The sequence below is a fragment of the Vigna unguiculata genome, chromosome 3 (genome assembly GCF_004118075.2).
Source record: "Vigna unguiculata cultivar IT97K-499-35 chromosome 3, ASM411807v1, whole genome shotgun sequence".
In the NCBI taxonomy this organism is placed as follows: Eukaryota; Viridiplantae; Streptophyta; class Magnoliopsida; order Fabales; family Fabaceae; genus Vigna; species Vigna unguiculata.
Window position 1 is genome coordinate 34,555,755 of NC_040281.1, and position 137,830 is coordinate 34,693,584.

Consider the following 137,830-nt stretch of genomic DNA (forward strand, 5'->3'; position numbering starts at 1 on the left):
GCGACAAGCTTTTCTTCCATCCTAAGAGTGTGTTCTTTTATGATTGATTTGAAGGAGAGGGAGTGAATGAATTTGAATGGATGTGAAAGTGAAATTTGTATAATTTTAAGAGATTTGGAAGTGACGATGAAGTGAATTTATAGTAAAATTTGTGAAAGTTCGTAAAATATTTGACTATGACAAATAAAAAAAGTTTTACCCTTATAATAAAAATTAATTTATTATTATTATTATATATGTTATTTATTATATATATATATATATTATAATAATAAGATTATTATTATTATTATTATATTTTTTATTTTATATATATATATATATATATATATATATATATATATATATATATATATATATGTGTGTGTGTGTGTGTGTTATTATTATTGTTTATGAATATTTTTGCCACTTGTATTGTATGTCCCATCCCTTGACATTTAAAAAGTTAATATACACGCTACCTCTACCCGTGTCAAATGGGAGTATACATAGTCCCATTGCTACTGTAAACGTATCCTTTCTCTTTCATTAAAGGACATCTGTTTTTTCTTTTCTGTCAGACTACCTATTTTGATTTTTGAATATTGATTCAAATTTTAGAGGGGATTCCATTAAGGAAAAAGGATTTTTAAGATAATTTGACCATCATCTCAACTTTTAACTTTTACGGGATAAATGATTTTAACAAAAGTTAATTTTTATATTTAAAAAAAAATAGTAAGGGTAGGATGTAAAAGGAATTCTGTTATCAAAATATCTTATCCGTTCGTTTTAACATTATAGTTATAAGAATTGTTTTCTCAATGTTCCTTACTCAAGGAGTTTTATTATCTTCAATTTAAATTTACAGTCAACATCCAATTGCAAGTTAAAGTTTCTGTACATGACAACAAATGACAGAAAATAGGTTTGTATATCTCATGAAGACATGACAGTGTACAATCAAAGTTTCATCCTGATGTCAAAATATATACATTCATTTATGAGAAGCAGTAAGTTGGATTTCAAACATAGCTCTTAACAGAAGAACTATAACCACTCTGAACATCATAGTACCTGGACCACAGCATAACACCTCCATACTTTGCAGAACCCTTAATGGCTGGAAGCACTTGAGATATGAGATCAGCAGAAGGAATGAAGCCACTTCCTGCAGCCTGTGGGGAAGCTGGTAACCCCAAGAATATTTTGTTGGCAGGAATACCTGTGATCCATTGCTTCCATGCATCTTCAAGGTTAGTGATTGCCCCAGAAGTGTATTGGCAAGGAGGGTTGTTGTAGAATTGGATCCAAACATAGTCAAAAAGACCTGTTGTGAGAGCATTTCCAATCCAAGCATCAGGAAAAGGGCACTGAGGAGCTGCAGTGATGTAGACTTGCTTCCCTTGCTTGGCCATGGTGTAGCCTTTAAGGAACCTTGCAAGATCACCCCAGTGTTTGTTTGATCCACCTTCAATGTCAAAGTCTATACCATCAAGAACAGCAGGGCCAAGAGGCCTAGAGGGTGATTGTCCCCCCAAGAAGTTGTTCCAAAGGTATGTGGCTACTTCACTTGCATCAATTGAGTGGCTTCCAGTATCTCCTCTTAAAGAGAGCAAGACTTTGATGCCTTTTGCTTGACAAGATTTGATGTCTGAGCTTAGGCCACTGCACTCATTTTTAAGAGGGTCACAGTGACCAGCAAGATTAATCATGGGAGTTTGGCCCTTGCCAAAGGTTGGCAAAAAGGCTATGATCACATAATCATAGTTCCCTGTCGCACAAGCCTCACTCAGTGTGCCCTCGTTGCCATTCTGGCCCCAGTAGATAACAATTTCTCCACCGTAGGATCCCTTTGCTAGTGCTAACAGGACTAATGAGCACAAGAACGTGACTGGAATTGCTGATTTCATTGTAAGTATCTAAGGAAATGGCTGCTTCTGTGCCATGCACTGCTTGGGAGAATGGCTTTTATAAAGTGTTTGAACCCCTTCAAAACTTTGGAGCTTTTCTCATAGAGCTTGCCTTGGCCGTCATGAATAATATAATAATCATTTCTGCGAACTTCACGCAAATTTACCAATCCTCTTTATCAAAGAATGGTAAATGAAAATATTAGCGGTCAATTGTATGATGCATGCAGGCAAATTCATCTTTCATAAGTGGTGAAGAAAACAACATAGCATTCTTTGTTCTGTGAAACCTTTTCTTTGATGTTTATCAGTTTTGAGCTTCTGCAATGGCAACAGACCAGCTCATATTCCTGTTGGCATTACAATTGACAAGAGTATAGGTAGTAGCAACTTATGTTGGAAATTTAATTTCGATATTAGTAACTACTTTTTTTTATTCACCTTCACGTCTCAATAACTGGAGACACACAGAATATAAATATCAAAACTGAAACAGCTTTCTATTAAAATCTCTATCTACAGAGTAAAAGCTAAGCAGATGTCACTATTTTGTTCAACCTTTGTGTTGTCTTTAAAGATAACTTTTCATTCAGATGATCAAATAATTCCAAAATTTAGAGATAACTCCGTTTTAGCTAAATTTGCAGTATTATATTAAATAAGTGTCTCTTTTGACAGTAGCTGTTTAATTCAGCATAGGTCTCGATAGTTAATTCTATTTCTTACTTTATACGATTATGAAGGAAGGAAATACGGTGTTTGTGAAATATGTACTGCATAGAAACTTAGCTTTTTTGTCATCAGATTTATGCTTATCTTCCTCAGTAGAAAATTTCCAAAATGTGTGGCTTTAGGACTCGACAATTAAGTTAGAGTACTTCTCCCAAACCAAATCCTGATATTTTGCATCTTGACTCCAATAAAAGACAAACCAGTGTTCTAATTTTTCCTTTTTAATAAAAAATCTTACATCTTTCATAGGGATGGTTATTCTCTCCTTTTCCAAAATCGTTTAAATCTTATATAAAGATATTTACAAAATATATATATATATATATATATATATATAATCAAATTTTGTTCATCGATCCTATTATTATTGGGTATTGGTAAATAATGACGACATGTATAAATATATAGAATCAAATTTTAATATATTTTTTTATTCATATTTGACTTAAATACCTTTTTGGTCTTCATTTTCGTAGTGTTTAAATTATTAACGGAACATCAGGTGGCACGGTTTGTATTAGGATGTGTTACGTGTACTGTACAGGTACAGGTGGCTAATTAACGTTAATTTTTCAATTTATGGGAAATTTTGCAATTAGGGAAATTTCTTTATCTTCGTCTTTCTTGAGTTCAGATTTGCAGAGAAAGCAGCTAATACTTGTCATTTCATCAACAGCTCGTAAAGCAAGGGCAATGGCTGCAGATATAGTAGATGGGTCATTTAAAGAGCAATATAAAAGAATCTATAACTATGCACATGAATTACTAAAATGTAATCCTGGATCAACTATAAAAATCAAAGTGGAAAATGATAATCAAAGTCGAAAATGATAATGATGAAGCAATTTTTCAGAGGTTTTACTCCTGTTTAAAAGGATGTAAAGATTCCTTTGTCTTCTGTAGACCCATCACAGGTTTGGATGGTTGTTTTTTAAAAGGAAAATACGGAGGTGAGTTGTTGAGTGTTGTGGGTAGAGATGCTAATGATCAGTTACTGCCCTTAGCGTATGCTGTTGCGGAAGTTGAAAATAAAAAATGGTTCTTGCTTATTGGTGATCTTGGAGGTATTGACGTGAGGTATTGACGTGTGTAGGACAATAGTGCACGAAGTGATACAACACGGTTGCCTCCAACGGTAAAGGAAGAAGATTGGGACAGTAACATACCTATATAATGGGATTGCAGGAAGAAGAAGATTGCAGCAATACCAATTGGGAATGGAGGAACAAAATTGTCAAAACTCACCAACTGCCCAAACATTCCCTACCAAAACCCTTGCTTACTTATTTATCCCCAAATATCTAATTAAGCCACCTGTACACTACACGTAATATACCTAATACAAATGCTCCGTAAATGATTTAAACGGCGTTACAAAAAAGACCAAATAAAACACGAATTGCGATAAAATATCTGGATATTTGTTACACATTTTACCAAAAAATAAATATCCATCTGTGAATATTTTTTCAATCCCTTAAAAATTTCTGTCTCAACAAGCCATTGCTCAGATGTTTAAAGTAACATGTCAAGTTGTAAATGCGAGGGAGGGAGAATCCAAAGTTTAGGGCTTGAAATGCAAACGAAAGTTATTTGCTTTTTGCGACATTAAGGAAGAATCGAAAGGTTAGGTTTGAACAACGAAGAACAAGCATTTACTTTGTGTCAAACCGAAGCTTGGTTGAAGCTCTAAGCAATATGTCATTTCGTTTTTCCGGTTTTTGTTCTGTTTCCTGGTTTTTGATTCGATTCAAGTTCTAGTTTCGTTTTTTTTTTTTGCTCTGCTTTTTTATTATATTTCTGATTTTAATTTTCATTTTGGTTGTTTTCTGGTTTTGCTTTCTGTTTCCTGGATTGATTTTATGGTTCTGTTTTATAATATTTTTTTGGTTAAATTGTATTTTTAGTCTTTATTTTCGTAATAAAATATTAATTTGATTCTTTTTTTTTATTTCAATTTGGTTTTTATTTTGGACAACTTGATCCAATTAAATCATTTTCGTTAGTTGTTAGTAGTGTAGTAACAACATTAAAAGAGTATCTTACGTGTCAGTTCTCTGAATTTTTTAATTTTAAAAAAAAAAATTAATTTTTTTAATTTTTTAAAAATTTTAAAAATTTTGCCACGTGTTAAGCTGACGTCGTGTCATGTGACAATAACATTGTGATGTGGTAATGACAGTGTCACGCATCACTATTATGTTAGGTGTCACTTCCTCATTCTCAATTTGATAATGACATTGTATTTTTTATTTATCTCAATTTAGTCATATTTTTTGTAAAAATTGAGCAATTTTGTCCCTCTCAACCTTGAAACGAAATTTAATTTCTATATATATAAATGTACACACATATTTCTATCAAAATTAATATTTTTAATAAATAGTTTTAACAAGATTAAGTTTATTTAAATTTATATTTTACATTGAAATTCATTTAAAAATTGTTTTAAAGTTGTTAATAAAAAATAATGCTGATAGAAAAAAAAATCATAAATTATATTGATATTTTATTACATCATACTTTAATATTGTTTTTTATTTGAATATATATATTTCAAATAATTATATATTTTTAAAATGTGTAAAGTTCAATAATTTCTATACAAATGTTTGAGTTGGTGTAAAAATAACAATTATATAAATTTTAAAAATAATTTTAACTACTTTATGTAACAATAACAATCGAAAACAAATAAATTTAAAATTTGAAGACAATATTAAGTAAAGTTAAATATGAAACACAAATTTAAATAAACTTAGTTTTGTTAAAAATATATTATAAAAATATCAATTTGAATAAAAATATCAAATTTAATAAAATTATTTGTATAACATTTATATAAAAATTAACTTTTGTTTCAATTTGGTGAGAGACGAAATTGCACAATTTTTACAAAAATTATAACTAAATTGAAACAAAAATAAAAATACAGGAACCAAATTGAGAATGAGAAGATGACACCTAGCATAATAATAATACGTGGTACTATCACATCATCCTATCATTATCACGTGGTACGATATCAGCTTGACATATGATAATTTTTTTAATTATTTTTAAAAAATTCAAAAAAAAATAAAAGAATAAAAATAAAAAAATCCAAAAGCACTCCTTTAATGTTAGTGCACTACGAACGAAAAAGATTTGATTGTATTAAATTTTTTAAAATATAGACCAAAATAAAAGAAAATAAAGAAACCAAATCGATATTTTGTTTCCTACATATAAATTTTTGTTTGCTTTGAACCAGGTCTTGTTTTAACAAGATTTGTTTAATATTTTAAGTTAAGGTTCAAATCTTTATTGATATTTGCCGTCACATATTTGATGCAAGCCAAATCATCCCAAAGATATTTTCAGAAACAGAACATGGAAACAATGAAAAAAAAAAAAAAAAAAAACAATAGGACATACTCCAATCGAAAACTGCAGCAAATCACCGACCTTCATAGTGAGCAAACTTTTTTCCATCAAAATTCAAATTCATAATTAAAATTATAAAATTATATAATTATATTATTCAGTTTTAATTAGCAAACTAATATTTTATAAATTAATTTTATTATTAATTATTTTTTATAGATAAATAAATAAAATTTTAAAACAGTAAATTAATAAAATTAATAAATTTTAAGTAAAATAATTTATTTTGATATATTATTATTTAAAGGCTTAAATATACATTTGGTCCCTATTTTTGTTGATTTTATTCAATTTGGTCTCTATTTTTATTTTATGTTCAATTAGGTCCTCATTTTTGTCAAATTGTGGTTAATTTGGTCATTGTCACTAACGGTGTTTAAATAGTTAACATTTTTTAACAGTACATGCCACGTGTCAACTCTTGGTGTTTTTGAATTTTCTTTTAATTTTTCTTTTTAATCTTTTTTTAAATTTTAAAAATTTTTTTAATTTCAAAAAAATGGTCCACGTCTCAAGTCACAATTGTGCCTCGTGTCAGTTTGTGGTAGTATTATTTTTTTTGTTCAATTTAGTCCCTATATTCGTTATTTTTGTTCAATTTAATCACAATTTTCGTTAAAATAAATCAATTTTGTCTATTTCAAATTGACACTAAATTTAATATCTTTTATACAAATTATATTAATATCTTTTCTAAAATTAACCTTTGAATTATTATTTTTTAAATTCAATTATAAATTATTAAATTTAATTATAAATTGAATAAATTCATTGCTAAATAGAATATAATTATTTAAAATATTATAAGAATATAATTATTAATTTTTTTTCTAATATTTATATTCTAAAATATTTTTAAAATTGATATATAAAATATTTTAAATATTCAAAATATTTTAGAAAAATAAACTAATATTTGTAAAATTAACATTTACATATAAAATATTTTAGATTTTAATATCTAAAATGCAATAAAAATATTAAATATTTTAAATTTAAATGTGAATTTTACAAATGTTAATATATATTTTTAAAATTTTAGTAATCATATTTTAATAATATTTAAATAACTATATTCTATTTAACAATTGAATCTAAGAATTATATTCAATTAATAATTAAATATTATATTTTATAATTAAATTTAAAAATAACTAATAATAATGTCAATTTTAAAAATTAAATGGTTCTATTTTAACAAAATTTGGGACTAAATTAAACAAAAATAACGAATATAGGGACTGAATTGAACAAAAATAACGAATATCGGGACTAAATTGAACAAAAATAAATAATACAACTACAAACTGACATGTGGTACTAGCATTAACACGAGGCACAATTATGACTTGACACGTGGACACTTTTTTTGAAATTAAAAAAAAATTTTAAAAAATTTTAAAAAAATCAAAAAAACCAGGAGCTGACACGTGACACGTACTGTTCAAAAACGTTAACTATTTAAATACCGTTAGTGAAAAGGACCAAATTGACCACAATTTGACGAAAATGAGGACCTAATTGAACATAAAACAAAAATAGGGACCAAATTGAATAAAATCAACAAAAATAGGGACTGAATGTATATTTAAGCCTTATTTAAAATATAAATTTTATGTATTAAGAAAATATAATAATGTTTATTACTATTTTATAAAATTTTCTTATAACTTTAAAAAATATTTGTTGTATTAAATTATTTAAAAATTATATTAAATTATTTTAATAAATATTTCATAAATTATATTTAAAAAAATTGATAAATCTTTTTTTAAAATATATTAATATATAACTAAAGTTGATTTTCTATTCAATTTACTTTTGTAAGGATCTAGAAAATCGGTAAAGAGTAGTAGATATGATTTTTTAAAAAAAGCTGATGTTCGATTATTTTATCAATAAAATGTTGAACTACAACTAGTTTTTTTAATAATCAAGTTTCATTTTATTAAATCATTTCATCTCTCAAAGTTTTTTTAGAACCTCTTCTATCTTTTCACCAAGTTGTTGACCCAATCGTTTATCTTTTTGACGATTAGGAACCACCAATAGAATCAACACAGAGAACTCTTCATATGTGTTCAATCAAAATTGAAAACAAGATAAGTTCAGTTTTCCTTTATTTTTAGAGACAAATTTTAGCATTTTGAGTTACAACTAGTTGTGTTGACCATGCATGTGCCTTAAATATACTAAAACTGAATCTTTGTTGAATTTTTATGCTAGTGATATACTTAGGTCTTTGATCTAATGTATGTGTAGATAGTTAGAAGATTTTGTGTGATATAGAGCTCTAAGATTCCTAAGAGAGGAAAGTGTGTAGGAAAGTTAGTTTTAAATTTAATTATACTATGATTGATAAGATGTGAATTGTATGATGATGATAGGTGATGAATTGATTGGGTGAATTTGTCTTTGAAGTGATTGATTGAATTGATGTTTAGTTTGTGATTTTGAGTTGTCTGTACTAATGATATTTGTGAATTTGGTTGTGACCTGATTGAACTTGTTTGAGGTTGTTTGATAAGTAAGATTATGCATGTTTCTAATTGAGAATGAGTGAAAAACTTAGATAATTTGGTTAAGAGTACACTATTAGCAGAACTAGCCTGCATAATTATGCAAGCTTGTTGGTGTTGGAAGGGGGAGCCTTTCACCTATAAATGAAGAACAATTTTGATGATGTCTACTGATCTAGGATAAAACATAGCTTGGTCCAGTTAGGATATGCATTAGGCAATTAGCTTCTCTTTATCAAATGTATTTCAGGCCTGCTGTGTATTTCTGCATATGATTAGTTCTTTAAATAATGGATTAGCTTGAGTATTGTACAAAGTAAGTGAAAATATACTCACGATAATCGATTAGGTAAATTGCTAATCGAATTAGTAACAACAAAAACCTTTGTATAAAAGCTGTTTTGGAATCTGTTTTGGGTCTGGAAAAATCAGAAAGATCACGCAGTTTTCATCTGAGATAGAGCCATCTGAGAGACACAAAATTTCAGAAGATTCTGCAAGATAACTCAAGTACAGATCCAAGAAGAATTGATGGTTGATTCTACCATGATGGATCTTGCTTGATTCAAGGAGCATCAAGTCAAATCTGCACAACTTAGGTGTATTCGTTTCTTGTTTTGTTTTCTGTATTTTTGATTACAGTTGCTTCAGTGTTTGAAGTGTGGACCTAGGTGCAATTGTGTGGATGCATTGCTCCTAGGGGGAGTTCTTGATTGTTGAATCAAATTCTTGGGTTTTGGGGGTTAGAATTACATAGGTGTGCTTGTAATTCTTGGAACCTTTCTGTTTAGTGGAATCCTCCTAAGTGTGTTACTTAGGAGAAGACTGGATGTAGATTCGCCTTGAATCGAACCAGTATAAATTGTGTGTCTTGATTCCTTCTTCTCTCTCTTAATCCTTTTTGATTGATTTAAACAGTCCATTAACCCAGAACTGTGTAATTGATTAATTGAGCTTTAAAACCTAAAGATCTTTCCAAGATTCATCTTAAACCAGTAAAAGCCTATTAATCAATTTAGATCCCCTTGTGGTTAAGGTGATTAGACAGATTTGATTTTAACAGTTGGGAAAACATATGACTCGTTGAGTGAGAGTGCATAATTTGTAAGTTAGAAAGCTCCAACACTTTGATTCGTTGTGCAAGTCATTTCTCACTTAGCGAGCTTATTAAAAGAATTCATAAGGGGTATACTTGCTAGTGAGTTAAAGCTTGGTTATACAAGTTTGAGAATGTTGAAAACTCAAGAGCAAGATGTGTGCTTGCTTTGTTGAGTGAGAGAATCTTGTTTGGCGACTTTTTAAGAAATTTATTTTGAGTACTCTCGCGCTAAGTGAGTCTATATGTTGTTAAATGAGAAGGTTTTAAGCAAAGTTAGAGAGCATTAGGGCCTTCTCACTAAGCGAGTAATGTGGTCGTTGGGCGAGTCTCCTTCTAAGGGACACTAATTGAGTGAGACATGACTTCACTGAGCAAGAACTTACTGATCTAAAATGGTATAATTAGTTTAAGTCTAGTATAATTTTTTATGATTTGATATGAACTGAATGAAATGAGAAAATAGTTATTCCTAGGGTGGGACACTAGTGTAAAATATGTTTTTTATACCGGTTAAAAAAGACTTTTTATACCGATTCTAGCATCGGTATAGATGCAGGTGGTATAGAAGGTTTGATCTTTCTACACCGATTCCATGACAGGTATAAAAAAATTATTTTTTATACCATTTCTAAAATCGGTATAGAAAGTCCTCTTGGAAATGGAAAGTTATGTAAGAAAAAATGACTTACTATACCGATTATAGTTTCAACTGATATAAAAAATTACGCATTTTACACCAAGTATGACCTCAACCGGTATAAAAAGTGATTTATTATTTTTTTATGAAAAAATTGTTTATGCTTCTTACCACATACCAAACCTGTATATAATTACCAAAAACATCCAGAAAATAAATCTCATTCAATATAATATTTACATGAAATAGAATCTAATGTTTATATGAAATATAATACTACTCCAAAACGAATTACTATACAAGTCATAAAACACCTAACATCATATACTGTATATAATTACTCAAAACATCCAAAAAACAAATCTCATTCAATCTAATATTTACATGAAATAGAATCTAATGTTTATATGAAATATAATATTACTCCAAAACGAATTACTATATAAGTCATAAAACACCTAACATCATCTTATATAAACACTTAAAAGAAACGAAGCTCACTGCTCACCAACTTCCTTCAAGACTCCTTGATCCATTGGAGATGTGTCATTGAAAATCTACACAATGAATAGTTGAGTCAACAATATTTTAGTGATAAATACTTAAGATGTGATTTATAAATTGTACATATTACCATATCCCATGAGTCAACAATGTTTGCGGATATGATTCTATGCATGTGCCTCATGGTATAAAATCCACACTCATAGTTTCCCGGTTGACGTGAGCACTACAAGTTAAATTCATATAATATCATTGATGACCACCTCCATGCATATATAACCTGAAATCAGTAGACATATCTCTACCCTGTCATCCCATTTCTCTCATTTGATCATAGAAGCATCCAACCCAGAATTCCTAATATCAGACTTTAGAAGATTATATATATATATATATATATATATATATATATATATATATATATATATATATATATATATATATATATATATATATATAATTCATTTAGAAACATCTATTATGTTCTAAAGTTCAATCATAGTTCACAAATTTGCAACAACAAAATGGACAACATTTGAATCATAGTTCACAAAACCATCTGAAGAAAACAATTCTAAGGGCTTTGTGAGGATAAACCAACACTATATCAGAAAGTGATTCTTAATAATCTCACAAAAATTCCACATATTTTTGTTCTTCCATTCAGAGCTATATAATAAATTACACTATGAAATGCAAACACGAGGATCCCCTGAAATAAATGCATTGTACCTCTTCAATGTCATCATTATTGTAAATTCCATAACGGAAGGCTTGACTTAAGTTATTTTCTAATGTCGCAACATCATAGTCTCGGTCTTGATAATCATCCTTATCACTATCCCTATTTTTGTCATGAAATGTTGTTGACCTCCTATAACAATCAATTAATTAAGAATCATCAAATGAGCCCAACACACAACCATAAGATGATCTATATTGAAGATACATCAAAATGCACTCAATCCCAAGAATAATAAGAAAAGTATTCAGTAAAAGGAATCAAGATCGTGCTCAAGTTTGAGGTTCCAAATGCTGAAACAGAGTGATGATGTATAAAATGCTATCAAATAAATATACTAACATCACACGACTATAATCAGTATAAAAATTTCTCAAAATGATAGCAAAAGTATCTAACTTCAAAGAAGTAAACTAAAGGTTAACAATAATTGTTTCTGTGAAGGATTAAATGTTTTAGTTATATGCACAGGCATAAAATAGCTGTTGTGAATATTAGTATGCCTACTACTCCAAACAAAGCTAGGATCACAAGAATAAAATAAACATATTGGCAAAATAGGGCCATGTAATCTTATCTGTAAATGTACTCACCTTTGTAGCCGATCTAGCAACTGCTTGAATAATAGTTTCTTTACCGAGAAAATGTACAGCTTCTTCCATCATCTGTACATTATATACAAAGGTTAGAACTTCAAGTCGAACAAAGTTTGGTACACTTTCATTCTTGTGAATCCATTCCTCCAATTTTAAAGTAGTTTAAAAAGTCAGTACTTATTGCAATAAGTTCACAAACCTTAAGAGTTAGGCAAGGACGAGATACAGCAAACCCAAATGAAACAACTAGAGTAATTGCTGATACAGCCGCACCAACAAAGGGCGGATAAATCTTTAAACTTGCATCAACCCCCCAGCCTTCAGTTGCCAGGGGCAATTCCATAAAGAATGAGAAAGGACACACTGTACATAGCAGATAAATGTTGTAAATACATTAAGTAATAAATTAGATAACATATACAATCAAAGAAAACATTAATTGCATAATTAAAAATAATTGAATCATGTTTAGAGTGTGGTGATAAACCTGACATTCTTTCCACAATCTACGTGAGCATCATACACATGTTACCATAGTGTATGGCCCAATAACTAATGGAACTACAAAAACAAGTAGTAATATTAAATATTCATGCATTTTGGTTTAAAGACCCCAATTACCAAAGCGGTTGATTTTTAGCAAAAAATAATTTAAAAAATTGAACATTAAATATTAATTGTTTAATAAATTAAAAATACATGAAAAATAAAAGTAAATTTATTTTTAAACTATGAAAAATATCATTTCTTAAATAAAAGGTTACACCTACGGTCAGTGAACGACACAACAAACTTCAAATGTTGATAATAAGTTTCACCAAACTACTATTTAATACTATTTGGTTATCATTTTGACAATTTTTACCCTCTAAAGTGCATCCATAAAGTGCACTATGGAAGTTTTCCGCACCTCAATCAGAGGTTGCATTATACCCTCTAAAGTGAACCCTCATCTTAAAGAAGCTAAATAAGAAAATGAATCCCTATACCTTGACACCCCTTCTATCCCATTAATTCAGTATATAGTTGTCTTCTAATAATATTTTATTCCTAACTACGACACTTTACTAACACCATAAGGAGAAGAATCAAAAGAAATGCTACCCCAATCTGCGGTACAAAGAGTTTCAGCCAAAGAAGTTTGACCTTGGGAAAGGTCCAGTTAAAGAGACATTGAATTCAACACAGAATTGAATTGCACTTATAGTCCATGGCTTGACAACAACTATCAAAGATGAAATAACACCAAGCAGAAGCACAAGACCAATTAAAACAAAGATGTATACACCACGAGAAAGTTTCCAATCATTATGCAGTATGGTTGTAGAAGCACTACCAATGAAACCAATTCCTGGACCTAACCAATTCGTGCTTGACCAATTCAGTATGGCTAACATAGCTATTATGACTCCACCAATGCTATTTCCTCCTATCACATCAAAATAATGTGCTAAATCTGCATTTGGATTTCTAACCACAACTTAACAAAATTCATCCATGACATTTAAAGGATATACCTTTTGGACGCTCAAGCCAATCTCAGCCATGAAATAAACACAGCTTAGTGTCATGTTGCATTTAGTATTTTCAAATGAAAATGCATTGATTCCGCCATTAATTAGGAAGACCACTATGTATATTACATGAGCAGGCAAAATATTTAATAGAAATGCAATCAACAACTAACCTTCGTGATGGATCACAACAAAGTTGCTCCAAATTTCTAGCTTCCTAGCATAGAAGATATAAACTAAACAAGTTCAGCAGCACTCTGACTTTTCTAAATGAAGAAATGTTATAAAAAGAATAAAATATCAATCATAAACACTTAAACATACAAGATAACTTCTATTTTGTAAACAAAGATTTCATTAAGATGGAAGACATTGATAGAATTGAAAGAAGGGATCTCAAAACTGAAGAAATTTAGGCTAAAAAACCAAAAAGAAAGGGGTTCATAACATGAAACATGCAATGCATTATAATGCAAATCTATATCCATTTGCTGCTACTCTAGAATATGTAGAAGCTACGTATTAAGATTTCAACAACAACAACAAAGTCTTTATAAGGGACAATGATTGGGTTGAAAAGTTATGTTCATTCTAATTATAAAAAGTTAAAAATATCAAAATAATACATAAGTAATTATTGCGGTTAAAATAAACCAACACAAATGATAATTTTTTAACGGGGTAAACTAACCAGCAAAATTTAATTGCTAATAAAAACATGTTATTTTGTAGTGATAGATGAAAAAAATCTTTTGCTCAAACTATTTGAGATCAAATTGGTTGGCCATTTAAATCCGTCTTTCTCTGATAATGACAAAATTGAGAACATCAACTTATTAGTACTCACTAATTATGAATAAGGAGCATGCATACAATCATATCTTGTTTAAATATAAAATGCTATCAAATGTTAATCACAACTAACCTTTCAAAGGCCTCAAGATACTCTCATACTCGTTCAAGTCATTCTCCCCTAAGTCAAGGGTCTCTGAATAATGAAAAGAAAAACATGATAAAGCTTTTAACCTCTTACTTCCAACACTGTTGATCAAATCATGTATCACTGACTTTACAAATAGTTGACATTAATCTAAAACAAATTCTTATATGATATATGTAACTGTTTACCAAAAATGTCTGGTCTTGTTTCCATTGCAGAAATAGTTCTGTTATATTTATATAGATGTACTAGAAAATACCCTCCCAAATTAAGACAAATGACAAAAGCTGTTCCATTTTAATGAATTGTGTAGTTTAAGGAAAAGTGAGTAAAATCTACTTATTTATCTTCATTTTTCACCCACTTTCTCTGAGTTAAAATCATTCAGAAAATTAGAAGAAACAAACTTTTTTTCTTTCAAAAATATCATAAATTTTGCAGCTATAACCAAAGTGAGAAATTGCTTTTTTCTGAACTGTTAGATACTCTACTCCACCGTTGTCTTGTTTACTATATTAAGGTTTTAAATTGTTCTAGCATCATTTTCGGATCCTATTCATCACTCATAAGCACTTTTGTATCAACTAACTTAGACAAAAATATAATCATGTAGGTCGCCACAGTTATACTAGAATGGAAGCTTTCTTTTTATGTTAATTGTTGACCCCGGATCATGATAATTCAACATCATTGCTTTAATCAATATAAAGTTTAGGAGTCAAAAACAGAAAGAAATGTGCAGAGAAGAAAAGAAAAAGAAAACAGAGGAAATTAAGTAGTTGATGTGAGATTGAACCAAAACTTCATACAAAGGATGAGTTGCAATAATGTTCTTTAGAACTTCTTCATTTTCTTTCCCACCAGCAATGTGTTCACTTCCCTCAACAACACCCTTTTCTCGAACGTGTGTAGCTTCCATCTCTGTAGCTAGGTAGGTAGGTTTATTACTATTAATGCTGATATTACTATTTACTCTTGCACCAATCGAATCAGAAACAAACTAGAGATCTAAATCAGAATTACCTATATCCCTTGGAGTTGTTTCCCATTCATTCATTGTCTCACATTCTTTTTCGTTGTTGTTGCGAATGTTGAAGCTCTTGTTAAATGGATAGTACACCCTTTGTTTCATCAACGAAGGCAGAGTTCACCTTTCCTTTCTCATATTATTCCAAAATTCAAAGAAATTAACAACAACATAAACTAAACCCTAAATTACATAGGTGAGATAATGAAATATACTACCTGTGATCATGCAAGAACTAACAACCGCGAACAGAGTAGGCATCACAAAGGAAAAAAAAAACCTAGAATGAGACGATGAAGTGAGAAGCACCACTTACTAGAGAGACAAAACACAGAAACACACGGATGAGCGGCGTGGAGACTGAACTAGGAGATGTAGTGGTGACGTAGACTGGGCGGTGAGTTGTGTTGACGTTGTGGTGAAGATCTTGATCTCGTCGGGGATAGCAGAAGCGGTGGTCGACGAGTTTACGACAGTGCAGAGGTGTTGAGAAATGAAAAGAAAAAAAAATAGTGAAGAAGATTACGGTGAAAAGTAAGCTTTGAAAAATAAAAGACTCACTAATTAAGTTTAAGATAATATAATCGACGGATTGTGACAGTTAAAGAAAAATAACAGAAATAAAAATAATTTTAGCGGTTTATTTAACTGTTACAATTTGACCGTCAATAAAAAATATTTTTTTAATGATATATATACGAAAATTATACCAATTCTAATTATAACTAGTATAAAAAGTTTTTTCTAATATTGTAAAAATGTCATCGCATTAACTTTTATACCGGTTGAAAGTATAATTGGCATAAAAGATCTCACATTATTTACAAAATTGTCATCTGCCTCTTGTTTTATACCTGGTGGATTTGAACAGGTATAATAATGTAGGTATAAAAAGCTTATTTTACACTAGTGGAATACTACCATGTGTTGTGTTGTGTGTTGTGTATTGACGACAGGGATTAAAATGAGACCATCCTGACTTTGCTAGTAACTTGATTCATATGGAAGAAAATAGGCTTAATTACTCGGTTGGTCCCCACTTTGGTGGGAAAGTTTCAAGTTAGTCCCCACTTTACTTTTTGTGTCAATTGCATCCCAAAATTCGTTAAAAAGCTTCAATCAAGTCCTCTTTCACGTCGTTAAAATAGTTAACAACCGCATGATTAGGTATGCTTATTTGGTAGGTTATGAAGATGTGGCATAAATGTTTTCTGATGTGGAAATTATGATTGATAACAATATTGAAAAATGGGATTCAAATTGTATTTCATACACAAGGCCTCCTTAATCTTGGGAGTTGTACCTCCATTCACCATTATTGCCATCCCATTACACCACCCTCTCTCGAATCCTTCATTAAGTTTCACGCTAAACATTAAAACACACAACATAATCTGTGGAAATATAAAAAATATGAGACATAATACAAAATTCTTTAATTTAATTCTTTATTTGAGGGAGGACAGAAGGTTTAGGGTTTGAAGAAGGGGGAAATTAGAGGAGGTAAGAAAGATGGATCGAAAAATACAGTTTTCGACCTCCACAATTAACCCCATTGTTGTTTTTCTAGGCTTCAATGTGTTTGTTTGAGTCTCTGTTGAAAACACGAATGATTGGATTTTTATTGAAACTTTATTATATAAAAAAGGGTGAAGGAATGATTAAGAAGTTATAATTTTCAGAATCTCTTGAGAAGTGTGGATTCTTTTATTCCTACTTTTAAGGAGGGTGATGAAGTGAATACTACGTCGTTTTAAATGAATTGGGGTTTTCCCTCTTTTTGTTATTGGCATCGTTGCAAGGAATCCCATTAGTGTAGGCAAGTATTTCTGCCATGGTTATTTTGGTCATTTAGCCTCGGTTTAAGAACTAAGACATATCCAACCGAGGTAAAAAATAGTGCATTTATGCCTCGGTTATGAACCGAGGCATATTTAACCCTTACTGTCTCGGTTTCGAAGTCAACCAAGGCATAATATGCCTTAAAAATAAAAATAAAATTAATGGCCACCAACATCCAGCCATTGTGATTAAAATATGTGAATGTGCCACCATTGACGCCGACAACCGCGTCACCAAAAAATGTTTCACCAACCACCATGCCCACGCACATGGAGAAACTCACACCAATCACCATTGTAGGTCTACACCTAAGACAAACCACCATCGTCACGTTTCTTCCACATGAGCAACATCTGCAAAACAAAGCAAGTCTAAGTTCACGCACCATACCTTCTCGTCACACATCGGCAACCAGCCACCACACATGAATAAGAACGATTCAGTAGAAAACCACTGTTGGCCACTGTAACTTCATCATTAAACGCAAACCCTAACTCACACATGAACGACAACAATGGAGACAACGCTTGAGCTCCATGCGTTCTGCAACAATGAAGAAGGGATGTGTGCTCTGTAACAATGGAATAAGGGAACCTGCATGGAAGAAGAGAACTTGCGCGTTCTGCAACTATTTGAGACAAAATGCAACAATGGAGATGTTGTTGTTGCACCACGCAAATAAGACGCTTCAACAGTGCACGATTCTGTTTTTAACCCTAACAAGGCTTATTGCCTCGGTTGATTTTAAACCGAGGCATAAACAAGTATATGCCTCGGTTAAGTAGCACCCGCTGTATAAATGTAATCACATATGTCTCGGTTAAAATTGGACTGAGGCCTAAAAGATTATCTGCCTCGGTTAAGTATCCACCCAAGGCATAAAACTTTGTGTTTAATTTTAAAAATTGAAAATAGCGGGAAAACATAAAAATTTTGGGACATATATGCCTCGGTTGTCTATAGAATTGAGGCATAAACATGTATATGTTTCGGTTGTCTTTAGAATCGAGGCATAAACTTCCTCAAATATTACAAAAATGTCACCTCGTCTTTATATGTCTTGTCTGCCCTAGAACCGAGGCATATAGGGCGTTATAAAATGCACAAACTGCACTAGTGCCCAATGGAAGAAAATGGAAGAGAAGAAGAACAGAAGCACCGATGACGCTAACAAGCTTCCGATTATGGCCAATGTTGTCGAGGACAATTCCTGTTGGGCAGAGGCGACATTGACTTTGTGGGTTAACGAAGGAAGAGGCCATGATTGTCTAGCTTTGTTGTCATTCTTTTAGTGAGGAAGAAGAAATAGTCCACACCATTTCATTAGGGCAAACATCATCTTCTCCATTAAAAAGAACAACTTGACATGTAAACAACTCCATTTCCACAACAAATTTAAAATTTTTGACACGTATTCATTACAATTTGCCACACCACCACCATTTTAACTCCGGTTTTTGAAAATTAACGGAAAGAACTTGATTAAAGCGTTTTAACGAATTTTGGGATGCAATTGACACAAAAAGTAAAGCAAGGACCAACTTGAAATTTCCTCACTAAGGTGGAGACCAACTGAGTAATTAAATTGAAGAAAATAATTAGGTATGAGATTCATATTTGAAATTTTTGCAAGAGGCCGAACTTGTGAGATATAGAATTTACCTTACCATGTTGTATGAATCGGGAAGCAGCTGAAAGATGATATAACTATAGAGATAGTAGTGAAAAAGTAATGATAGGTGCATGATCTTAGGATGCTAGTCAATACACGAGTTCTTTAAAGGTTGAGTCTGTAGTTCTTGATATATGAAAGGGCCATGACAGCCTTTGTATTTGGATATAAATGGTATGATTTCTAAGAAGTTATATAGTGATTCCATATTACCTTTATAATTTTTTTCTTTTATTTAAAGTTTATAAGTTTTAAATTATCTTTAATCTATCTTATATATTTTTCTGTGATATTGTTATCTATCTCCTATTATCGTGAACTTCACAAGAGCATACTGAGACGTATTAAGGAAATAGTAGATGTGGATAGTGTAATATAGATATAAATGATAATGTGATATATTAGTCTACTCATTTCTTTATCTTTTGAAATACCCTTAATACATTTTATTATTGGAAAACACATGATATTATAAACTATACTGTATCGGTGCATTTGGTATATTTATGTAATTACTTCTTAATAGTGTTTTGAGGCTATAAATGAGTTGTCACACTTTTGAGTCAAATAACATTTTCTTCACACTTTTTTTTTCTTTTTTCACCCTCCTCAATTTAAATAAAGACAAATTAAAGATCAACGTAAGTGTACAACAAAAATACTTAAAGGTGGGGAGTTAGAATGGTATTTATAGAAAAAATTAAATATTTAATTAGGATTTGAAAAAGTAACATTAACATTCTAGAACTTTTAAAGATTGAAGTCTAAATATTCTAATTAAAAATATATTTTTTAATGTAACAATTATGATTACTAATTCGTATTCTCCACTGGCTTTTGTCAAGAATCAAACTCAATACATTTTATTTCATCTTGTATTCTTTCACACACTCCTCTAAAATCCATGCTAAAGAGGAAAAGATACATGATAATTATCTCTTCAATAGTCTATGTAAAAGAAAAATTGTTACTTTATTGTTTGAAAAAAAAAAGTAAATTTAAACTAGTTGATGAGACATAGCCATTCACCTTTTCTAGGCCTTGTGTTTCGTCGTTTCATGCTTTTATTCTTTTAGCTATGAATTGTTACCCCGAAAAATTTATAACTACACTGAATCAGAAGCTATAGTAAATATTAAAATTAAGCAACTGATTTTTTTTATATAATTCATTAATATGTTAAGGTTTAAACTAATCTGATTTGATGGTAAAGTGATAAAAATTATTATTATTATTATTATTTTAGTATTATTGATAAATTTTGTGGGGCCAAACGTCCTTGTGATTCTGTTATACTTTTCTTGTGGGGGAAGTTAGATCAACAAGTTGATGCCCCTACTCAATTCGACCTCATGTCTGTTATAAACACGCATTCTACAGTTTTCATGTGTGGTATTTTCAAACTTTTGAAACAACTTTTAGATCTCTTTTCTCATTCTTATCGTGTGCTCCTTCTCAAATCTAAACACACATCACACAACAATATCTTAATATTTTACAACCTCTACATTTTAAAATCTTCTATACTCTGTTATTCCACTTTTTTTTAAGAACCTTTGGTGTAGTTACAAAGTTTTTGTCGATTGTGAAAGTTTACAAATTAAGACTTTTCTGTAATATCGTTATGTTTTTCTGTCAATTTAAACTAGCTTCTAACTTATTTGGAGCTTCGAATTCCTAATTTGAGATAAGCTTTTTATTTTTAATTAAAAAAAAAAAGCAATTTATATACACGGCCAATTTAGCTTTCTTTCATACAAATATCGAATAAAATTATATCACAATGATGTGGCTATATTTCATGACAGTATATCTAAATTAAATCCTAAAATAACCTATAAAAGTTTGTAAGTGTTCATGGAGGGGTTAAATGAAAAAATTGAGATGAATATGTTAATTTTAAATTACCTAAGAAATATAATTCATTTATTTTTATTTCCTTGTTCCTTGAGTGTACTTGTAGAGAATTTCTATAAACTTAGTTGTGTTGTTTTGAACTTTGATTGATCTTATGTAGTTTGACAATCTATGCTGGACATGGCAATTATGATTCACTTTATGTGTGACCATTGCAAATCACATTTTTGACACGTAAACATTGGCATTGATTTGTTGTTTGGTGTGACAGAAAGTTGCTTGAAATGAAAATGGATATCTCTATTTTTTCACGAGGGTTGATCTATGATTTATCCTATGTCTGTCCAATGAAAATGGAAGACAATAACTAGATGAGAAAACATGTTGAAGTTACTACTTAAAGTCAATACAATTTTTCGCTCATGTTGTTCCATTTGTCCCCTGCTTGACCATGATAGAATAGACGAACTTTCCCCTTGTGGTCATCATTGTTTTGTCACTATAACCTCTACCAATAACGTCTTTGTTGCATATAATTGTTTTTTCATTCATCTTAACCTGCAAAATCGTTGCTTGCAAATGGAAACCTCACTGCCTCTAGCCACTGATAGCTTCTCTTATGGTTGGTTATCAAACTGCAAACCCTTTGCAAATGACCTTCAGGAGTCATCTACCTGCAATTCCCCATTAATGGAAGAATGGAAAAGCTTCAATTTTGATATTTCCTTCACTCACTCCCCTTCTGTTCTTGCTCATGCTGATGAACTTTTCTCTAATGGCCTTATCAAGCCATTATTCGCTGACCCTTCCAAGTTAGACTCCTGCAAAACCATCCTAGCTTCCACACACCAATCCGAGCCTGTTTCTTCCTTTTCTTCTAGACTTGTTTCTCCAAGAACTGTGCAAATTCATCATGGTTTTCTCACAAGGTGGAAAACCTCCACATGTAGAACCTTGAGAAACCTTTCTAGGTATGTCAACCAACTATGCCACAGAGTTGGAAGCTCCAGGAAAAATACTAAAGTTGATGATTTTGACAAGGAAGAGTGGCTTGTTAATAGCTGGAGCAGTTCACACCAAGCATCTTCAAAATCAAACTCTATCAGTCCAATTGGTGCTTTGCATGATCATGAGAACTCAATCTATGAAGCAGTTCTCCACTGCAAAAGATCAATAGGTCTGTCTGCTCACACTTTTCCCTATTTTTCTTCTTCTTTTTTTAATTTTAGTGTATGATTTTTAACCTTGCGAATTAACTTCCTTCCAATTTTTCAGAAACATAATAAAGAGAAGATAATTGTAGAGCTTCCATGGGTGGTAGCTGATAAAGCATGTCTACTGGTTCTTTGCATCATTTCTCTCTTGTTCACACTCGGTGTTATTTTTCTTTGCATAAACAAGAAGAGGTGCCTTGTCAGATACCAACCGCAGGGTTTATAAATTCAAATTTCAGAAAATGTTGGATTGGATCCTACTGCTTCATGGTTTTGTACAGATATGATAGCACAAACTGCGTGTTGTATTCGTATATTTAACACAGATAACAGTGTTCTTCTTCTTCTTCTTCTCTCTCTTCATTGCTCTCTTTAACTGTCAATAAAACTTGGCTGGGAGGTTTTACTGCAAGGTCTTTCTGAGAACAAAGTTACTTCAGAGACCTTCAACACAGTAATTATAGCACATACGTATACTCTATGAGAAAAAAGGATATCCAAATTTGGAATATTGACAAGAGCATGTGATAGAAAATATATTTTTACTTCAGAAAGACCAAGTTGTGGATGAAGATTTTTATTAACATATATTTCATTATAAGTACGTGTGCAAGAGGATTATAAAACAATGAACTTTTAATTATAAATTAATATCAAATTATTTAAAATTTTAATTTTTAACTTATGTATAACCTATCTTAATTTCTTAAAATTTAAAACTTTTAACTTATATATAATGCCACCAAAAAGGGTGGTTCTGGGTGGCAGCAAGTTAATTATTCAGTAGGGTATTTGATTGTCTTGTTCAGAATTGTCACTTGTGGATATTTTTCCTTTACACACATTACAAACAACAACCACTACGCTACTTTGTCAATTCAAAAATTGGATCTTATTCTCCAGGTGTGAAATAGCAAGGGAATGTTTTTAATAGAAAGCAAAATCACCAGGTAGAACCTCCCTCCTCTAGACTCTGGACCATTTTAGCAAGCGACAAACCTATAAATTTTACTCAAAAACTCTGTTGCTGATGTGTGGAAACTTTGATTTACACTTAATATTTTTTTCCTCACACAACTACTTAATCATGATTATACTGGTTTAATCTTCTCAAAAATTAAGCAAGAACAAGAGTAATGTCAAAAAGAAATAAATTAAAATCATAACCCACATCATTCTAGTCTGAAATGGATTGGATTGTCATTTTTCACCTATGCATAAATAGTTAACATTAATTTTATTTAAATTTAAATTTGGGTATTTAAAAAAATGATTGATGTTAACTTTTCTGGAATTGTGGCCTAGCCTTATTGAATAAGCAAGAGATGATGTTGGAGAAAAATCCATAGTTGATGCAGTTTGATTCTTTGTTTTGTTTGTGAGAGTTGTTGGCTACTAATGTATGATGAATAGGTAGAAAGTGACTTTGATTTATCACTTTGCATCTCTCCAACTCCTTCAAAGGTTGGGTAGGGTGAGTGAGGACAATATGTCGCTGCATTCTATGCATATACTTGTGCTCACAGAGACTCTACCCATCCCACTCACTCCTATCCTTTCTTCAAATAATCTTTTTCTTTTTCCTCTTTCTCTCATTCAAAATTCACACCTCATTAAACAAATCTTTTAAAAAATTAAATCTTATTTAATTCGATGGCTAATTACATATTAAATATTCATTAAGCTTGATTTATTGTAAAATATTGTGACAACACGAGAAAAGATACGTTTCTCAATATGAATTTAACAGAAATTCACACAGAAAAGAAAAAAAAAAAGATTATACTATAGGAGAATCAAATTTAATATACCATAAAAAATCTCAGTGATTCATGCCTTGATAGTCTAATTTACTTGATAAATTTTTATATATTTGATTTCAATTTAGTCTGGTATATATCTTTATAATTTAGTTCCTATAAATCGACACATGACATGTCGGATCTATTTTAAACTTTTTTTTTGAAAATTGAAATGCAATTTAAATTCTTTTAAAAGTAGAAATTAAATTGATGTAATCTCATCAAAATTAGGGGTGATAATGTAGACCAGTTTGACCTGTTTAGGCCCATCCTGCACTTGGTCTACAAAAATGCGGGTCACTTTTTTTCTTCTTAAGTTCTTATGATAAGGTTTTTAATGTTAACAAATTGGAAAATTGGGAAGTTTTAACAAGTTCACAATATTAAGGAAAAACTTTGGGGAGTTTGATGGTAAATTGATAATTCAACATTTTGATTATATTCATATTCGTACTTTGACATGCATGATGTATTCTTCAAATTTTAGCACATTAAAAAATACATAATACTTGTCTTTTTCACTCATACAAGAATTTGGAATGTTCATATAGAAGTCCAAAACGAAAGTAACCAATATATACAAATACAATTTTTTTTATGCAGGCCAGCTGACAAATCCCGTCAGGCCAAACCCACATTGTCACCCCTAATTAAAATGGGGATCATCCAAGTAATTAAGTCTTTTATCTTTTTGTTTATTTGTTCCTTTTTCATTATGCCTATAGGAATAAGATATAAATAATTTTTTGTTACACATAATAAATCTCTAATCAAGTTCTTTTATTAAATATTCAAGGAATTAATGTATAATAACATAACTTGCAATCTAACTATTGAGGAATCAATAATTAGTGATTTTTGTGAATACATTGGTATAGGAAGATGATAACTTATATGTACAGGTAATTGAGGGATACATGGGAGTTAGATTCAATGTAGTTAAATCATTATAATCTTATATATTGATCTCCCTCTAATTATATATTTGCTTTTAGTAACTTATGTTTTATTTTCTATATTGGCCCTACTTTCTCTCTCTTTTTCCCTCATTTTGTGTAAGGTTTTTTTATTATTATCTATTGTGAATCAAATCTAATGACAATGAACAACTAATCATTTTGTATTAGAATTAATGTAGAGGTTAGAAGAATGCATTTTTGTGCTAGTCCGGACTTGTGAAGTTGAATTTTGATTAACTTTTCAACGGAATCGTGAATTTTGAAATAACATATTAGCTTTAAGGGGAAATTAATAGATCTTATAAATATGATTTTTAGAAACTTTTCACAATAAGACGAGGGGATTAAACGGTGTGAGGATCATAATTTAATGATTGAAAATAGTTTTGAAAATATTTTTTTAGGATGCTTGTAAAGGATAGTCTATGATTAGTATTAGAGTAATAGAAGAGGCGATGTAATGCTTAGAAATTTATATTGGTTTACTCCAATATTGCACTACCTACATGCAATTTTCCTTTATCACATGTACATGTACCAATAATCCAAACTTGATTAGAAGCGTCATCATTATATTAAATCACTTTTTACTATCTCCTTTTCTTCCCCTTGGTGCAAGTGCTTTTTAAGATTAAGTCACTTCTAACTTTTTTTTTAGTATATTATTACTAACATTCCTAGCTACGATAAAAAGTTAGTTATAAAAATTAAGATAGACTTTTTAAGAGAGAATATAAGTTATGAACACTCCTTTTTGAGAGAATATACTTAATAAAAAGTGAAGGTTTTATAAATAAATCTCTCAAAAAGTCTATTAGACTGTCTATTTAAATTTAACACTTTGAAAGATTTTACAACATCACGTGCCCAAGAGGTTGATTTTTCACATAGGATCATTATTTTGGTTTACATATTAACCTTTTATTTTTAATATTTATTTAAGTTAGTGTCAATTAAGTGAATGCAAATTATAAAAAAAAAATACTAAAATAAATAAAGTTAACATTGACTTAATTTACGCTAAAATTATTATTTTTAGTATTTTATTTATTTGAGTTACTATCACTTAAGCATATGTTAACCACAAAAAACTAAAATAGATAGGGTGAAAATCAGCTTATGAGACACTAGCTTCATTTATTTTTTAATATTTATATTTATTTAAGTTATTATGTTAACACTAAGTTATATATTCTAAATTTATGTACATTCTTCACATTGAACATGGATCTTGAATTATTTTTAATCTAAAGGCCTAGATTTAAAGACAACAAATCTCCTCACTCATAGTTTTCTTCTTTCACTCTATATAAATATCATCACATTCATAAATTTTCTCACACTCATGTCTTTCATCCATACTCATCTCCTATATCCACACTTTTATCTTTCATCCACACACTTCTCCTCATCTCCTTCATCTACTTCTTCTACTCATCTCTTTCATCTATATTTTTCCCATCTCCTTCATACATATCATTCTCATCATCTCCTTCATTTATATAATCTTCTTTTTCCTTCATATTTATCTTCATCATTTACACTCATCTCCGTAATCCATTATAATTATTTATTTATTTAGTTTTATTTATATTATTTAAACATAGAGGTCCTGAACACATCCTTTTTGAAATTAGTATCATTAACGTCAATTAAGACAATACAAATTAAACTAATATTAAAAATAAATTTTATTTAGCATTGAATAATGTGGTGCTTAATTAAATAAATTTTAAAATAAAAATGTCTTAATGTCGACCAATCCAACCTAAACTATTTTAATTTAAAAATTAGTAATGAATTTAGCTAAGTCAACATTAACTAAAGTTTATCATCAAAAATCAACTGTAAAGAATTAGCATTCATGATTTTAGTGGTGCATAGTGTGTAATGCAAAGTGGACACTAATAATTATTTAGCATGACTTTTGATCGACACATGAGTACTAAATTTCTTATAGTAAAGTAAATTAGGAAAACTCAAAAAAAAGATTAACACTTCGTCTTTAAGTTTCATGTTACTTAACAAAGAAAATGGTAAAAACTACTTTAAAATATTTAATGGTAATAGTCAATTTAATAAAATAATTATTTATATAATTCATTCTTCCACTTGGTATAGACAACCTACATTTCGAAAGTACAGAAAAGAAGCACACTTGTAGCATTTGTATTATGCATGTAATCCTATTCATTCACGTGAAGTCCACGTGCAATTGTTAGCAAAGTTGTGGTCTACTATTCTTCTGCAAATAATTCTCTTCTACAAGCATGGACACCTCGGCTCGTGTAAGGTCACATTAGTTGGGACCCAAATAAGAAAGTATGCACATATGTGAGCCTTTCTCCTTTGATTTTTTAAATTATATAATTCAATTTTATTTTTTAAAAGTTTACTTATATATAATAATTTTTAAAATACAAATATTTCGTATAAAAAAATTTAAAACTTGCGTACTATATCTTGGTTCCGTGGCTGACTAATTCATGCAAGTCATGTCACTATTGTCTTGCCAAGTTGCGACAAACAATGGTTAGATGCTTATATGGCTTACACAATTAAACTACTCTAATACGACAAGCAGGTGTAAAAGAATGTTCTGGATTATAAGCTCCGTGATTGTCCTAGAATTTTCATAACATAATTTGTGTTTATATACTTTCATGCTCTTGTCGGCTCTATGCTTTCATTTTGGGTCATGTGTTTCAGCTTTTGTTGTGTCCACATCTTCTCTCTTTCCTCCTCTATTTTTTTCTTCACAGAAAGAAAATGAGGTAAGTGTATGGATATTAAAACTAATTGATAACCGAAGTAAGAAAAAAAATCTAATTCATGTTTTATATATATATACATATATATATATATATATAAGGTTTAGAATAAGAAATATGAAAAAGTTATGGGGGACTATCTCAATCTAATGAAAACATTCTTGGTTTCCTTTTAAGAACAGATATTACTTTTTTAAGATTTTACCTTATTTCTTCATGTATATTTAATAATCAAACTTTTTATGTATCCTTATTTAATAAAAAAATATTGTTGAAATGGAGGGTCATAAAATGGGTGAGACTAAGATTAAGGCTACAGCTAACACTAAGATGTAAGAGAGGGGAGAGAAAACTAATGAATTTTTTTTTCTGCCCTTCATTCATAACAAAAGCAACCCTAAATAAGGTTGCAATGAGCTAGGTGTGTCCCTGAATTACAAAAACATCTGTATGTTATTTTGGGCTTCCAAACCATAACTAACATAATTAAAACGTGATCACCAAAACTAACTTAAATGAAATCCTTCATCTAGTGAGGTTTCTTATGCTCTCTTGTGGGCCTTGTGGTGGTATTGGGTCGTGTTGTATCATTGCCTACCCTTGAAGATTGCACTTTGTCCTCAAAGTGGGGAATGGAGGGAGTTTGGGCCGGGATGGGTGGCGTTGAAGAAGTGGGTATTAGGCTAGGGTTTAGTGTGTGGGGTTGGTCAATGTTCTGGATGGTTGTGGGGTTGTGTGGCTCGAGGAGGTTAGGTGGGGAATTAAATTGGGGAACCGTTGGAGTGGGTTGAGGTGGCATGTGTTTATTGGAGAGTGTGGGAGGTGAAGTTAATGTGGTAGGTGGGAAAGTAGATAATGGGTTTTGAATGTTTTGGAGGTTTGTAGAAGGGGGAAACTCGAGGGGGTTAGGTGAGCTAAAGTGGGGGACAGTTGGATGGGGATGAGGTGGCACATTTTCAGTTGAAGGTGTGGGCGGTGGAATTAAAGTTGTAGATGGGGAATGGATTCGCACATCTAAAGGGTTAGATACGGGTGAGTTAAGGGGAGGGTTTTCAAAAGTGGAACGTGAGATTGGGGTTGCGCAGGGAGGGTTCCCTCTAAAGGGTCTTAACATCGAAACATAAACATCGGGTGGACGCGTGAGGTAGGAGGGAGGCAAAGCTCATATGCGACCATGCCTATGCGACGAAGGATTTGGTAAGGACCTAAGTAGCGGGGTGCGAGTTTGGCGTAAGATCGATGATGGTCCGAATGTTGACGATAAGGTTGGAGGCGAACCCAGACCCAGTCATGGACCTCGAAACTTCTGTCAAAGCGGTAACGGTTGGCTTGATTGGACATACATTGACGAGTGCGTCGAGGGTTATTTTTGAGGTTGTGAAGGACAAGCGTATGTTGGTGAAGGAGGTCTGAAATGGTGGTGCCAACGCGTTGTGTATGTAGCATGTCGAGGGTCGTGGGTGGAGGTCGGCCATATAGTGCTTGGAAGGGCGAGGTGCCAATGGCGGAGCGGTAAGATATGTTGTACCACAGTTCTTCCAGATGTAGGTATTGGTACCAACTGTGCGGGTACTCACTAGTGAAGCATCGCAGGTAAGCTTCTAAGCCTCTATTCAACACTTCTGTTTGACCGTCGATTTGGGGGTGATATGAGGAACTGAACTTGAGAGTTGTTCCCTGTGCTTTACACAGGGTGCACCAGAATGTGCTGACAAAGAATGGGTCTCGATCAGAGACGATGGACTTGGGAATTCCATGAAGGCAGAAAATCTCAATGGAGAACTGACGGGCCAGATTTGGGGCAGTGAAACTTGTGCGCAAGGCAATGAGATGTGCGTACTTGGTTAAGCGGTCACATATAACCTAAATAATAGTGTGGCCTGCAGATGTTGGTAAGTGTGTGATAAAGTCCATGGAGAGGTCTTCCCAAACCTGAGCAGGGGTGGGTAGAGGTTGAATTAATCCTTGTGGTTTGTGTGGCAGGTATTTGTTGCTTTGGCAAATGGAGCATTGTTGAATGAAGGTTTTGACATCCCGAGTCGACCCAGGCCAGTAAAACGAAGCTGCAAGTCTAGAAAGGGTGGGTTTGAGTCCTGAGTGACCCACCGTAGGTGATGCGTGAAGTTCATAAAGGATGCGTTGTCGAAAATCTTGTGTAGTTGGGAGGAATATGTGATTTCAAAAAAATAAGATCCCTTGTCGTGTTGAGAATAGACTAGGTAATTGGTGGTCTTTGGTGCAGGATTGAATGAGGGCCTTCTCTTCAAAGGTGGAATAAAAGTGTTGAATTTCTTGAAGGAGGTCTGGAACGGGAGAGGATATGGCTAGTAGTAGTGAAGGGTTGGGGGTCTCTTGGCAGGATAGTGCATCTGCAACAATATTTTGTTTCCCAGGTTTGTATAAGATTTCAAAATCATAACCTTGTAGTTTAGTTGTCCATTTTTGTTGTTCTGGTGTTTGAATGGTCTGGGAAAGGAGTGTGTTTAAGCTTTTCTTACCTGTGAAAATTTTGAAATGGTTGTCCAACAAGTACTAACGTCATTTCTTGACTGATTCTATGATTGCATACATTTCTCGTACATACACTGATGTGACACGGAGATGGGGGCACATCTTTTTGCTGAAGAAGCCGAGGAGGTGGTCATTTTGATTGAGAACAGCGTCAATGGCAACAGTTGATGTATCGATTTCGAGGGTGAATGGTTCAATGAAGTTGGGAAGATGTAGTGTAGGTAATTCTGACATATGCAGTTTGAGTTGTGTAAAAGCTTGTTGGGCTGGTGAAGGCCATGTAAACTTGTGATCATGTAATAAATTCGTGAGAGGAGCGGCAAGTGTGGCGTAATGGCGCACAAACTTTTGATAAAAACTGGTGAGGTCGAGGAAACCACGTAACTCCATGTGTGATCGTGGTGTGGGCCAATCATTGATGGCCTTCACTTTGTCTGGATCAGGGCCCACTCTGTCAGATGAGATGAGGTGGCCCAAGTAACTCACTTGTGTGGTAGCAAAACTGCACTTAGATAACTTTGCAAAAAAATGTTTAGTTGCCAATAGGTCTAAAATAACATGTAAATATTGAAAATGGTCTGCCAAAGTGGGACTGTAGATTAGAATGTCATAAAAAAAACAAGAACAAACCACCTTAGATGTGGTCTTAGGAGTTCGTTCATGGCTACTTGGAAGGTAGAGGGGGCGTTGGACAGCCCAAATGGCATAACTATGAATTCACAATGGCCATTTGTAGTGCGAAAGGCTGTCTTGTGAGTGTCTTCGGGAATGACTTTGATTTGATGGTAGCCTGAATAAAGGTCAATCTTAGTAAAAACTATAGCTGAACCTAATTCATCGAGCAATTCATCAATGGTGGGAATAGGAAAATGGTCACGAATAGTGACAGCATTAAGGGCTCTGTAGTCCACACAAAATCTCCATATGTCATCTTTTTTGCAGACTAAAAGTTCTGAGGAGGAAAAAGGGCTGGTACTTGGTTTGATGAAACCTTGTTCAAGCATTTCTGAGATTAATTTGGAAATGGTATCCTTTTGGGAGTGAGGGTAGCGATATGGTTTGACATTAATTGGAGGGGTGTTGGGCAGAGAAGGGATACGATGATCGTGAGGTCTGGATGGGGGTGGGCCATGGGGTGGTTGGAAGATGGCTTGGTGTTTTAACAGGGTGGCTTGTATTTGGTAAGGTAGGTCATATAAAGGGGAAGACTGGGTTTGTAGGCTTATATGTAATAGGAGTGGTGAAGTGAAGGGAGGTTCCATAGATAATAGGTGGATGGAGGCCACGTCATGGGTGGAGAGCAATTGGCAAAATTGGTGATAACTAGTTGGGGTGGCTAAGGTTGTGGTGGTGGCTTGGAGCGTAATGTGTTGGTTGTGGTGAGTGAAAGCGATGCTTGGGAAGGAAAAATCAATTGTGATGGGTCCCAAGGTGCGTAACCATTCAATGCCTAAGACAACATCTGCTCCTTCAATGGGGAAGAGGTAAAAGGGGATGCAAAAGGTAGAGTCCTAGAGGGAGATATTCACTGAAGGCAAAGACCTTGACAGTTAATGAAAGCATTGTTGCCTACCATCACTGAAAAGGGAGGGGTAGGTTTAATTGGTAGGTGGAGGTGATTGGCAATTCGAGTTTGCAAGATATTATGGGAACTACCAGAGTCAATAAGGACTGTGATAGGGAGGTTATGAATTTTAGGGTTTGAGGGGATGGAGTTCTGTGAGGGCTTGAGTGGAGAGATGAAAATGGACAAGGTCATGGGTGTCGGGTAATGTGGGTGAGTCAATGGGTGGATCTGGGTCAGGTGGAGTGCCAGGATCATCCAAAAGTAATAAGAATCTAGAGGTAGAGCATTTGTGGCCAGGGATGAACTTTTCATCACAATTGTAGCAGAGCCCTTAGGCTCGACGTTCTTGTAATTGTGTTGGTGTGAGACGTTTAATAGGAAGGGAAGATGGTGTGCAGTTGGTTGGGGTTGTTCGATTAGGTGTCGAGGTGGAAGGGTTAAAGGGGTTTGTATGAGAGGTTGGGCGGAAGGGTTTAGGTTTAGCGTCACAAAGTTTATCCTCAGTGACTTTGGCCAGGCCAATGGCTTGAGAGATGGTGAGTTCTCGTCGAATTTCGGGTTGAAGGCCTGAAAGGAAGCAGTTGAGTATGGTGTTTGGAGATAGGCCAATAACACAGTTACAAATTTTTTTCAAAGCGAGTTTGATATTCAGTTATAGTGATGTGTTGTTGTAGCTTAAAAAGTTTGGCTTTATGGTTAGTGTAAGAAGAAGGGCCAAAACGGAGTTCAAGGGAACGGGTGAATGAGGGCCAATATGTGAGGAGGTTGTTTTAGTGCATCCATTTAAACCAGCTAAGGGTTGGTCCTTTCATATGAAAAGCTACCATGGATAAACGGTGTTCGGGAGGTATTTGGTAGAAGACAAAATATTGTTCAGCTTGGAATAACCAATTTAGGGGTTCACGGCCTTCAAAAAAATCGAGTTGGAGGTTAGGTGGTCTAATAAGTGGTGGTAGGGGGTAGAAAGAGAATGGTGAAGAGGTTGTGTTGTCATGGTCGTGGAGTAGTGTGCTTGGCCATGGAATAGGGGGAAATATAAGGAATGGAGGAGGAAGATGAGCCAGAAGGGGTTAAGGATGATACCTGCTCAAGAAGGGCCGAGAGGGAGGACTGTAGGGATTCCTGTTTGGCTTCTATGGCATCTTGACGTTGCTCTTGGGACTCCATATGAATTTGGATGGCAGAAAGGCGGTCTTGAATGGCATGAAGAATGTCTTCTATTTCTTTAGATTGGGGTTTGAGAGGCATTGAGAAAGCATGAAAGCACCAATGTTAGGTTATGGCTACAGCTAACACTAAGATGTAAGAGAGAGGGGAGAGAAAACTAATGAAAATGCTTTTTTCTGCCTTTCATTCATAACAAAAGCAACCCTAAATAAGGTTGCAATGGGCAGATGTATCCCTAGATTACAAAAACATTTGTATGTTATTTTGGGCTTCCAAACCATAATTAACATAATTGAAACGTGATCACCAAAACTAACTTAAATGAAATCCTTCATCCAGTGAGGTTTCTTATGCTCTATTGTGGGCCTTGTGGTGGTATTGGGCCGTGTTATATCAAAAACCCTACCACCATGAGTGTTGTTGTTGGTGACTGTGATTTTAGTGTGGTGGTGGAGTGGGGGTGGTGGTGGTTACAGGGAATGATTGTATTGGTAGTTGTAGAGTGATTGTGGTGGTGGTGGTAATTGTTTTAATATGGTGATGGTGGTTGTGGGTTTAGTTTGGTTGTGGTAGTGATTTTAGTGTGGTTGTGGTGTTAGTGGTGGTTTTAGTTTGGTGGTGGTGGTGACGGTGGTGAAGGGTCATAAAATGAAAAATGAGACTAAATTGAATAAATTTAATTAAAATATGAATTTATTTGAACAAAATACAACTAGTAATAATGTAATTGACACATTATATGAACAGTGTCGGCCGGACACTTTATCATTATCAATTTAAACAATGTCAACGAAAAGAACAAAATTGAACCTAATTTAGTAAATTAAAAAACAAATTTAACACTTAAAAATAAAGAACCAAATTAAAAAAACTAGATCAAAATAATATTTAAACATCAAGTTAACGAATATCATAGGAGAAAAAATAACGTGTAAGCATGACCAAATCACTCAGCCACGTGGTTATTATATATAGCCCAGTAGTGTACTGATAGTATTAATTTCTGTAATGTGTACTGGTATCAAATTGATTGGATTGAGATTGTTGTATATTTGGCGTAATTATAGTAAATATACAGCTAATCTAAAATATATGAAAACAAATACCTCTGGAAGTTACCTTATACCCATATCTAATTTTTCGACATCTGCCCAATTTTTTGGTTTTTTTGTCATTCTTCTCTTTTAACTTTTTTAACCTTTCCGCTTCTCTTCCCGCCCATCCTTTAAGTTTTGTGGTTTACGAGGTGGCTTTTGAATTTTAAAGTTCTTTCGTATTCTCTCTCTCCTACACAGTCTTTCGTCTTCTCTCCCCCTAAATACCCTTTCTGCTCCTCCACCATCCTAAACACCCTCCTCCATTTTTCGACTCCAAGAAAAGAAACGATTTAGTTGTTTTGGTTGATGTATGTTGCTTTCATCGTGTCGGATGACGACAGGGACGAGCTCGGGCTCTGGTGATGGCGCTGGCTCCAAGTTTTCAGGTAAAAGGGTATGTTTTTCTTTTTCTTTTGTTAGTACCATTTGTGTGTTCTAGAGTTTTCTAATTTTTTTTTGGTTCGATCCAGTACCCTACTTGCTCTGATATCATTTTCTTTTCTTCGTTTGTGTGTCCGAGTTTTTGGTTTGTTCGTATAGCTCGGTTTCTCTAAGATGATTTTTTTTCTTCCCTTTTGTTCGATCCTGTTATTATTTTTTCTGACATTATTTTAGATTTCGTGTTTGTGTTTTTCAGTTCATTGTTTGTTGTTTACTGTTATTATGTTTTGGACGTGTTTAACGCTTTTCTTTTTACTTGGTATATGGTAATGTTTTATTTGTCTGTGTTTTTGTTTCCCCAGTTACATGAGGTGTGACCTTTCTTTGCTTCATTTTGGAGTCTGATTTTTTGTTTTTTGTTTTGTATACTTTTCCTATTGTGTACATGCATTTTATTTGGTGTCTGCTTTTTCTAAGGTTGGGACATTGATGTTACACGATTGTTGTATATCAGGTATTTTTCTATCCTTCTTCTTATATTATATTGTTATATATTTTGTGTTCTGACCTTTAATTCTTCTTTATAAAAAAGTGTTTTTCTTTTGTATTTTCAAGGTCACTGTATCAGAAGTACACCAAGGAAATGATGAATGGTTGGTTTTCCCCTCTTTCTTCTTCTTCTCCTTCATATCTTCACATTTCTTTGATGGGTTTCCTTCCTCTCCAGATCTTCATCGCATGGAGGGCGAAAATGAGCTTAGAAATTTGTCTAGGTTTTTGTTTAATTTTTTTTTTGTGTTTCTTTTTGTATATCATAGTTTACGTTTGTCTGGAGTAAAAAATGAAGAATTTTGAGATCTTGCAAAAGTGTTTTTCATTATCAAAATGCCTTCTACCACCATAATGACTAATGCTTATGACTTATATATTGAATTTGTTTTGTTTTTTGGTTTTTGCATTGTAGTTAGTGTTAATCTGATTTTTTTACCTATTGTATGAATACCTATTGACGTTCCATTCTTTGTGATGAAAAGTAGGGACAATACCATTTTGTAATTGAAGAGATCGAAATTTCCTGTTAGGAAGAAGATCATGACTTACAAAGCAATAAAAAGGTGTAATTTTTTTTCTTCTTGTCCCATGCCCTATTTTAATTGGTCCTGAATTTATTATTGTTTCTCTTCCTCTGTTCATTAAATGCTGTGTTGGTTAAATATGTGATTTGAATCTGTTTCCAAATAAGAGGTAATATAGAAACAATTGCTCTTTGTTATATTGTTCAGAGGTTTCAAAATTAGATGCTTTAATCTTTGATAAAGATTCTTTTTGGCACCGCCTTTAACTTGAATTGGGAATTGGGTTGGTTTATTATTTGTGTCAGAGCTTTTGAGGGAGAACAAAAGGATGCTGGACAAGTCCATTAGAGAAATAGAAAGGGAAAGACAAGGCTTGCAGAATCAAGAAAAGAAATTGATTGTCGAGATTAAGAAGAATGCCAAACAAGGACAGATGGTACCATTTATTAATTCTGTGTTTCATTGGTATTTTGCATTCTTATGTTGTTTTTGTCTGAGGAGAAGTTTGTAGCTTTTAAGGATTGTGATTTAGTGTACTGGGGTGGGTGGTGTCTAGGGTTGAGTTTACTTGATTAGGTATATAATGCGATAGATTTTGGTTATTGTTCAGAATAAAAACAGTTTTTTGGGTTGGCTTGAATTTGGTAGGGGGCAGTGAGAGTGATGGCCAAGGATCTCATCAGGACTCGCCATCAGATTGAAAAGTTTTACAAGCTCAAATCGCAACTTCAGGTTGTTTCTTTGAGAATTCAGGTTTGTTTTTGTGCATTTTCATTGCTAAATTGCGGAACTTGAAAGTTTCTTCTTGCTCAATCTGCTTTACTGGAAACTAGCAGATAAGTTAAAGTTGTATGTATGTTTAGCATTGTCTTAACTTGCACATTCTGAGCTTCACGGGAAATAATAATAAACAAATGTTAAGTTGTTATGTTGCAGCAACTTTTATAATTTGAGTTGTCAAGTAATGAATTGATGTTGTTATGGCAATAATTTGTTTTGGAGGATTCCCAAAATTCACAATGTAGATGGTCTGGTGATGCACAAGGCCACGGTGGATTCATGGTCGTGTATGTAGCTACCGTGTTTTATGTCTTTCAGTTTAATTTAATTCAACTTACCTTACCCTAGGGTATGTTTTGAATCTGGAAGACAAGTTCTGTGTGGGGTGTGTACTGAATGTTATTGCACTTTCTTTTCTCTCTCAGCTAATTTTTTCGTGCTAACCCTAGATAAGACTTTATACTAAAAGATGATTTATTCATAACTTTGGATTAAGATGGATACCAACCCACTTAGTCTAGCCTAATCCAGTTAACAGTTCCTTGTATTGACTCTCTGGGTGGGCTATACTTGACAATTAGAAGCTGAGGAGGTCAAGCAACCTTCTCCAACTCATTAGGTCATGCTTCCAACTACTTATCAGAACTGAATCACAAACCAAAATAGTTTTGGCTTCATCTACTTTTACGCCAGCGATCAAATACTAATCAATTTCAGACACTAAAATCGATTATATTCTGTATGAGTGATTTTATTATTTAGTGTTTAAAAAGGACTCTGATATCAATTTCAGACGCTAAAATCCACTCAAGCAATGGGGGAGGCCATGAAAGGAGTTACTAAAGCAATGGGTCAAATGAATAGGCAGATGAATTTACCTTCGTTACAGAAGATAATGCAATAGTTTGAAAGGCAGAATGAGAAGATGGAACTGGTTTCTGAGGTAATGGGAGATGCAATTGACGATGCTTTGGAAGGTGATGAAGAGGAGGAAGAGACAGAAGATCTTGTGAATCAGGTTCTTGATGAGATCGGAATTGATATCAACTCTGAGGTAAGTAGTTATCAGAAAATAGCTAATTATAGATGAGCAGGTTAATGACAATGATGATATATATTTCATTTGTCCTACTTGCAACTTTTGAATGCACCTGCATCAACCTTTGTCACTGCACCAGCGGCAAATAACAGGGTTGCTCAAGCTGAATCAACAGGCCATGAAGACAGTGGAATAGATGACGATCTACAGGCTAGGTTAAATAACCTGAGAAAAATGTGAAGAGTCCAAGGGGAAGGTCTTCACAGAACCATTGAAAATAATGATTGTATATGAAATTAGGATGTGTTTTATTCTGATTTTACCATCATGTCTGAAGCTAACATATATATGTAAAGAGTAAAGAGTAATATCACAAGTTGAATTTCATGAATACATACACAAGTTTCAAATTATGGTTTTGAACGTTATCCATTAGTGGGGGTTGTAATGATTCAGGAGTTGACAATGACCATGATCATGTGATCATTTTCTTCCAAAGACATTCTACTGTTTAGGGAACTCACTTTATCAATCTGAGGTATCCTGATCCTATTGTTTGGGTGAGACACACAACACCGTTTCAATTTTTACCTATTGTTTTTGAATTTTTGAACCTTTGAATCTTATGTTCTAGAGGAGAATACCGATGAAGATGATTCAAAATTTGAGAATATGGATAATTATTTCCTCCAATAGCTAAAATTAATGGATATATTGTTTGAGTATTCCCAATACTTGTACTTGATGGTTGGTGAACCTCTGTGATGAATGACATCAAAGGATTTGTTCATTAGCTCATGTTTCTTTGATGTAACAAAAAGTACTGCTCTCTATTTTCATGTTATTAATTAAATATGAAATTGTTATTAATTCAATTTTTGTATATTTTTAGGATTTAGGGTTTAGGATTTAGGATTCCAAATGAAACAAATTTCCAATACAATGATAACAAAGATGATGCAATGTTGATACAGGGTTTAGGGTCATGTAATCCAACAACACAACTTACTATTATCCCTTCGAGCTCATATTTTTGATACTTCTCAATCACAAATCCAATACATCAAATTTCTTTCTAATAGATAAGTAAAATAATATAGAAACTAATAAAATAAAACATTATTTATTTTTATTATTATATAACTGGAAGTAAAATATACCATACACTAATATAACATAAACTAATATCATACGTTGTTAATAAATATATTTTTCTATCTGCACCGTTTTTACGAAAATTAATATATCATTAAGTTTTGCAATGATTTTTTATCTGCGCAATAGCAACATTATTATTATTATTACTATTATTATTATTATTATTATTATTAGTAATGTTAGTATTATTATCTTTGATTTTATATATATTCTAATATCTCTGTATATGTTTGTCGATATCTACGTGTGTTTTTGTTTATAAATTTTAACATTAATTTCATGTTATTTTTATTTTCTACGGGACCATATTTCGATTATGTGCATATATTTGAATTAATATAAGCAACAGTAGTAGTAACATTATTATTATTGAGTTATTATTATTATTATTAGTAGTAATGTTAGTACTATTATCTTTGATTTTATATATCAATATATTTTAGTATCTTTGTATGTGTTTGTCGATATCTATATGTGTTTTTATTTATAAATTTTAACATTAATTTCATATTATTTTTATTTTCTACGGGACCATATTTCGATTATGTGCATATTTTCTACATGAAGATCATATTATTATTTAAATTATAATATGAGCAGTAGTAGTAGTAACATAATTATTATTGAGATTATTCTTATTATTATTAGTAGTAATGTTAGTACTATTATCTTTGATTTTATATATCAGTATATTTAATATTTATATGTGTTTGTCAATATCTACATGTGTTTCTATTTATAAATTTTAACATTAATTTCATGTTATTTTTATTTTCTACACGATCATATCCGTGCGTACACATTTTATTTTAATATAACATACAAGCATCTATACATTTACATGCGTTTCTACTTAAAAATTTTAACATCAATTTCATGTTGTATTTATTTTGTACGAGACCATATTATACACTATGCTTGCATTTTACCTTAAGAACAACATGTGTATATGAATTTCATTTTAATATAATATACATGTATTTATTTTTACGTGTTTTTATTTAAAAATTTTAACATCAATTTCATATTGTATTTATTTTGTACGGGACATTATTACACAATATACCTACATTTTATTTTAACCACGACCGTACATATACATTTTATTTTAATATAGTATATAACTCAAAAGTATTATTTAAATTTTAATCATGTAACTTTATTAAGCATTACTAATTAATTATCAATTTATAATTTAAAATAAACAAAATCATATAATTATTATCTTTTAATTTTATTATTATATTATTATTATTAATATAACAATAATTATATAAATTATATAATAATAAAATATAATTATATAAATAAATAATTCATTCAAATATAATAATTATTATATTAATTTTTTTATTCAAATAAAAAAAAAACAAAAAAAAAAACGACCCGTGCGTAGGCACGGGTCTCATACTAGTTATATTAAATGTTGATAAATAAATTATGTGTGTGCTTATCTTCTTCAGTTGGAAGATTTTTATTAGGCTGAGGTTCAAAAGATTAGCCATGTCGGTAAACGAGTTAATCTAATAGAAACTCAATAATAGATGACATAAGAGTTGTATTGAATTTAATTACCATCGATTTTAAATGATTTTAATATCATTTTAATAAGTAAGTTTGTACATGATTTAATTTTATAAAATTAATTTATAAAATAAAATTATATTTTACTTGTATACAGTGTTTTATTATAAGTTGACAAAGATCTCTAACATTCTAAAAAAACTTCTGGACATAGTCTTTAATAATTAAAAATATTTTTATTTTAAAACTATTTTTATTTATTAAAACTGTCTTTTATTTTCAAATATTGTGAATAGAGAAGGTTGATTTTGATTTTTAGAATAAGAATTCCTAAAATCTTAAGATGGAAAAAGAAGATGAAATTAACTATTAGATTTTCGATATAAATGCAACTCAATGCTCTTTCCCTACTATTAAGTCACATCCTTTCTAAAAGGAGATGTAGAGAGCTATGCTGATTTTTTTTTTAAATATAATTAATCAAACATTAGATGTGGAATAGTGTACAAACATATAAATGAACATAATTTCATGATTTCAAATTAGAAAATGTATGGTAATTATAGACAAAAACTAATTTAAAGCACTTACTTTTTTTTATTTCACTATTTAACTACAGACATTATATCGATCCTTTTCCTTTCCTCTTACGAAAAAAAAAAAAGTAAAAAAGAAAAACATGAGCAACACATTTTTTTTTTTTCATTTCAGAGAGAAATTTACTAAAGTAATAGATTTATTGAAAGAAGATCTAAAAATGGGTCACTAATTTTACTCGTATAATGTTAAGGTGAGATCACATGCCCATTGAATTTTAATACTATATTAATCGATGCCCTATGTTATTTCAAAAATGTATTTTAATTATTATATATTGTTTTAGGTTTTAGTTTCAAAATAGATATCTAAAATATACGAAAACAAACACCTCTAGAAAATACTCTTATACTCATATTTAAATTTTTGACACCTGTCCATTTTTTTGTCATTTTTTTCTTTTAACTCTTCCCGCTCTCCGTTAGATTAAAATTCATCTTTTAGGCTTCCTAACTCAGTTTGAAATTTCCTTTGTCTTTTCCTTCCTTTACATACTCTACTCCTCCATTATTTAGTTAAAATAACGATTCTTGAGCTCTCAACGATCCCACCTTTCGACACCCGGAGAAACAACTAAACTCCACACAAACATGTGAAGATCCTTCTCGATTGAGCAACCATGACAGGTTTTTTTCTTCTGAGCTTTATTTGATTTCTAGGTTTTATTTTCTTATTTGATTTTATTTCATGGTTCTTTAGGTTTTTTTTTTTGGAACAGTTATACCTATCAAGGAGAGTTATATCTAACTTGGACCACGACAGATACGGGCGCTGGCTCCGATGATGGTGGTGCTTGGGATTGTGCTACTGTTTCTGTTTGTGAGGGTGCGACAAGGGTATGTTTTTTTGGTTAGTACCTGTGTTCTAGAGTTTTCTAACATTTCTCATTTTTCTTTTCCTATGTTCTTTCACGTTCTTTAGAGTTTTAAAAGGTTTGATTTTTATTATTTTCCCATTTTTTGAGTTTGATTTTAATCTTTTTTTTATATGGGCCAACCCGTCCTCCTGGTGGTGTTTCAATGGTGTTCCTCACATGTGGATCTACAAGGTTAAACCTTGCAAGATCTGTTGTTGGGTTTCCTGTTCATGGAAGTTGTATTTTTTCCTTTTTAATGGTTTGATTTTTTTTTATGTTTTGAGGTTGAAGTTCTTTTCCTGGTGACATTTTCAGGTACGTAATCTGTGTTCTTTGCTTTTTGTGAGTATGTTATTCATGGAAGTTTTTTTGTTGTTGTTGATATGAATTTTGTGTACATATAATTTGTTTGGTTTATATGACAACATTATTGTTCAATAGATACTATACTTAGGATGTAGATGAGGTTCTGAAGCAAGTTCTTGAAATTGAATACTTTGGACTTTTTGACAACTTTTTCGTCTTAACAGGACGAACAAGATGATTGACTCACTTAGGTAAGTTTATTCAACACCAAATGGTAAAGTTTCTTGAATGAAACCTCTGGATGTTTCGGCCACTTCAAATCAATAGCACGGGAAACATAAATTGTTATTCAAGACCATTTAATGCAATAACTTACTCTTTCAAATGGGAAAATAGAAGAATAAATATCACAAATGAATCTCAACCATCTTTTGAATAAGAAAATTAAAGATATTTTCAATAAAAACTAGGATTAAAGATATTTACTAGGTTGCATTTTTTTTTATATTTTGTGTAATTTTGTTTGCATTTTGTAGTATATGGTTGTGTTCATCAAAGACATACAATCATAACCTGATAGTGAAAAAGGTAAGATTTTAGAGTTTGAGGTTTTGTTTGGTTAATTTATTTTATGGTTTTAATTATTATTATTATTATTATTATCAGTTTAACTAGTATATTGTTGATAAGTACAAAATAGTTGGTGCTCACTAGTATTGTTTCATCTGATAACCGAAATTTGATTCAGCTTTCACAAAAAGTGTTTGTGCAGATAGTCTCCAATATTTATTTTTCTATATTTTTTTATGTATGAGAAACACAAATTTTTTTGTGCATATAGCTTCTAATATTGTATATAGCCTCCAATATTCTTTTGTGCAAATAAAAGATGGATCCTATGTTACTTTATTACCAGTAAGATCCTAGATTTTCAATAATTTTATTAATATAATATATTTTATTTATAGAAATTAGATTTTTAAAATAATTAATGGTGAGATCACATCACTTGACCATCTCAAAGTTTTCTTTTTTAACTAGAAATACAACTTTGGAAATGACATGAATTTTGGAGTCAGTTTTATGGAGGTGTGTTACATTTATGTTTGAAAGGAAGTTTTGATTTTAGAACTTACTAGATATTGTATGATAAACTGATTGCTGGATGGTATAAAATTGTTTGAGAAAATGATTTTTAGAACTAGAAAGTCGTGAGTGTAAGACCCGAGAAAATTAAATAGTTAATTAAATAATTATTTAATGAATGTGGGTAATAGAAGCATTTAAAGTATTTAATGCAGATTGCTATGACGTGGAAAAGTACTAGCTCAAGTGGTTGAGAGTACTTGTTTGTGTGAGAGGACTTGGGTTCGAGTCATATATATGCCATTTGTATGTTATTTAATTTATGAACTTAGGCTAGGATTTGAGCAAATGAGGGTTTGGCAGAAGTTTTTCCAGAAACAATTCGCACTGTGTGGAGTAAGGAGTTATAATTTGTCCCTTTTTGATGCATTTACCTCGGTGAACCTGGGGTTTTTGATGCATGCAAGTATTTTTGTTGGAACGTTGATATATTGTTAATGGAATACTTAGAGTATCTCCATTACCAAATAAAAAGATCCTGTCAGTATCAGTATAAACGATGTTTCCCTCGTGTTCGGCTATAGCGGAAACCCCTGAATCTAAAGCTACTTGGCATTCCAATCCAGTTCCAACAATGCATTTTTCGGACTCAGAAAGCGGAACTGCTTGACGTTGCATATTAGAACTCATTAAAGCCCGATTCACATCATTATGTTTGATAAAAGGAATCAGAGAAGCTCCAATAGAAAAATATTGGAAGGGATAAATACTTCGAAGATGAACCTGTTCCCATGCAATCGTAAGAAATTCTTGACGATATCGGGCTGGAACAATCTGTTCCTCCTGAATATCTCGGATCAGAGGTAAGGGGGGTATAACCCAATTATGGGTTTTGTTTCAAGTTGCTTGGCGGTGAGTTGAATCCCGCCGGGTGGTGTGCTATGTTTGTTGATCTTTTTCTTTGCTTTCGGGAATTTCATCATGTGTTGAGGTTCCATTTGATATTTTTGCCTTATTTGATGATTGATTATACTGATACGATGTCTTTGCGAGTGGTTAGAATTTGGGTTGCGATTGCGAGACCTAGGGGTTCAAGTAAGTGTGTGAAGGGTTCTGAATTATCAAAAGCTTGATATCAATGCTGCATTTATTTGATTGGTATGTGATTATGGAGTGGTTTAGTGGTATAAAATGATCGGGTTTCGCGAGAGTAATGGGTGGTGATGGATGGAACAGTAGAAGAGAAGAAGTGGGTTCGTAGGGGCAAGAAATCTGGGATTCTACCAGACACTGACGTGCCGCCTGGCCGCATCTTATTGGCCGCCAGGCGATGGCCACAGAAAGCTTCACATTGAGAAGTTTGGTGCAGTGGCGGTGAGAGAAGTTATGGGTGAGATGGTTTTGGAGAGAAGTTAGCTTGAATGGGGGTAATATAGAGGAATAGAAAGTGATTATGCCTATATCTCGGGTAATGAATTGGTGTGTGCAAATGGGGTGCAAGGTGGTCTAATAGGTAATAAACATGATGGTAAATTAATAGTTTGATGTTAGAAAAGACTGATAGTATTGATCAATAATGTTAGACGGGAATGATAGATAAGTTGGAACTATGAATTTCACAGGATTGCACAAATGGAAATTGGAAAGAGTTGTTGGGTAATGGAAGAGTGCTCGATCCATTGGGTAAATATAGGATTGTTATTGATAAGCTTAATTGGGTAACAGAAATGAGTGGAATTGGGTTCCACTATTGGTAAACTGAGACATGATGTAATTTACATAAGTGTAGGTGAACCCCAATGGAAAGGGTTAAAATGATAATGATGGGTTATAGAGAAACCAAATCCAGTTGGAGTTGATGGGAAATTAGAATCAGGTACTAAAACATGAGTGAACAACGTACCATAGAGTAATCTGGATCATAGAGTCAACCCAATTGTGTGCCAAAACCAGTAGCAGAATGCTTCTGGCGCTGGAAGGTCGCTGGCGCTGGTGGTGGGCTGGTACCGCCAGGCGATCTGGAACGATTTTGCCTTGCGGCGTGTGGGCTGAGCCAAGCGAAAATGCTGTTGTTCCTGATTTATTTTGTGTGTTGTTTGAGCAATGATGCTACACTTGGATCGAGAGATGCTGTGCCATGAGCGGGTAGGTTCATGGATGGTGGTTAACATGTGATGATATGAGCGGGGAGGTTCATATCCAATTACTCTCACGTGGGGATACGAGCGAGGTAGGTTCGTATGTTTCGTGCTCACGTTTGAGAGATGCCACGTGCGGGGAGGTACGAGGCTGGTGGATCACATGTGTTGGACTACGGGCAGGTAGGTCCATAGAGCAGGACTACGAGCGGAGAGGTTTGTAGAGCAGAACTACAAGCAGAGAGGTTCGTAGAGGCAGGACCACGAGCGGGCAGGTTCGTGTGAGCATCATATTCTCGAGTCCAAGGCTAACCTTTTGTGTGAATTGAAGGCTATACAGTCTTGGGGTTAAGGTCTTGGCCAAGAACTAAGTAAGATGAATAAGATGGGTGTATGTCTTATTTGTTTATTATCTATCTGTTGTTTTATTTTCTCAGCTTACCCTTTCTGTTTGTGTATGGCGATGATCGTGTAATTCGTTACACGGAAGCAGATGTTGATACAGGTGATGCTAAGGACGCTCAGGCGACGGAGTGAGGGCTAGCTGGGATTAAGCTAGGATTATATTTATGATGTTCATTTATGTTTAATTTGACTTTTGGAAATTGTAAAGTTTTAAATACTACGAGTTTAAATATTGTGGCACAATGCTTAAACATTTTTACTTTTCCCGCGTCTTGGGAATAATAATATCATGACGTTTTACTTTCTTTTATTATTTCTTTATTTATTTAAGTAATATTCCTTAGGGATGTTACAGTGAGAGAACCAAACAAGATCCTTATTTTCTTTTGGAAAGTGTTTTTTGCTACAAGTTTTTATCAAAAATCAATTTGAAATTATATGGGAACAAGTCTTGGCTGCTACTCAGATGCCTGGAGAAGTAAGGAAGAATTGGTTCCGAGGAACAATTGATGTTATTAGGCAATTTATTTTGGTTTTTGAGGTAAAAACATATGATGTTGTGTATTTCTTAAAAATACTATTTTGATATATTGAGTAGTGAATGTGGTTCGACATGATCTTGTAGGATGCCAAGTACATGAATGTGGAGCATATATTGATACTTTTTGGGGATCATCTTTACCGAATGGACTATATGGACTTTGTACAAGTATAAATTTTCATCTAACATTACAACTTATAACATTCTATAGTTTTTTGAAACTAATATTGATTTTGATGGGGATTATGATTGCAGAGACACGTTGACACGAATGTTGATATCAGAGTTTCATGTGTTCCAATGGATGACAAGTATCTCTACGTGAAAATCTACAACATTTGATTTCTCAAAATAAAGGAACTCCACCTTATTCACAAGATCTAAACATTCACTAAAAATGATATCGTATTTTGTTTTATCTTGAATTGAGTTTGGATTTAATCATGTTAATTGTCTTGTAGCCGAGTATCAGATGATGGACTGATGAAAATTGACAAAACTAGACGAATTGTACTGTTTGCAAAAAAACCTAAGGGGTCATATCTAAAGGCTATGGTCTGATAGTATCTTGATTCCGAAGCCTGAAACACATACCTTTTACTTGAATAAAGTATGCTGACAAATTTATTTGCATTGCATTGTATTTAATTGGTATGTAGGAAGACCTTGGAGTACAATCAGAAACAAAGTTAAAAAGGATTTTCCTTCTATATAATTGACTTCATGGAAGGTATGGCAATGAAAACACTCCTCTTCTATTTAGTTAATGGGTTTGAAAGACAATTTTTTGAATTGCATGATAGTTATGATATGTATGCATTACATTGTAAATTACAAAAGGTTCCTCTTAAGTGATATGAAATCAATGGAAGTATATTTTACTCTTAGAAGCATGTTCTGTTTTGACTTTATAAGGTCATAAGAGAGGGTATGTTTAAAGTGGAGGCAATACTATTGATTCTGCCATCAACTATCATAATTTTGTAATTTGCAAGACCTACTAACTTAGCTAAAGTAAATGCAACCAAGTATAATATATTGTTGTAATTTGTTTCTTTGTGTGTGTAGATTAAACAATATTTTATAAACAACCTCTCTATCATAAAGATTGAAGTATTGTAATCATATACCTTGAAAACAAACTAAGTTATGTCAGTATGTTATATGAAGTCACTAAGATTTTTATTTTACCACAAGGTTGAAGTGTAATAGTTTCTTCCATGCTTTAAGTTTAATAAATCAACTATTGCCATACATTCCATGAATTTATTGAGAATTAATGGGCCTCTGATTTACTTTGTTGCATAAGGGGAATCTTTTTGAATTTGGAAGCAGAGTCTCTAACAATTAAGAATGTGTAGGACAAGGACAAATTTCAGATTCTTGGGTTATTTTTCTATTTGCTTCCAATGTAAAGTTGGGTGGAAAATCTACCAAAGGGATCATTCATAGTAGTCTGTTTGCCACATTACACTATTCTTTATATTTCTTGCTCAATCCTCCCATTGTTTTGTAAATTACATTATTTTCATAGATAATTCATTTCATTTTAAATGAGTATTTGTTTAGTTTTGTAGACGGATATTTGTCACTTATTATTATTTCAAAACGCTTACTCAAGTACATGAGTCCTAATGATAATGGGATGTCATAGATGCATGTGAATTTCTACATAAATTAAGTAGTAGTAAAATTGAAAAATCATGTACCATTATGGGTTTGGGGTATAGTGATCTTTTTAATTATTATATTGTACGATATTCTGTTTGAGAACTTTTTCTCTCTATATATAAGTACTTTGAATTTCATACCCGTTGGGAACATGATATCATCGAAATATGATTATGTTCAAGGGCAACTTGTGCATGGATATGTTAATGATGTTATCAATGATAATCTTATGATGAATGTCTTTTTAGAGGTTAAAATTGAAACTTTGGTTCCTTTGAACTTTAAATTGCGCAATTAGGTTAATGTTTCCATAAATTTTAGAAAATTACACTGAGTTTAGGGTAATGGTAGTAAAACTAATGAAAAATTCTTGCTATTTTTATAGGAGATTAGGAGGTGGAGAGGATAAAAGAATATTGTTGAAATTGTTATTTTCCAGTGAATTTTTATCAATAAATACAAATATATTTCTTTTGTGAATATTTTTGAGAATAAATATTTCTTTTGAGGATATTTTAGTTTCTACAATATTGTGTTCAAACTTATTAATTAGATATTTATAAATGTCTTTAGAAATAATATAAATGCATTACTTGAATTAGAAAAGTAGAAAAATGATAAAGTATTTGCAATATAATTGAAATAGATAAAGTATAGAAAAGTATAAAAAAGGAAATTATTTTAAATTTTAATTTTAATTTTAAGTTTATTTTTAATATATAATACCTTCAAATATGTTTAAAGAGTAATTCTAGCTAATCATATTTTTAACATTTTTTTACTGTGATATATATAGTTTTATTTAAATGGTCTTTAGTAATATTTATTAATATGTTACTTTGACCGTTAATTTTTTATATTTAATTACTTTTTAATAATTTTTATTATATTTTATAATGGTAGTTTTGTATTTAATTTTAATTATTTTAATATTTAACTATTGATTTAAATGTTATTTTTTAATCTTAATATTTATTATCTAACAAAATAATAATATATTTGATTTTATATATAAATAATTGTGTATGTGTTTGTTTACGTGTGTTTTTATTTATAAATTTTAATATCATGTTATTTTTATTTTTTATTGTAACATATTTCGATTACGTACGTATTTTCTAATTGATCATAATATTATTATTATTATCTATTGTATTATTATTATTATTATTATTATTATTATTATTATTATTATTATTATTATTATTATTATTAGTGATAATATTAGTACTATTATTATTCACATTAATATTATTATTATTAGCATTAACATTATTATTATTATAAGCATTAACATTGATATTAACATTATTATTATTAGTTTAAATATTTTAATTCATTTCTTGAATTGATATGAAAGTTAAATTTTTAACTTCTACTTTATATTTATATTTTAGCATAAATTTTATATTGTATTTATTTTGTTCGAGATCATATTATACAATATATTTACAATTTTTATTATGTTTCATAATTACTTAAAACAAAACCATTGTGATTGAAATTTAATTATGAATACAATTTTGAAAATGTCAAGAACACCCTTCTAAACACATATGTAATTGCTAAAATTTATTTAAAATGTCAAGAATACCCTTTCAATTATATCTTCTAAAATAATTTTTGTCCATCCTCAAATTTATCCTTAAAGTAAAAAACACATTAATAACCATTAATTTTATCTATTAAATTTTTTTTCACTGTTTTCTAATTTTTATTGGTTATAATAATTATATTTTTTATTATAATAATCACGACGATTATTATACTCAACACATGGTAACTTTTACATTTCAAAAACATTTAATTTCTAATTACAATAAATATTCAATTATTCATTTATCGAAACATTACCTAAAATAATTTTTTAAATTTATAATCATGGATACTATTATATTAATCTACATATAAAAATATTTTAATATATATTACAATATAATACCATAATTATTTAATTATTTTTTACCATTATTATTAATATATTTTTATTTATTGAATATTAAAAACAAAAATAATTATTATAATACTTTCATGTTTATTGTATTATGTTTAACTTTTATTATAAATTTAATGTGTACTTTGATCAAAACATTTGCATGTATTTTTGTTTAAAATTTTTAACATCAATTTTAGGTTACTCTAACTTTTTTTTAATAGGGACCATATCATCTCATAATATTTTTGTATTTTTTTCATTTTTTAATTTAATTATTCATATGTGGATAATACTTTCGTACGAAATCAAAGTTCACAATATACCTACATTTTATTTTAACAATGATGTGTACATAATTTTTTTTTAATATAATATATAACTAACAACTCTAACAGTAAAACATGTGTTTACACATCAAATAATTAATTCAGAGTCAATGTCTATATTGATAATATCTTATGTATTTTTTTTTTTAATTTTAACCATGAATTCATGTTAAATTTTTAATAAGATTACATTTAACAATATATTTGCACTTTATTCATATTTTCATGTTACTTTTTATTTAAAATAATTTATGTTTAACTTATTTTTTTCTTATTTCATATGTCAATATCTTCCAATATTTCTTTTTCTTTTAATCTCATTGTATCCAAATGTGCTTCTATTTAAAATTTAAACATTAACTTTTATGTACTCTTAATTAATTCATTATAAAAAATAATAGTAATTAATTATTTAATTTTTATTTTATTATTTAAATATCATATATGTAATTAAATTAATAGAATATAATAATATAAATAAATAATTTATTCAAATATAACAATAAAAATATTAATTTTCTTAATCTAAATGATAAGGAAAAAAAAAACCGACGCGTGGGTCTCATACTAGTTCTACAAGATAATAGAGAGACCCAACACTATGTTGTGACCCACCGAGACAATTGCTTTCAACCTCCACTCCTCAACTTTCAACCTGCAACAATCAAATACGTGAAATGTCTAAAGTAATGGAATTTTTAAATCTTAGCCTAGTCCTCTTTCTCTTCCGCTGACAATGAACTGCGGCGGTTCTTCCATTCCGGAAACGAACACAACGACACTATTTTCGGAATATCGCACCGAAAGGTTTTCGAAAAATACTCTACAAATTCATCAACAGAATAAGCACCGAATCAGTATCTGCATCTGCAGCGTTAAGCTTGCCGATTTTCGAATTCACCAGCTTCAACTTTATCGAGTTGCGAAGATAATACCTCTTCTGTTTCAGCTCCAACAAGCCACTAATATCAAACGTCGTCCAACTCGTCCGGACGTTCTTCTTGAATTATCATTTCCACTCTTTGAAATGGCCTTTCCAGAAAGCATATCTATGCTACCAGATAAAGCATTCCGTAACTCACAGCACATCAATTCCGGAATTTTCCAAATCACAATACCATACGGAATTCGTTTTCCAAACTTCACGGTCACCTCTACTATATTCGGATTAATATTTTCAGAATGATATTTTACTCTTTCAGAAATAAATGTCCAGAAAATTATTTCTCACCTCGTATGGTTATTTATTCTGGATCAGATTTTTGGAAAGCATTTTTCCAAATTAGATTTTCCGGATTTTAATTTGCGGAATCTTACCTTTAACATTTTACCTATTACGCACCACAAAAAATATTTTTCGTTCCTCAAATCTTCAACAAAGTTCACCGAAGAATACACAGCGTTGCACAATTACCACTGTCTCTACAAAAGAGAAGTTTCATATAAAACGGTCAAGGGTAAAAATTGATGGATGGAGTCTTGCTTGGATTTGTGCCCAATGAGTTTTTGAATTGCACCGATGTAAGCTGCTTGGATTTAATCCAACCATAAGTAGTGCATAAAAACTAAAATGATTAAATTTAAATCCACTACCTGTTGAGTCTTTGAATTGAATCAATGTAAATTGTTATAACTATTTGTTTCATCAGTTCTTCCTCAGTTGATAAATGGTATCATTTTCTTTACCTATAAACATCATACATAAATTGCTTCATACTTATCAAATAAAATAAACATTGAAGCAATTAAAAATGTAATCCTCAACAGATGTTATGACATTAGATCCCATGAGATTAGCCAACGAGGAGATCTAAAATCAACAATTCAGTACTTTATGTCAACACAAACATCTATGAATCGAAGTAGGAGAACAGAAGTATGAGAACAACATCCTTTGTGGGTAGTGAAGATATGACTCCTTTCCTTGTCACTGTGACAACACTTCATTCATTTGCAAAACCAAGAGTCTCCCTCAATCTTTTCTCATCCTAAAAATGGTACAAGGAACACAACTTCAATTTCTCAAGATAATACATAGATCATGAATTATAACTACAACTTTAAAAGGGTTGGTTATACACAATGTTTGCATGTGATGCCTTGAATCTCAAGAAATTAACTAAGACCGGGAAATTTGTTCACATGTGATGCAAGTAACTGAATAAGTAATATTTTTGTGACCTTATAGAAGTGATCGTCTGCAGCCACAATGCTTAATAGTCCTGCTACAAAAGAATCACATGCTCCGGTTGTATATATTGTTCCACTTTAAAACCAACAACCCATCTTTTGAAGTCCCAAGTGACAAAGAGGAACATGCTACATGATTAAATAGAATCAACCTCTTTTGGCTTAGAAAATAGAGAGGGGTTTCGTTTAATGTGTTTAGGACAAAATGTGTACACCACAAACACATTTGTGACTTAATCCTCAACAACATTTATCAGTAAGAAAACATTGTGGTTGCAAAAATATATAGAATAGAGAGATTATGCAAGTTTTTATTTATGGATAAAAACCTTGGTGTAGTATCTACAGCCTTGTGCTCCTTCAGTGACAACCAGAAGTTTGAGATTGTAGTGGTGCAACTTCATCATGATCACTTTGTCATCATAAGGATCATCACCTTTGATCAAGAGTCGAAGTTCATCCACACTTACCTATACCTCATATTTAGAGGTGTCAATTTGGCCCAGCCCATAGGGTTTGACCCTGGTCCATGTGGGCTAGGGCCAAAAAAATCCACATTGAAAAAAAACCCTCAACAAAGAAGTCCACAGGGCCAAAAACCCTACAAAAGTCCTGTGGGTCAGGGCCAACCCATGGGCTTTCATCTTCCACATGAAAAATATATTATTTTTTAAAATATATTACTATATGTGGGACAGGCCCAACGAATCGGACAAGCATGACGATCCGAATAGGTCTAACAACTCGGACCTGCTCGATGACCTCGACAAGAATGACTCCTCGAACGGACTCGATGATCCAAACAAGCCCAACGACCCGAACATTCTCGACAACCAAGACAAACCCGACAACACGGACGGGCCCGACGACATGGGCGGGCCTGACGACCCAGACGGGCTCGACGACCCGGACGGGCTCGACGATCCGGACGGACCAGACGAACCGGACAAGCCCTATGAACCAAACAAGCCCGACAACCCGTATGGACCCGACAACACGAACTGGTCCTACGACCCAGACGGGCCCGACGACCTAGATGGACCCAACGACATAGACAGGCCCGATAACCCAGACAGGCCCGACAACCCAGACAGGCCTGACGAGCTCGATGGGCCCGACGACCCAGATGGGCCATACAACCTAGACGTGCCCGACGACCCAGACGGGCCCAACGATCCGAACAGGTTCAACGACCCGGATGAGCCCGACGACCCGACGAGCCTGACGACCCGACGAGCCCGACGAACCGGACGGGCCAAACGACCTCGACGGGCCCAACGATCCGAACGGGCCCGACGATCCGGACGAGCCCGACAACCCGAACGGGACCAACGACCCATACGGACCCGATGATCCGGACAGGCCCAATGACCCGATTAGGCCCGTACATGTCGTTGGGCCCATCCGGGTCGCCGGGCCCATCTGGGTTATCGGGCTCGTTCGAGTCATTAGGCCTATCTGGATCATCGGGCCCATCCAGGTGATTGGGCCCGTTCGGGTCGTTGGGCTCGTTTAGGTCATCGGGCCCTTCCGAGTCGTCAGGCCCAACCGAATCATGGGGCCCGTCCTTGTCATTGGGCTCGTCCAAGTCATCGTGCCCGTCCGTGTCGTCGGGTCTGTCCGTGTCGTCGGGCCCGTTTGGGTCGTCGGGTCCATCCGGGTTGTCGGGCCCGTTCGGGTCGTCGGGCTTGTATGGATCATCGGGCTCGTTTGGGTCGTAGGGCTCGTCCGGGTCATCAGACTCATTTGGCTCGTTCGGGTTGTCAGGCCCGTTTGGGTCATCGGGTCCGTCCGTGTAGTCGAGCATGTCTGGGTTGTGAGGCCCGTCCTGGTCGTCGGGCTCATCTTGGTCGTTGGGCCCGTCTTGGTCATTTGGCTCTTCTGGGTCGTCGAGCCCGTCCGGGTCATCAGCCATGTCCGGGTCACTCGACTTGATCTTTAACTATGGCTTAATGTAGTATTATTTAGGGGGGCTAACCCATCTTAGCCCTAGCCCTAACCCACTAGAGATGGGGTTTTGGGGGTAAGGGCTTTTTTTTTGCCCCCTCATTTGGGGGCCTCCTAAAAGGGGACTTTATGAAGAGTGGGTCAGGGCTGGCCCATGGGCTAGGGGCCAAATTGATACCTCTACTCATAACAAATAATGTGTATGTACATTAATAAACTTTCATGGACAATAAATAGTTCCTTTAATGTCAAGTATGCAGGCCAAATGGGTTTATAAGAATAAAGAGAGTGTATGGAGAAGGGTTCATAAGAACAAAATAACCATATGGTTATAACCTTTTTTAAACAAAAATTAAAATGTCTCAAAACGTGACAAAATGCAGAAATGATAATTGATCAGAGTAGCACCAAAGCAAAGGGGGATATATTGCACCTGTGCTTGCGAGTAATTAACCGAAGAAAAGCTAAGGAATAAGGATTTAACACAACCATGTTAAGTTAATATTATAGAAACAATATTCAACAACTAGAAATGTTTATATATCAGTTATTAGTTTTGAAACCAATATTATAAGTAAAGTTATTAAGGTGGATTAAAGTTATTAAAGCAAATTTATGGACATCCTTTTCTGAAACCAAATTTATAAATTGAGTTTTAAGATAAAACTCAATTTGTGATTACATCTAACTAATAACTAATAAGAAAAACTTTATCAACTTTGCTTTAGAAAAACTTTATCAACCATGCATATCACCAATCATTTTGCATCCCCAAATATCAACATAGGATATTTTGCTTTGTTCTCGTCTAAGCGAGTCAAAGCATAGAAATTTTTTGCAGGAATGTTAGGAGCATTCTTCAAGCATATTGATTCACTGCATTTAAGTAACATGAATATTAACATAAACGAACACACGTTGTAATTTCAGGTTTATGTTAGGTAAACTTAAATGTGGGTAGTTGGTAAAATGCTTTAAGACTAAGAGTTCATTAATAGTATTTTAGTAGTAATTGGGTAGGTCTATTTATTGTGGTTTGGTAGTAGTTATATTTAATGTATGTGGTTAAATAGTCAAGTTAAAGGGTTTATAAAAGGACCATATAGTGTTCATTATAAAATACAACAAATTTGAATATAAAGAGTCTTTATCCAGAGACACTTGTTTGTCAACAAATTGGATATAGAGAGAGTGTTTAATAGTTAGAGAGTTTGATCGAGATGGCCAACTTTGCTAACAACATGCCCCTACTGAAGTTATCAAAAGGCGTCAACTATGGCAATTAGAGTCTACAAATGAAGGTCATCATTGGTTCCCAAGAAATAAGGGAAGTAGTTGAAAATGGGCACCAAGAGCCAGCAGACACTGAAGGTTGTTCGAATTCCCAACTCACTGCATTGAGAGCATCATGAATGAAGGAAAAAGCAGCTCTATACGTGTTATACCGAGATGTCGATGAGTCTAGCTTTGAGAAGATATTAAATGCTAAATCTTCAAAAGAAGCATTAGATATACTAGAGAAGGCATACAAAGGGGATAATCGTGTGAAACAAGTCATGCTTCAAACTCTTAGAGGCGAGCTTGAAAGCATGAGGATGAAAGAGGTTGAAGGGGTTGTCGAGTACGTCTCTCGTGTTGACATTGCCCACTTGTCGAGTGGTGGAGAAAATTTGAAGGTCGTTAACCGACGACTTTGAGAATATTGTTTGTGCGATCGAGGAGTCGAAGGACTTGTCAATGCTCCCGATGGAAGAGATTGTCGGTCGCTTGAGGTGCATGAGCAGCGGAGAAGGAAAAAGAAGAAGGAGTCTCTCGATCAAGCACTTCAAGCAAAGGCAACCTTTAAGGAGAAGAAGGTTCCCTATACTCAAAACATTCAAGGCTGAGGAGATCCTGGTGGTAGAAGTCGTGGAGGACAAGAAAAGAATATAAGACCCGAGGAATTTAAATAATTAAATAAATAATTATTTAATAAATACGGGTAATGAAAGTCTTTATGACATTAATTACTAGTCTTTATGACGTTGAAAAGTACTAGCTCAAATGGTTGAGAGTACTTGATTGTGTTGAAAGGACTTGGGTTTAAGTCACGTGTATGCCAAATTGTGTTATTTTAGTGATATGTTTTATATTGGTGCGTGATATTATATTCCTAAAGGTGTAGAAATTATCATGAAACATAAATGGGTTGAATTGGTTGTGCATTGAATTGATATTGCCATGGATGTAGGTTTAAACCTTAACTTATGCGAAATAGGTTCCTTTTTTTGCCAAATTTCTTTTTGGCATGAATTAGAAGGGTAAAAAATCCTAGTTGTCAAAGTGAGAAGCCAGAAGGTCTGAAAAACAATCAAGTTAATGAGAATTGATGGCTAATAAACCTTAAAATAATTATTTTCATTTTTTTAATTAATTTAATTAAAATAGAAGTGGAAAAGGATAGGGAAGGGGAATAGTTCTGGAAGAGTGTAGAGAAATTTGGAGTGAGAATGGAGAGGTTCTGGGTGCTTGGAGAAATCAAAGAGGAGGAGATTTCTTGTGGTTATTAGAAGCAAAGGGAAGAAGGAGTGTGAAAGAAGAGTAAGGAACTCAATTGGGGCAAAGATTTTCAGGTAAGGAGAGCTGCTCCTACTTGTTTATTAATTTGCGTAATGTATTGTTAATTTCCATGACCCAATTGCATGAATCCTTATCTTTTACTCTATTTCTCGAAGGTTTCTAGGTTTCTGCCCAGAAACCGCCTAGCAGTGATGAATGTGCCGCTAGACAACACATCCTTTCAACCCAGTTTTCTGGGTTCTATTATGAACCGCCTGGCAGCGAAGGGGAACCGCTAGGCAACGCGCGGTGATTGATCCTATTTTCATTGTGTTTTGTGGATTTTGTGATGTGGTGACTTCCCAGTCAGATTGTTATGTCTGTATAAATGCTTGAAGTTATGTTTTTGCTATTATTGTGATGCTTGTAAATTGAATTGGGAATGTAAACATGAAGAGTTCATGTTAAAGTTGGTGAATGAATCTGAATTTTTGGAGAATAGGTTTTGGTTGGGTTAGTATGATGTTGAGGGTTGAACATATACAAAGAAATTGATTAATTTTAAAAGATTGGTTCATTGGTGAATGACTGAATTTGAAGGTTAAAATATTGGTGTTCGCAGGCGTACAAAACCTAGGTTTTACCTAGGTACTGATGTGATGTAACGTCCCGACTAGATATTACTTAATTAAAATAAATAAATTGGAAATGAAGATCAAACGACATAATTTTATTATTTCCAAACGCGGGAAAATTTGAATTATTGTTCAACGTGCCATATTTTTAACATAACTAAAATAATAATTTGATTACAAGTTTTCAAAATCCGATGAAATAAAAGAACATCATAAAAAAATCCCTAGCTCAAAAGTCCCCGAGCTAGCCCTCTCTACGTCTCTACGCATCACCAACATCACCTATAATATCCTCTGCTCTCGTGTAACGAATCACACGATCATCGCCAAACACAAACAGAAAGGGTGAGCTCATAAAGAATTAACAAATAAGTTAATAAAATTAACAATACACCTAACTGCTCTAGTTAGTTCTTGGCCAAGACCTTAATACCCTAAGGCTTTTCAACCTTCAAATCACACAAATAGTTAGCCTTGGACTTGGGATTTATGATGCTCACACGAACATGCCCACTCGTCGTCCTACCTCTACGAACCTCCCCACTCGTAGTCCTGCTCTACGAACTTCCCCGCTCGTAGTTCTACTCTACGGACCTGCCCGCCTATAGTCCAACACACGTGATCCACCAACTATGTACCTCCTTACACGCATCATCTTTCAAGTGTGCGCACGGAACATACGAACCTACCCGCTCGTATCCCCACACGAGAGTAACAGGATATGAATCTCCCCACTTATATCATCACGTGTTCACCACCATCCATGAACCTACCCGCTCATGGCACAACATCTCCTGATCCAAGTCTGCATCAATGCGTACAAACAACGCACGCGACCAAATCAGTAGCATTATCGATTGGCGCAGCCTAAGCGCCGCCAGGCGAAATGCCTGTGCAGACCGCCAGGCAAAACCTCCTCGTCATCAGGCACCAGCCTCTCACAGACCCACTTTTGTAAGGTCTATCGCCTGGCGGATCATACCTTGTCGCCAGGCGCCACCTGTTGCAGATAGCACCTTTGATAGCCTACCGCCTGGCGGCCACACCCGCGCCGCTAGGCGCTATACCAGTAGTGAAACTTCACTAGTTTTAGCACCCATAATTGATCCTAACTTAATCCAATCCTTATTCCAATTCAATCATACTTATTGCATAATTATTGCTTAACTTCGTAGCTTTAGGTACCATTCATATAATTTTGTAAGACCCGTGGAATTTAATTAATTAAATAATTAATTAATTAATAAATACGGGAGGGAAAAGCATTTATGAGATTAAATTTTGATTGGTATGATGTGGAAAGGTACTAGCTCAAGTGGTTAAGAGTACTTTAATTGTGTGAGAGGACTTGGGTTTGAGTCCTATGTATGTCAATTGTGTGGATTTAATTATTATTGTTTTGATAATATGTTTAATCGTGTTTTGTATGAGATAATGTTTGAATTGTGAGAGTTAGCATGAAATATAAATTGTCATGATGGTTGACATTGATTTGGCAATTGCATGGTTATGGGTTCAAGTCTTGGAGAACTTAAATTAAACTTTAATTTTGCCACTTTGGGGTTTTGATTTGAATGTGAAGGGTTAACGTAAACCCAAGAGGAATGGGCAGCCAAGGGTGGCTGCAAAACCGACCATAAAGCTCCAATAAATGGTAATTAACATCATCAATTGTGCCTTAACACGTTTTTGGTGATTAACCTAGTAATAAGGCACAATATAAAAGGCCAATTGTAGTAAAGTGGAGGGTTTTGGCAAGCTGGAATCTTAATCAGAAAAGAGGGCACGAATTATTGAGAGTGGTGAGGTTGAGTGAGGTGTAGGGGCTGAATAGAGAGGAACCAAGGAGGGTTTGGTGATCAAAGGAGAACTTCTCAATTGTCAAAGTTTTAAGCTAAAGGATCTAGGTTAGGGGAGCTGTACTCCGCGATTTTGTATTCTTTTTGTTAATGATATACAATATATGATGAATTGGATGATCTTGTTCTGGTATTGAGGTTTAATTGAATGAAACAATGCAACTAGGTATTAAGGTTGAAAAGTTGGGGGATTTGATACTGTGAAATCCATTTGTGTGGCAATTCTGAGGGGAAAATTTATGGAGTAGGTACAGTTCATATAAGGAACTTTATGTTTGTGAAATTTCATGAGAATTGGGCAAAGATTTGGAATCTTGTTGGTGCAGTGCGAAAATCTAGAAATTTCTAGAACTAATGCACCGCCTGGCGGCAAGCTCCGCGCCGCCAGGCGCCAGTGCAGAGGTTGCGTTTTCTTGGCTGAGACGGAGTTGAGGGTCTGAGGAAGTTTTTTTGTGAGAATGGGTTCATTATGATGGAGCCTAAGGTCATGGGATTGTGAGCCTATGAAATGAAACTACCTAAATGGTAGATAGGTTATATGGATATGAGTACATGAGAATAATAAGGAATAAAAGTAATTGAGATTCTGGTATGAGGCATAAACTGGCGTGAGTGTAATACACGATCTTGAGGGGCCTATTTGGAATGCAGTAATGAATACCTAAGATTGGTGGAAATAGGTACATAAGATAGCGGGATAAAATTTTATAGTTAAGTAAGCTATAAAGGGGGAGTAAGGGGAACAATTCTCGTAAGAACATAGGTACTATTTAAAGAAACTGATGGATTATACTAAATAGTAGTAGCAACACTAATACAGGATTGGAATTGTGAGTAGGGGAAACTTACGGGAGTCTAGAAAGTGAAAATGGTTTCAATTAAGGTACTCCAATGAGTGTAGGTACATTGTGACTAGCCAAGTCTATGAGAATTGTTGTGATACATTTAGTGAGAAGTGCAGTATGTGCTAGAATGTGTGAACCTTGAAAATCCGAGTTGGAAAACCCAAATTGGAGTGTTGTTGTACTGATGCGGCGCCTGGCAACGGTGTGAATCCGCCAGGCGAGAGATGGGTAAACAAAGGGCATCTGGTTCGCATACGCCTGGCGGCATGAGTTGTTCCGCCAGGTGATGGCCTCCCAACAGGGGACTGCTGAACCGCGTGCGCCTGGTAGTGAGTGACCTTCTGCCAGGTGGAACCTGCAGCAAGGATGACTTATAGACGTTGTGCGCCTGGCGGTACGCGACACCCGCCAGGCGGTCTGGGAGCTGGCAGCGCCTGGCGGCACGTGTCCCCGCCAGGCGATTTTTACTGTTGCAGCTTGGAGTTGTTGATTTCGTAGGTATACTCTACAAGGCTTTTAGTGATGCTTTAAAGGTGGGATTGCTGGTGTTCCTTGAGTTGTGGCTTAGAACGTATCCCTTGAGTTGTGGCTCAGGATAGGGGTTAAGCACGTGGTATTCCTTGAGTTGTGGCTTAGAATAGCATCTCTTGAGTTGTGGCTCGGGATGGCGGATGAACACGAGGAACCCTTGAGTTGTGGCTCGGGTTGGCGAGTGTTGCCGGTGTGAGTGTGTTGGTTGTGGTGAGTACGGATGGGTCCGGATAGATTGCCCTCCTCAGTTGTTGACTGACGAGTTTGGTAGTCTTGGGACGTTACGAGTTATACTCGTATTTGGGAACTCCAGCTGGCGTTACAATGTATGATCCGTAGCAATGGTTTCCCACACGTGCTCTATCGGTTGTGGTCGATAGGTTGGCAGCAAATCATCTTGAAATAATCATTAGAAGACGTAGAACACGAATAACCTAGTTGTGGCCAGGTGATAGGAACTCAAAAGATGGAAGTCATTTGGGATGTTTGTGCTATCTATAGTGATGTGTTGAATATGTATATAACTGTAATTTATTATATGCTTTATCTGTTAAGTTCACCCTATCTGCTTGTGATTGGCGATGATCGTGTACGCGGTACACACGGGAGTAGATGATGTTAATGCAGGTGGTTCTGGTGAAGCTTAGCTGCGGAGAGGGGATAGCTCGGGGAAATCTTATGCTTTATTTTTCTTTGGTTTTGAGATCAGTTGTAAACCCTTATGGGTGCTATTATAACATTTGATTTTGGTTTTGGTGACTGATGGATTTGAACGTTGTTTAATTATTTAATAAAGATTTAAATTTTCCCGCGTTTTGGGAAAATGAGGTATTATTAAATGCAGTGTTTTTAATTTATTTCTTTATTTTATTAAAAATGAGTAATATCCTGACGGTATGTTACATTTGGTATCAGAGCAATGGTTTTCAAAATGATTTTTGGGGTCTATGGGGAGTGAGCTTATCGTGTTACGCTTGCATGACTAACTGTTTGTATTGTTGTACTATTTTTGGATGAGAAATCCTAATTTGAGCTGTGTGTGTGAACAGTTGTAATATGTGGCGCGCACAAGCTATGGCTAACAGGAGGATAAGGAACATTGTTGGAGCTGATGACATAGCTTAGGCGATTCATCGCATGGTGGACACAGTGTTTTTAATTTATTTCTTTATTTTATTAAAAATCAGTAATATCCTAACGGGATGTTACAAATTCCATCTCGGATAGCTATATGTATGAACATTGTTCATCCACTTAATTCAAGTTCAATTCTGCAATTAGACATCACTAATTCATTACTACGTACCATACCCAACAAAACTGTCCATCCTTAATTTATCCTACTGGTTCATCTATTTTCGTATTATTCAATACTTAATCACTTTCCAATCCCCATATCACTGCCTCACTAAGAGCCCATGATTCACACTTCCATACAATGCAGTATTCTAACTCTCAACCAATTCCTAATGTGTTACACCCTTTTCCCTCTTACCTCCAAATATTTGGACCTCCAAACCTCCTTGTTACTAATCACCACACCAATTTTCCTTATATGATTTATTCATCTTATTCTCATCATTTATTTAGTTGTAATTGACCTCTACGTTAATTGTAGTCCCATACTACAATTTTAATACTCGTCTAATTCCATCTCCAAGAGTCTCACTAACCACCATTCCACGAAACTGCCAAAATGGTAATCCCACACTGCCATCGCCTGGCAGCCAATAAGATGTCGCCAGGTGGCACATCAGTGCCTGGGTAAGAAAAATCCCAAAGTTTTCCAGCACCTGAAATCCTATGGTCTAAAATTCACTCCAGTCATATCCAAACACGACATTATTACAAAATTTCTCAATTTCCTCATACATACGCAATCCATATCATCAAAATCCCTAACCCATCATAGTTTACACTTATTCCCAAAGATTCAGGTTCATTCAACAATGGTAACATGAACTCTCTCATGTTTGCAACTCCAAATTAATACATAGTCATCATAGTAGTAACAAGAATATCATATCAAGCAATTACATGTATATAGCAATCTAACAAGGAATCCTCCACGCACAATTTTACAAAAAAATGAAAAGAATCCATACAACCACTGCACGTCGCCTGGCGGGTCCACGTCGTCGCCAGGCGGTTCATACCAGAACCCATGAAACTGGGCCAGACAAGATGAGTTGCCTAGCAGCACATGCATTACCGCCAGGCGGTTTCTGGGCAGAAACCCTCGAAAATCAGCAAGAATAAGAGGAATTCTCATGCATTCAATCATGTCCTACAATAATGCATCCAATACGAGTAAAATCATGCCAGAACAACTCCCCTTACCTGGAATTCTTGCTCCAATTGAAATCATTGCTCTTCTTTCACACACCTTCTTCCTTTTGCTTCTAAGAACCACCACAATTCTCCTATTCTTTGCTTTCTCCACGAACCATAAATTCTCCATTCACACACCAAACACTCTCTGCACTTGGTTTTCCAAACCTTCTGGTTGCTCCCTCTGACGGCTAGGGTTTTATGACCCTTCTCATTCATGCCAAAAGAAAATTTGGCAAAAAGAATGTTTAATCCGTTCTTAACAAGGTTTGAACACACAACCACTCAATTACAAAGTCAATGCATAACCAATTCAACCAATACATGTTTCGTGATAATTCCTATAATTTTAGGATTACATTACCAATACTCACGTTAAATCAATCATTAAAATAATGTCCAAGTTAAAATATCATACAATTGGTATACATAGGACTTGAACCCAAGTCCTCTCACACAATCAAGTACTCTCAACCATTTGAGCTAGTATTTTTCCACATCACAACAATTTACATTAAATGCCATAAAGGCTTCTACTACCCGCATTTATTAAATAATTATTTATTTAATTATTTAAATTTTCCGGGTCTTACATGTGTCGCCTAGCGGCATCTTATTGGACGTTAGGCGATAGTGGTGAAGAAGTATTATTCTGGAAATTTGATTGGGTGGTTGAGAGAGAGTTATTAGTGAGTTGAGTTGAAAGGAAATTAAGTGTGACAAGGAGATAAAAATAAATGAACAGGGGTTAGTGATGAACTAAGCAATGCATGGGATGTGAGGGTGCGCTTACAGTAAATTGATGTAGAGATTTGTAATGAGTTCTTGGTAGTGGTCTAATAATCTGAAATAGGGAAATGGGAAAAAGGAGGATAACTAAATTGGAAATGTTGGTGCTTGAGTTAAAGGAATTTGGTGAAATTATGTATCGAAATTGAATGATGAAAAGATATATTAAAATTAGTTAAGTATAAGATTTGGTAGTGAACTGAATTTGGTAACAGAGAATTGAGGTAAGAATTGGGTTTTGTTATGAATTGTAGGTAGTTTGTGGTTGTGGTCGTGTTCCAAGTTTCAATTTAGAGTTAAGTTTAATTGGATGGATAAAATGGGTGTATAATTGAGGTTGGTGCATAAATGTGTGTATGGCATTAATGGAAACAAACTAGGTTGTGAACGATCACTCTCGGAGGAGCAACAATGTCAAATTAGTGAAGCTAGCGAAGCAGGAGAGGACCCTATCAAAAAAGAAAGCGTGTGAAGGATCGCGATCACGATCGAAGGAGGAACAAACTATGGAGCCTGGGAGCAATAGTGAAGAAGACGAGAGGTGCAAATGCCATTGTATGTTTGAACCAGGAAGCACAGATTAGAGAGAAGTGCATTTAGTTTAGGGTTTTAGGTTTTCAATAATATAATTTAATATTATTTAGAAATTACTGGTGAGTTGGTGAGCCAACTCGGCTCACTATGGGTTGAACCCAGGTGAGTCGGGTTCTTAGTGAGCTAATTTTGATCTGTATTAAAAAAATTTATTTTTTTTCAATCCAACCCAGTTTGAACCTATGGTGGGCTGAGTTAGCTCGCAGGTTATAATCCACTTTGACGACTCTAAATATATCACATTAATTATTTGTAAGTTATTTGTAAGGTTAAATATATATTTAATTCCTAAAACTTGGGAGCAAAATAAAAATTAGTCTATATCTTAAAAATGATATAATTTTTGTCCTTAAATTTTAAAATAAAATAAATATAGTTCTTTTAAATCAATTAGGTTAAATTAATTTGACATGTCACACAAATTTCAGGTTGACATTTAATTTGTTTACACTATTTCTTGACACTTTCTGACTCAAATGAGTCTCAAATGTCAAAAAAATTAATGTCATGTGATTTAAAAAATTATCCCCATTCATTTTTAAAATTTAAGAATTAAAATATATTAAAATTTAAGACATAATAAATTTTAATTTTGAATCAAAATTAAAAATATATTTAATCTCTATTTTTAACGAAAATAAAAATTACATTAAGACAAAAAATTGTAAAACTAAATTAAATAATTTTAACAGAATTAATAAAAAAAGTGATCATTAAACCATATATATATATATATATATATATATATATATATATATATATATGTGGTTACAGATTATATCCTAGAAAAACTAAAAGTCTACACCAAGGACCAGAGAGAGTGGAAAAGAAAGTGTAATTCGGTGCCTCGTTGGCCGTGCGCAATAGATTGTGTCCAAAACGAATGTTATTTTCAAAGACAACTTTGGCTGTTTGCCAACTTTCCCGCATTTTCTTTCTTACTTTTTTCACTCTTTTCCAAACCTCTTCTCTCTCACCTTCTTCTTCTTCTTCCCTCTTCACTTTCTCGCTTCAATTTCTCACTTTGAAGCTGTAGAAAACAAAACAACTTTCGTTGCAAAGTATGGGTGCCTCGGACAACAACAACCACTTTCTTCAAGTTGTCTTCAACAACTTCGACGTTCTTGCTCTGTAAATCTCCTCTCTTCTTTTCCAAATCATATACTCTTTTTTTTTTCACTCTTGCTCAAGTTATGGCAATCATTTTGTTGTTCTTTTACTAAATGCATTCTATAATTGACGTTTTCTCCAGACCCTTGGTTACGCTTGCTTACCCTTTGTAAGTAGTGCTGCTTCTTTTCTTGTATTTCTTTCGTTTGGGAAATGAATGTGTCTGAATTTTCAACTTTTATGCCTACCCTTTTGCCTCCATGGTCAGATATGCTTCAATTAAGGCGATCGAGACCAAGTCTGCTGCTGATGATCAACAATGGCTCACGTATTGGATTCTTTATTCCATTCTAACACTCTTTGAGCTCACATTTGCAAAAGTTCTTGAAGTGTGAGTTCCTCTTCTAATGGTCATGTTTCAGACATTACACCTTCATTTTTTATGCCATATAACTTATAAATGATCCATTATTTAATGTTCTCTCTCTATTCCTTTAGAAGGACAAGGAGCAAACATTGCCCTATCATAGTCGCTTCACAATTTAACCACAGTTGTAATTTTTGGAGTATATAAAGAGTTTCACGTCTCACATTTTCTTGGTTTTGGTACCTTCTAGTTATTATATGTCAAAATAGTTTGAAGAATTTCGAATAAGGATAAGAGTAGGTTCACACAAATGAAATTGGGCCAAGTGGAACTGATCTAGTGAAAATTGTCCCATTTGTCTAAAATGCCTTGAACTTTGTCTCTTTTTGTGCTTATATTTGGGTAAAGATTGTGAGTGAGGATACATAATAGTCTTTGCTGTGGTTTCTGTTTTTTGTTTTCTTTGCTTTACATCTGTTACAGTGTTATTTCTCGAATATAATATTTTGGTACTAATTTCAGGCTTCCCATTTGGCCCTTTGCCAAGTTGATATTCAGTTGTTGGTTGGTTCTGCCTCACTTCAATGGGGCTGCAGTTGTGTACAGAAATTACATCAGACCATTCTATATGAACCCACAAATCCCAATTCCACAAGGCTCACAAATCTGGTATTTTCCCCAAAAGAAGTCCTTATTCAGTGAGTCAGATGATGTTTTGAGTGCTGCTGAGAGATACATGGAAGAACATGGTACAGAGGCCTTTGAAAGACTTATAAACAAGGTACACATATTACTAATGCTTTTAGTCCAGAATAACTGGTCCTGCTTCAAAGTTATGATATTTCTTGTGGTTTTTTGGACTATTGCATGTTACACAGAATCAGCATATTACCCCTTGTTTAATTCTAAATATGCAACATTTATTTATGAACGAAAATCAGATTTGTGGACAATAACAGACTAGCATGGGAGATAAGTGTCTTGTATAAGTCTTGTTTGTATTTCATTTAAAACTAGCATGAATTCCAATGCACTTCAGCTCACAATTAACAAAGGGATCCTTCACAAAAGTAAGTCGAAGGTAACTTAACATTAGCAGAAACATGATTGTTAAAGTTACCAAACTTAATTTTAGATTAGTTTTCATTTTTCTAATTGAGTTCTCAAAAGTTTTTTATTTTTTTTAATAGAAACTTGGTTTCGGGTAAAATGTAAGCATGCCACTGTACTTTTGAATGTGATCAAACATGTTATGATACTGAGTTTATTCTCCAGAGTTTCAAACACTAGACATATTTGCACTTAGTCGGGGGAGATTTGGCTGCTTGGTATTTATTGTAGAAATTTGTTGCATAATCTATCTTAGTTTTGAACATTGAATGAATCATTTGAGCTAGAAAAGCTGGAATTATAAGCTGAAATTTCATTTACAAGTTGAGGTACACTTGTTTTAGACTCCTTGTGATTCCCTTGTAGTAAATTTAGACTTATTGAGATTTTTAAGCACTGTGTTTCACTTCATTTGGGTTTGGAATTGAAACCATGAAAAACATAATTGGTTTTGATGTGCAGAATGACAGACAGGCCAGGGCAAGGAGGAATGGAAATTACATGATCTTTGATGACGACTATAGATATTGAACTTTGTTTTTGTTTTCTTAAAACAAGATATTGAACTTTGTTAAGGCATCATGGCTAATATTTCATTTTATCATAGTTTGTGATGTTTGATGATGACCATATATATTGAACTATGTTAATGGGTCACTTATTCTCCAACACCCTTCCCTACTTTTAAAGTTTTTAATTATTAATTTAGTTATATTTTGATAAATTAAGAGGTAAAATATTTTTAAGTTTTTTTTATCCCAATGCATATTTATTTTCTATAATTTACTAAAATAAAGTATAAATTATAATTATAAAATTATACTCATGTTTATATATATATATATATAGATAGATATATTATCTGTTATTAATGTAATTAGAATGTTATACGGAAAATATTGTTATAACTTCCCAATGTTAAATTTTCAGTTACTAATGTCTTTTTATTACGTTGTGGAATTAAATATTTCTCTCTAAATCACTCAATCCCAAAGCTAATTTTATTCACTTTTAGTACCAAAATATGTGTGAAGATTTGTGTGAAGATTTAAAGATATCAAAACGGGTTACTTGATTTGGTTCGGCTCATCACGGGTTGTTACTCAGTGAGTTATCCTAATCCGATTTATTTATTAGTAAGCAAAAAAATTTTGAATTCAATTTGGTCTTTACGAGTTGGTGGGTTAAACAGGTTAATTTACTGATTCACTTAATTAAAAGAAATATGCAATTTTTTTTACAGTAAAAAAAAAAACTAAATTATAATTTTGATTAAAATCTAAATAAATTTGAATATAATCCAAAATGATGTTAAACTCTAAATATAAACCAAAATCACAAAAATACAAATTACTATCTAACAACAAATTATAGATAACCCAACTCAATTCAAATGCAAAGCTTAACATAATAAAAAACACTTGTGTGACCCTTTATTTGCGGGTTGATGAGCTAATCCGACTCACCACTGGTTCAATCCGGGTTAGTCAGGTTTTTAGTGGACTAGGTAAAAAATTAATCCAAATTGAAATTTATAAACAAAATTTAACCCAACTCGGCATGAATTTGTGATGGGTCAGGTTGGCCCATGTGTTTTAACCCATTTTGACAGTTTTAAAGATTACCTCTAACTAGGGATGACAATATGACGGGTTTCGTTATCCTATACTCGTTCCTAAAGAAAAAAAAATCATCTTTGTAAGACCCGCGAATTTAATTAATTAAATTAATAAATGCGGGAGGCTAGTGCATTTATGACATTAAATTATGTTATGTATGACGTGGAAAAATACTAGCTTAAATGGTTGAGAGTACTTTGTTTTGTGTGAGAGGACTTGGGTTTGAGTCCTATGGATGCTAATTGTGTTTAGTTTTGTTATTATTGTTTTAATGGTATGTTGCGCCACGTTTTGTATGAGATAATGCTTGAATTGTGTGTAGTAGCAAGAAACATAAGTTGGCCTAGTGGTTAGCTTTGACTTGGCATTGGGAAGGTCATGGGTTCAAACCTTGGTGAGTCAAATTTATTTCTTTTTGGCTTAAACTTTAGTTGTGTGGCTGAATATGAATAGATTTATTAACCAAATTAGAAGGGACTATAAAAGGCAGAATTTGAGAGGAGAGTAGGGTTTTGGAGGGCTGTTTCTGAAAGCTATAGAGAGAGCTAAGCCGAATTCCCATGTTTATACTGTCTATTTGGAGTGTATTTTGGATGAACCTGTTGCTGTAGTGTGCGTGAAACAGCGTCAAAACCTACAATTCTCGCTCAGGCTCGTCTAGGCGAGATATGCAGGGACGCGAATCCTCAATCTAACCTACAATTCTCGCTCAGGCTCGTCTAGGCGAGATATGCAGGGACGCGAATCCTCAATCTGCTCGTGGCCATCGCTCGGGCAGAGAGTTTTGGAGTTTGGGCGAGGGCTCATCTCGCTTAGGCGAGTGAGACTCGCCTAAGCGAGAAATCGTATGAGATTGTGTTTTATGTTGAACAACTCGTGCAGGCGAGGGTGATTGTTGTTTTGAGCGGGAGTACATCTCACCCAGGCGAGACCCTCTCGCCTAAGCGAGATCTCGAGGGAAGATTGGTGGTTATTGTTGAACTCGTCGCCTAGACGAGGTATATCAATTTTGGGCGAGTGGGAGTCTCGCCCAGGCGAGAATGATCTCGCTTATGCGAGATAGGCTGGACAGGTTATACAAAGGAGTCTATTTTAAGGGAGTGAAGGGGATGAGAAACTTCCACGGCAGGTGTTATTGCTATATTAATGGGATGAAGTGGAAATTATAGAACATGGTCTATAAGGCTTATAAGAATATCTCATTGGTGGGCTTGCTGGTGTTCCAAGGGTTGTGGCCCGGAACTTATCTTTGAGTTGTGGCTCAGGATGGGGGTTAAGCACGTGGCATTCTATGGGTTGTGGCCCGGAATGACTTTCCTTGAGTTGTGTGCTCAGGATAGCGGAAGAACATTAGAAACCTTGAGTTGTGGCTTGGGTTGGCGAGTGTGCCGGTGCGAGTGCGCTGGTTGTGGTCAGTACGGATGGGTCCAGATGGATTGCCCTCCTTAGTGGTTGCTGACGAGTTTGGTAGTCCTGGGACGTTACGGACTATGTTCGTATTTGGGAACTCCACCTGGCGTTACGGTGTGTGATCCGTAGCATGTTTCCGCACGTGCTCTATCGGTTGTGGCCGATAGGTGTGACAGCAAGGCACCTGGAGATACTCAATAGAAGACATAGATCACTGTTAACATGGTGGTAGCCATGTGAAAGAAATGGAACGAGGTTCCCTGATGTACTTAACATACATGGTGGTGACCATGTGGAGGGAAGGTAACGTGACTTCCATTAGGTGCATCAGTGTACATGGTGGTGGCCATGTGATGGAAATAGAATGAGACTCTATGGGAAAATAAAGGATACTTGATATGGTGGTGGCCATGCCGTATAAAGAAAGAATTAGTGTTGTTGTTATATTAATTGTATTGGTTAAACATGTATGTGTATATTGATATATATATATATATATATATATATATATATATATATATATATATATATATATATATTCTTGTATGTTTTAACTGTTAGCTCACCCTATCTGCTTGTGTTTGGCAATGATCGTGTACGCGGTACATGTGAGCATGTGATGATGCAGGTGGAGCTGGTGAGGCTTAGCTACAAAGAGGGGATAGCTTGGGGATTTTATTTTATGATTTTGAATCAGTTGTAAACATTTATGTTCTTGAACTTTTTATTTTATAATTGACGGATACTTGTCTTAATTTTCATTATCGATATATGAAATAAAGACTTAAATTTCCCGTATTTTGGGAAATGAGGTATTATTAACTGTGACGTTATTATTCTTTCTTTTAAGAAATAAATGATGCTGATGTATTATTATTTTTTATTTTATTAAATTCATAATATCCGGACGGGATGTTACAATCTTCATCTCAATACTTAAACTCAACGGGTATCAAATTTTGTGTTACCCCATCCTCACCTAATAACGGGTATGTACTTGTACTAACTTTCTTACTGTTTTAATATCAATTAATTAATTTTTATAAAATAATACAAAATTAAGGTAAAGGAACACAACATTATCAAATATTTAATATTAAAAGAAGGTTTGTCTCATGAATATCAAATATTGAGAAAAATATTATAATTATATACATTTCAAATTAGAATACCAGATACAATTATAACCAAAATATCAATTAATTTTGCAAACGTTAATTAAATTTAGTTGATAAAATTTAAAAATATTTTTAAAAAAGATATAAAAGTAAAAAATATATATTAAAATTAAAAAATATTATAAATGTATTTTTACTTCAATTTTTTAAATTATAATGAAATCTCTTTTTTTATACACCAATAAAAGTTATAATACATTACTTGATCAAAATCACACAATGAACAAAGATTAAACTAATAATAATATAATTTTAGGTATAACTATTGATTTGGTCCCCTAATTTTTTTGTTTAGTTCAATTTGGTTCCCGGTTGGTTCAATTTAGTATCCCAATTATTTAAAAGGGTTCAATTTGGTCATCTCCGTTAAGTTGGAATTAACACCATGTTCGTACAGGACACGTGTCAAGCCGTAAACATTTTTTAAAATTTTTTTTCTAAAAATTTATAATTTGTCATATGTCAGGTTATTGTCATGCCACGTGGCAATTTACCATCATGACACATGGTAATAGTAATTGTTGTTTTCAATCTAGTTCTCTATTTAACTTTTTGGTTCAATTTAATACCCCTATTTTTTAAAACGATCTAATTTTTCCCCTCCAATTTGATATTAAATTAGTGAATAAGCTTAATTACAACTTACATATACATGTTAAAATAATTGTTTTAATATATACATCAAATCACTTCACCTAAATACTCAAATTATTTTATTTTTTACATTTTTACCTTTGTAATTTTTTATACTTGAAATTTTCTACACTTGTAAAAAATAAAATAATTTGAATATTTAGGTATACTGATTTGATGTATAAATTTAAAAAAATTATTTTAACATGTATATATAAGTTATAATTAAACCTATTTAATAATTTGGTCTCAAATTGGAAAGGACAAAATTATATCGTTTTAAAGAATTGAGGTACTAAATTGAAGAAAAATATTTAAATAGAAGACTAAATTGAAAACAACTATTATCACTGCCACATGTCATGACTTTAAATTATCATGTGGCACGACGATAACCTGACACGTGACAGTTTATAAATTTTTAGAAAAAAAATTAAAAATTTCACGGCTTGACACGTGTCCTGTACGGACACGATGTTAACTCCAACTTAACGAAGATGACCAAATTGAACCCTTTTAAATAATTAGAGTACTAAATTGAACAAATCAATATTAAGGGAACCAAAAAATTAGGACACCAAATCACTAAATTAGGGAACCAAATTAGTTGATAAAATTAAAAAATATTTTTAAAAAAGATATAAAAGTAAAACAAATATTCAAATTAAAAAATATTTTAAATGTATGCTTACTTCAATTATTTAAATTCTAATGAAATCTCTTTTTTTATACATAAATAAAAGTTATAATACATTACTTGATCAAAATCACACATGAAACAAACATTAAACTAATAATAATATTATTTTATCATAAATCTTTCATCTTTCAAACATCAATATATGTTGGATGGTGAAAAAACAAATTCATGGCAATTGCATTAAATTATTATATAGTTAAAATACATTTTTTGTCCCAATTTTCGTCAAGTTTTTTCAAATAAATCCTAATTTTGGTTTTGTGTTCAAATAGGTCTAAATTTTCGTCAATTTTGTTCAATTGAGTATTTTTTTGCTAAGACCGTTTAAATCATTAACGACCATGAACAATGACTGCCACGTGTCACTTTGTGGTTTTTTTGAATTTTTTTATTTTTATTTATTTTTATTTTTTTTTATTTTTTTTAAATGTACACGTGTGAACCCTAAAGCATGCCACGTGTCACTTCGTGGTTTTTTTGAATTTTTTTAAAATTTTTTTTAAAATTTTTAAATTTTTTTTTAAATGTCCACGTGTCAGTCCAGTAGTGTGTCACGTGTCAAAATCAATGTTCTAATTTCAATTTGGTCCCTATATTTGTTATTTTTGTTCAATTAGGTCCCAACTTTTGTTAACATTAACCAATTTAGTCCATCTCCAAATTAAAACCAAATTTAATTTTTATATTAAAATTCACATTTTTTATTAAATATTTTTATATAATATATTAAAATTCACATCATTATAACTTTGATATAAAAATTAAATTTTGTCACATCTTCGATAGGGACCAAATTGGTTAATGTTAACAAAAATTGGGACCTAATTGAACAAAAATAATAGGGACCAAATTGAATATAGAACATTGACTTTAACACGTGGCACACTACTAGGTTGACACGAGGACATTTAAAAAAAATAAAATAAAAAATTCAAAAAAACCACGAAGTGACACGTGGCAGTCATTGTTCATGGTCGTTAATGATTTAAACGGTGTTAGCAAAAAGGGACCCAATTGAACAAAATGGACGAAAATTGGGACCTATTTGAACACAAAACCAAAATTAGGACTTAATTGAAAAAACTTGACGAAAATTGGGACCAAAAAGGTATTTTAACTTTATTATATTAAAGTAATAAAATTTACTCATACAATTATAATGATAAAATTATGTAACACCCCATTTAATTAATGACGCTAATTAAAGGAATGTCACGCGGAATAGTATTAGAAACAAAGTCCTGGAGTGTAGACACTACTCCTCACAATTATCCAAGAGAAAACTCGAATAAGAAAAGGGCACACTACGATGTCATAACAAAGTATAAAATATAAATCAACAACATTTAGAATTTTAAGCCTAAAGACCAGTGGTACACGGGCCATAGCCCTAAAGGAAAGTCCAAGTAAACTTAGATCCAGTCCAACCAGACTATGCAGCGGAACCTCCATCACCCTGATGATTACGGGGAGTTCTCACCTCTGCTCACATCAACAAGTTGATGATCATTGCAAAAGAAAAGACCACACCACAGAACATACAACAAACAACAGAAGGGTAAGCTAGAGCCAAAATTAGTTTTATCATGCAATTAGATATACTTTCACAGTCCAATATACATACATCATCCAAGCATGTTATGACCTTCCAATCAATACACTAAGACTCAACTCGACTCATCCAGATACATATAATCTGGTCGGATTCAGCGGATGCTTGCACTTGTGGTGGATACATTTGCTCACCCCCGAGATGCTCACCCTCGAGCTATGTGTTACAAGTGTTACAATGAATCAATCCCTCACACACAAGGTTAGCCCTTAGTGAGTTTCAAGCCTCTTGCTACTCTCACCACAAGAGTCAGTCCGCTCTAAGTGAGACTAAATGACTCCTTAGAGTGTCAGGATGCAACCTTACCTTGAATTCTTACCAAATTATACAGATGGGGCACCACCATGGACACCCACTAACATGGGCCATAGAATTACGTCCCGACCACTGAAGCACGACCATGAAACCCCACCTAGGAATATCCAAGGAATTACGTACTGACCTCATACCAAACATATTCAAGCAACCAAACAATATTATTCATGCGTTTAAAATCCCATACCAACCTATGTGGTCCATCCTCATTCACATTCCATGTTGAGTCCATACTATATCATTCTTCCCAACTCATGAATACATAATTTTATCTCATGCCAATACCATGCCACTTTTGATTACCAACCATCACTTTCATTTCCCATGCCAAGATCACACAATCACATCAATCCAGTTCATAGTCACCGATTTTGTCATACATTTCACATGCCTCATGCAATAAATGGAATATATCATAAATTGAGCAACTCACAACAACTAGGCGAAGAAAAATAGCATGGCTTGCAGTGGACCTTGCTTAAGCCAGAAGCCTTCGCTCAGGCGAGAGGGGTTCCCTCGCTCAAGCTACAAGCTCTCGCTTAGGCGAGACCGCGACAGAGACCCTAGGAGATTCTCACACACTCTCTTAGGCGAGCTCTCCCTCGCCTGAGCGAGACAACCCCACGCCCAAAGGTGAGGTTCCTCGCCTGGGCTAAACTGCAACGACACCCCAAGGCTTTCACGTCTTCTCGCTTAGGCGAGCGTCTCTCACCTGACTGAGACAGTGCCTCGCTCAAAACAAGAGCACTCTACCTGAGTAAGAGTTCATGAGTGTCACCTTGGTTTGTCCCTGTCAGTCTCGCCTGGGCGAGTTGGTCTCGCTTGGGCGAGAACAACAGATCTCGCCACTATTTCCCTGCAACAGTCGCATTTTCACAACCAATACAACAACACATGGCAATCCAAACATTCACAACAACGTACAAACTATACAACCATCAAGTAACTTCCAAGCAGACCAAAAATAGACTAAAACTCATAACTCTAGCTTCCCTTACCTGGAAAGCAGCTAATATCGGCTTCAACTCTTAAACCAACGGGACCGGCAACTCCAATAGCATATCTAAGAACTGGAACTAGTAGCACAGAACAGGAACGAGGTTATTAAAGTGGACCTTTAGTGGAAAAATACCCAAAAGAACTTTGAAAGGAACCAGTAGGGGTTGGGGTTTATCTTACGTGAAGACGAGCTGAGCTTAGAGCTAGCTTGACCAAGAAAATATACTATAAATTAAAATATTAATAAAGAGTAGAAATATTTGAATGTGAGACATAAAAAATATTTAATTGACATACATAATTTTAACATAATTGCGTAATGGTTGTGATAAGAAAATTATATTGGAGATGCAAAAAAATTTGATGACAAACCAAACAATTATAAAAATAAAAAATAGAAAGTGTTATATATATATATATATATATATATATATATATATATATATATATATATATATATATATATGACATTGGTCTTACACATATAAGGCATTTGACACCACTTTTACCAAAAAATCTTAAGGCAATGGTGTTATGGGTCTTTATTCTTATATAGTGTTTAACTTTTGACTCCAACTTGGACTATTCCCAACAATATATGTATATACATACATGATGAATCTTAATAATATGTCATTCTTTTGCATAAAAACAAATGAAAAAGCTATCTAGTGGCTGAGCCACGCCAATCCAGCTTAGCCACAAACTTGGAAGTGGACCAGAGATGAAAAGAAATCAATGAATTCAATGACAGAGGTATCTCAACATTGATATGGACTTGGGGCTAAAAAAAAGGAAATCTAGGACATGCAGACCGTGTGGCTAAGCTTGGAAAAATTGGCTGAGCACCGCCCATACCATACTATAAAACAGTGACCCCTCACTCTGCTGGAAGCAAGCAAATCTGTAGAGAATAGACCTCTCTTTCACTCTTTCTTCCTAAACTTTTCATAGATCAATTGTATAGGGGAAAAGAGAAATGGATGTTTGTAATTAGAGAAGATTCAAGCTCACCATGAGTGACTAAGACATTCAAGAGGCAAGGTTGTTTATAATTGAATTCCCTTTCTTTTATGATGAATTTATCTTCTAAATTATCCCTTATTGCTTAAGATTATTTAGCTGTAAGTTGTTTAGTTAAATTGTGATATTTTAACTTCTTTAAACTAAGTTGCAAAACTAGTTTGAATTGTGGTCCAACAAGCTTGTCAGACCTATACTCAATAGCGGACCTTGGTTGGGACAAAGGGGAGCCATGGCTCCCCCAAGCTTTTAATTATATATATATATATATATATATATATATATATATATATATATATATTTATATTTATATATATATATATAATTTTTATTATTTTTATTAAGTTATATATATTATATATTTTTATTATTTAAAAAGTAAAATAAAAATTAATTTAATGGATTAATAAATGGATTAAAGAGATTAAGGTTTTATATCTGGTTATAAGGTTTATCCACAACAAGTCATATAAAAGTATGAAATAAAAGAAAGACAGATTAGGAAAAAGAAATTGGAGAACAGAGATAACAAATATGCATACTCACACGATCTCATAAATAAGTATCCTAATATGATATATGTATGTTAGATTTATGATTCTTCCATTACGATATTTCTCCCAAATTAAGTTTCCCTAAATTAGTATGAACCCTAACTATGATTTTAGGAATTTTTTGTATGAAATTGGCATGAACCCTAATTATCTTTTCTCAAATTAGTATAACCCAACATTATAAAATGTTGATATTTTGTATTTTCAACTGCATACAATGAATTAGTTGAATACTCTTGAATTGAAATAAAAATTAGAATACTCATTTACGTGAATTCAACAAATTCAGAAAATTAAAAATTGAAAAGTTTGAATTGCATGATTTAAATAAAGAAAATAATTTTTTTAATTAAAATTTTTTTCATATAAAACATCTAATTTGGCACCCCTACATATTTTCTTCAAGTTCCGCCACTGCCTATACTGGTTCTAGATTAAGTATCCAGAGGGGATGTTGGGTGAAGAAAGGCTCTAACAGTAATGTAGGGAAATATCTTGTAAGCTACCTCTTAGAGAAGTTCCTTAGTTGCAAGAATGGTCCATTGGGAAAGGTATTCTTTGATTGCATCAACGTTGTTGATGTATCTTCATCGCCACAATGTGATTACCCAAATTTCTTCTTGGCAAGGGAATCTATATGGAGTTCTTCTTTTATATAACCCCTACATTTACACAAATGGAGACACTTCCAAATCTTTTAGTGTATTTGTTGATTCATCCAAAATTGTCCCCAAAATCTCACAACTATAGTGACAATGTGTTCTTTTCCATTGTTGATGGCATCAACTCTACTTTCATTCCTCATATTCAAGTCTTTGTCCTAAAACATTCACATGTGTGTGAGGGTAATCATGCCTTTGCATCCATTTGACTAGCCAAACATTATCATGCATGCATCGTCAAATAAATAACTTCGTATACCATATAAGTCTTTGCATGCACTAAATGTCCCTCTCAATTTAAATAAATAAAGCTTTTATTCCACTCTTATTTATTACACTACTACATATGTAGCTTAATTAGTACATAAAACACTAATTAAGGATATTAATATTGTGAGAAAAAAAATAATTGTGTCCATCTCACACGTCACATTAATATGATAAAAATACGGGTATTCACAATATTATTTAAATTACCTATGCACTATCTTTTTATTTAGGTGGATAAATAGAACTCATTTTTATGATATTAAAATTCTACACATAATCCATGTTGGATTAAATTTAACTTACCGTTGTTTAAATTTAAATTAAATTTCATTCATTAAGACAATATTGTTAAGTATATCAACATTTCTAGTTTTTCTTCTCTATTTAATGCACAAATTTAGGTAACAGATTAAGATTTAAAACTACTTCAAGATCTTTGATTATTTATTTCTATTCATAGTTTTGGTTTTGCAAGCAACATTCTCATGGCCATAGTTTGAAAAACAACTTAAACTAACTCTTATGAAATTCTTGCCTATATGTATATAATTATTTTCTTATACCAACTTCATATAAAAATATTAGAAAGTCATCCTTCTCTTTTTCATCTATTGATTTTCTCTTGATTTTCCATTCATTACGAACAAATATTCTTCATTATGGCCTTTTCCAACCCTCAACACTTATTTTTTTCTCTTATGGTTTTCTTTTTTATTTCACACCTTAGTTTTGCAAAACAATCAAAGATAAACAGTTTGAAAATAAATGTCATTGATCGATGTTGGAGACCAAACCCTGAATGGATGAGACGTCGATCTCAATTGGCCACATGTTCTGTGGGCTATGCTGGCAAGATGATAAATAACATTGGTAATGACCTTATTCATTATAAAGTTACTGACTCTAGTGATGATCCTATAAACCCCAAACCCAATACCTTGAGATATGGAGCTTCTATTATTCAAGGTAAAGTGTGGATCACATTCCAAAAGGACATGATTATCACATTAGAAAAACCTCTTCTCATTAGCAGTTTTACCACCATTGATGGTCGAGGTGTTAACGTCCACATTGCTAATAATGCATGTCTAATGATCTTTAAGGTAATATTTACTTACTAATAATTAAACTTGCATGCATGATAATTACGAATTACAAAATTATTTTCAACAACTACCAAGTTGTAAGAAACATTACTTATTTTATTATAGGCCACCAACATAATCATTCATAACATTCGAGTTCATCATTGCAAACCTCAAGCCCCTGGAATCGTAATGGGACCCAAAGGAAAGGTGATCCCTTTAGGTCATGTAGACGGAGATGCAATAAGATTGGTTACTGCTTCAAAGATTTGGATTGACCATAATACGTTATATGATTGCCAAGATGGTTTGCTAGATGTAACACGAGGTTCTACTGATGTGACTATCTCCAATAATTGGTTCAAAAATCAAGATAAAGTTATGCTTCTTGGACATGATGATGGATATGTGAGAGATAAGAATATGAAGGTAACAGTTATGTACAACCATTTTGGACCTAATTGCAATCAACGTATGCCAAGGTAAATAATTGTTATACAAAGTACTTGAAAATACACACAAGAAATATTAAGCAATATTATTTGCTCTTATTAACAAATAAATTAACCTCCCAGGATTCGTCATGGATATGCACATGTAGCCAACAATCTTTATCAAGGATGGCTTCAATATGCTATTGGCGGAAGCATGGAACCTAGTCTCAAAAGTGAAGCTAATCTCTTTGTAGCACCAACAATAGGAAATAAAGAGGTAATAAATTTAGAATTTTCATTCCAACTATTTCATATCCAATCACTGAAGTGTTTATATATATATATATATATATATATATATATATATATATATATATATATATATATATATATATATATATATATATATTGTACCGTACCTAGCCAAACTCAACCAAGTAAATAATATGCACATCAAAATCGCCTAGCATCTAGTACCCGGACAACACCGGCACAAGCCACCTAGGCAGGTAGCCGGTCGAAACCGATTACTTGCCTAGAAAGTTAACTAACATCAATGCCCCGCCTTCAATAGGCATCCATGGCCTGTTTTGGGGCCCAGGCCCACTCATGGCCCAAGCTGGGGCCCAAGTCAAAACCCAGCCCATGCAATGGTCAAACGTCATTAATGTTCTATAAATACACGTGGACCCCATCATTTAAAGGTACGCATTCATTAATCGCTGATTTGACTCTTTGAGAGCTTTGACTTACTTGAGCTTCGGAGATTCTTCTGCAGGTAACCCTTCCTGGGTTCAAGCCGACATGTATCGAATGGGAAGAGGCCAACTGAGGAGATAGCGGACTACATGGTAAGGTGACGCTTGTGCCTGACTTCTTATTTGTTCTCTATAGGAACATATATATATATATATATATATATATTACATAAAGATTTTAGTTGTGTTACACTAATTGTTTATTATGTGTAGGTGACATGGAGAAAAAACAATGATACAAATAAAGATAGATGGGATTTTCATTCGGTAAGGGACATCTTTGAAAATGGAGCCTCATTCACTATAACAAGAGGAGGAAATGTTCAGAAACCGAATTATAGAAAAGAACAAAATTTTAAAGTTGTAGATGCCAAATTTGTAAGATCATTGACACGTTTATCGGGTGTGTTACGACTCAATAAAAAATTTATATACTAATTAATAAATAAATGAGGAATATTGTTCTCGGTTATTAAACATTTCAAAAATTTGGATGATGTAAATAACTATAGTATAATTTATTTATATTTATAAACATTGAATTTTATTTTTAATCTGAATTCTAAACATTAAAAATTTAATATATATATATATATATATATATATATATATATATATATATTCCAATATTTTTTTTTAAGTTATTCAAATTTAAATTCTTCAACTTAATATATTCAAATTTTCTCAAAGTTGTTTTTTGATAGTAGGACAAGTTCTTTTAAATTATTTTATTTTACTTTTTTTATAAAATTTTATATAAAAATAAAATCTATCCATTTAAGACGGAAAAGTATATGAATATTTAGAAAGACATTTTCATATAATTTTTATATAATTTACATATATAATTTATGTTCAAAAGATAATTGATTACATGATCTTGGAATATGGTATTAAATTTACTTCACTGGAAAACCTCTTAAAAGCTTTATTTTAATAAGTTTAAAATACAAATAAAATTTCACATAATAACTTATTACTGAATAAATTCAATTCATCTTAATTCATATTAAGTCTTACTTTTTTGTTTGAACAGTAATATTATTAATAACTTCTCCCTCTTAGCATTAGAATCTTACGAATATATATTTTTTCACCCTGACTTTTCATCTTTCCAACTTTTTTTATTTTTTTATTTTATTATATTTTTAAGATGTTGCAAATAATAATCAAATTTTGAAGTGAAACTTCACTGGGACGTGAAATAAAGGATTTTTGTCGACATGGTAATGACAACCAAAGTGTTCTTAATTCACTGTACATCATGACAAAGAAACTATCATAATATATAACGATTTCAATATTTAATATCTTTTAATTATAATAATAAAAATTATTTCTTTTTATATTAACTGTAATATTAAATTTATATTATCTAGAAAATCATACATCAGATAATAATTATGTCATCTTGAAAAAATTGAAAAGAATAAATGAGAACAACCAAAAAAAATATTAAAATTTAAAGTATATAATAAAGTATTGGTTTTTTTTTTCTTCTAGGCAAACCGGTCTGCATTATTACGGAATTAGGTAGGTTTTTAAAAAATTATGAAAGTGGGCAAAACGTTTTGGGGGTGCACGTTTTTGTATGAAGAAATCGTGTAGCCCCCAAACATTATGTGGTGAGAATTTGTCAACAAGCAAAATCGTGTGGGGGTGAACGATCTTTAAAGGAAATCGTTGTGGGGCTGCATGTTTTTACATGAAATCATGCAGGGGGGTTACGTTTTTCATTCAGTAATCGATTACCGTATGCTGTAATCGAATACTACATGCGTTGCAGTTTTCTGGGTGTAATGTAATCGATTACAGACGAAGTGTAATCGATTACATGGTTAATGCATTATGTTCGAGTAAATTGTAATCGATTACAAAGGTATTGTAATCGATTGCAGTCCAAATTTTTAAAAAAAAAGGTGATTAAATTAGAATTGGATACAGAGGCAAGCATAATAATTTGTTCTGATTTTATACAGTTTTTTGATCCATCAAAGAATAAAGTATTTCAAATTATAGTTGATGAAGGCATAAGAAATATTAATGTTCATAAAAAATTGTCTTAGTTTTGACATTGTAGAAAGAAGAAAAAAACATTGAAACGTAAATTAATTGAAATAAAAAATGTACAAATTATTGGCGAAATGGACATTGTCCCCTATGATGACCCTTAGTGCGACAATAAGAGCATTTTTTTGGCTTATCCGTAACGGGTTGATCCATTTTGTTATGGATCCTAGTCGTTGTAGGTCATCCCGAAGCCTTGTGCCTAGTTTGGGGGTCTGGAGTGAAATTAGGACCTGTATATGTTGACCAATAGTCCTCATTTTGCAGGGGGTGGAATTGGACTTGATAATCCTTATTTATGTTATCAAGGATGTAAACTGGATCGATAAAATTTGAAAGTGGCATATGACCAAAAGAACAAACAGCTATGACGTGATGACAGGGTAACCGACTAGCTTGGAAGTGACAACAATCACACCACCAATCATTTAATCTGACAGTGAATGAGATTGGTTTTGGCCGATAGTGATGGGGGCTCGATATCTCTTGCACCTCGAATTCTGAATTATCTTGATCGTAGCGTTGAACATGACAATATGCAGATTTCTGTTGATTTTGTTGGAGCAAGGCTGTGACATCTTCTGGATATTGATGACCAGCTCTTAAAATAGAGTCTGCCTTTAAGTCACGTTCAACAAACCAAGCATTTATGTTTTGAAATGTAATTTTCAATAGTGCACAGATAGGTAATGACCGAGCCCCCTTAAGCACAGAGTTCATGCACTCCGCCAAGTTTGTTGTCATGTACGTTTACTTGCGCCCCCCATCATAAGCCTGAGACCACTTATGTAAGGGGATTTTATCAATCCAAGCTACTGTTTGTGGGAATTGGGACCTCATAGCTGAAAGTTTTGCTTGCACGGTAGGTTGTTTGACTTCATAAGCTGTGAAAAAGAAATATAAAATGAAATGAAAAAAATATTATGTTTAAAGGAAATATTTTGTGCATGTGGAATTTAAAGTTAGGAAAATGTCGTACCCAAGTTAATGAATTGTTTCTTGAGACCGACATTTTTGAAGCGGTTGTTGAAGTTGGAACCCAGATGACGTATACAATAGACAGAGTGAAGATTGTCTGATTCCTAGTCAACTTCTTTCGATCGTAGGGCTGACAAAATGCCCTTGCCTCTATCAGTAATTAGGCATAGATTTGGTTGAGGAGTTACATGCTCTCATAATAGTTGAAAAAACCAAATCAATGCCTCTTTTGTCTCACCTTCTACTATTGCAAAGGCCTTTCCTCACACTTATCTGTCCAAGTGAAAGGTTGGTCCTTCCGTGTGAGTTGCGTAAGGGGCGCCACTATTTTAGAGAATCCTTATATGAATCTCCTATAGTAGCTGGCTAACCCCACAAAACTCTTGATCTCTGTGGCCGACTTAGGACTTTCCCATTTAACCACTGCCTCAACCTTCGTTGGATCCACTGAAATACCTTGCGCCGATATCACGTGCCCCAAAAATTGAACCTCATCCATCCAGAACTCACACTTGGATAACTTAGCATAAAGTTGCTTCTCTCTCAAGACGCCGAGCACCGACCTCAAGTGTTCTGCGTGTTCCTCCCGAGTCCTGAGTAGATAAGTATGTCATCTATGAAGACCACGATAAACTTATCTAAGAACGGTATGAAAATCCTGTTCATATAGTCCATGAACACTGTTGGAGCGTTAGTCACACCAAACGGCATAACCACGTACTCATAGTGTCCATACCGGGACCTGAAGGTCGTTTTCTGTACATCGTCAGCCTTTACCAATATCTGGTGGTATCCTGACCGTAGATCAATCATCGAGAATACTGACGATCCATGCAACTGATCCATCAAGTCGTCGATTCTCGGGAGAGGATACTTATTCTTGATCGTCATTTTGTTCAACTGCTTGTAGTCCACACACAGACGTGAACTCCCATCCTTCTTCACCAACAACACTGGTGCTCCCCAAGGCGAAGTGCTGGATCGGATAAACTGCTTCTCCATAAGTTCCTCTATTTGTTTCTTAAGTTCAACCAACTCTATCGGAGCCATACGATATGGGGCCATCGACACCGAACCTGTCCCTGGTACTAGATCAATAGAGAACTCTCTATTGGGAGACAACCTTGGCACCTCCTCCGGAAATACATCTCCAAAATCCTACACAACCGGTATTACTAACGTCGTCTCTCCTCTCTCTACCTCCAGATGGGTGAAGATCACAAAGCACTGAGCACCACCTCACAGCTCCTTCATAACCCCTTGGGACGATAACAACTCAGGATCCTCTGAGTTGGGGAATAACAATCTCTTCTCTCGGTAATCTATAAGAATGCGATTGGCAGAGAGCCAATCCATCCCTAAGATTACCTCCAACTCTTGTAGAGATAGGCAGATCAGATTCACCTTGTACCTGCGTCCCTCTACCTCCACCGGGCACCTAGCACACAAGGAAGACGTCCTAACCAGACCCGAAGCTGGAGTAGATACTGCAAGCTCACATTGCAGCTCGCGCACCGGCAGACCCAAATGTTCGACACAAGCAATTGACATAAATGAGTGTGTCGCTCCTGAATCATACAACACACACAAAGATTCACCCGCAATCACACATTGACCCATAACTAGATTACCTGATCCTGTCGCTTCCGCTCCTGTCATGGCATACACCCTACTTGTCGCCTGAGGTCTATTGCCTTTGTCTTTCCGCTGGTGTTGGTGAGGAGTCTGAACTGGAGGGCGTGTTGTTGTCCTAGCAAGGTTGGGACAATCCTTCCCAAAGTGGCCCTCCTTGCCACAATTGTTGCATCTACGGTAACTCTCCATGCGTGGACAAGCACTCCTCAGGTGAGGACCTCTACAAATATAACACTGTACTCGCTCCTGCTGGGGAGAGAAACTCTTGGACCCCTGGGACTGATGATGGGGTCTATCATATGGCCTCCTTTGCTCCTCATGTCTAGGTTTGGACCCAGATGGTCCACCAATCCTCTGAGGCTGCTGTAGGCGTTGGCCTTCCATCTCACGTTTCATTTTCTCCATCACTCTGGCCTTCTCCACCAGAGCGGCAAAGTCCTTAATGGACAAAGGAGCCACCATCAAACGGATATCACCGCGAAGACCATTCTCGAACTTTTTGCATCGCCACTCCTCATCAAGTGGCAGAGTGTAGAAACGACTAAGGTGCTTGAAACTCTCAGCATACTCCGTCACGGTTTTTTCCCCTGAGTCAACTGAAGGAATTCCACCTCCTTGGCTGGAAAATACTCGGAGAGAAACCTCTCTCTGAAAGCCTCCCACGTCACTGGCTCCCCTCTCTCCTCCAAGATGGATTTGGTGTTGATCCACAACTGCTCCGCCTCCCGTGAGCATATGCACGGAGAAGGCCAGTCTGCTTTCCGCAGGGCACATCTTTGCATCATAGATGCGTTCTCCTTCAGCCTTCGTCGGATGATGCTTCAAAAAATCCTCCAGGCTCCACTCCCTGACTGCAGGTCATGGTTCAGGACCAAACACAGGGGCAGTCGCCCTGTTCTCCTCAAGCTGGCGGTGTGCCTCTATATGTTGCCAATGAGCATCCTCAGCAGCTACTCTTGCAGCCTCCATCTGCTGCATCACTAATTGCTGTTGTTCGAGCGACACTGCTTGTCGCTGCATAGATGCCTCGTGCTGCTGCATCATAGCTGTGTTTTGCTGCGTCATAGCAGCTACCATCGCCTCTATTGCTCTGGCGATATCGGGTGCGTCTCCTTGAGATAATTGGGAGGTCCTACGCTGAGGTGTCATAGTCCACTGGCACAAGGAAATCACTTGGTTAGGCTTGATAAGATAGAAATTTAATTAATAACACTCAAAAAGACACAGAGAAAGCTAAGCGGACATCCAAGTCCACAGACCTAAGGAATGACCGCTCTGATACCATAAATGTAACACTCGATTTAATTTAAATATACGAAATTAAAGAAAGCGTTACAAAAAGATAACATAATAGCGTAGTCCTGGAGTTTAAAACTCAACTCCTTACAATCCAAGGCACACCACGATGCCCAAAAGAAAACTGAATAAAAAGTTTACAAAGAAAGTATGTAGATCCAAGGACAAACAAGTACATGGGCCTTAGCCCTAAAGAAAAGACCAATAAAGAATCTAAAAACCAGCCCATGCAGATTATGCAGCGGAACCATCACCTCCCTATTGCCCGCGGGCGTTCCTCGCATCTGCTCACATCAACAAATTGATGATCATCGCAAAAGAGAGTACCACATAGCAGAACACATAACAATAAAAGTAGGGTAAGCTAGAGCACAAAAGATTTCATCCATCAAATCAGATATAATTTCACAAAATCATACATCTAAATCAACCAACCATGTTATGACTTTTCAGGCAATACACTACGACACGACTCGACTCATCCGGATACGTATAACCTGGTCGGATTCAGCGGATGCTTGCACTTGTGGTGGATACCTCTGCTCACCCCCGAGCTATGTGTTACAAGTGTTGCAATGAATCAATTTCCCTCACCACAAGGTTAGCCCTTAATGAATTTCAGGCCTCCTACTACCTCACCACAGGAGTCAGTCTGCTCTAGGTGAGACTAATTGACTCCTTAGAGTGTCAGGATGCAACCTTACCTTGAATCCTTACCTAGTTATACAGATGGGGCGCCACCACGGGCACCCACTAACAGGGGCCATAGAATTACGTCCCGACCACTAAAGTGCGACCCTGAAAGTCTCACCTAGAGACTCCAAGGATTTACGCACTGACACGGACTAAACATGCTAAACCAATCAAGAAGAAATTCATCATACAAATTTATACACATACATCGCATATTAGTTCTCCATAATCCATTCCTTTCCTTTTCCAGGGGACTCATACCAGTTCGTCATTTTCAACCAACATAGTGGAATCTCATCTCATGCCAATGCCATGTCAATTCAATACCAACTACCTCATTCCTTTCACATGCGAAGGTTCACACCCAAATTCATCATTTATAATTCATGGTTCACATCACTCATGCATATTGATTTGTTTCATGCATTTAACAGAATAATCAACACCCAAACAAGCATAAACCGTTTCGAAATTTCAGAAATAACTACACAAACGCATTGTCTCGCCTAACTCCTGGCTCAGGTCGAAGGGCCTCGCTCAGGCGAGAGGCTCTTGCTCAGGCGAGCCCCTTTCGCCTAGGCGAGGGCTCGAAAAAGGAAGCAGGAGCTCACGCGGGATCTCGCTTAGGCGAGACCCCTCTCGCCTGGGCGAGATGCTCGCTCGCTCAAAAGCTGAGCTGGTCGCCTGAGCGACTCTTTCGCGCAAAAAGGTTCTAAGCGAGTCCTTGTCCATCTCGCCTAGGCGAGACTGGCTCGCTTAGGCGAGATTATCAGGTCTCGCCACTATTTTCCTACAACAGCCACACACACAGCCCAAACAATAGATTCACGCATTCCAAACCAACATAGCATCACACCAACCACACAACTCGAAACAACAGCCAAACAACAGGAAAAAATGGAATATATGAGTCAGGTTTTAGCTTCCCTACCTGGAAATGACTCGCACAGGATCTTGACCCACAGCGGAACGCAGTAACTCGAGGGACAACACAAGGAGCTGGAAAATATAACCAACAACGGAAAACATGAGTTACCTAGAGCAACAGTGGCAGAAATATAGGCACAGAAAGAGGGAGCACTTACGTAGAGAAAAAATAACTAGTTCGAACTTGCGTGCTCACGATGGTGTCAAACCCTAGCAGAGATAGAATAACGGCTGCGGCTCTTAGGACCAGGAACAGTTTCTGAAATGAGGAGAAGTGTTAGGTTTAGGGCAGACTTAGGGGTTTTATCTGTTGGGTCGGTCTTAGACCCATTTACAAGGGCAGCCCTTTAATTTAGGACAGAATGAACAGTAAAATTTTTTTATGGGCCTTACATATATATATATATATATATATATATGATGTTATTTTTGCAAATTAGCTTATCTTCTTTTTATTTTTCATGGTTGTAGTTGTCTATTTCTTTTGTAATGATTATTTTATCTGTGAATAGATGAAAATACAAGTACAAAGACTCCTATAGAGGAGGAGGAACCAACTATTAGAGTTTTGGGATACTTTGGCTACAATGAGTAATTGATTTAGGTATAGAATTTTTGTTGGTGTAATATAGTTGTATAAATGCCATATTTTTATAGTCCTATTTTTTGAATAACTGTATTAATATACTTTGTATTCTGGATTAATTGTTTTAAGTATTATCATGAAATATTTTATTTTATTAATTTTATGATGCTAAGATGAGATATTACACTTAAGACTTGAGTGATACTAAGAACTTGATAAGGGTCCTATATTACACTTTATAAAAGTAACTCGCTAACTCACTAACTCACTGTATTAGCCATATATCCTATTTGGTACTTAGATGATGGCTCATGTAATGCATTGAATTTATATTTTTTTAATCATATTAATAAATGGTATTTTTAGTATTTATTTAAAATTTTTTAAAAATAAAATTTAAAATACATTTAAATAAATACAATTTTGCAATATTAATTTAAATAATTAATTTAATTATACTTGGATTTCCAATTTTTATTATAAAACAATTTTACCATTATTAAGTAATTTAAAATGTCATAAATTTACAAAATTTCATTATAAAAATTAATATTTTCAAAAGTATTATATCAATTAAAACATAAACTCAATTTAATATATCATTTGATATGTTACATAATTAAATCAATAAATTTAATAAAATTATACAATATTTGTTAAATTTGTAAAATTTTACCGGAACCATTATATTCTGAAAACATATTTCACTGAAGTTTGTTCATAAATCGTAAACATTACTATTTAGATAAATATGCTCATATGGAATTTTTTTTGAAATTGTATTACTTTATAAAGATTTCACAGTTAACACTTCCTGTCTTTTGAACTTTAAAAACATAATGTTAAAATTTTAAATTGCCTTTCTAAAACAGGAAATGAAAAAAATGTAGCTTTTCCTTTCGGTAAATGGAAAACGTAGTGTTTTACATGTAGCAGAGAATAAAATTTTACTGTAAGAAATTAAAACTCATAAAATAAATACTTTTGAAGATAAAATAATATAACTAAATTTATAAGAAACAAATAAATAAAATTATGACTAAGATTACTTTTAACTGATAGGAATTTATTAGTTTGCTTGAAATACGATATATTATTTAATAATTTTAGTTACTGGCGTTTCTATTTTACGTCTAAAACTAAAACCAAGCAAAACCTACAAATAAAAGCAATGATTAAAAAAATGTTTATAATTTCAAATGGAACAAAATCTTTCCCATTCGTGTAATAAAAGCTCGAGGGAATATGGTTACATTACATTACATTAAACACCCACATTCCTTTTTTCGTCCACGAAATCCAACTGGAGTTACTGGGTGTGGTAATGAGCACGGTGTACGATGCACCCTCGAAAAAGCAGTCTCTTATTCCATTGGATGCGAATAAGATCGATCCAAGGGAAATCCCTAGGAGGTCTTACCGTAGTCCGAAGCACAGGGGAGTGAAGTCCCCGAAGAGAGCGACACCAGCGAGGCATGTCGTTTCAAATCCCGAAATTGGACTCATTTGTCCCCCAAAGTTCCAGAAAACGACAAAACCAGCCATCCCCATCTCCCAGATTTCAGTTGCTGACGTGGCATTAACCGGCAGAAAAAACAGTTAGCTCCTCTCGGAAGAGAGAGACCCCTTTCGCGTGTTACCAAAATTTCAAACGAACCTCGGTGAATTCGAGTTCAGAAAGGAGAAAAACCCAAGGCATTGTCTCTCGCCACCGCAACCTCCACACCGCAACCTCTCCTTCTTCCAATTCCCTACGCCGCGGTTCCAAGGACCCCGACTTCTCCTCAGACGTTAGGTTTTTGTCGTTGTCCGAGGATTCCTCGCAATGTTGCTGGTTTCGGTTCCCGTTGCGTTGTTTCCTTCCGCATTCGCGACACCGAGGCCTCTCTGTTAGAGGGAATCCGAGGAATTCCGAGGTTTCGGTGGTAAGCGCGTTTTCTAGGGTTTTCTTTCGAGCTGAAAGTGGTGACGGGAGGCGAATTTCTCTGCGGTCCTATGAACTCTGCGGTGTGGTTGAGCTATGGGGTAGATGAAAGTAGCTTCGCTTGGTTAATTTGAAAGCGCTGAATCGGGTTTCATGGGGAGGGGTTGGACGTTGCTTTATGGTATATGCTTTGCTTTGGTTCGTTGTTCAAATGGGTGTTGGTTCCATTCTTGGGAAGCGCCTCTTATTGCAACTTGAATGGCTGATCCTCAGAAAACTGCTCTTGGCGAGAGAGATATCGAGCAGGTTCAGCAGTTTTTGCTTTCTTTCTGTTGTTTCTTCTGGGTTTTAATGATTAGTGTAGCTAAATAGAAAATGAAAATAAAATTTTCTTGCCTGTGTGTGCCATTCACGATACCTTTTAGTTCTTCGTTGTTATGGTCTTGTTCAGCTAATAGATTTTTAGTGGGTTAAATAATAATTTATATGATGGGAGTTATATACGGTTCCTTAGGTGCTGCATGTACTGTTTTTCAATCAGAATTGAAGTTTTATTTTGGTAATACTAATCTTTATTATGCTGATTACTGAGAGGTGAAACTTTAATTCTAATTGAAGAACAACATAATCAACACATGTGAGTATGTATCTATGTTTTGTCCTAATTTACAACGGTTGCTGACATAACTGGACGTTAAAGCTGGAAGCAGATGTTTTGCCTTGTGCTTTTTAGTTTTGAAATCATGGATAATCTTCTTTTAATGATATTTAACCTTTTTTCCCCCTTTTTAGGCAATTACATTTCTTAAGAAAGGCTCGTATCTTCTAAAGTACGGGCGAAGAGGGAAGCCAAAGTTCTGCCCATTTAGGCTTTCCAATGTAAGTTGCTATTATTATTGTTTGTTAAAAGAGTTGTAATAACCCATTAAAGGACATAAGACTACCTCCTTTTTTATTTAAAATTTATACACTTTATACAGAACAATTTTCTGATGATATTGGTGACAGTAACAGTTTTGCTGATGGAAAGTGGTAACGCAGCAACAAATAGGTTGCTATTATATACATGATGACCACAAAAAACTACCTCCTTACTGTTGGTTAAAAGAGTTGTAATAACCCATCAAAGGACATAAAAGTATCTCCTTTTTTTATTTAGAATTTTATGCACTTTATACAGAACAATTTTCTGAAGATATTGCTGACAGTAACAGTTTTGCTGATGGAAAGTGGTAACACAGAAACAAATAGGTTGCTATCATATACATGATGACCACAAAAAGCTTATATTAAACTAAAACCAGTAGTTAAATATGCATAAAATTCAGTAGTGAACTTTAGTTTAGGAATATTTTAATCGTGTTTGAATAATCTAGATGCCAAACAGCTTATTATAACAGCAAATTATGCCTGAGTCGAAGAAAGGTCAAATGCCTTTTATTTTCAATGTTATAAAATAGGAATTTTGTATATTATTTTTCAAGTATTAAGCTTTTGCTAGGAATTTAAAAAGTGCTTATATACTTGTTTCTGATTTTTCCCATCCACATATCAACTCTATATATCTGAAGTATTGTGTTTTTCAAATAAATTTAAAATTAAGGACAAGAAAAACCGGCATGTATCTTCTGTTCTGCCTTGTTCAGTGCTATTGGTTTTTCTTTTAGGACGAGTCTCTACTGTTATGGTACTCTGGCAAGGAAGAGAAACAGCTTAAGCTCGGTACAGTTTCAAGGATCATTCCAGGGCAGCGAACTGTAAGTTTGTAAAAGGCCTATACTATTTTCTCTGGTTAATACTGGGTGCCTTTTTTGAAATTTCAATTATTTCCTTGATAAGCCTTCACCTGAGTTCAATAAATCATTCTGAAATGGCTTTTGGGCTTTATTCTTTGTAGGAATAGTTGGAAAAATACATGTTTTACTGATCCTTAGTTCTTTATTTTTTTTCTATTGGATTACTGTACCATGCTCATTTTCTTTTTGATTTGGTGTTATCATCCAGGCAACATTTCAGCGGTATCCACGACCTGAGAAGGAATATCAATCATTTTCTCTTATATACAACGACAGATCCTTGGATTTGGTATGCTTTCTTTCTGCTTAATTGTTAATTATTATGAAAATTAAACCTACTGGGCCTGTAATGAAGATTGTCTCGTCATCTTTTTCCTCTAACTGACCTGGTTGTGAGCTAGTCTGATATTGAGTTAGTGAGTTGAGTAAAATGGGGAATTTATAGCTTATGAGCTTCAATATTTGATCCACTGCTAATCTATGTACAGATATGCAAGGACAAAGAAGAAGCTGAAATCTGGTTTATTGGTCTTAAGGCATTAGTTACTCGAGGGAACAGTCGCAAGTGGAGATTTGAGTCGAGAACTGATGACAGTCAGTGTTCTGATAGTCCAAAATCTAGCACACGAAAATCCACTCCTTCAAATACACCATCTTCTGTAACAATGGCTTTCATCTTTTTGTTTCATACAGTTCAGATAGACATTTACAATTTGCTATATTTTTCACTCTACAATTTTATACAACAGGACCCTGGAGAAGGTGGTGGAGCTGCTTTTGATGTGAAAAATAGATGGGTTAAGGCTTTCTCCGAAATAATTTCGTTCAATGCAGCTAGCAAGGGTTCCAGTCAAGCTGAATCTGTTGCAAATTCCTCCTTATCCTCTGGTTCTGCAGATAACTCAAGCAATCGAAATTCTTCATCTGAGGCATTTCGAGTTAGTTTGTCTAGTGCTGTAAGTTCCTCCAGCCAGGGTTCTTATCATGAAGATTTTGATTCCCTAAGTGATGTTTTTATTTGGGGAGAAGGTATTGGCAATGGAATTCTTGGTGGTGTACATAGAGTTGGAGCCTTGTCTAGTTCCCAGATGGATGCTTTCCTCCCCAAGGCATTGGAATCAAAATTAGTTCTAGATGTTCAAAGTATTAGTTGTGGCTACAGACATGCTGTTCTGGTTACCAAGCAGGGAGAGATATTTAGTTGGGGAGAGGAGTCAGGAGGTAGGCTTGGACATGGTGTAGAAATGGATGTTCATCACCCTAAACTTGTTGAAGCTCTTGGTGGCTTGAATATTGAGTTAGTAGCATGCGGAGAATATCATACATGTGCTGTTACTTATTCTGGGGATCTTTATACATGGGGTGATGGTGCTCACAACTCTGGCATGCTTGGACATGGAATTGAAGCCACTTACTGGATTCCTAAGAAAGTAAGTGGTAGTTTGGAGGGTTTACGTGTATCTTATGTGTCCTGTGGACCTTGGCATACAGCTATTGTTACATCAGCTGGGCAATTGTTCACATTTGGCGATGGAACTTTTGGTGCCTTAGGACACGGAAATCATAGTAGTGCAACTATTCCTCAGGAAGTGAAAACTTTGAGAGGGTTTAGAACAACCACGGTTGCTTGTGGTGTTTGGCACACTGCTGCAGTTGTTGAGGTGATAACCGAATCTTCTACAAGCTCATCTTGTAAAAGACTTTTCACGTGGGGTGATGGAGATAAAGGCCAACTTGGACATGGTGATAAGAAACCTAGACTATTTCCTGAGTGTGTAATTGCATTGAGTGCTGAAAACATTAGCAAGGTGGCTTGTGGCCACAGTCTTACAATTGCTTTGACAACATCAGGACGTGTATATACAGTAGGAAGCACTGCTTATGGGCAACTTGGCTGTCCTGCATCCGATGGAAAAGTCCCTACGTGTGTTAAAATTGCTGACAGTTTTGTAGAAGATATTGCCTGTGGTTCATATCATGTTGCAGTCCTGACCTCCAAGGCAGAGGTTTACACATGGGGAAAGGGTTTGAATGGGCAATTAGGTCACGGAGACAATGATCACAGAAATAAACCCACACTTGTTGAGTTTTTAAAAGATAAACAAGTGAAAAGTGTTTTTTGTGGTTCAAATTTTACCGTTGCTGTATGTCTTCATAAATGGATCCCAAGTGTTGATCATTCTACATGTTTTGGATGTCGTAATTCATTTAATTTCAGAAGAAAACGTCATAATTGTTACAACTGTGGACTTGTGTTTTGCAAATCTTGCACCAGCAAGAAATCTTTAAAAGCTTCCCTTGCTCCCAATACTAGTAAGCCGTATCGAGTTTGTGAGGACTGTTATCTCAAACTTAAAAAATCTGCTGAGTCAGTACCCTTGGTGCAAAGCCCTAGTTTGAGAAGTGTAAGTTTGCAAGATAACAAAATCACTAAAATACAGGGAACACTATTGAGGCTTTCATCTTTTGGTTCTATTCTTCAAACAGTAAGTGGTCAATCGAAGCTTCCAGATTCACAAGATATCCATCGTTCCCCGGCTTCAAATGGAAAATTAGAGACGAGGGGTTTTGCTTCTTCAAAATCATCAAATTCTGTTTTTGTGGATTCTAAGAAACACTTTTCATTTTCTGAGCCTGCTGCAAGAATATCTTGTCAATCAACATCTCCAGCTTCATCAAAGTCAAGTCCAAGAGAATCGTATGAAGATATCAATGATGATTTAAAGCAAAGAAATGATATTTTAAGTCAAGAAGTTATAAGTTTAAGGACTCAGGTAAGCCTAATCATATATATCTGAGTCATGTGTGTATCTATCCTTCTAGAGAACGTTTTCCTGTCATATATATGTATCTCACATAAGTAATATTTATCTGTTTAGGACTCTGACGCTTTGAAAGAAGATTATTTTTTATGAAATTGCTGATTAACTTCTTAAAGCTTGCATATCTCATTACATTTGATTTGTTATAAGATTCTTTTAGATGGACGAATTTTTGCTTAAAACAAAAGCAGGGTAGTTACAAAGTTTGGCAGATAAGGGGTCCAACTTAAAACAACAACAACAAAGCCTTATTCCACTACGTGAAGTTGATTACATGAATCCCACGGTGTTATTCTTCTTGGTTAAAGATAGAATACAAAATGTAAATATAATAAAAGAATTTCTAAGATGAAAAGGTTCTGCATATACTGTGCCATTTTAACTTTCTAATGTAAAAGAATCTGTATCTGTATATGGCACCATTTGCATCAACTGTTTACAGTGCATTTTCATTACTAGTTTGTATTCGCTGCTCAGGTCTGTGTATTCACATTCACATATGATAATTGAACCAAATAATTATATGTATATTTGTTTTTATCTTGAATTAAAATAATTACATAATTATATGAACTTGAATTTAAAATAATTATAGTTTTTAACTTTCTGATACTATTTGTTTGTGATTTATAATTGTTGAAAATGTTTGAAGTATACTCAGCCTGGAAATGATCATATATACTTGTTAGGTTGAAGATCTTACTCGAAAATCGAAAAGTTTAGAGGCTGAACTTGAGAGAACATCAAAGCAATTGAAGGAAGTGACTACAGTAGCTGCAGATGAAGCTGGAAAGTGTAAATCAGCAAAAGAGGTCATAAAATCATTGACTGCACAGGTTGGGTACTCTATCTGTAGGGTTCTTTCTCCTCTTCTACATTACTAAGCATGATTGTAGTTTGTTGGGTCTTTTATGTATTATGTAAACTGTTCTTGCAAGGGAAGATACATAACTAAAGCTTTGGTGGGGGATCTTACAAACAAGGAATAAACAAATATAGGCCTTTTGGTGAAATAACCAACTTTAGCGGAGCAAATAAATCATATACGCCTAGCTTGTACCAAATATAGTCAATTGTTGGATCCCTCAAAGACTTGGTGAGGATATTGGCTACATTGATATGTTGTCTTCTCGTGGAAAAACGGATCAGATACAACTGTCTGGTTATCACAAGTCGTTATCATTTCATTTGTGTAGAGTGTTCGAATTTAAGCTTTTTCAGGAGTTGCTTTAGTGTTTTGAGTTCGCAAGTCACTAAGCTCATAACTTGGTATTCTGCTTCGACATTAAATTTTGCTACAACATTTTGTTTTTTTTTTTTTTTCAGGATATTATATTTCCTCCAATTAGCACGTAGGACCTCATGGTGGATTGTCTATCATTGGATGTGCCATTCTAGTCAACATATGAATAATCAACAATCCAAGCATGTTTGTCTTCATAAATGTTGTCCGGAAATTTTTTAATATACTTCAATATACAAATAACAACATTCTAATGGTCTTGACAAGGCGGATTCAATAGTTGACTTACTACATTGGTTGGAAATACAATATTTGGATGAGTAACTATTAAGGTAGTTCAACATTTCAACTCACCATTCATATCATCAGGATTTGATGAAGACTCTTCTTGATTGACTAGCAATTTGATACTATTGTCCATACGAATGTCAATTGATTTGGTACTCAAAATGGCAATTTCTTTCAGGATATTCAAAGCATATCTCTTTCGGGAGATAATCAAGCTATCCTTAGATTTAGCAACCTCAGTACCTCAGAATTAGTGAAGTCTACCAAGGTCTTTAGTCTGGAGTTGGCAGGAGAGGTGATGCTTAAGGTGAACATGCCAAGTTGATCAGTGTCTATGATGACAGTATCATCCACCTACATAATGAAGTAGATATGTTAGAAGTGGGTTTAGAAATGGGTGGAACAGATTGTATAAGAAAGCTCGGTAGGATAGGCTCTAACTTGGCTCTGATACTATGTTAGAAGTGGATTTTAAGCCAAACTCAACCCCACAAAATCGGCTTGTAAGGTGAGGATTGCACCCACTTATATATTGTGAATTGACCTTATCTCTAGTCGATATGAGACTTCCAACACATCCCCTCACGCCGAGAAATATTCATCTCATGCGTGGGACAAGAAATTAGTGGGTGGTCTGTTAGTGGCCTGATATTGGGTGGAACAGAATATCCAAGAAAGTTCGCTAGGATAGGGTCTAACTTGGTTCTAATACTATGTTAGAAGTGGAGTTTAAGTCTAACTCAACCCCACAAAACCGGCTTGTAAGGTGAGGTTTGCACCTCACTTATATACTATGAAATTGCCTTATCTCTAGTCGATGTGGGACTTTCAACAAGATGCATGTCATAGGTGAGTGGCAATAGAACATTGCAAATCGTACAAAACTACTTCACATTCATACGAAATGGGTCAAATCAGACACATTATGACTATTTAAGCTTATTAAATGATTTGCTTAGCCAACCTACCATGGGAGAGGAATCCCCTTAAGCAACAAATACAGGTGGTTACTCCATATAAACCTCTTCACAATTTCCATTGTGGCATTTTTTAATATTAAATTGAAACAATGGCTGACGGAGAATAGTAGCCATGCAAAATAGGTGTCTAAGTGACGCCCTTTTAGGCATAGGGAAAGTGTTGTAGTGTTTCCGAAATACCGCTATGTAACTGTTGGCAACTAGGTGGGCCTTGCTGCTGTCAATTTTTCTTTGAGGACCTACTTTAAAAGCGTAATAAAGCCATTGGCACCCAACTATGGACTTGCAAGGTGGAAGTGAGATAAGTTTCCATTTACCATTGTTTAGAGTGTACACATTTCAGCAATCATTGCTTGTTGATCCACCACTTGGGGTGAGATAAGACATCACCTAGAGAGTTAGGAATAGATGCAAAAGAAACATAATAGAGACATGTATAGTGCAAAGGGGGAAAGACAATGATAACTTAGTGTAATGTAGTTAGAGCTGTCAAAACAAGTAATCTGGCCCGACCCGGCTCGACCCATCACGGCCCGGCCCACCACGGATTGGTGGGTTAAACGGGTTGACTTAATTAAAAAAAATATAATTTTTTTATTTTTTTTCAGTCAAAACTAAATTGTAATTCTAATTAAAATCTAAATAAACTTTAATATAATCCAAATACAAACCAAAATAAAAAAAATACAAATTATTTGTGTTGGCTAAAAAAAACACAACCTAACATAACTCAAATGTAAAGTCTAACTTAATAAAAAACACTTGTGTGACCCTTTTATCTGCGGGTTGGCTCACCAACTCGGCTCACCACGAGTTCAACCTGGATGAGTCGGGTTCTAGATGAGCTGGGTTAAAAATCAATCCGTATTGAAATTTGTAAAAAAATTTCTACCCAACCCAGTCCGAACCCGTGGTGAGCTGGGTTGGCTCGTGGGTTGCAACCTATTTTGACAACTCTAAACGTAGTGAGGAGAATGATTATGACTAGAATGAATATCTATTTGCAATGGGATGAGCTAGTGGAGGTCATGGAGCAGGTCCAAATGTAGTAAATGAGCTAGTGCTAGGGAATAGTTTGGCATGGCCTCTACGATATCTCAATGGCTTGTATCAATGGCTGGTGTGTAACTTGGGAAACGGTGATATGCTTGAAGGGGATGGACCTCTAGTGGCTTGATTGGAGGAGCATCCTAGTGGACCGCAAAGTCAACCTGACAAATAGATGGAAGAAGAACAAGAGAATGTGTACTTGTGTGGATAGTGTAATTTGTGGCAGGAGTACAATATTATTGCAAAATAGGAGTGAAGCAATGATAATCCTTTTAGAATCAATGTTAACCAAGAAAGACATTGGATAATGTTGAGAGTTTGTTTAGGTTGAAAGTTAAGTTTTGATCAAAGCAAGTGGACCCAACGACATGAAAAGGAAATTGATGAAGTCGTGACTAAATGAGGAACTTGTTTAAACTAAAAGGTGGAGAGCATACAGTTGACGAGATTAGATGATGTAAGAATGGTATTGGAATCCCCAATTTATAGAGAAAGTATATCCAGACAAACTAGGATATGGGGATGGAAGTTGGGGCTAGGTTGTGTGGGCTAGGTGATCTAGGTGCTAGACTGTCAAAATTTTTTTGGCACAGGTAAATTTGTGCTTGTGTTTGTTCAGCAAAAAGGGGTGTGTGAGGGCGGTGGAAAAGGACCACAACATGTGTTTGGTTGGACTCTTTATATCCTTAATCTTCTTTATGTCACACAGGATATCTTTGCTAATAGACAATTTTGTCTTCATCTCTGTAGTAACTCTTCCTTACTCACCGGCCAAACTTTCCCAAAGAACTCACTCTAGTTTCTTAAATTTCCCTTTTCTTCGGATCCGTCAGGTCAGACCAAATTGTTAGGAACCTAGAAACTGTGATGAAAAAACAAGACAGAAAAGCAGTAAAAGACAAAGTCTTGCACTGTATTATTCACTTTACACTGTAAAAGCCAAAGCTTCCAACAGAAAACTGCATTTCTTTCTCATAGGATTCTCCCTGTCACAAACATCATCTTTTAAAATTCTCCCTCAACCTCCCACAAGAAAAGAATATATAGACTTTCCAAAACGTCTTCCCCTGGAACAACTAACCATTTTACTACTTTTATCTTTAAATTTCTTCCTCACCTTCTAATTACTTCCATGCCTAACATAGTCCTATCCCTATTGGTAAGTCCTTACTCTTGCTTCATCACACTAGTAGTTATCCCATCATTCATATCTTGTATAGTGTGGATATAAGCCATGCAAACATCATTCTTTTTCAAATCCTAACCCTAAACCCATACCCAATTATTGTCCCATTCTTGAATATATTTTTTCTTGCTGATAAAAAAGATGGAAAAATTTTCTCAACTCTCAACCATGTGTTAACCGAATGTAAGTTATTTCCATTGTTTTTATAACTTTTCATCAACTTCTGTAAAAGATAAATGACTTGTTACAATCTTTATGTCTTCTCTTCATCTATTCTTAATCATGTTTTTTTGTAATTTCATAGTATGACATAAGTTTTAGTCTTCTCTAGTTTTCAAAATTTTAAATATTTACTTTGTTAAATATAAGAACCAAAGTGCTCCTTCTCCACTCACCTAACATTTCCTTAGATGTCAAAATCTAGTTAAATAGCTTAGTTAGTGAATTGGTATCTTTTGAAGGCCTTTTACTTCTTCAATCCAAATTGAAAAGCTTAGAAAAAGTAATTCTCTGTTCTGTTTATGATATTTCCCTTCTCAATCTTTAATACATATGGATTGATAGAATGAAGATAACAAAGAAAGAAGCCTTCCAAAGATAGAAATTTTCGTAAACGAAGAGTATGTTAGAAATAGAGCTCTAAAACCGTAATCAAATTTTCAGAGTTTTCTGTCAAATTGAAAAAAATCTCATGTTTTTGTCATCCAATACAAACTCCATGGAAAAAATGTAGAGTTAAAGTGTTGTTTTGCTGACAAATCAATAATAAATGGCAAAAACACTGGTGACTTGTTGATGGATTTAAGATTTTTTTTTTTTTTGGTACAGATAACATAATTTTGAAACATGTTAAAATTGTGATAAACTATTTGTTTGCATGAGCTTTTCCACAATCAATTATTAAGGGAAAAGTTCACGGGTTATGCCCATCTTGACACTTGGTAAGCTATATGCGTAAATAAAACTAATTTTGCCTGACAAGAGGTTAAAAGAAACTGAACATGATTACTATCGAGGTGGTTAATATTAACTACTTGAGATGCAAAGTTGACTAACTGTTCGACATTTCAAAAATCTCAAGCCACTACTAACCACACATCAAATCTCTTTCAGTTAACTATATGCATGTAATTAAAACCTCGTGTGATAGGCAATAATCCTATGACACTATTAACTATTTGTGAGTCAAAGCTAATCTCCATTTTAGACATTTCAATAAACTTATGATATTATTAACCACATATTCATAACTGTATACAATCATGTTCATTACTTTTAACTACTTGTTGGACAAAGTTAATCATGTTTATGCACGTCATTGACCACTTGTGATGGGTGGATGCTGGGTGGAAAAACCTAATGGCATGTTAGCTCGGACTCTATTTTTTCAAAAGAAAAAGTATATATCAGAAAGCAGGAAAATAGTTATTATTTCTTTAAAATAAAACTGTACCAAACATGCACTAAATCTGTGATATATATTGTTTTAAGCTTGTGGCGGGCAAGAGATTCTGGATTAAGTGATTGCTGTGAAGTTTACCATTCTTGTGCTTTAGCCCTTGATCAATTATCTCTGACTCTGTATGTTAAATTGTGTTACAGTTAAAGGAAATGGTGGAAAGGCTGCCAGAAGGACACAATGCTGACTGCAGTACAGAGCTCTGTGCTGAAACCACTAAAAATATTCTAGATCATTCCTTGGATGTGAGCCATATAAGAAACACTGCCATGCTACAAAATGAAGGCAGCAGCAATGTAGCAAATCTGATATTACCTAATGGTGCCAAAACACAAAGTGGAAAGGCAGAGTGGGTAGTGCAAGATGAACCAGGTGTGTTCGTACGTTTGTCTCTCCTGCCAGGTGGTGGTAATGAGCTTAAGCGTGTTCGCTTCAGGTATGCTGTGCTCTAATTTGTTAAGCCTATTCATATAGAACTATTACAAATGTTTATGAACTCATGTTCTCCAATTAAATGAGAAGTGACGCTGCTTTGTTAAATACCATTTTGTCATTGTTGGTTTCCTCTTTTCACCTATAATATTTTTATCAGTACTTTTAACTAAGAGCGTGGTGGATGTTGGGGATCAAGCTGTTCAAAGTACTTTTTCAACTACCTCACGTAATCCATATCTATTCTGTTTTAACCATTTCTTTTTATCTTTTCTTTTCCTTATTGAATCTGAGACTCGTTATTATAGATTATATTTAATGGACCTTCATTCCATGCATCTACATCCATCTACAACTTGTTACTCCATGAAAACATGAAATACTATCAGATGTGGTTGATGTGGGGGATTGATAGAGCTTCTGTAGTCATGATGCTTTCTGAGTGCATGCTACTTGCACTATTGTACTATTGTCTGAAAATGAGGCACTATTAGAAAATCGTTGCCATAGATGCTTGAACTGTCACAACTCAGTCTATCAATACCCTCCGACAACAATAAAGTGGTCAAAGCTTTCTCATTTTAGTGAATATCTTTACAATGAATTGAATACTTCTGATACATTATGCCAGTTTTTTCTTTGAAGAAAGAAAAAGCAGATTTTCGTTGCTTTAAATATATTTATAAGATAAATCATAGACTAAAATTGGTTGACCCAAGTGATAGCGTCTTTTGTTCCTAAACCCAGTGGTTCAGGGATCGATTCTGGTGATACCACTTTGGATACGGAATAACCCATGTCGGGAAGGGATTACCCATCTTGTATGCGCTCAAGTTTCCCGACGATATTAATTATTGCTTCCGGTGATGATTAACAAGAAAGAAATCATATTGTTGCCTTTTACATGGGCTTATCTTCCAAATTTATAAACATTTATAAAGATATATAAAATAACATGGGGCCTGTTTGGATACAAAGGTAGAAGTATTTTTGGAGTTTCTCTACTGGGAAAATCATTTTATTTAACCCTTTTGTTATTTATGAAGAAATTTCGAAATAACAAAAATATTTATGAAGAGATTTCAGAATGGCATGAAACTATTTAGCAGGAAATTTCAGAATGGTTCATAGTTGACTACAATATATTTACATTTTGCAACACGATCTTTTTATTTTGCGATGTCTAAAGTCAATTTATTTACTGGCTGGACCTCTAGCAATTCCTTATTTGAAAATTAGTTGATTGTTTACACAGCAAAAAGTCCTGTCTGTCCAGTAATTGTGTTTGCATCGGTGAAGATTGACTATTGGAAATTCATACATTTTGAAGAGGATAACCCCTCCATAGTGGCACTTGATTCACTATGATAGTGTTACAGTATCAATCTTACAGCATATACCTTCTTTTATACTTTGTCTATTTTATTTAACCCTTTGATTCTTTAAGTGAATGATGATTATAACCTACTTAACAAAAACTGGGTAGAGAACAATATTTCGTGAAATAATTGTGGTCTGATTTTTGGTTTGGCATATCCTCGATCCTCACTGTGATGGGGGCCTAAGTGGAAGGAGATATCTTTATTCCAACCCCTCGCTAGCCATTTGTATGTGGAGCAACAAAAAACAATGGAAAAAGAAATCTACTGCTTTCTTTTAAAAATATTTTAGGAATATGTGGTGAATGTTTAAGAATATTTTCGTTATCTGTTTGTCCAGCAATGAGGTTTTTGTGCACACTTAACTGAAATTCTCAGTTGTTTTTACAGTCGAAAGCATTTCACAGAAGAAGAAGCTGAGAAGTGGTGGACGGAAAATGGAAGCAAAATATTGGAGCGGCACAACATAGTTGCTCTATAGAATATGCAAGAATCTTTTCCCCGGAGCAAAAACTTATCCTTATTCTGTGACGCTATGGAAACAGTAAATTCTTTTCCCTTCTCCCTCTTCCAAAATTAACAAGGATCTTCTCCAAAATTGACAGGTAGAATACAGAATTATGGGAAAAAAAACCACAGGAGGAAACTTGTAACTTTCCGGAAAAATGCTCCTACAACCTCCCTCCCCTCAGCCAAAGAAAAAAAAATGGAAAATAGCGGAAAAAATTTCCTTAATTAACTCACTGTCAGTTGTGATGCAATTCAGCTGTTTTATTTTTGGTACAACTGCGTGTATGTTTACTTGCAGCTGAGGATTGTTTTGTTCAGTTTCTTTTTGCCTATTGTATAGCAACTTCTCTTGCCAACCTAGTGATTTCTTGCTGTGCATTTTGTCAATATGCTCACTCCATTTGGAGCATAGCAAGGCTGTATGAGCGTTTAATTGTTGGTCCCTTTTACCATTCTGATATTCAATACCTCTTCAGAGGTACAGACGGGGATCGTATTTAAATTTGGGTAGGAATCCTCAGTAAAATACGGATATGTACATTTGGTAGTTCATTTTTTAACTGTTGGTTTTATTTTTTATCCTTCGCATTCGCTCTCACCATTTTTTTCGTTAAATTTAGATCATCATTGGTTCTTGGATAGACATCATTAGCAACGCCAATTTGTGATTATCACCACTCCTAAAATCTTGCAGAGGTTGTCATTGGCAAATGTGGGAAAAATAGGAATTACTGCTCTCAAGTGCATCTTCATGGGAGTAAGTAGCAAAAGTACTATCCAAGAACCTGCGCTCAAATACAGCATTTTTCTTCCTCAAGTTTCATTCCTTCTTAGAACTTTAATATTAATGACCTAAGTAGAGATACACTCAATATATAAGGAAAATAGTTACTTTACTGAAATCAAAGCTTGCTGTGGGTCAATCCTTTTTGGGTTGGACTGTGGTAGGTAACAGGTTGAAAATTTTACTTCCTTTAAGTTTTGTGACATTACTAATTTGAATCTTTTTCTCCCATCAAGGTCCATTCATTTTATTAGGTGGTGCTATATATTTTTTTTATGCAAATTACAGATAAAAAAGAGTCAAAGTAGTTGTCTTTTCGTTTATATAATAAAGTAGTTGTCCTTGGAGTAACGTCTTATTTTTATCTTAAAACCTTAAGTACATGCTTTATTAGGATTTGTGTAGGTATGTGAAAGTGGGAATATTCTCATATCACAGTTAGATGACATTAACAGACTACAAGAGTGGTTTGTGGGAAGTAACTGGTTTAGAGGATAGTTACAAATATTGGCATGTTTGAATAAACTTAAATGTAAGTACATTTAAAAGGAAAATAATAAGAATAAGAATAAATTTATTTTTTCGTAAATGAATTTTATTTTATGCTGAAGCCGATTATTAAAGAAATTTATAAGGATGAATTTTTGTAAAATGATTTATGCATAACTTCATTTTAATTTGTTAGAAATAAAAAATTATTCAAAGAGGAAATTTAACATCTATAAAATTTTTATTTGGAGTAGAATTCTAAAATAGTATGAAACTTAAAAAATAAATAAAAATATGTTGAGAATTAAAAATACGTTTCTGTAAAAGGAATACATCATTTGGGCAGAAAATTGTTTAAAAAATTTCTATAAATTTATTAAAGAATTTTGAAAATTCATAACTTTTTTTTAAAAGTAAGAAGAAATTTAAACTTTTTTTCATATATTTTTTTTATTAATTTCTCTAACTCTTCTATGTAACACCCCATTTAAATAATATCCTTAATTTAAATGAAATGCCACACAGATAGGGTAGAAGAAACAAATCTGGGAGTATAACCACTTCTCCTTACAAGAACTCGACAGTAGAATCCAGCCCAGATGGGCTACGCAGCAAAATCATCACCTCCCTGTTGACTCCGGGTGTTCCTCGCATCTGCTCACATCAATAAATTGATATTGCAAAAGGAGAAGAACCACACACAAGCAATCAAACAAGCAAAAGGGTAAGCTAGAGTGTAAAACAGTTTATCATACAGTTACATGCTATTTCACATTCCAATCAGTATATATATCATCCAAACATGTTATGACCCTTCAAACAATACACTCAGACTCGACTCATCCGGATACATATAATCTAGTCGGATTCAGCAAATGCTTGCACTTATGGTGGATTTCTTGCTCACCTCGAGCTAAGTGTTACAAGTGTTACAATGTCTCAATCCCCCACACAAGGTTAGCCCTTAATGAGTTTCAGGCCTTCTCTCACCACAAGAGTCAGTCTGCTCTAAGTGAGACTAACTGACTTTTTAGAGTGTCAGGATGCAACCTTACCTTGAATCCTTAACAAATTATATAGATGGAGCACCACCATGAACTCCCACTAACAAGAGTCATGGAATTACGTCCCGACCACTGAAGCACCACCATGAGGTCTCACCTAGAGGCTCACGGAATTACGTACTGACAACATACCAATCATATTCAAACAATCATGTAATATTTATCATGCTTATAAATCTCATGCCAACCTTTATAATCCATCCTCATACATGTTCCATGTTGAATCCATTCCAAATCATCCTTCCCAATCCATGAATATAGAAGTGTAATTCATATCGACACCATGTCACTTTGATTACCAACCATCTCATACAAGTCACATGCCAAGGTCATGTTAAACTTATCAATCACAGACCATAAACCATTCTACTCATACCCATTCGCCTAATTCATGCTTTTAAAAGTAATTGAATCAATCCACAAGTTCAAGTTAAAGTAAGGAATTAAAATTTTGTAGCAATTCTCGCTTAAGCAAGACTGATCTCGCTTAAGCTAGACTGGTCTCGCTTAAGCTAGAAATTCTCGCTTAAGCTAGACTAATCTTGCTTAAGCTAAAAATTCTCGCTTAAGCTAGACTGATCTCGCTTAAGCTAAACTGACAGATTTTCACTGGTTTCAACATGTAAAAACACAAAATCCCAAACAACAAAAATTTAAGAAAACACAAGCACATTGTATAAAACGTTGGCATCATATTTCATGCTTTAAAAGGGTGAACAAATCAATCATGGGAGCATACAAACATTTAAACAATTGTGTTGTCAATCTGCTCAAGCTAAGGAGCTCTCGCTCAGGCGACAGAGATCTCTCGCTCAAGCGAAAAGCTTTTGCTTAAGCGAGATTGAAAACAGAGTACTTCGAGTTCTCGTTCAAGCTAGCCCATCTACTCAAGCGAGAGGCCTTCGCTCAAGCGAGCACTCAAAACTAAAGGGGGCAAGTTACTGCAATGCTCGCTTAGGCGAGAGCTTCCCGTTTGGGCGAGAAACAGCTCGCTTAGGCGAGCCTAGCAGATCTCACTTGCTCTCACGCATGCAAAGCCAAAAATCCATCCATAAACAGTACACAAATTATTTTCACTCCATCAAAAGCACATCAAATCATCAAGAGCACCCAACAGAACCAAAATAGGCACATTATTTATAAAAGCATAAAAAAATCCTAGCTTCCCTTACTTGGAAAGAGCTAGCCAAAAGACTCATATACCCAAACAGTGAGCACTACAACTCTGGAACAACTTACTAAGCTAGAAAAAAAATGGTAGAATAAAGGAAAACAAGGTTACCAAGAGGGACCCTTGTTGGAACCAAGACAACAATGCTAGAAAAAATGGAAGTAGGAGACGAGGGATAACTTACGTGAAGAAGGAATGAGTTCGAACTAGCTTGAACATGGTAGTACTGAGCCCTAGCAGAGTTTCTGTGAAGAGGAAAGGTAAGAGTGAGAGCACTGATATTGGCAAGTGAGTGCAGAATGAAGGACATTGACTGCTTTAGGGGCCTTGGCACCCTACGGGCCAGCCTTTAGGCCCAACTGATTAGGGTAGGCCTTACATTCTCTATCCATGCTATCTATGGATGACAAATAAATCTATTTTCGTAGATATTGTCCAAATTCGTCTTTGTTTTGACAAGAAATCCCTACATTAATAAGTATGGATATAAGTATTATGAGGAATACCAAACTTTTTCAATTGGGTATGAGGATGTGATGAGGATATACATCATCTTCTCTATACCCGTCATAATATTTATCCTTGTCATATCTCCGTCTCCGTTTAAATTATTAAAATATTTATAGTCTATTAAGTAACCTTTTATATATATATATATATATATATATATATATATATATATATATATATATATATATATATTAGATAATATATTGTTTATGTTGAAATATATAATTTTCGCAAAATTATTCTTATTGAATGTTTATGAAAAATAATGTTCCTTTTTCTTAAAAGAATATTGAATAAATCCGACCAAAGAACATCTTAGAAAGAATAAACACCCTAACAACATATTTCCACCATAATATTAACCATAAAGTATTATGAACAATACAACCCGAAAAATGAGGTGTATAGAAACTTGGTTTCGGGTCCATCCGTTGACGCAACATGCATGTTAATAAACTAAATCAAAATGCCATACACGAGATTCTTTTAATAAACCTATTTTTTTTATTTAATTTTTTTAATATTTGAGTATGAGTTTATAACTGTTTTAACACAATATAATTGTATTTGGAATTATTCAATAATAATTAGTAATAATTAGTAATTTAACAATTAATATGAAATTGTGAATCAAATTTTATCAATTAATATTATAATATATTGAACACTATCTAGGCCAACTATTTTGTGGTAATTGCTATCCTTCATCTCTCTTTATTAGCCTTGCATCGGTCAATCTTATGGTCTACATAATTTCTGATTTATTCTCATTTTAATTATCCTGCATTCTTAATGAGTAGTTTCATTAGTTTATCATACTGTAATTGCTTTGATTTCGGTTTTATTGTATATATTTTATGCTTTTAAAAATGTCAAATTTCAATAATGAACTCACGTGACAATATTTTTTGGACCGACTTTGATTTACTTTTATACTACATTAGTAAAGAAGAAAACTTAATTTTATTTGATGAGGCTTCTGCAACACAAAATGTCTCTAGCAGTAGCGGATATGATAAGTCCAACAAACAATAAATATTTTGATAGCGACTAACACAGTAAGCCGAACAAATAAAGAATCTCACTAGGATAGGCTTTAACCGATGACTTTGATATCATGTTAAGAAATGAAGTTTAAGTTTAACCCAAATCCACAAAATTGATTGTAAGATAAGACTTACACCAAATTATATACTATAAAATCATCTTATCTCTATATTCGATGTAGAATGTCTAATAAAAAATTTAGTTTCTAAGTTTAATAAAGATAATAAGATTTTAATTTCTTTCTAAACATCGAAAGTACATATATAAAAAAACAAAGTAAATGAAAATAAAATAGTTTAAAAGTTTAATATATATATATATTCTAAAGTTAACTCCGAGAAAAAGAATCATACAGGAAACGGCCTCCATGAGTTTAAGAGACAATCACAAAGCTTGACCTAATTTGTTCAACCAATTAATGAAATTCCCTTTACCTTAAACTTTTGTTTCTAATTACATGTTATGATTATGCATATCATTAATTAAAATTAAAGGGATAGACGTGGAACGTAGGCTTGAGTCATTAACTAATCATGGTAGAATGTAGAGAAGGTAGTTGAGTTAGTGTAGGGGGACCAATAACAATGGCTGAAATTGCAACACTACATAAAGGTCCACTTATAATTGTACTCTCATTATCTGCACCATTCACCGTGTTATGTTATGTGGCCTACGCGTAAGACACAATTTCCTTCACCCAAGAAACAATAACTAAGTTAATTTAATCTATCTATATTATGTCAAATCTTAATTTATATTTGAGTTAAATATGTCTTTGTCCCTCTTCGAAACTTTATATCAATTTAGTCTTTTATTTTTAAAAATACATGAATTTAATCATTTTTAGCAAATTTTGTTAAGTTTATTTGATATTTTAAACGTATTTTTGTGATAATATTTGAGTTAACATTAAAGCGAAAATATGTCAAATAGTGTAAACAATTCAAATACTATCATGAGATGTGTTTGAAACGTGAGATAAATTTAATAAAATTTGGTTAAAAGAACTTTTATGTATTTTTAGAAATAAATGACTAAATTAATCAAAAATTTTGAAGATGAACCAATTCTGAATTTCACTTAAATTTTAGGAAAAAAAACATATTTAACATATTACTTTTATAATTTTTATTCCAGAAAAGTCTTATTTAAGTCCCAAGTTCGGAAATTTTCTATTCACTTTTAGATTTTAAATTTATCGTTATTTTTGCAGGTATAGTGGCTTCTAAATGTTATGATTATCGACTTAAATGTAGAATTCGCTTTTAAAATGGTTATTGATTAAAAAAAATGATTCTGTAAAGTTGGGCACATGGGCAGACAGAAAGCAACGAGGACACGACAGTTATTTATTCACGTTAATTTGATGTTGTTTGGAGAACCAAAATATATTCAATCTTACACTCTATTATGTTTTCTTTAAAGCACACAAAGCATAAAATTAAATAAAACCTATGCCTAACATGTTTTTCCCCATTTTTGTTTGTCCGCCACACTACTCAATTGCACAGGAATGAGGAAAAAAATTATGTATATATATAAATTAAATATATAATTTATGTATAATAATTAATAAGAAGAAAAATGTATCATCAATTTGATTTGAATACATTGTATTTGTAATTCATAAATCCGATACCTAATTTAATTGGTTTGAGTAAAGTTAGATCCGATTAAACTGAAATTCTCAGCTCCTTTTATTGCTATAGTTTGGATTTAGCAGGATTTGATCCAAATCTTAATTAACCCTCCAACTTTTTTGAATTGAAGGTGTATTAATCTAAAGTGGTAATATTCACTTGTTTACAAGTAAAATATCAATAGTAAGTAGTTATAAACAATCAGGTTTAGAGACTAAAACAACGCAAAGACCTTTTTTAAGAAAACGTATTACGTTAAGTGACTAAATTAATAGCATTTAACACTTTAATTTGAGAATCAAATAACGTATTTATAAAAAAAAGGCATAATATTACGTTATTGTACAATTTAAAGTTTTTTTTTTCAATTTCATATATCATGTGCTGTATGCTATTGCCTATTCTTCCAATGTCCTTTGCAAGAAAAATAAAACACATGTCTTGGTTATATATATTGTACCATCAACCATTTTGGTCCACAGAATTTTATGAGTGATCCATGTAGAATTTCCCATCGGCCATGAAAAAAATGAGGGCTTCCGAGAGTAAAGTATAGACATGACTTTATTGTTATTTTTAAAACCATAAGTAAATAAAGTTAGGTGAACTATGTCCTTTTGAAAAAAACAAAAATAGCATACATTTTCATAAATATATTTATATAGAAATTTATTACAAAAATAACAAAAAGAAAAGTTGGATATACACTAAAAAAAATCTTTAAATAATAATCGATCTTGGTAACTAAACTCATCTAGATACTACCTTATAAACTAAAAATTATTGATAAATAAAATAGTTTTTATTATTAATAATTGGTCTCTAAATTGGTAACTAAACTAATTTATATTATGAATTGATTTCTAAATTAGTTATTAATATTAATTATCAAGATTTTGACTATCAGAGAAATTGATCTCTAAACCGGTTTTCAAATGACTAATTAGAGATTAATTTAGAAATCAATTTCGATAACGAAAATTTTAATAATTAATGTTAGTAACTAATTTAGAAATCAATTCGTAATAAAGACTATTTTAGTTACTAAGTTGGAGACCAATTATAATTTTTTATTATAATTTTTTAATTTATTTTAGTTGTCAGTAATTTTTAGTTTATAGATTGGTGTTCAAATTGATCATTATACTAACTAATTATCTTTTGTAACTAAAATTAATCATTATTTAAGGATTTTCTTGATATAAATTTTAATTTTTTTTTACCATGGTAATTTGATACCAAATTTTCTTTTACATCCATATATGACACTACCTTCTATTATTCTTTATTCTCTTTGTTTTTCCCAAAAAAAAAATACAAAAATTAAGTTTTTTTAAGACTATAAAAATTGTCAAATGATATCAAATATTTTTTTTTTCTTTATGAAATAATGGTGCTAGAAATTTGGTTAACATAACTAGGGATGTCTAACGGGGCGGGTAGGGTACGGGTTGTAGCTCCCCCGTACCTTACCCGCTGGATAAATATTTGCCCCGTACCCATACCCATATCCGTCGAGTATCCGTTATGCGGGTACCCGTCTATTTTTTTCATATCTGCGGGTATTTACAAAAATATTTTAAAAAATAAATATTTAACCATAATTAATGCTTAGATCAACAAGTCCTCTTTCTCCGATTGATTCTTGAAAAACAAACAAATAAAAAATCACTACCAATTTATATTGTAGTTTATTTTTGAATAAAATATTAAAGAAATTACTAACTTCATCAATGTCCACCTCTTGCAACATTGTATAAAGTTTCATGTTGTCCAATTTTAATCTAGAAGAGCCTTAAAACATAAGAAGTTCAGTAAAAATTCTAACAATCACTTAATTAAAATATCTAAGTAAAAGTGTTAATTTCATTACCTTCCATGTTGGTCCATAACTAGTCTTAGAGACATCAATACCTCCATAGTATATGGAAGTAATTTACTCATTTGTAGGGTAAGAATCTGACCACCATTATTGGATGAAGACTCATAATGTTGTTTACTAATATATATATATATATATATATATATATATATATATATATATATATAAGGTAAAGTTTAGCGGGTACGGGTATCCACGGGTACGGATACTATGATACCCGTACCTGCCCCGTTAACATGGGGGTATCAAAAATATCCATACCCGCTGATAGCGGGTATCCATTTTTAATATCCATTTCTTACCCATTGCAGGTTTTATCCGCGGATACCTGCGAGTACGGATTTTTTTGACATCCCTAAGCATAACCAAATCATCGAAAAAGATTTATTTTAAAACCTCTAAAAAGTAAAAGAAAACATAAAAGAAGTCATATTTCATTAACCTAAAAAATCAAGAGAAGAGAAATCTAGCATATAAAGACTTTAAAAGATCATCATTACTAGCTAATTACATTGTGTAATATAAGCCTACTTGCTTTTTCTACAGATCGACATTTATAGTATAATAACCAACATCGCGTAAGCCTCCCATCATCTTAATTTACAAAAAGAAGGCATCTAAAGATGAAAACAAAAACAACAAAAACTTTTGTCCCAAGTTCTAAAATTTTTTCCTTGGATTTCATCTCAAGCCCATGAAAAACTTATGTTTTTCACGAATTTCTAACCCCCCATGTAAAGAAACTAGAGAAAGAGTTGGGACTGCAAGAGTTCATAGTAGTTAGCAGTTTCATCTTCAAACTCCAACAACCCATCACAAATAGAAGAAAGCATGTCTCCAGCGTTGAAGCAACGATCTTCTTCCCCAAGATCGAGAAACCCATCACACCCTTTGTTTGGAATCCCGAGCTCATCATCAGAAGCCTGAAGAAGGTGTCTCATCACCATTTCTTTGTCGTGTTCCTCCACGATGCCGCCAGAACATTGAGTGGTGGACGATGAACAGTCCTCCAAATTGTTCCCGGTGGTTGTTTGTTGGCTCAAAAGGGTGTCCGAATCAGAGGAAAAGTTTGTGATTTCTTGTTGGAGGGCAGTGATGAGAGGAGAGAGGTCTTCTGTGGAGTCATCTTCCTCTGATTCAAGGAGGGAGAGTATGTGATTGTATGGTTTGTGCCTCTTTGAGGACTCAAGTGACTCATCACAATCTTGTGCAAATTCATTCTCTTGTGGCTCTTCTCTTGGCCTCTTTGGTGCCACACTTTCCTCCATTGAATAAGATTAGAAAAAAGATGAAGGGAATGAAGAAGTGGAGTGATGAGAGAGAGAAGGGTGAGGAAAGGCTTATATAGAGTTGAGGGGAGAGAGAAAGTTGTGGAGTTTGTGGTCAAGTAATGGAAAAGAGAAAGCAATTGGGGAATATTACTGGGAAAACTTTGTAAAGTATGTTTCTTGGACTAGAGCAAGAGCAGGAGAAAAACGATTACGGTAATTTCCTTGCACTTGCAATAAATTTAAACTACTCAAACAAAATCATTAACCATTCAACTTGTCTTGGACATTGTTCTATGGTGGGGTCGAGTGTTATACTTAGAACTGAGAAATAATGATATTTTTGTTAACATATTTTTAAATGTACTTTTCATATATTCAATTCTATTAAAAAATATCAAATTTTATGAGTCTTTTTTTCTTTAACCACTTTTACTAATAGTTTTCTATTTTGTTAATAAGATTTAATCAATAATAAAATGTATATAAAAATATCCTAAAAAATATTTTACTAATTTTTTAATTTTATAAAAGTGATTATTTAATTTTTCTCCTTTCTTAATGTATTCATAATAGCTTTTTTTGTGACATATAAAGAATAAAGAATTAGATAAATATTGTCGCAATCAAAGACGTCGAAAGGACTTTTAAAATTTAAGAGAATAAAAAATTCAAAGTCATTGGAAGCACTAACTCGAGAGTTTACTTCAAAGAAAAAAAGTGTATTGGAATAAAATTGTAACACGTTTTTCGTATTGGGTATAACGTTGATATACCGATTTTATATAGTTCAAAATATTGTTTATAATATCTAATGGTTAAATAAGGGTAAAACTGTATTATTTCCTTAAAATATATGTACCACGATGTAAGAGAAGTTATAAATGATTTTTTAAAAGTAGAAGTCCCTTGCAATAGTTTCTATATATAAAGGAAATTTCTCACTAGTGAGTTACCACAATAAATTTTGGGTTTGTAAATCACAACAACTTTAGATTTTGAAAATCAAATTGGATACTTTGCCTAAAACAATTTTAAGAATTGATAAATAATCAAATTTTCAATCCAACAAAAACATACAAAAATTAGGGGTGACAATGCGGGCCGGCCTGGCCCACATAAGACCCGCACAACGTGGGCTCGCCTGCCCCGTACCGCATACTTTATGCGGGTCGAAAACATTGGCCCGCCCCACATAACACTTGGCCCGCGGGCCCGCGGGCTGGCCGGCTTTTTTTTTTTTTAATTTTTATGATAAAACTTTCAATGTTTAAAAATTGAAAAACTTTAAGAAGTTCACAAAATTAAATAAAGACTTTGGAGAATTAGATGATAAATTGATAATTCCACATTTTCATCATATTCATACTATGACATACACAATGTATTATTTAAATTTTAGCACATTAAAAATTACATAATACTTGTCTTTTCCAGTTATACAAGAATTTGAAACGTTAATGCAAGAGTCCATAAAAGAAGTAATTAATATAAACAAGTGTAATTTTTTTATTTTATTTAAATTTATGTGGATCAGGCCTATGCGGGCTCACTGCCACCCCTAACAAAAATCATATAAATTACACATGGATTAGACATAAAAAATACTCAACAAATGGATGTGTTACCAAAAACTAACATTTAATCCAATATACAAGACAAAGATTTACAACCGGATCCAAGAGAATAAATCAGGATAAGTTTATTACAATTCAAGTTGCACATCTACACATGTTACGGTGTGTAAGAACTTTCCCATTAGCTTGTCATCACTTGATATCTTAGTCTTTGTAACTTAAATCATCAGGGAAGCATAAATATCTTTGTTATAACATATATGTGTCAATACTTAATACATAAATTAAACAATAGTTGGCATATTATTCCATATATGTGACCATAATTTCATATAGTTCTTATTAGTCTTAACAACCATTTTCATAAAACATATAGATTCCATTAATCTTGGTAAGCATTGTTATATGATATAACTCATTTAAAAAAATGAAAATCAATCAAATATAACAATTAATATTCATTTTGTATTTATAGAAACATTTATTTCAATCAATTAAAGAGACCAGAAGAAGAAAAAACAAATGTTTAACTTTGTGTAGAAACTAGGATTGATTTATAGAGCTTGCTTATGTAAGGCCCACTTTTTCTGCCCTAATTTAAAAAGGGCTGCCCCATTTGAGTTGGGCCTAAGGGCTGGCCTAAAGGGAAAAACAGACCCTAAGTCTGCCTTAACCCTAACCCTCTTACTCACTTTCAGAATCTGCCCCTTTGTTCTAAGAGGTGCAGCCGTTACTCTACTAGGGTTTGCTTTCCCGTCTCGGACCAGTTCGCTCGAAGCTCGTTTCTACTCAACGTAAGTTGCCCCTCAACTCATATTCTCCCTTTCTTAGTGTAATCTCGAGTGTTATCAATTGGAGTTTTCGTAGTGAACCCAATCTTAAGATCTGTTCCACTATTTTCCAGTTCTAAGCTTTTTCCTAGAGCTGCTGTGTTTCGTGGTTGGTGTCGGAGTACTGTGCTAGCTTATTCCAGGTAAGGGAAGCTAGAACCCTTTTCTGTTTCATGTGTTTGTCTGTTGTCTGGTTGGTGTTTCGTGATTCTTGAACTGGTATGCTACTGTGAATGCGGGGAAGGGTTGGTAATATTGCATATGCATAAAATATAACTGATGCAGGTGCAGACAGTGGCGAAGTCTAATAATCTCGCCCAAGTGAGCTTGTCTCGCCTAGGCGAGACTAGCAGAGGTTTCGCCCAGGATTCGCCCAAGATTCTTATGCGATGGTCGCTTAAGCGAAGAGTCCCCATTTTGAGCGAGATGCATTCTCGCTTAAGCGAGGAGGGCTCGCCTAAGCGAGACCCCGCGGGGAGCCACTCTTCCCACTCCTCGAATTCTCGCCTGAGCGAGGGGAGTCCGCCTGAGCGAGGGAAACCTCTCGTCTAAGCGAGTATCCTCAGATTGAGTGAGAGTTGGGCGAGGATGCACCCTGTACTGTTTTCTTCTATGTTAATTGGGTGAATAACACATGTAGGACTGGGTTATTGTGCTAAAGTATGTTCTGAATGTTTATGCATGAGGGATGTGGTTCATGAGTTATGAATTGAGTGATTTTATATGCATGAGATGGTAACATTGAGATTTATGAGTTTTACATGATGTGAGTATGATATATGTATAAGGTGATTCATGGAATTGAAATGATGAGTTTGGCATGAGTTCGACATGAGACACGAAAGGGTTGGTATCAATGTGGCATGATAATGATATGAGACGGAGTTCTATATTCATGGTTCGAGAATAATGAGTTGGTATAGTTTGGCTGGGAATACGAAAAAGGTGAATTATGAGAAACTGTATGTGATGTATATGTATATATGTGTATACGCATGTTGAACTTGTTTGATTGATTAAGAATGTTGGTATGTGTCAGTGCGTAATTCTTTGGGATCTCTAGGTGAGATTCTCAGGGTCGTGCTTCAGTGGTCGGGACGTAATCCCATGGCCCCTGTTAGTGGGTGTCCATGGTGGTGCCCCATCTGTATAACTAGGTAAGGATTCAAGGTAAGGTTGCATCCTGACACTCTAAGGAGTCAGTTAGTCTCACCTAGAGCGGACTGACTCCTGGTGAGAGTAGCAGGAGGCCTGAAATTCATTAAGGGCTAACCTTGTGGTGAGGGAAAATTGATTCATTGTAACACTTGTAACATATAGCTCGGGGGTGAGCAAAGGTATCCACCACAAGTGTAAGCATCCGCTGAATCCGACCAAGTTATATGTATCCGGATGAGTCGAATCGAGTCGAGTCTTAGTGTATTGTTTTGAAAAGTCTTAACATGCTTGGGTGGTGTATGTATAATTGACTGTGAAAGTATATCTGACTGCATGATAAAACCATTTTCGGCTCTAGCTTACCCTTTTATTATTGTTGTGTGTTCTGTTGTGTGGTACTCTCTTTTGCGATAATCATCAACTTGTTGATGTGAGCAGATGCGAGGAACACCCGTGGTCAACAGGAAGGTTATGGTTCCACTGCTTAGCCTTGGGATAGACTTTTGCTTTTGGGCTTTTCTTTAGGGCTATGGCCCATGTACGCTTTGCTCTTTAGTATTCTATTAAATTTCGTTAAGTCCTTGGATTCTTGGTTGTATCTGGCATCATGGTGTGCCTTAGTTTCTCCTAGCTTTTTGGATATTGTAAGGAGTAACGTCCATACTCCAGGACCTGTCTCTAAATTTCTATCTGTGTGACATTTCATTTAAATTAAAGTTATTATTTAAATGGGGTGTTACAGCTTAAGCAAAAACATTTTTGTTTGAGAAAAAATAGGGTAGAAGCAAAGTTGGATTGTAATGCTATTTTGTCTTGAGTGAAAACATCTTTGCTTAAGTGAAAATAGAGTTGAAAACAAAGTTGATTGAAGCCATGATAAGCCCCTTTTCTTTGAAGTTTTTCTTGAATAATTGTATTTTTTTTTTGGGTAAGTTTAAGTTGTTAATTGTTAGTTCTTGGCCTAGATTTAATTTAATAAACATTTTAGGTTAGTTTCATGAATTTAGCTTAAGTAGGCTATTTTAGTACATTTTCAATGTAGGTTTTAGAATTAGCTATAGGATAACTTAGTTCTAGAATTTTAGTTAGATATTGATGCTTTAGTGTGTTAACTAGTATTCTAGCCTAAATAGATAGATTTAATAGTAGTTCATATGTTATAATAGGTTAGTGTAAAGTATATTATTGTTCTTAGTTAGCTTAAATAGCCTAGTATGGATTAAGATTGTTTTTGTGTGCATTTAAATAGTTGTGTTGAGTCTTAGTTTAGAACAAGTAAATAATAAGTTTAGTGTTGTGTTAGTTCTTAAGTGAAGTATAACTCAGTGAGTTGCTTAGTCTAGTCTAATTAGGTAGTTTAAGTAGCATAAATAGTTCTAACTTTGGTTTGGTGATACTAATGTAGTTAAAAGATGCAAAGTCAACACTAAACTAATGATTGAAAGCAATAAATGCATGCAAACAAGCAAGAATCCCGATAAATTATGTAGAATCGACTTTTCAATCAAAGTTGACCAATAGTTGACTTTTTGCACTTGAGCTTTAAATGCTATGGCAATTATGGGAGAAGCTAGATAGCACTGAAATACTCTTATGCTGAACTTAAAAGAGCTTAGAAAATATCAAAAGTTGCATCCAAACTCCAGTTTTCATTTGCACTTACCTAGTTAACTAGTCTAGTTATATTTTGTAGTTAAGTCTTAGTTTTATGGTTGTAATTCTATTTCTTTGATTAGTAATCAAGAGAGCTCGTGTGCTAAAGTTCCAAAGTTGTTATTGTCCTAAAAGAAGTTACTAAGATGAATGTATCATGACGAAGAAGATTCAAAAGATACCACAAGGGCCTTTCACATAGAAAGTGGCTTTGGAAGCTAAGTTGGAGCTGTTTTGAGCTAACTGGCCTTCTTACCTCCTACAATAGGTCAAAGAGCTTGAAAAGGCACAATGGGCAATAAGTTTGACATGCACCAACCTGTGACTACAATTGGAGGACCTTCTACCTAGGTTACTAGTTAGGACTGGTTTAGTTAGTTAATGTAGTTCGGTTAGTTAGGAATAAAAAGTATGACTTGCAATAGGTTGTAACAGGGGTTGGGGGAAGTATTTGAACTGTTAACACCATGAACCACACAATGATTCATTCATACATACACTTCATTCCAAGAAACTTCACAACCACACTTCACAGAGAGAACATAAACTCTCACATTTTCTTCATTTTTCTCTCTTTAATTAGAGCTTTCTCGAAGTTGTTGATCGCCCAATAGACTATGGCATCAAGAATCTTAAATCTCTGTGTGATTTCATTCATTTCCACCGAACATAATTGTTGTAAGCATGTGTATATGCAATAGATTGGTGTTTCCACTTGTTTTCACCAATTCTTCTTCTCTCGTTTCTCTTTCCTTTGATGTTCAACTTTGGCGATTGAAATAAATTTGTTGATTCTTGATAACTCACCTCAATACTGAATTCAATTTGGAAACAAACTAAAATTCATATGATGCACAATCATATAAACTAATTAAAATGTCTTTTGATTATAGTAGAAAAGAATCAATGAATTGAATTCAATTAATGAAGATTAGTTTCAGTTCAAACTATTGTTCTATTTGTTCTTCATTTTTATTTGTGATTTGGATGTCAATGATCTGTGTTTTTTTATTCTAATGCTTTCGTGATGATTCGTGTTACTTGTTTGAAGTTTTAGTGTGTTAATTTTGTAGCTAATTCAATTTAGGATGACAATGTCATTTCACGGTAGTTATGTTTATTAATTAGTTTTCAGATTTTTGAATTAGGGTTTTTACTCAATCATTTCAATTCATTCTAGTTTCTTTATTCAATTGATGTCTTTTAGAACTGTTTTGCATTACTGATTTGTTCAACAAACCATTCCATGCTCATATTCGAGCATGTCCTACATCTTCATATGTGACTATCATTGTTCATTTTTCAGTTTTTTACTTTTTTAGTTTAAAACATTTAAAAACCAATTCCAGAAGTTTGTATCAAATTTAAATAGTAGAATTGAATAAGTTTAAGCATATAGTTTCAGTCAGCTTAACTGCATTGTGAAAATGCTTAATATAGCTTTTCAAGCAGTATTGAGTGTTACAAAATACATAGTTTCATTGTTGAGATGTAGTTAAAGATTTGTACTATTTTATTCGAAAATGATTAAGAGTTCACTAGTACAAATAGAGCAATCTATAATGAGATTTTATATCGGTTATCGCAAAAATGATGTAAAAAGAAATGTGGTGGCAGTCTCATAATATTTGAATCACACACTACATCGATTTCAACTAATGTAGTATCCCTTAAAAAAAGAAATTAAAACTTACATGATTCTACGACTGATGCAGTATGTCCTCTTGGTGAGAGATATTACATTGATTATTGTTGACTGTTTCACAACAACCATTTCCCAACAAGTGTACTGGTACGTAGTAGTATCAACAAGTGTCGTATTCATAAGCATTTAGCAAGTATGTTGGTAATTTTATTTTTGGGTTTTTTGGTTTTGATAAAGAGTGCAAGTAAAAATAGATAGTAGTTAATAAATATATTGACTGAAGTAAGGACTATGAATTGATACAAATCTTGCTTGCTTACTATGCAACTCATTCAATGTCCTAGGAGTACTCTTTCAATGTAGATCTAGGTTCATCCCTGATACATAGAACCTAAGGATTTCAAACCCAATGTGATTCCTCAATTCCTGGTAGAATGAATCTTTGCTTTAATGTGCATGACTCTCCCTTCCAGCATTCCCTTTGGCTACTAAATAAGCACAAGTACATGTATGATAATTGATTTGACCTTAGTTTGAGATTAGTCTTTCAACTTAATCCAAACCAGTGAGATAGTATAAGTCATCAATTCATCCACACAAGTTTAGACCAGTCTTCCAACTCAAATCAAACCAATGAAATAAGATGAGTGATCAAATCATCATTAAGCATAAATCAAATCATCAAGAATTGAATAAAAGCAAAGATAAATACCCAAGAAGTAGAAGTATATAGAATCAAAATTGGTTACATCAAACCTAGACACGAGGGAGTTCAACTACTCATAGAATATTACAATGCAATTCTAGTAGCATCTACACATAAGATTTACACTAAGCACATCTCCCTTGTGTCTCAGACCCTATTATATCCTATTATTATATCTTAGAGCTTCCACTCAATTTCCTCTAATGAAGACTCAAGGTCTTTATTTATAGAAAATTTTGGGCAGTGCTCAACCCAAGTTTTGGTGCTCATCCATAGGGGTTACTTCATAAGTGAGTTTCCTTCTCAACTCAGCCCCTTGTCCTGGTGCGCACCATGTGACCTTTCTTTCTTAGAAGGATTTTCTTGGCTGCTCAGCCTCATGGATTTGAGCTCCAGTTTTTTTGCAAAGAGGGTTTTCTCATGAGGCTCAGCTCCATTTGTTGTACTTAGCTAGAAAGTCAAAATATGTTATCATGTCTTTTTTACATCCATGGCTTAGCTCCAGTACTGTGGCTCAGCTGCATACTTGATATTTTGTTTTATATTCACTGCAAACCTCAAAATATCATTATAATTCATAAAACTCCAATTCTAAATACCTCACTTTGTATCTTAAGTTAAGGAGGTTTGTTTTATACACAAATAGCACCATTTGGTACATGACAAGTGTCAATTTCAAATGAAAAATTTACTTATTCTTAACACTTATCAATTATGCCTAGAACTGATGTTATAATTACACTAACTTACCTTGTTGTGTGTTGTGTTGTGGTTTGTCCGTCTGCAATGATCCTATATTATAGGTGAACAAAGGATAATGTAGATGAGAGATTTGTAAAACAATATGCTTATTGATGGTTAGTGATCACTTAGGTATATAATTTTTGTAATGTATAGATCTTCCAGGTTGATTAAGTATTATTTATCTTTAAAAAGTTTAAGCTTGATTTTTCTCACAAGGGATTTGTAAATGCTTTTTGATATACTTATATACTAGTTTATTCTTTTTATCAATTATGTAATGTTTTAAATTAGTAGAGTGAATCCTACTAAATGAGGTATTAGAGGATCATTTTATTTTCTATACCTTTTGTTAACATTTTTTTTGGAACTAAATATTAAATATTGTATAATATACTTTAATACAAATATAATACATATGTATGTATTTGTCAAGAATATTCATTTAAAATATTTTTTATTTCAATTAGTTTTTAAGAAATTTTTCAGTTTTAGAAATATCTTTTATATAAATATAATATATTTAGTTATTATTTAAATATGAGAAAGCAAGATTAAGATACTAAAATAAGATTAAATATGATATTTTATCCTATTTTGTTATGTACATAAATAAAATAAAATAAAATAACAAATTTCTCCCTACAACATATCTCTTATACTTCTTATACCTTCAATAATCCTAAAAATCCTAATAATTTTGTAATATTATATATAACTACTATTAAATCCCAATAGTATATTATACAAATATTATTATAGTATACTAATAATGAATAATTGAATGTTATACTAAGGGCATGTTGAAATTACTTAATTTTAGAACAAATACGCAATTAAGTGATATAAGCTTTAAAAAACATTTCTTTGTGAACGATATAATTTATACAAAATTTTATTTATTTTGCTTAGAATAGTTTCCTCTTGTCAATAATGGTGCGTGTAGTGCATGCTTGGAGAGGGAAGGTTCTTGTGTTTTGGTCAAAATAATAACGTGTGATATTAGTATATGGCATCGTGGAAATTTGTGTTGGTGATGGAAAGTGGGGTTTCTTTGTGAAGTTGTGAACCAACCTATGTTTTGTTTTGTTGGTGAAGTGATTGTGGAAAATGTTATGGCATTGAGAGCACCTAGAAACGGAGAAGCATGGATAATGAGGTGTATTTAAAAAGAGATAAAAAGGCAAAGGAGAGGAACCAACGAGTAAGAGACGAAGGGGTGGAAAGAAAATGACAAAATGGAATTTGACATTTTAAGCCTATCTTAGACAAGTCCAAATCACACATCACATATTGTGTGAACCAAACCAATATTATACAACAAAAACATGAATTTTGCTTCTCTACTCAACCGTGTACGCGCTAGTGCAAAAGTTCAAATAAAAAGTTAATTAAATATGTTGCTATGTGTAAACACATACACAAATTATATAATTTGTTCAAATTTTAGTCTAATTATTATCATTTTTATTGATAAATATTGGTGGTAAATATGTTACTTATTATTAGCGGAAAGATTTGAAAGCATCATCTTATTTATATATATATATATATATATATATATATATATATATATATATATATATATATATATATATATTATCAATATCGTTATATTAAAGAAAAAAACTTGATTTTGTTACAACAAAGTTATTTTAAATTGTTGTTATATAGTAACAATAATATTGAGTTATTAAGTTATTATATGATATTTTAGACCTATTTAAATGATTTGATTGGATCTTAAATTTAAGATTAGTTTTCGAAGTAAATATAAATTAGTTAAATAAACTAGTTAAATAAGATGATCATCCATTAATCCAATATTCAAACATAAATCAAATCATTAACATTGAATAAAAATATAATTATATATACTAGTGTAAACACAGGTGCTATCGCGCCTGCGCCTGTGTGTATTTATGCGTGATATTATATTAATAGATGATAATATTGTAATGTTATTAAGTTAATAATATTGATAAAGTGAAATATATAAGAAGAGACAAAAGAATAACCATTGATAAATAAAGAAGAAGAGAAGAAATAAAGACATCCGATTTTATAAAAAGCTTGTAAAAATAACAGTTAATTTTTAAAAATTTAATAAATTATTATATTTAAAGGGTAAAATTGGTATTTTGAAATGTGGACACAAAAATGGGAATCCCCTTTATATATTGTTATAGATTATAAATCAACATCCAATATTTAAACATAAATCAAACCATTAACATTGAATAAAAATATAATTATATGTATTATAAATCAACATTAGTACAAGGAATTAAAAAATGCTACATCCAACCTCAATACAGGAGAGTTTAGTCACTCATGATGATGACTCTAGTTACAAGCATATTATCTATTATTCTTCTCTCATAACTCTCTCAAAATCTTACAATGAAAATGGAGAAAATTGTTGGCACAAGCAAGCTTGAAGCAAATAGTTGATAAAACCAAATGCATGAAGATCACATGTGGTTGATGAAGATTGATGAGGATCCACTTGCAGACTAAGTTTGTAGTGTGTTAAATCTGGAAATAATATGTTAAATGTAATGTTTTGGTGTTATATCATGTTGGTAGGCAATATGACATAGGTTAGATGTCTAGTTAGTCTTGGTGTGTCTCTTTTAATCTGTTAAAATGGGTTTTAACCGGTTAAAAGGCTTGCAGTATATAGTTTTCTAGTATGAATGCATTTAGTCAGTTGAATTATTTTTCAGTCAACTGATTTTCCTTAAGTCAAGTAAAATCAGCTGACTGTATGAAAAATTCAATCGACAGATTTCACTTAAACCAGACTATATATGTTGTATTTTCGAGAGTAGAGTTAAGTTTTCTGAGTTTTTGAGCGCGAAATCTTGTCATTCTTCTCTAGAAAACTCTCTATGCAATACACAACTGCAACATGAAGTTTAAAGATCTTGGTTGATCTTGGAGGCATTTTGGCTTGTGAATAGCTTGAAGAACACATGTATGGTTGGCTAAGGAGAGCCACCATTAAGTTTGGATGTTCTTGTGCCTCTTGTTGTTTTGCCTTATGTGATTTCATGTATGTAAGTGTGATTCTTGCAAGATAGTTGTCTAGATTTTTGTGTGAGTCAAAAATCTTGTGTGGTTCTTTGTTCAAAAGTCTAATCTTGGTGTTTGATTTGTAAAACTTTTGAATATAGTGGAAACCAGACTCATGTTGTCTTGGTAAACTGGATGTAGCTTTTTGATTGAGTGAACCAGTATAAAAACAACTGTGCAATTCTCTTTCCCTCATCTCACTCACTTTGAATCACTTTAAAATATCAAGAAAATCAAGTAATCCACTCTTTGTTGTGTTTTAATGCGTTCTTGTGTAATCTGAGGTTGTATAATAGTTAGAAATATTGATTGGAAGAAGTCTTGTATGTAAAAGATTGTTGTTTGAGTTAAATCTACAAATTTTGTATTCTGCATAAATTCCCAGTATTTTAGCCGACTGATTTATCTTTTTAATCGACTGTTTCATAGCTCAAGAACAAATTAGTCATAGTTTTAAGCTTTCGAAAAAGTTTTAAATAGCCAATTCATCCACCCTTCTTGGCTTAAATCACCATTTCAAAACTAACAAAAATTGTCTAAGAAAAGGTCTAAGAGAGAGCTCCCTAAAATAGAGCAACATTATGTTTTTATAGAAATAAAACTTGATGCTCAGCTCCAACCCTCAATGTTCAATAGTAGAAGTTTCCTCCTATTCAGGATTTTTTTTTGTGTGACTTGAGTCTCCACTTTGGAGTTTAGCTTTGAGGTTAACTTTCTAGGAATATTTTATTTGAACTCAACTCTAAAGCTCTCCATATTTGATCAATTCAAGGGTTCTCCAAAGGGTTTTCTTTCATGGCTCAGTACCTTGTTGTGCTATAAAAAATCATTAAAATCACACTTAACTAATTCTCAATACCAAAATCTATATTTCTAAGTTGAAGGGGTCTGATTTACTCAATAATATATGCAATTCAAGCATTTTAAATGTCAAAAGTGTTAAATCAAATAATTTGGACACTTATTTTCTAAACTTCTTTGAGTGTTCTTGAAGCTTGAATAGAAAAAAATGTTGCCTCTCTCAACCTTCAACCAAGGTTGACATCACTTCCAAATATTCTTCTGTAAGAAACTAAGAGCTTTGAGAATAAACCAAGCTCTTAGTAAAATTCAAGTGGAAGTAAATATTCAAATAAAAAATGTACCCTTAAACAACCAATTTGTAATGAGTCATTCGCTAGTGAAACAATTGTTCTTTTATGACATTGTGTTCATAACATTAGGGTTATGCCTCCCCCAATATCACATGAAAAAGAAATATTAATCGTGATTAATGTTGTCCCTTCACAACTTCAACTAAATAGATTACTAATTTTTCTTGCATTTTCTCCAAATGTATTTATTGCATAATTGATAATTGACATTATCATGTTTTATTTTTTGTTTATCTTTATCTTTTATTAATTTATTATTATCTTTTTAGATATTTTGAGTTTTATTTAATAAAATTGGAAAAGATAAGTATTTGGTTTATAGATTTAATATTTTGCAGATAAGTGAAAAATATCAACAAAATTTGATTATCAAAGTTATCGCCAAGAGGAAATATTGATAAACTTGGTTACTCCAAAACAAAATCAAGTGCAGAGCTGCATACCAATCCAATTCGAAAAATCTATAAATAAGGGGTTTGACAAAGGTCAAGAGAACTTTGGTTACCAAAGGAATTGGTTTCTAGATTGGTCTCTAAATAATTAATTAGAGACTACTATAGTGACTCGTTCATTTGGTAGTCAAGACCTATGTAGTTAATGTTAATGACAAATTTAGAGATTAATTCTTAATAGAAACTATTTTAGTTACCAATTTAGAAACCAATTATATTTTTTTAAACTAGTTTAGTTACCAAGAATTTTTAGTTTATATATTAGTATTTAAATTTGATACTATAGTGACTAATTATTTTTGTTTACTAAATTTGGTCATTGTTTAAGATTTTTCTTGTAGTGTTTGCACACCATATGTTTGATAAAAATATAAAAAAAAAAATTATTTTTGTAAAATTTATTATTTAATTGAGTTATAAATTACAAAAATTGTCAAATATTTAACAAGTCTCATAGAAAATAATACTTGAATTTTTCCGATCGATTACTTATGCGTTCAGTAGACTTTCCAATCTTATAATAATAATTATAGCAACATTAAATATCTTACTTTTATTTTTTGAATTTAAAGTGTTAAATCAAACTTTTTGAGAATGAGCGAGGAAGATTAGTAGGTAAGGCCATTTTCTTTTAAAGGTAATAAACTGAGTTTAGTGTATATAATAATTTTTTAATTTAAGCTAATATGATATTTTCTTACGATTTAACTATAAATTGTTTTAGATATTATTTTTGTTTGATTCGATGCATTGGATTATAAAGTTTTAGGGTTTCAAAATTAACATATAATTTATTGGATTTGAAGTCTTAAGTTATTTTCAATGATTTTTAAAAATTGCGATAGATTTTATGATTTTCATTTAGAAAAAAGCCATGCAAATTTGATTTTCCATTTTTTAGCTTGAATTTTTATAATTAGGCTTATGGTCCTAATTAGAGCCCATAATTAGGTTGATGACACGTATTTGATACACACATTTATCATACAATGAATGTAATTTTCAGGTTTTATTTTACATTTTTAATTCATTTCCTTTAGGTGGCAATAAATTGGGTTCAATATATATATTTACTTTAATTTTGTGTTTTTAGCTCGTGTGACTTTTGTTCACTGTTTTAGTTATAATAACTTTTCATCATGATATTATTTTTTTACTAGTGTTTGTTACATTAAATTTTGTATTTCCAAAGATTTCGAATTGACATTCGATTCGTTGAATTTGGAGTTTTTTTTTTTTTTTTGCTATATTCTAAGATTTTTAGAAGTTGGGGTAAATTTGTTAAAATTCTAATGAAAATAAGATTTTCTTTGAATTAGCTTAAAATGTTGTAATTAAGCTTGTGAATCTAATTAGAAAACCTATTTAGGACCATGTTTACGTTAGATTTTAGAACCTATATATATATATATATATATATATATGTTCTAAATATGCTTTAAACTTTCACACATAAATCATTTACTAATTTTTCAATTTTGTAAATGGTTTCTTCACTTCCTTTTCCTTCTTTCCTCAAATTTTTGCTTTTGAGTTTTTCTCTAGTTAGAGTCCACATTTATCACCCTATTTACATTAGATTTCAAAACCTATATATGACATGAACATGCTCTAACCTTGTACCTGAATCATTTACTAAATTTTTAATTTTAGGAATTGTTCCTTCATCTCTTTTTCTCCAAACTTTTTTCTTGACTTTTCCTCTTCTCCTCTCCTTTGCCTTTTTGTGTTGTTCATCAAGGAAGAACTAATTTTTGAGAATCAGTTTATGGAGTAAAGATCAAACAAGTTGAATTGCGTTTTACACTTATTGTTTAACGTTTCAAAGTTATTCTTTTATCTAATTTTGGTTTTGCAATGTTGAATTTTGATAGATGATTAAATAATATTAGATTGAACGATACTTTGATTTTATTCATATAATCGGTTTGATTAATTAATTGCACCAGTTAATTGTTTAAATTTGGATATGAATCTTTAGCGGATTGAGATAAAAGAGGAATTGTGTGGGTCATGAATATGTGGATTGAACATTTCATCTTCTTGATTTTTTATTTTTTATTTTCTTGTATTTTTCAATTTACGTTTTTACGATTCGAAATCCCTAGACCCCCAAATCAATTGAATAGGAAGAATATAAAAGATTGAATATAATTAATGTGTCATCTAATCGTTGGCACAATTAATATGTGTTCTCTTGTAATCGATGTTGTGATATATATTACAAAATTTAGAAGAAAAAAAACTTTAGTATATTTTATTTGAAGAACAATATTGAAAATCATAGGCCTATGCATGTATATAGCTCATTATAAAGCTTATATATAAACTAAATATGCTCTAAGTAACAAGCGACTCAATTAATTTGTTTAGTTTTTTTATTTTAGAAATTGTGTTTTCTTTTCTTTTACTCTCAAATTTAGTCTTCCTTTAATTCATAGGATTTAATTTATAGAATCAAAATCATAAAATCCTAACTAAGTTTTACAATAATGGTTTAATACTCCAAATTTGTTATTTTTCTCATGATTTTCTCTCTATCACCTTTCGGTTCTTTTTTCTAGTGTCTCCTCCTAATCCGTGACAAACATCTCATACTGAAATGAATAACTAAGTGTCTTCCTTCTCATTTCTTCATTAAGAGTATTGCTCTTTGTCATTTGGAAAGAAACAATGTCATTTGGAACTAAGTTTGTAATTGAAACCCGAAATATCATCCAAGACTTTGGTAGAGTATTTAGTAATCATTGTCCTAAAACTTCATCATTAAAGTTTATACCCATTCTTGACAATTTATTTAGATGCCTTTAAAAATCATTTAAATGATCTAATATGGAAGATTTCTCCCTATGCATCAAATTCATCAAGCAATTTAGCAAATGAAATTTATTATTACTCGAATCAGAAGCATGCAAAGACTCGATCTTCTCCCACAAAATTCGAGCTTGTGTCTCATTAATAATGTGATTATAAACATTATCTTCTACACATTACTGAATAAAACCACACCCTTGTTGGTGCTCAAAGTCTCATTCTTCATTAGACATAGAATTCAAATTCTGTGTAGCAAAGATGAGAAGATGCAATTTCTTCACAAACAATAATTCTTTCATCTTTCCCTTCAGAAAATGATAATTTCTACCATTCAAAGCAATCATCTTTATATTTGCCTCCATCATTCAAGCAAGTAAATATAGCTCTAAACCAAGAGCTTTGATGCCACCTTGATGGTGAAAACAACAACACAACCAAAATAGCAGAGAATGCATCATATATAATTTCCCTAACTTGTAAGAATCTATGAGGAACAACTACCAATGAACAATAATAATAAATTACAAAAATTACAGACAAAGATACCAATATTTTTAATGTGAAAAATCCCTCCAAAGAAGGATAAAAACCAAAGAAATAGTGACATTATGATCAACAAAGATACAAAAGAGTCTTGATCAATTGGACAAAATACTGTTAACACTCGATCAAACAACAAAGCAACAAAACTTGCAAATAGAGAATAAGGAAGATAAAGAAAACCTCGTTGTTCATTAAGTGTATCTGAAATGTTTTTGATGATGTCCATAATAACATGAAAATGGTTAAAATGACATGTATGTGATAATCTGAAAATGTTAATCTGCTGCCCCGATAGTCGACTAGCCAACTAATGTAGTTGACTAGACTCGTGCTGACAACAACTGATTTATAAAATCAGATCATTGCACCTTCTGTTTTCAGAGTTGTTCAACCAAAAGAAAGAAAGAAAGGTGTGAAACAGGTTCTTGGAGAATATACTGTAGCAAGGTCTCATTGTTCATCAAGATTCATCATCAAGATCAAGTGAAGAGAGTGTAATATTGACACTAAAGCATTGTACAAAATCAGGTGTTATTGTTTCATTATTGTCACTGTTTTCTATCAATTTTGTATTAGTTTTTCTGTATCAGTTTCTTGTAGGTTCTTGAACTTGAAATTGTGTGTGTTATCACTGTGTTTGTGGTAATTGTGTGTAATTGCTTGGAGCATTACTGTTTTCACATTTCTTGAAGGAGTGTTTTCTAGAAAGTGTGGTTTTAGAGTTTAGGAATTGCATAGGTGTTTCTTGTATTCCTTCTCTTGTTGATATAGTGAAATTTCTAGTGAGGAAAGCTAGAGACTGGATGTAAATTCGTTTGAATCAAACCAGTATAAATCTTGTTGTCTCTTGTGCTCTCTTTCATTCTCTTTTAATTTTTGCTAGATATAAAGGTTGAACAATATGCATTCTTAAACTCCTTTTGTCAATTAGTTAAAGATTTCATAAAAACTATTTTTAAAGTGTAAGAACAAATCAAAAGTTTGAAAAACCAATTCACCCCCTTCTTGGTTGTGAAATATTGGTGCATCAAATCCAACAAGTGGTATCAGAGCTGGTTAGTCTAATCCATAGTCGACTAGATCCTTATAGATGGCCAATATTTCACAAATGTTTTCTGAAGGGGTTTCTATCAGTAGACCATCTTTGTTTGTTGAGGAAAACTATCTTTTCTGGAAAATAAGAATGAAAATATTTTTAGAATCCATTGACATGGGTGTTTGGGATGCTATTGTAAATGGATCATTTATTCCTATGCATACCATTAACAATGTGCAGGTTGAGAAAGACTTCTATTTGTGGACTGCGAATGAGAACAAGAAAGTGCAATATGATGCTAGAGCTAGATATATCATCTCCTCATCACTCACCATGGAAGAATTCTACAAAGTTTCTACATGTAAGAATGCAAAAGAAATGTGGGAAACCTTGGAGAAAGCTCAAAGGGGCATTGAAGAACTTGACCACAACAATTCAGAAAGCAACAATAGCAGTAAAGATGTCAACACATGCTTCATGATTGATATTGAGTCCCAAGAAAGCAAAATAAGTACTTTTAATTCTAATATTCAAGCAAAGTATGATGAACTTCTTGATACATTTGAAGAATTTCATAAAGATGCAAATGAACTTAATTGTTTAAACAAAAAGCTTAAGAAGGACTATCAAGAGTTGGAAAATAGATTGGATCAATTAGAAAAGGCAAATAAGAAATTGGATTTTGATTTGGAAAATTTGGACATCATTCATAAAACCTCCTCTTGTAATTGTAATTCAACCTTGCAAGTTGAAAATTTTGATTGTAAAGATTGCAAGAACTGTAAAAAGAGAGTTGAATTTCTTGACGAAATTCTTGCAAAGTTTACAGCAGAAAAATCCAATTTGGATACTCTTCTTAATTCTCAAAAGTGTGTAATGGATGAATATGGATATTCCTTTTCAAAGAAGCAAAAGTCTTTTAAAACTCTTTTCTTTCATCCTAAGAAGGCATTCAATACAACATTTGCATCTTGCTTTTATTGTTTAAAGAATGGTCATACATCAAATTCTTGTTATTTTAAAAATGTTGGTGTTCCAAGTGGAAAATATCTTTGGTTGCCTAAAAACACCATCTATGTTGCTAACATGAAAGGACCCAAATACAAAGTGGGTACCTAGATGTATTTTACCTGTTTTGCAGGGTTTGTGAAAAGCCTAATAATCAATGTGGTATTATTTTTTGGACTGCACAAGTAAAGATAAGTTTGAATCATTCCATGCTTCAAAAATGATGTGAGTAAAACAACTTTTAACACTTTTTGATGATGTTTCTTAGGACATAAAAATTAATCTTTTACTACCAAAAGTGTTTCAACAAATACAAATTGTGTTGTTACATCTATGTTATTATTCTTCAACATTTTAATGAATTAGGCATACTTGATTTCACATTTACAATATAAAAATCTGCATCAGATTTTACCATTCTGCACCAAATAAAGTCGACTACCTAGTTAATTATCATCTAAATACTACAACAGACTTGTCACCACTGCACCAATTTTTTCTGTTTCTGCATTACATAGTCAACTCATTAATTAACTATCCTTTTCATACTACACCAGATGTGTCACCACTGCACCAGTTTTTCTGTTTTCGCATTACATAGTCAACTCATTAGTTCTCTATTTTTTTCATACTGCATCAGACTTTGTCATTTTTGTATCAAGTTTTCTTATTCTGCATAAAATAGTCAACTTGCTAGTTAACTAGCCACGTATTTTTGTGTGTTCCTGTGTCAAAATTTGCACCTATTCGACTAGATTAGTAACCTAGTTAACTATGTTTGCAACAAACATGGTTTGGTAAAGTTTCTGAAATAAATATCAAATTAAATTCAAAAGCCATAAACAAAACTACCAAATCCTTAAATAAGATCAGAACCCTAAATCCCCATTCTCTTATTGTTTTCAAAATTCTCAATCTCTTTAAAACCTTTGAATTGTGTTGTTGTTGTTCATCCTTCCCGCAACCTTCATATGCATCTGAGGAGGAAGAAGAGAAATTTATCGTTGCCACTGCTGATAATGAGGAAGGATCTTCACAAGCTGAAATATCTGATTTAATGGGGTTGTAATCTTGTTATCCTTCTTCTTTTGCTTTCATTTTTCGCTTAATTTGGTTTTAATCTGTATAATACCCAATCTAAGTTGACAATTGATATAGGGCACATCTTTTGTTTCTTTGTTGTATGTGTTGTTTGCCACTTCTTTGTCTGATTCACATTTATGAAATTGGTACTGAATATTTCTTCTTTCATACCCTTATTTTGCTAATACCCAAAAAGGGGGAGTTTTACACCACTTTGTTAAATAGTTGCTAAAGACATATGGTGAATATAACTTGTTTAGTATCATTCATTGTGCTTTTGAAAAAACATCTTTTGGATTTATTGCATGCTTGTTCACTAAAAAGGAAGAACCATGACTTTTGGTTCTTATCATATTTTTCTGCATAAAATAATCAACTAGATAATCGATTAAGAGATTGTTTTCTCTACATTTTTGTGCTTATATTTTTGCTCTATGATATTCGTTTATGCCAAGATCCAAGTCAATTAATCTTCTGCAAAATTGATTGCATGATGCTTTGATAATCCATCTCTCACCAACACTTTTTACATTTTAATCTTTGAAAATCTATGATAAGAAAGTACCTATAGGTGTTGAGTGTTTGTTCCTAGGGGGAGTAACCATGCATCTAGATTTTGGGATTAAGATTGTTCTTTTGTGATTGATTGTACTTTGAGCTCATATGATAAAATTTGTTGTATTTGGTTTGCCCATTAAGTCCATGTTGCTCTTTTCTTGGTACTTGATTTGACAATGTTGCTTGTACTTTGGTATTCTAATTTTTGTTATTCGCATCTGCTGCATTTTACTTTGATACCATATTATATAATGACATGCATTCCATAGTTATGACATTCTATGATTTCATTGGCCTATTCGTTATATAGGGGGTTTCAAGTTAGGGGGAGCAAAGTTAGCCCATGGTTTTGAATGCTTTTAGCTATATACTTCATTGAGATTGGCTACTTTCTGCATTGGTTTCTTCTTTTTTATCCCTGTTTTTTATCATGTCCAAAGGGGGAGAAAGGTTTGTTGTTCTATGTAAGTTTGTCCATCATCAAAAAAGGGAGAGATTGTTGTTGATTAAGTGTATCTGAAATGTTTTTGATGATGTCCATAATAACATGATAATGATTAAAATGACATGTATGTGATAATCTGAAAATGTTAATATGCTACCCTGATAGTCGACTAGCCAACTAATGTAGTAGATTAGGCTCGTGCTGACAGTAGCTGATTTATATAATCAGATCACTGCACCTTCTGTTTTCAGAGTTGTTCAACCAAAAGAAAGAAAGAAAGGTGTGAAACAGGTTCTTGAGAATATATTGTAGCAAGGTCTCATTGTTCATCAAGATTCATGATCAAGATCAAGTGAAGAGAGTGTAATATTGACACTAAAACATTATACAAAATCAGGTGTTATTGTTTCATTATTGTCACTATTTTGTATCAATTCTGTATTAGTTTTTCTGTATCAGTTTCTTGTAGGTTCTTGAACCTGAAATTTTATGTGTTCTCACTGTGTTTGTGGTAATTGTGTGTAATTGCTTGGAGCATTACTGTTTTCACATTTCTTGAAAGATTGTTTTCTAGAAAGTGTGGTTTTAGAGTTTAGGAATTGCATAGGTATTTCTTGTATTCCTTCTCTTGTTCATATAGTGAAATTTCTAGTGAGGAAAGCTAGAGACTGGATGTAGATTTGTTTGAATCAAACCAGTATAAATCTTGTTGTCTCTTGTGCTCTCTTTCATTCTCTTTTAATTTTTGCTAGATATAAAGATTGAACAATGTGCATTCTTAAACTCCTTTTGTCAATTGGTTAAACATTTCATAAAAATTGTTTTTCAAGTGTAAGAACAAATCAAAAGTTTGAAAAACCAATTCACCCCTCCCCCCTCTTGGTTGTGAATTATTGGTGTATCAAATCTAACAAACCTAAGTACACAACTGTAGTGAGAACTGAATATCTCCCAACTTAGACCTTGTATGAACTATCCAACCAATCAAATTGTAGAACAAGATGTCTCAAACCTGTTTCAAATTTCTAGCACAATCTAACAATGAACGAATTTGTATATTCAATTTTACAATAGCAATTTAGTAAAAACGTGAACAGATTTCCCTCTTTCTCTCTCTCTCTGTATATATATATATATATATATATATATATATATATATATATATATATATATATATATATATATATGCTGGTGTTCTAAGTGAATTATGACCTTTCCTTTTTTGTCTCTCTCTTACACTTCAGTCCTCTCGCCACTAGGTTAAATGAGACATTAAGTGAACTTATCAACTTTTGGGCATTTTCTTCGCATGAAAAAGGAGCCCCATATCCAACAAAAATATTCATACACTACTAAACAATGCTTCATTGGTAACCAATTATAGTGACCAAAAGTTGTTAGTTCACTATAGTAACCAATTTAGAAATCAATTTAAAAATTAAAAAAAAAAATATTGGTTACTAAAATAATCACTATTATAAATAAAAAATTATAATTGGTCACTAAATTGGTCATTAATTAATTAGAGACCAATTTAGAAACTAAGTCATTTTGGTAGCCAAAACCTAGGTAGATAATTTTTATTGACCAATTTCCTTTGGGAGCCAAAACCATGGTAGCTAATTTTAAAGACCAATTTAGTGACCAATTATAATTTTTTATTCATAATACTAACTATTTTAGTAACCAATAATTTTTTACTTTGTAAATTGATTCTAAATTGGTCACTATAGTGACTAACAACTTTTGGTCACTAAAATTGGTTATTAATGAAATATTTCCTTGTAGTGATATGTGATATAAGAATCAACTATAAGTTGTGTTATGTAAAATTTAAAGAAAACTTGGATACTAAATAACATTGAAATTCACAAAGATTTTTTTTGCAAGGTTATTTTGGACATTTTATATATCGGCTCTTAAATCAATATAAACAATAAGAAAATTTAATATGATTTAACATGTGAAAATGGTATTCCCCATTGAATTTGAAGAGACGTAGAAAAGAATATGTTATATTTTTTTAGTGATTACAATTGGTGTAGAAATTGACTACAACTAGTGTATAAACAAACACATTTTACTTTCTCTTCTTTTTTTTTTCATAACTAATGTGGAATCAAATATTTTGAAATATTGTTATCTTTTATGCATTTCCCCCTAAACCCCCCTAAATAGCATATTAAACCAAACAAGATATCAAATATGTCTTTATCTCAACTAAATTCCACTAAAAATAAGATAATGCTTAATATATACATATATATATATATATATATATATATATATATATATATATATATCTTTTAAAAACCTAATATTGTAATGCATATTATACTTTAAATAAATCTTAAAACCAATACATTACGAACTAATAATTTGTAATGTAGAAAAAATACGTTTTCCACTTGCATAAGTTTTTTTCAATTCTCAGTATGTCAATGACTTTTGGTTTGCAAAAGGTTCAAACAGATATAATATATATTAGTTTTTCAATATAAAAAATTTAAAGCTAGAAAATTTAATTTAAAAAATCTAAAATATGTTATTTTCTAATAATATCAAGAATCTTTAATACCCGAGACATCCTATATATGATTTATTAGTCTTTGAACTTTGTTTCTTTACTCAAATAAAAACCCCTTCATTGATCCTCTTCTTTAATCTCTCTTGCATGAATAACCCAAATGAGGACCCTATTATCATCATCTTCCAAACCAATCTATTTCAAAATGGTGCAAAGTAGTCATGGTCATGGTGCGGGGAAATGTGGAAGTGAGGACAAAGGGACACAAAATAGAGCGCAAGTCCCACAAAGAAGACAAACACGTTGATGTAACAACACGACAAAGTGGGAGTGTCAAACACTAACTAGGGTTTACTTTGTTTTTTGTTGTTGTGTTTGTGAATGAGTGTGTGAAGTTCAGTATACGCCGCTTTGATCTTCAGACCAATTGTGATTGAGTGTGTGTGAAGTGGGTTATTCGTGCGTGTGGTGTATGTGAATGTAGTTTGGAATGTGTGAACTCAATTGGGACTAGTGTGAGAGTGTGGAGTGGGTGGAGGAGTTGTGAAAAACTTAATGAGTAGTAAGTGTAACATGTGCATAAATGTGTTGAATTATTATATCATTAGATGATCATTTTCAAAAGTAGTGTTTCCACAATATTTGTTTAGACTATTGGATCTTGAGATCTATATATAGTATAGCTGTCAAATCTGGTTAGCATGAATTGGTCGAATCTCTTCTTCTGAATCTGCTTGAAAACATTTAGATTTGAGATTCACTTTTTGAAATATATGAGTTGTGGGGATTGAAATCGAACTTTGCCAAATTCTCCTAGACAACCCTAATGGTTGTTATCAATATGCAGAATAGAAAAGCAAGTTTTCTTCACTTCGTGAGCCACATGGGTTGGTTGAATCTATGGAGAAGAGGTTGGGCTAGCTGAACTGGAAAACTTCGAACTTGTTCATTCAAGCAGAAACGTGGGAAATTTCAAATACAGGTCAATAATTTAATAAAGAACCCATTAAAAGTATTGAAACAATTACCATAATAATTTTTCAGAGTTTGTATTCAATCTCTCTTAGAATTTGCATTATCAATCTATATACAAGCATTTGACTTATTTTAATTTTATAATAACACAAGATTTATACTTATGAGTTAGAGTTTTTATAAGATAAGATCTCTAAATGAGATTATGACGTGGAATAGGAATTGAAGTGGTTGAAACTAATGATTGTTGACATATGAAGCTGATGGGGACAAAACATGAGCCAAATATCTCAAGACATAGTTGAATGAAGATAGTGAAGTTAGAGCAGAAACCATGTACCAAACCAACAAACATGTTAAACTTTGAAGCCTATATATGAGTATAAGTGGTTTGCACGTGGTGTGTAAACCACACTTGATTAGTGCTCTAAATGAAGTAGAAAAATCAGCAGCCATGGGTTCATAATGTGTCAAAACTCCAAATGACTTTTTGAGGCACCCAACAGGTATAGTGTCATGGAACTTAATCTCTAATACTTGGGTTGGCATGTTGTATTATTACAAGGTGTGGTATCGGTGCATTTCTGCATATAAAGTGCAGTGGTTGAGCATGTTAGACATGTCGTGAGGCATGCATGTGCACCAGAATTTGATTGCAAGTATCAATTATTAGGAGTAAGAATTTTTATGGATTATATTTAGCCAATTAATTATATTACTTTTTATATTATTAAAT

General features: G+C 33.3%; 8 protein-coding genes and 1 pseudogene across 9 annotated transcripts; 5 read left to right on the top strand and 4 right to left on the bottom strand.

Annotated features, from left to right (window-relative positions):
• Window positions 1–1,004: 1,004 nt before the first annotated feature.
• On the bottom strand, window positions 1,005–5,980 carry LOC114175361 (acidic endochitinase-like; the record flags this gene model as incomplete). Its single annotated transcript, XM_028060137.1, has 2 exons — window positions 1,005–1,867; window positions 5,938–5,980. Coding segments are annotated over 2 exons (906 nt in total), but the record flags the coding sequence as incomplete, so codon positions are not given.
• A 15,370-nt stretch (window positions 5,981–21,350) lies between these two features.
• On the top strand, window positions 21,351–22,564 carry LOC114179215 (probable membrane-associated kinase regulator 6). Its single transcript, XM_028065474.1, has 2 exons — window positions 21,351–22,176; window positions 22,275–22,564. Exons 1-2 carry the CDS (start codon window positions 21,381–21,383, stop codon window positions 22,280–22,282), a joined length of 804 nt encoding a protein of 267 aa, XP_027921275.1. The 5' UTR covers window positions 21,351–21,380; the 3' UTR covers window positions 22,283–22,564.
• An 11,687-nt stretch (window positions 22,565–34,251) lies between these two features.
• On the top strand, window positions 34,252–37,861 carry LOC114176480 (annotated as a pseudogene).
• Window positions 37,862–53,283: 15,422 nt separating this feature from the next.
• On the bottom strand, window positions 53,284–54,012 carry LOC114175362 (sporozoite surface protein 2-like). Its single transcript, XM_028060138.1, has 2 exons — window positions 53,840–54,012; window positions 53,284–53,713 (listed from the first exon to the last, which is right to left on the bottom strand). The coding sequence occupies exons 1-2, from the start codon at window positions 54,010–54,012 to the stop codon at window positions 53,284–53,286; spliced, it is 603 nt and encodes a 200-aa protein (XP_027915939.1).
• Window positions 54,013–65,084: 11,072 nt separating this feature from the next.
• Window positions 65,085–67,422, top strand: LOC114177330 (HVA22-like protein c). 2 transcript variants are annotated; one of them, XM_028062622.1, is made up of 5 exons: window positions 65,085–65,297; window positions 65,419–65,445; window positions 65,545–65,667; window positions 66,166–66,424; window positions 67,216–67,422. In XM_028062622.1, exons 1-5 carry the CDS (start codon window positions 65,230–65,232, stop codon window positions 67,282–67,284), a joined length of 546 nt encoding a protein of 181 aa, XP_027918423.1. In that variant the 5' UTR covers window positions 65,085–65,229; the 3' UTR covers window positions 67,285–67,422. The 2 variants fall into 2 exon arrangements, with proteins under 2 accessions (XP_027918423.1, XP_027918424.1); XM_028062623.1 differs by lacking the exon at window positions 65,419–65,445 and having other exon boundaries at window positions 65,089–65,297; window positions 67,216–67,383.
• Window positions 67,423–78,426: 11,004 nt separating this feature from the next.
• LOC114175363 (probable pectate lyase 4) lies at window positions 78,427–80,443 on the top strand. Its single transcript, XM_028060139.1, has 4 exons — window positions 78,427–78,831; window positions 78,940–79,295; window positions 79,389–79,524; window positions 80,219–80,443. The coding sequence occupies exons 1-4, from the start codon at window positions 78,427–78,429 to the stop codon at window positions 80,441–80,443; spliced, it is 1,122 nt and encodes a 373-aa protein (XP_027915940.1).
• A 3,846-nt stretch (window positions 80,444–84,289) lies between these two features.
• On the bottom strand, window positions 84,290–85,459 carry LOC114175364. The gene has a single exon (XM_028060140.1). It carries the CDS (start codon window positions 85,457–85,459, stop codon window positions 84,290–84,292), a length of 1,170 nt encoding a protein of 389 aa, XP_027915941.1.
• A 4,236-nt stretch (window positions 85,460–89,695) lies between these two features.
• On the top strand, window positions 89,696–103,816 carry LOC114178379 (PH, RCC1 and FYVE domains-containing protein 1-like). The gene is made up of 9 exons (XM_028064244.1): window positions 89,696–90,417; window positions 90,904–90,990; window positions 91,779–91,868; window positions 92,116–92,196; window positions 92,396–92,566; window positions 92,657–94,681; window positions 95,419–95,565; window positions 101,079–101,371; window positions 103,137–103,816. The coding sequence occupies exons 1-9, from the start codon at window positions 90,370–90,372 to the stop codon at window positions 103,225–103,227; spliced, it is 3,033 nt and encodes a 1,010-aa protein (XP_027920045.1). The 5' UTR covers window positions 89,696–90,369; the 3' UTR covers window positions 103,228–103,816.
• An 8,477-nt stretch (window positions 103,817–112,293) lies between these two features.
• Window positions 112,294–113,253, bottom strand: LOC114176080. The gene has a single exon (XM_028060990.1). The coding sequence runs from the start codon at window positions 113,109–113,111 to the stop codon at window positions 112,587–112,589; it is 525 nt and encodes a 174-aa protein (XP_027916791.1). The 5' UTR covers window positions 113,112–113,253; the 3' UTR covers window positions 112,294–112,586.
• Window positions 113,254–137,830: the final 24,577 nt, after the last annotated feature.

Coding starts and splice junctions, on each gene's coding strand:
- LOC114179215 (XM_028065474.1), top strand. CDS start 21,381: ATGTTGAAGTTACTACTTAAAGTCAATACAATTTTTCGCTCATGTTGT.
- LOC114175362 (XM_028060138.1), bottom strand. CDS start 54,012: ATGGCTGATGACCCGGACGGGCTCGACGACCCAGAAGAGCCAAATGAC. Junction 53,714..53,839: donor AACCCGAACGAGCCAAATGA/GTCTGATGACCC, acceptor CGACACGGACAG/ACCCGACGACACGGACGGGC.
- LOC114177330 (XM_028062622.1), top strand. CDS start 65,230: ATGGGTGCCTCGGACAACAACAACCACTTTCTTCAAGTTGTCTTCAAC. Junction 65,446..65,544: donor GTTACGCTTGCTTACCCTTT/GTAAGTAGTGCT, acceptor CTCCATGGTCAG/ATATGCTTCAATTAAGGCGA. Junction 65,668..66,165: donor TTTGCAAAAGTTCTTGAAGT/GTGAGTTCCTCT, acceptor TACTAATTTCAG/GCTTCCCATTTGGCCCTTTG.
- LOC114175363 (XM_028060139.1), top strand. CDS start 78,427: ATGGTTTTCTTTTTTATTTCACACCTTAGTTTTGCAAAACAATCAAAG. Junction 78,832..78,939: donor CATGTCTAATGATCTTTAAG/GTAATATTTACT, acceptor ATTTTATTATAG/GCCACCAACATAATCATTCA. Junction 79,525..80,218: donor CAACAATAGGAAATAAAGAG/GTAATAAATTTA, acceptor TATTATGTGTAG/GTGACATGGAGAAAAAACAA.
- LOC114175364 (XM_028060140.1), bottom strand. CDS start 85,459: ATGTGCCCTGCGGAAAGCAGACTGGCCTTCTCCGTGCATATGCTCACG.
- LOC114178379 (XM_028064244.1), top strand. CDS start 90,370: ATGGCTGATCCTCAGAAAACTGCTCTTGGCGAGAGAGATATCGAGCAG. Junction 90,418..90,903: donor GCGAGAGAGATATCGAGCAG/GTTCAGCAGTTT, acceptor CCCCCTTTTTAG/GCAATTACATTTCTTAAGAA. Junction 91,869..92,115: donor TCATTCCAGGGCAGCGAACT/GTAAGTTTGTAA, acceptor GTTATCATCCAG/GCAACATTTCAGCGGTATCC.
- LOC114176080 (XM_028060990.1), bottom strand. CDS start 113,111: ATGGAGGAAAGTGTGGCACCAAAGAGGCCAAGAGAAGAGCCACAAGAG.